The 144,179-nt window shown below is 46.2% G+C and overlaps 2 protein-coding genes and 1 non-coding gene across 4 annotated transcripts; 2 read left to right on the forward strand and 1 right to left on the reverse strand.

Moving 5' to 3' along the window:
* The first annotated feature begins 10,951 nt into the window (after positions 1–10,951).
* Positions 10,952–118,747, forward strand: DPYSL2 (dihydropyrimidinase like 2). Of its 2 annotated transcripts, none has more exons than XM_088443386.1 (14): positions 10,952–11,441; positions 88,476–88,564; positions 95,770–95,954; positions 98,603–98,767; positions 100,213–100,274; positions 103,360–103,440; positions 106,697–106,765; positions 107,708–107,828; positions 107,943–108,099; positions 108,332–108,473; positions 111,961–112,131; positions 112,228–112,407; positions 113,538–113,703; positions 116,976–118,747. In XM_088443386.1, the coding sequence occupies exons 1-14, from the start codon at positions 11,148–11,150 to the stop codon at positions 117,065–117,067; spliced, it is 1,974 nt and encodes a 657-aa protein (XP_088299512.1). In that variant the 5' UTR covers positions 10,952–11,147; the 3' UTR covers positions 117,068–118,747. The 2 variants fall into 2 exon arrangements, with proteins under 2 accessions (XP_088299512.1, XP_088299513.1); XM_088443387.1 differs by lacking the exon at positions 10,952–11,441 and adding an exon at positions 38,672–39,135.
* Positions 82,675–82,866, forward strand: LOC148509319 (U2 spliceosomal RNA). The gene has a single exon (XR_015869460.1). It is a non-coding gene; the product is annotated as a U2 spliceosomal RNA (small nuclear RNA).
* A 9,172-nt stretch (positions 118,748–127,919) lies between the features above and the next one.
* Positions 127,920–128,855, reverse strand: LOC148509320 (olfactory receptor 8B8-like). The gene has a single exon (XM_088443447.1). It carries the CDS (start codon positions 128,853–128,855, stop codon positions 127,920–127,922), a length of 936 nt encoding a protein of 311 aa, XP_088299573.1.
* Between the last annotated feature and the right edge of the window lie 15,324 nt (positions 128,856–144,179).

The following is a 144,179-nucleotide window of genomic DNA, read 5'->3' on the forward strand; positions in this document are numbered from 1 at the left end:
AAACCCATCACTTTAAAGTCCTTTCCACAATAACATTTGGATCACCCCTGTGCTAATTAATAATTTTACTGTATATTTTCCTCTTAAAATACTACAGAGTTGTGAGGGTTAATCCAGAAATCAAGTCTGGTGCCTTTAAAATATGTGTATTGCTAGGACAATGCATGGATTGTGTGAATTAGTAGGAGTCATTATCCTTGCCTCTAAACATGCCTTTATTAATGATACATAGATATTCTACACCCCAGATGGTGGGTATCCTATATTACAGTGATATTTGGCATTGTGGTGATAAGAGAGCTAAGTAGACATGATTGTTTTAAGTTAGGTATTGAATGCCGGCGCTCGGGATCCCAACGGTCATAATCCCGGCGCCGGAATCCGGTCAGGGGTAGGATACCAACGCTTGTCGGTCAGTATCCTAAACCTACCCCTCTCCCTAACCCTACATCCCCGGTGCCTAAACCTAACCTTTACCCTTAACTCTAGCCCTCCCACTAACCCTAGTACTTCCCTTTGGGATGCCAGCGGTCGGGTTGCCGCTGCCGGGATTCTGACAGGTGTCGGGACACTGGCATCCTGTCTATCAGGATTTTGAACGGATCCCATAGTTTCATCTCACCGAGTATCAAGCCTAGAGAGATAAAGTGGAGAGATAAAGTACCAACCAATCAGCTCCTAACTGTCACTTTACAGGCTGTGGGATTTCCTTTGTGCTTGGCACATTATGCTCCTGACGAAGGTGCTTAGCACGGAAACGCGTTGAGTTGTAACCTTTATTTTGGCACATCTATTCTATATACTCCCGTGGACTATACTCCTTGATACATGTACTTAGCCTCCTGCCGCTGATCGTTCATCGGATACCAGCATGAGTTCAAGTGACTCGACATTCACTACATGGTAATGCCTTTTTTCCAGCAAACCTGACAGGAGCGGCATTATTAGTCTGGTGTACATTTCAGGAACTGTGGTCTGCACTGCCTGACAAGATCCGAGGCAAACGGCGGCCGCCCTACCTGACATCAGCATAGTGCTCAAGCCGGACGAGAGAAAGTTTGTATGTTTGAACAATAGCATCACTACCTCCTCACTGGTATACTGCTTGTACTTTTATTTATGCCGGTTACAGAAACCAGGATACGCTAAGAAAGACCGGCATCAGCTATCCTTATCAAGGAATGCCACATGGATGCGGTAATTATTCCTTGTTCATAAACTGAGCTACATTTCATCGCATACCCTAAAGGAATCATTCTCATGTCCACAGAGGAGAGAATATAGATTTCCAATATTTTCTAACTGAGCAAATCTCATTCTAGTACGCCTAAACCATTTTTTCTAGATGAGAGATATACATAGTCTCCATTTTTTTATGAAGGAGAGACACCTGCTATACCATTTGGGAGATTGGGCCTGATTCAGAGCCGCTCGCGAGCGCATTGCGCTTGCAAGTGGCTCCATGTTTCCTTCCCCACTGCACATGCGCCACTTCCGGCGTGCGCATGCGCGAGCCCCGTCCAGTGACTGAAGCTCAGTCGATACGGGGCTCGCTACAAGACGGGGCGGCTGTCGATGGTGAGTGACAGCTCGCCCCGTTTTGTAGGCGGGTAGGGGGGGTGGCTGCACAAACGCAGGCGTTCCCTTAGGTCCCCCCCTAAAGCTTAACCAGCCCCAGACTTGCCAGCCAGTCCTGGTACCTAAAATTACGGGGAACAAAACGAGTAGGGTTCCACCATAATTTAGATACCAGCACCAGGCTGCAGGGCCAGTCCTGGTTTTAAATATAAGGGGAAAAAATTGCACAGGGTACCCCCTATATTTAAAACCAGCACCGGACCCAAAATGGCCGGGCTGTAATGCCAGGAGACCCTTTCACCGGGGCTCTGGGGCCAAAGATTTATCAGGCTAAGCCGGGGATCTCAAGGGAGGTGGGGACCCCTGAAAAAAGGGTTCCCCTCTCTCCCTTAACCCCAGGCTTGGACTGAAGCTGGGGTTCTTTCCCGCACCCCTGGAGTGTTGGGTACAGGGGTAATAAAGTGGGAAATATAAGTAAACTATTGTATTTTACAGTGGAACTATAGGTGCAAGCATGTCTGCCCTTTGGCGCTAGTGGAACTACAAGTGCAAGCACACGGGCGGCACTTGTACCCCCACTGTAAAATAAAGTTAAATAAAGACAAAACACACACACTGTGCCAAGTTCCCAGGAACTGTCAGAAGCCGGAGCCAATCAGCGGCCTCTCTACAGTTAGCGGCCGCTGATTGGCTGGCGGGACTGCAAAATCTGTGTAGTCCCGTCAGCTGACATTCACGAGGTATCAGTATGTGTGGCAACACACATACTGATACCGGATCCGTGGCATGGGTAAGACGTTTTTTTTTTCCAAGTCCATGGGATACTGCGGAGACCAGCGCCAGGATATAGGTGAGTATGCAATCTTTTTTGCAGGGCCAGTCATTAAGGATTCTACATGGGACAAGTGGACAGACCGGCTGGTATAGGTAAGTATGTGTGAGTGGGTAGGTGTATGCAATAAAGTTATACTTGGCACAGTGTGCGTGTTTTGTCTTTATGTAACTATTTATTTTACAGGGGGGGGTACAGGTGCCGCCTGTCTGCTGGCACTTGTAGTTCCACAAGTGCCAAATGGCAAACATGCATGCACCTGTAGTACCACTGTAAAATACAATAGTTTACGTATATTTCCCACTTTATTACACCCCATACCCAACGCTCCAGGGGTGTGGGGAAGACCCCCGGGCTTCAGTCCAAGCCTGGGGTTAAGGGAGAGGGGGGACCCCTTTTTTCATGTGCTTTGGCCCCAGAGCCCCGGTGAAATGGTCTCCAGGCTGTGGCATTACAGCTCGGCTGTTTTGGGTGTGGTGCTGGTTTTAAATATAGGGGGTACCCTACGCATTTTTTCCCCCCTTAGCTACGAGTTTCGGCATCGCTAATCGAGTTTAAAAAAAAAGCAAACTCTCCCAGACTCGATTCTTAGTAAATTTACCCCTGGGAGTATATTCAGCTATTCTCTCTGTTTCTGGAGAGTAAAATCATACAAATATTTGGGGAGAGAGAGGCCTCCTAATGTTTAGTAAGATTGAGAAAAAAGACAAGTTGACCACGTTCAACCTTTCATGATTTCTATTTTTGCTGATTTAGAGGAAGGCAAACAAAACACCTGAAGATACATTTACTTATGCTTCTGAGAAGGAAAAGTGGAGGTAAAGCCCATGGGCCTGATTCAGAGCCGCTCACTCTGACAAGAGCGCTCGCTCTGAATCAGGGCCGGGTTTTTTCTTTTTGGAGCGGCCTCTTGGCCGCTCGCATAGCTGTGGGTGACCACCCACAGCTATAGCAAGCGGCCATGATGATGGTCGCGATGGTCAAGACCATCGCGAGCATCGGGCTTGCGACGAGACCCTTGTGGTAGGGTCTCGTTCATCGCAAGCCCCAGAGAGCTTTCAGCTCTAACATAGCCGGAAGCTCTCCACTGACATCACTTGTGATGTCAGTGGGGCTGCCCTCAAACGGCAGGCGTTCTCATGGGAACGCCTCCGTTTGGGCAGCCACCCCCCGGCCCGCCCACCAAACGGAGCGAGCTGTCACTCAACATCGACAGCTCACCCCCTTTGGTGCGAGACCCGGAGTGACGGAGTACCCGTCGCTAGCCGGGTCTCGCGCATGTGCACGATGGAGCCGGCTCCGTCATGCGCATGCGCTCTGGGCCACCATCGACCTGGTTGCGAGCGCTCAGCGCTTGCGACCGGGTCTGAATCAGGCCCCGTGTCCACCAGATTCTAGTTATCATTTTCCATAATGTACTAGAGAAATAACAACTACTGGTAAATTTACTAAGAATCATGTTTGACTTCTTAACCAAAATAATGCTGGACATCGCCGGTGATTTTGAGGCTCTAGATGCCGTATTTACTAAGCCTCATTTTTTAGTTTAATTTTGATGGCATTAGGCATAGTTTTTTCTCTGTCTAAACCCCCCGGCGGATTGCTAGTTTACCATAGAATCTGCAGTCAAATAGACATGTGAAATCAATGAAAATTGGCAGAAACCGACAAACACTTCCTATCATTTTCCTATTGATAGAAAGTGTCACGCAATTGTGCAGCACAAAGCCCTTATAAAAACGCCCCAACCCGTCCAAACACGTGCACTGTAGTGGTAGGAGTTGGTGGAAGGAGTTGGCACTTGTGGAGAAAGCAGAGTTTGGTGGAGTTGCTTGGAGGCATTTTGTGGGTGTATTTTTCAGAGAGTTTGCATGATGCCTATTAAGTTATATTTGAGCCCTTTTCTTAGGTGGTCTCAGCCCAATGTGTGTGCGGTCAATAGCTCCCAGGACTGCAAGACTATAGAAAGCTTCCCTTATCTTGTGCTACAATGACTCCTGGCTGGGAAAACAGATACAGCTGGATCAGATGCAGGAATAAGGTGGCTTATGAGATGCCAATCACCCTAGAGGTGATCGACTGGAAGGACCCAGTGGCAAAACAATTCAGAACAGCCAGCAGCTTGTGCAGGACTGATATGACATGTGACCGTGCAGTGTCTGGCACAAGCTAAGTTTATTAAGTTCAGTTGAGTTTGAACCGTCCACGGGAGAACTTAGGCCTGTGTAGCCTCTGCGGCACTCAATAAGCTGCTGATCCTGCTCCTTGTCTGCCTCCTGGGCCCTTTCAGTCAGGTGGTGCAGGGCTACAAATCTTAGATAAGTGTTGATAACCCCAACAATGCCTGCTTCTGCCGTCTTTGGTTCAGCAACGTTGTTGCAGGTTATTTAGTCCTCTTTTATTAGCATTATGATTAAGACTGGACGTATTGGAGGCTTTTCACACACAAACCCGCCAATCATTTTGTAGTCTTTTTATTTCTACTATTCTGTTGCGATTTTTCTGCAGTTTCGATCATGTTTAATTACACAATGTTTTGTTAATCCAGGATTTGTATTGCTGTCAATGACAAGGATGACTCAGAATCGTATGGAGCTTTTGATACACGCCCATGACACTCCCATAAGTCAGATATGGACACACCTCATGGATTTCTGCATATTACGCATATTGTATAGAAAGACAGTAATTGGCAACTGCGCATACACAGTATCAGCCATATGCCTACTGACGGAGATCGCTACTACCAACAGTTTGATTTCTGTGAAACGGACATGTTTGGGCAGTGACCATGTGACTGCACAAAACTTTTATGTCTTGTGGGACTGACATGTGCGTAGAAACTAACTTCCTTGCTTGATCATAGCATGCGGATGGAGATGTGAAGCCTGTTTTGGCACCGAGCATGGGGCTGGTGGTTGTCCAGATACAGTGGGTGGGACAGGCTTCCACATGCAGTCTCATTAGCATAAATGTAAGCGCAAGCGTCTGAGGGCCTGATTCATTATGGATCGCAATGCGATTGCAATTACGCACGCAGTTCAACTGCGATCGTATGCTAATCCATTGCAAGTACTCAAACTGCGTATGGCATCGCAGTGGATAATTTATGCACACCCTGCAACGGCGGTCAAATGCTCTGGCACACCTGTGTTTCTCCAACCACCCACCCACCACCACCCACAAACGGTACTTCTGGTCAATCACTCTGCGATGGGTCTGTGTAGTCTCTGCGATCACAGTCCCGATCACAGTGGGCAATTCACGCTCTGCGATGCATACGCATGCGCAGATCACAACAATCGGCCGATTGCGTGCGTAATCGCAGTTGCGATCCATAATAAATAAGGCTCTGACTCAGAATAAGGCCATGTGTTCACCCTCTTGTCACCTAGACACGCACACACTGTGTTTTTTGGAACAATTATAATATATAATTAAGTTGTTTTGACTTTGATGCTATTTTGAAGACACAGGCTAATATATGCACTAGTACAGCTATGATGACAGGAAACAGTATATGTTCACCATACTGTACATCTATTTGTACAGTATGCGGACATTTTATGGATTTGCCTGGTAACATGTAAAATGAATAAATTGTGAGTGGGCTGATAGGCAGAAAGGCTATGTTAGATTTTATTATATCCCTATATGTGTAGGGTAGGGCACGGGGCCCTCAGGCTCTGGGACTCACTGGAGGCTACCCAGGCACCCCAGCGGACCAGTCCAAGTTGAGCGGTGGATACGGGGCACAAGCATGCCAAAACCAAGGTGCAATGCACAAATATACAGTAGGCACGCCTAAACTGATTAAATTGAGGTCAAAATAGTTAAATGCTTGACACTTGAGAAAGAGGGATCCATGATGTTCTCTCTCTCTCTGGAGTAATAAGAAACAAGGTAAAGTTAGCAGTGCTTGGGGGGTGGAGGAGAAACAGGAACGCTTACATGAATTATACAGGTGAGCCAAATGTGATTGTGGGCAGAGCTTAGAGGAGACATCTCCTTTTATACTGTATATGGCATGAAGTTTGGAGAGACAACTTTAAAATGTAAATGGATATGACCATTGGATGCAAGGATAGACCACGACCAGGGTTACTGCACGTTAGCTCTTCTGTACAAACTACCCTATTACAAAAATGTGAAAGAGTGCATGCACTGATATGCTGTCTCATGTAAATCTTACAGTCTTTAAATGAAAACTAGAGTGTGTTAGTGAAGTTCACTGTAAGACTCACACTCATGTCTCATTGCTATGACACTCTGATTCCTGTAACCTTCTCACTGGCTTACTGATCCCCTGCTTCACCCCTCTACAGTCTATCTTCAGCACTGCTGCAGTCACTTTCTGCCAGTCACTTAAATGGCTCCCCATACTATACATAATCATATTTAAACTACTCTCATTTCTCTACAAAGCTCTCAACCACTCCACTCCATGCACACACCACTCCTACCCGATTAGACTCTCAAACAGCCTTCAAACATGTCCTTAAACTCATCTATTAATTCAAGCCTACTAGCCCTCTTCTTAGCACTCCATTCTCTCACTGCTGTGTACTGGGCTACAGTGAGTAAAGAGAGGGTGCTGCTGAGCACAGCAGAAGTCTCCTCTCCCTGCACCTGATAGGAGGGAAGGTGGATCGTACTGATCGCCATCCCTCCACCCCTACGGATCTTCCCATGGCTGAGGGGCCCAACACAGCCAATACTGGTTTTTTTTTGTAAGGAGGTGTGGTCATGCCTCCTTACATTAGGCCACACCCCTTGCCAGTACCTAGGCCCGGTCAGGCTCTCTATGGCCCTGCAAGCAGTACAAGTTTAATAAACGGATGGATAATATATAAAAGAAAGAAAACACACAAGGTGGGACAGCTACTTGAAACCAACGATCCATAGGAACTTTTACACTCCTTCCCATGCACCACAGGAAGAGCAATAAATCGGTAGACAATGGCATACGTGGGGGTGTTTTTACTGTTGAAAACTTTTTTTCTTAATTTAATGTGTGTGTTTCTCATTTATTTTCTTCTTTCTGCATAAGCAGTGGCATATCCAACCAATTATAGGCATCCTGGGGCCTGTAGTGTGCCAGAAAAATTAGTTGTACCCAATAAAACTTTTCTGTCTTCATGGGAATTTTATTATAATACTGATATGGGGACCCCTGCTGAAGGGTACACTGGTGTGGTGGTTCTGGCCTCTTCCCAGCGTATGGGTACACAGGTTATGGGGTACTGGGGCATCCCTGCTGATAGGTACACCGGTTAGGGGGTACTGGGGCCCCCGGCTGATGTGTATGCAGGTTAGGGGGTACTGGTGCCCCCCAGCTGATGTGTATGCAGGTTGGGGGTACTGGGGCTCCCCTGCTGATGGGTACATAGGTTAGCGGGAACTGGAGCACGTACAATGAAACAACTGCACCGACCCACTGCCGGATCCCAGCTATGATGTCAATGTGAAAGTGGTGTATCTGTCCCCATGAACAGGGCAAGAGATAGAGACATTTTTACAGTGCTCAGACTCTGCCCTCTCACTTCTGCCACCTGGGCAGTGGCTGCCTGATACCAGCCTTTCTTAGCTGCAGGATGGCTGGGCAGACGGACCAGGCTCCGCTGCTGCACTGGGCAGTCCGCATCGAGGACAGATGTAAAAAAAAAGAAAAGTCACTTGGCTAGCAGCCGGCCCCACAGGCGCGTCGGCCCCACAGGTGCGTCGGGCCGTCGGGAATCTTCCCGATTAAGACTACAGCCAATAGTGTAATATGCACACACAAGGTTTAATTATATAGAAACACAAAAATAAAAAATGGTCTCATACATTAAAATACAGTCACTTGTTGCCACCCAAAGTGAGGTATCATAGAATACTAATGTGTTTTGCTCCTATTAATGTACCTGGGACTTCTTCAGGCGGGCATAAATTGTATGACCATGCATTTTTGCAGTTTAAATAAGAATGCTAATCAGTGTGGCATCTTCTGGCGCTAATAGCACTTGAACGAAATTTAAATGCCATTGAGCCATCTGTTATTATTATTATTATTATTATTACCAGTTATTTATATAGCGCACACATATTCCGCAGCGCTTTACAGAGAATATTCGTCCATTCACATCCGTACCTGCCCCAGTGGAGCTTACAATCTATGGCCCTCATTCAGAGCCGTACGCTCTGAGCAGAGCGCACGCTCTGAATGAGGGCCGGGCTCCATTTTCATGGAGCGTCCTCCTGGACGCTCGTATAGCTGTGGGTCACCACCCACAGGCTATACGAGCGTGCTTTTTGATGGCCGCGATGGTCGAGACCATCGCGACCATCGAAATTGCGAGCCGGAGCCTGCGGTTGAGGTTTTCAACCGCAAGCTCCGGAGTGATTTTGGCTCTATCAGAGCCAAAATCACTCCCACTGACATCACTAGTGATGTCAGTGGGCCGGCTTCTGACGGGAGGCGTTCCCGTGGGAACGCCCCCGTCAGGGAGGCACGCCCCCGGCACGCCCACCAAAGGGGGGCGTGCTGTCAATCAACATTGACAGCACGCCCCCTTTGATCGGACACAACGAGCGAAGGACTTTCCTTCGCTCGTCGCGTCAGGCGCATGCGCAGGACGGAGCTCCCTCCGTCGTGCGCATGCTCAGTGCATAACATCGACCCACTTGCGAGCGGACAGCCGCTCGCGAGTGGGTCTGAATCAGGCCCTATATTCCCTACCACATGCACACACATATACACACTAGAGGTAATTTTTGTTAGGAGCCAATTAACCTACCAGTATATTTTTGGAGTGTGGGAGGAAACCGGAGTACCCGGGGGAAACCCACGCAAGCACAGGGAGAACATACAAACTCCACACAGTTAGGGCCGTAGTGGGTATCGAACCAACGACCTCAGTGCTGTGAGGCAGTAATGCTAACCATTACACCGTCTGTGCTGCCCAATATGTTGTTCAAGATTATCTTTAATCTCGTGGTTACTCACTATCTACATGACTGCAAGTCATGCACTATTATTTCTAAGCCTATATATTTCTAAGCCTATATATAAATATAATATTTATATTATCCACCATTACTAAGTGTCAATCTATATAGCGGCATATAGTGTCAGATCCACAGGCATATTTTACCTGTAAGAACCTAAAATACCTAATCTGACTCTGGATCTAACGCTGTGTCCCTATATAGATTGACACTCAGTAATTCCAGTGGTGCCTTCCTTAGAAAAAAATACAATAAAATGTTTTCCTAGAAAGGAAAAGGCGGCACTAAGACTTATTTGCAAGCAATGTTGTATTCAGGCTTTATAACCTCTAACGTTTCAGGGCTGCAAAGATCCCTTTTCTCAGGGTGGTGCAAACCTTTCTTGTAAATTGTTTTTACTAGGTGTGCTGTATTTGGATCCATAATTGAAATATGTGCACTTAACTCTATTGGTGTAAATTTACTAAGGTGAGAGTTTTTAAAAATGGAGATAGTCCATAGCAACCAATCAGATTTTAGCTATTATCTTCTGGAAGGTGCTGGTTTATGTTAAGTAGATTCTGATTGGTTGCTATGGGCAACATCTCCACTTCTAAAAACTCTCAATTTAGTAAATATACCCAGTGGCGTCCCATATACCCCTAAGGCTCTGACTTTTTGTCTATATATCAAGTGATAATACCAATTCTGGTTAAATGCATAATGATATACCACAATTACGTGATCACTTTGGCCAAAACAGGGATCAGACCTGGCTATAAGGACACGTCCCTTCACTGACACTGGGCGCTGTCCCCATCTGTCAGGTCTCATCTATTTCTTCTGCGAGTGCTGAAAGGACAGCGCCTGCAAGGCAACATCCCTTCTCATCGTCATCTGTTGTGCGGTCAGCCTCTGCATCTTGACAGCCAGTCCCTGTGTATACTAGCAGCCATTCCCTGTCATACTAACATGCAGTCTCTGGGCTCATTACCACCAAGTCCCTTTATATGAACAGCCAGTCCCTGGGCACACTGACAACCAGTCTATCAGCTAGTCTGTGCACACTATTGTCCCTGTTCACTGTCCAGCGTCTTTTGTTCCTCACCTAGTTGCCCGGCCACACCAGACCTTGCAGCAAGCAGCACCGACTGCAACGCTGAGGGCGTCATATCACTGAGACCGATTCCAGCAGCTAATTACAGCTCCACTATTAAAACATGGCCTCTAAAACCTTATAAACTGCACCTGTGTCCCTCATGCAGATGATGCGGTTATGTGCTTTGTCCTCCTACGGCGACACTGCGCAGTGAGATAGATGCCTGTATACATGCACATATAGCCTGATCACACACATACCCAGCAACCATCTGATCCCATGTATGTGTACTCTGCATGACAAGAACACTCTCCCAGCAACATGTGGACACACTCCCGGCTGATCCATTTGCAGTGCTGTCCGGATGCATGTGCCTTTCTTCTGCAGAGCCCCCCGCCCACACTCCATCCCCTCCTTCCTGCTTCCTAATTCTGCTAAGTTGAGAAGCAGGCTGTGCACTTGTGAGCTGTAAGGAGGATCCATCAGCTGAAGTAACCAGAGGACCCAGCATGGTGTGAGGAGCAGTCACATCTATTGTTTGCTCCTAACCTGCAGTGCCTTCTCCTCCCACCTCATCACAATCCTCCCCCTGCAGCCTTATTTTTTTCCCCCATTATTTTTTTTTTGTTCATTATTTGTCTGAAATAACTGGTCCATCCCCAGGGGCTGAGGATGGCTGACCACAAGCAACCTGGCAGCAGGCAGAATGATGGGGAAGAGGTCCCAGCCTTCTTCAAGAACATGGGATCTGGGAGTCCCAAGCCTAGGCAGAAATTCTGTGGGATGTTCTGCCCAGTGGAAGGGTCTTCTGAGAACAAGACCATCAATTTTGACTCCCTGTCAGTGGGGAGGGGGTCTGGGAAAGTCATTGCCCAGCAGAAGGATGTGACCCCTTCAGACATTGGGAGGAAGCTGGAAATCAAGTGTTCTTATGGGAAAGAAGCCCTTCAGTACCTCAATGACAAGGTGGGTGATGGTTTGATGACCTATGTGAATAAGCAAGAGGGGAGGTGGCTGATTGTATGCAATGAGCCGGCATGGGTAGGGCATTAACCCTTCATCTTCTTTCAGTCATGATAGACTGGGATCCACATTGTCTGAGTGTTTAAAGTTCATATATCCTTATGATGTGCTAGTGGTGACAGTGTCCTTTGTGTCTCTTCTATGCCATGGTCCATTTATTGTCATCTTATTGGCCTCGGGATATTAGTCTCTTCTTTGCTTGCAGTGAGCCCCTTTCATAATACTGTAGCCCTATGTTAAATAATACTGTGCTGTGCATATATTGTATAATGCTTTGTGTCATGCAACCATTCACTTCTACAGATATCACTGCCAGTATGGACTCCACCCTCTATATAAAGCCCAGATATAATGCAGTTCTTTTGCCAATAATCTACATACAATGCAGCATATATTGGAAAATATGTTATATTTAGTCACATAATGCTGTTAACGCCCTCAGTGTTTGCATAAGTACAGAGAACCAAATGATTTTATGAACGACACATTAGACATACTATTACACACTGTATGCTGTTTGCCAATTAAGTCTTAATATATGGTTCCTCTCATATTCCTTGGATTTGTATAAACTGTAATTGTAAATTCTCAGACGCACCTCTGTGGATACCTCAAACAAAACTTTTGGACTCGAGGTAGGGTCCTACAAGATAAGTGTTAGAAAAGTACTTATTTCATTGTGTGTAACGGGGGAAATGGGAGCCATTGTTGTTAATATTCCTTGTACCTACAAAATACATTTAAACAGAAGTTAACATTTAATTCAATATCATATGGAGCATGGGCGTAACTACCATAGGTGCAAAGGGTGCAGCTGCTATGGGGCCCAGAGCTGAGGGGGGCCCATTTTCCTCAAAGTTACATTTGTTATATACATTTTCCACCATTGGGTGGTTCTTAATGGCCCTTACAAACTTTTGCTATGGGGCCTTCAAATACCTAGTTACGCCCCTGATATGGAGGCTGGTCCCATGAAGTCACTGGATGTGTGACGCTATGTCTTCTGGATAATGATGCCAGTGCTCAGTCTGAACCCAGTATTTTTAGGTAAGATTGCAATATTGTATTAGCAGAAATGAAAATTCAACCAAGGAAAGTGGGAGGCGTTCTTGTGTGTTAGGAGGATGAGAAGGTAGTTAGGGGACTTTTTGAACTGAACAGTAATATATAGAGGGATTTGTAATAACACTCAATATGGCCAAAGGTTCATTACACAGAAAAGTGGATTTCTAATAATGTAGTTGGCAAAGAAATACATTTTGTGCAGAATGATAGGCTGGTCTGGGTGGATCTTGGCCAATTTTTCACTTTTGAGGTATAGATGATGCTTCTAATGTGCCTAAGGCCTGCAACAATGACATTTTGTTTTGTATGAGAAGATATTCATTTATTAAGTGATTTATATAGTGTGCACATGTTACGCAGCACTTTACAGAGAATATTTAGTCATTCAATTCGGCCCCTGCCCCAATAGAGCTTACAGTCTATATTCCCTAACACATGGACACACTAGCGTTAATTTTATTGTGTCAGAAGTCAATTACACTTTCAGAATGTTTGAGGATGAGCTTGCAGGGATTATTCATGCATGAAAGTGTTACTATGTGGATGCTGCCACAAGGCATTTAAACCGCGCATAATGACTAGAAACGTGCACCACCCTTTAGGTTATGCAGTACTTTTCATGAAATGTTAGTGAATTGCACAATGCAAATATAGCACAGATAGTGCACAGTATGCATATATATTCAGCTGTAAACTAATGTATGAAAAGAGCTGGGGAGGAGCCTATGGAGGAGGACCAGCATTGCCAGGCCCACCTCACATGGATACCACATTCCAAATCAGTAAGATCTTGTAAGTTATGACACAGAGATAGACTATAACATATTTATGCTTTAATCCATATAAGTAGTAAAATCATACCTCCCAACATTTTAGGATCCTGGATCGGGATAAGGGGCCATGTCCACATTTCGGAGTATGTGTGGCCACGGCACTAAGAGAATGCCTAGCAATGAAAACCATGGCTGCCCCTTCTCCTATTGTCTCTCCTGCAATCCTGTTCATAAGAGAGGGGGGAACGGATATGGATTTCCCATGCTCAGGCCCAAGAGAGCAGGGAAGGCATAACTATGACCCCCCCCCAAATGGGCATACCCCCCCTAGGGCATACCACCTACACAACAATTGGGCATAGCCATGCCCCAATCAGATGTGTTGTCAGCCCTGCACAGCAGTGCAGAGGGGAGTGGGACATACTGTACCTCCCAACTGTTGGGTAGATTGGGAGAGATCTCTCCAGAGCCGGCCCTAGGCATATCAAACTAGGCAAATGCCTAGGGGCATTCCAAGCCAAGGGCCAGCGGTGGTTTGTGGGGCAGCTGACCTGGACGGACAGCGGCTCTGCTCTGGCTACCCTACCGAGATCGGATCTCTCATATCAGCTCCGATCGGGCAGCACATACAGCCAGCGGGAGCGGGGAACAGAGACAGTGAGAGCAGCAGGCAACAACAATGACTGCTGGAGGAGAGCTCCTGGGCTTGTCCAGCCACAGCAGCTCCTCCTCCCATGGGCCTTGCGGAGTCCAACAGGCTGAGCCAGCACTGACTGTTTGGAGGGGTGCTGGTGCTGTGTGCAGGCCAGGTGAGTACTGCTGGGAGAGGGATGCTGAGTGAGGGGTGCTGTGCTGGGTTTGGGGTGCCGTGTTGGTGGGTGTGGGGTGGTGTGTTGCTGGGAGAGGGATGCTGTGCTGCATGAGGTGTGCTGTGATGGATGAGGGATGTTGTGCAGTGAGGGGAGATGGGTGCTGGGAGGGGAGAGCCTGGGGTGCTGTGCTGTGAGGGGAGAATGTGCCCATAGAATGCCTTCTGAGGTGGGGGAATAAGGGCTTTTCCCTGAAATCATGTCCCTTTTTTCTTTAGTTACAGCAATGTGGTGTGAGAGAAGAGTCTGGGGAGCTGTGCTTTGAGGTGGGCAGTGACGGGGGCAATATGTGTTCTGTAAATATATATGGGAATCGGTATGAAATACCGACAGTAGGGATCCTGGTGGTCAGAACAGGATTAACATACCGAAACTTGTTGGTCAGTAAGCTAACCCTCCCCCTCTCCCTCCCTCTTTGGTGCCTAACCCTAAACTCCCCCCCCCCTAGTGCCTGAACCTAACCTCCCCCTCCACACACCCTAACCCTCCCCCCTTAATGCCTAACTCTCCCCCTAGATCCTAACCCCTAATCCTCCCCACAACCCCGTTACTTACCTTCGCCGTCCCGGCATTCGGGATGCCGGCGCCGGTAATGTAAGCGTCGACATCCCGACCGCCGGGATGCCGAACGCATACCATATATATATATGTGTGTGTGTGTGCAAAGGGTCCCACATTGGTGGGGGGGGGGGGAGAGCACTAGCCAGAACTTTTCCTAGGGCATCAAATTGGCCAGGGCTGGCTCTGGATCTCTCAAATCTGGGCTGTCCATCTGAAATCGGTGCGGTTGGGAGGTAGGGTAAAATATAGGTGCACTGCACCATATAAGTGTTGTGTTCCATAAATCAACCTATCAAGTTTGTATCCCTAGTGCATGCAGAATTATGTATGTTGCTAAATTGCAGGCAAACAAATTACCTCTAATGGATCATAATTTGACTTAATCCCATTTGTGCTTACTTTACAAACACTAATGAGAGGGAAGGCACTGGCTATTAGCTAATAACAGTGCTGGTCTGGTCTAACAAAGCACTGGATTTAGAAATGTATAATAATAATACACTGATTTTTTTATAATTATTATTAGTAGGGGTGAGCGGGTTCGGATTTCTGAAATCCGAACCCCCCCGAGCCCCCCCGATCCGAGTCCGATCCGAGTCAGGCTCGACTTTTCCCGCCTGACTCGGATCTGAAATCGAGGCAAAACGTCATCTTCCCGCCTTCCGAGTCTCGCGGGTTTTGGATCCTATATAAGGTACACACGTCGGCGCCATTTTCTCACTCGGCTGTGGACAGTGAAGAGGGAGGGTGGGAGTTAGGGCTGTGTAGTGTAGTGTAGTGTAGTGCTGCTGTTGTCCACTACTTCAAAGTCCATAGGGGCTGGCTGTGTTGTGCTGTGCTGCTGTTGTTAATAGGGGCTGTGTCCACTACTTCAAAGTCCATAGGGGCTGGCTGGACTGTGTTGTGCAGTCAGTTCTCCATAGGGGCTGTGTCCACTCCAAAGTCCTGTGCAGTGTCCCAGTCCTAAAGGGGTGCTGAAGTGTTGTCCAGGGGGTGCTCTGTCCATCAGGGGTGCTCCCCCCAAGTGCTAAAAAAATAATATATTTTCTGTGTTTGTGAATTGTGTGCGCAGTAGCCGCACGTGCATCAACAAAGTAGTGCCAAGCGTGCGCCTGTGTCATAAGTAAAGGGCCGGCTGGCTTGACCGTTAAGGGTGCTGTAACCCCCGAAAGTACACTCCAGTCCAAACCAAAAAAAAAATTATTTTCTGTGTTTGTGAATTGTGTGCGCAGTAGCCGCACGTGCATCAACAAAGTAGTGCCAAGCGTGCGCCTGTGTCATAAGTAAAGGGCCGGCTGGCTTGACCGTTAAGGGTGCTGTAACCCCCGAAAGTACACTCCAGTCCAAACCAAAAAAAAAAATATTTTCTGTGTTTGTGAATTGTGTGCGCAGTAGCCGCACGTGCATCAACAAAGTAGTGCCAAGCGTGTGCCTGTGTCATAAGTAAAGGGCCGGCTGGCTAGACCGTTAAAGGGTGCTGTATCCCCCGAAAGTACACTCCAGTCCAAACCAAAAAAAAAATTATTTTCTGTGTTTGTGAATTGTGTGCGCAGTAGCCGCACGTGCATCAACAAAGTAGTGCCAAGCGTGCGCCTGTGTCATAAGTAAAGGGCCGGCTGGCTTGACCGTTAAAGGGTTCTGTAACCCCCAAAGTACACTCCAAACCAAAAAAATATATATTTTCTGTGTTTGTGACTTGTGTGCACTGTGGCTGCACGTGCATCAACAAAGGAGCAGCGCCAAGCGTGCGCCTGTGTCCCATAAGTAAAGAGCCGGCTGGCTCATTTCTTAAAGGGTGGTGTAACCCACAAAGTGCACTACTCTCCAGCAAAAATAAAAAAATATTTTCTGTGTTTGTGTGCGCTTTAGCCGCACGTATATATATCAATATAACATAAATGGAGGACCAAACTTTCTCCGATAAAAATAAAATAGGGAAAGATCAAGAACCACTTCCTCCTAGTGCTGTTGCTGCTGCTGGGAGTTGTTCATCATCCCAGAGAGGAAGTAGGAACATCACTACTTTTACTAAACAATTGACCCTCCAACAGTCCCTAGCGATGAGGATGAAGTACGACAGCAGTCATCCTGAAGCAAAACGTATAACTGAGGCCTTGACTGCTATGTTGGTGTTAGACGTGCGTCCGGTATCCGACATTAGTGCAGTGGGATTTAGACAATTGATGGAGGTAGTGTGTCCTCGGTTCCAAATCCCGTCTAGATTCCACCTGCATCCTCAAAGCAGCAGCGACAAGCGTGCGTCTGTCTGTTAAAGGGTGGTGACACCCTCAAAGTGTGCTACACAAACAATTAAAATATTGTTCTTTTTTTTTCTGTCTTTGTGAATTGTGTGGGCTGTAGCCGCACCTGCATCCTTAAAGCAGCAGCGACAAGCGTGCGTCTGTCTGTTAAAGGGTGGTGACACCCTCACAGTGTGCTACACAAACAATTAAAATATTGTTCTTTTTTTTCGGTCTTTGTGAAATGTGTGGGCTGTAGCCGCACCTGCATCCTTAAAGCAGCAGCGACAAGCGTGCGTCTGTCTGTTAAAGGGTGGTGTAACTCTCAAAGTGCTCCAAAAAATAAAAAACTATTTTTTTAATGTGTTTGTGACTTGTGTGCGATGTAGCCGCACTTGCATCTTTAAAGCAGCAGCGACAAGCGTGCGTCTGTCTGTTAAAGGGTGGTGACACCCTCGAAGTGTGCTACACAAACAATAAAAATATTCTTCTTCTTTTTTCTGTCTTTGTGAATTGTGTGGGCTGTAGCCGCACCTGCATCCTTAAAGCAGCAGCGACAAGCGTGCGTCTGTCTGTTAAAGGGTGGTGAACCCTCAAAGTGTGCTACACAAACAATTAAAATATTGTTCTTTTTTTTTTCTGTCTTTGTGAATTGTGTGGGCTGTAGCCGCACCTGCATCCTTAAAGCAGCAGCGACAAGCGTGCATCTGTCTGTTAAAGGGTGGTGACACCCTCACAGTGTGCTACACAAACAATAAAAATATTCTTCTTTTTTTTTCTGTCTATGTGAATTGTGTGGGCTGTAGCCGCACCTGCATCCTTAAAGCAGCAGCGACAAGCGTGCGTCTGTCTGTTAAAGGGTGGTGACACCTCAAAGTGTTCTACAGAAACAATTAAAATATTGTTCTTTTTTTTTCGGTCTTTGTGAAATGTGTGGGCTGTAGCCGCACCTGCATCCTTAAAGCAGCAGCGACAAGCGTGCGTCTGTCTGTTAAAGGGTGGTGTAACTCTCAAAGTGCTCCAAAAAATAAAAAACTATTTTTTTAATGTGTTTGTGACTTGTGTGCGATGTAGCCGCACTTGCATCTTTAAAGCAGCAGCGACAAGCGTGCGTCTGTCTGTTAAAGGGTGGTGACACCCTCAAAGTGTGCTACACAAACAATAAAAATATTCTTCTTTTTTCTGTCTTTGTGAATTGTGTGGGCTGTAGCCGCACCTGCATCCTTAAAGCAGCAGCGACAAGCGTGCGTCTGTCTGTTAAAGGGTGGTGAACCCTCAAAGTGTGCTACACAAACAATTAAAATATTGTTCTTTTTTTTTTCTGTCTTTGTGAATTGTGTGGGCTGTAGCCGCACCTGCATCCTTAAAGCAGCAGCGACAAGCGTGCATCTGTCTGTTAAAGGGTGGTGACACCCTCACAGTGTGCTACACAAACAATAAAAATATTCTTCTTTTTTTTTCTGTCTATGTGAATTGTGTGGGCTGTAGCCGCACCTGCATCCTTAAAGCAGCAGCGACAAGCGTGCGTCTGTCTGTTAAAGGGTGGTGACACCTCAAAGTGTTCTACAGAAACAATTAAAATATTGTTCTTTTTTTTTCGGTCTTTGTGAAATGTGTGGGCTGTAGCCGCACCTGCATCCTTAAAGCAGCAGCGACAAGCGTGCGTCTGTCTGTTAAAGGGTGGTGTAACTCTCAAAGTGCTCCAAAAAATAAAAAACTATTTTTTTAATGTGTTTGTGACTTGTGTGCGATGTAGCCGCACTTGCATCCTCAAAGCAGCAGCGACAAGCGTGCGTCTGTCTGTTAAAGGGTGGTGACACCCTCAAAGTGTGCTACACAAACAATTAAAATATTCTTCTTTTTTCTGTCTTTGTGAATTGTGTGGGCTGTAGCCGCACCTGCATCCTTAAAGCAGCAGCGACAAGCGTGCGTCTGTCTGTTAAAGGGTGGTGACACCTCAAAGTGTTCTACAGAAACAATTAAAATATTGTTCTTTTTTTTTCGGTCTTTGTGAAATGTGTGGGCTGTAGCCGCACCTGCATCCTTAAAGCAGCAGCAACAAGCGTGCGTCTGTCTGTTAAAGGGTGGTGTAACTCTCAAAGTGCTCCAAAAAATAAAAAACTATTTTTTTAACGTGTTTGTGACTTGTGTGCGATGTAGCCGCACTTGCATCCTCAAAGCAGCAGCGACAAGCGTGCGTCTGTCTGTTAAAGGGTGGTGACACCCTCAAAGTGTGCTACACAAACAATAAAAATATTCTTCTTTTTTCTGTCTTTGTGAATTGTGTGGGCTGTAGCCGCACCTGCATCCTTAAAGCAGCAGCGACAAGCGTGCGTCTGTCTGTTAAAGGGTGGTGACACCCTCAAAGTGTGCTACACAAACAATTAAAATATTCTTCTTCTTTTTTCTGTCTTTGTGAATTGTGTGGGCTGTAGCCGCACTTGCATCCTCAAAGCAGCAGCGACAAGCGTGCGTCTGACTGTTAAAGGGTGGTGTAACCCTCAAAGTGTGCTCCACAAACAATAAAAATATTCTTTTTTTTTTTCTGTCTTTGTGAATTGTGTGGGCTGTAGCCGCACTTGAATCCTCAAAGCAGCAGCGACAAGCGTGCGTCTGTCTGTTAAAGGATTACATCAGTGACAGAATCCAAGTAGGCATGTCAGACAGTCCGTACCTGTACTGGCAGGAAAAAGAAGCAATTTGGAGGTCCCTGTACAAACTGGCTCTATTTTACCTGAGTTGCCCCCCCTCCAGTGTGTACTCCGAAAGAGTGTTTAGTGCAGCCGGGAACCTTGTCAGCGAAAGGCGTAGGAGCTTGCTTCCACAAAATGTGGAGATGATGTTCATAAAATGAATTATCAACTCTTCCAGGGAGACCAGCCTCCAGAACGTACAGAGGGACCTGTGGTTCCTGCAGGGACGAATTAATACTCTGTGAGGATGAGGATGTACACACTGAAGAGGGTGAGGAATCGGTGGATGTGGAGGATGAGGATGACATCTTGCCTCCGTAGAGCCAGTTTGTGCAGGGACAGATAAATTGCCAGCTTGTTTTGTGGGGGCCCAAACGAACCAATCATTTCAGCCACAGTTGTGTGGCAGACCCTGGCGCTGAAATGATTGGTTTGTTAAAGTGTGCATGTCCTGTTTATACAACATAAGGGTGGGTGGGAGGGCCCAAGGACAATTCCATCTTGCACCTCTTTTTTTCTTTGCATTATGTACAGTTTGGGGCCTAGTTTTTCAATGCCATCCTGTCTGCCACTGCAGTTTCATGCCTAGATGGGTCACGTGTTTGTGCCGGCCACTCGTGTCGCTTAGCATAGTCATCCAGCTACCTCGGTGCAACCTTTTGGACATAAAAACACTATTGTGAGGTGTGAGGTATTCAGAATAGACTGGAAATGAGTGGAAATTAAGGTTATTGAGGTTAATAATAGCATAGGAGCAGAAAAACCTACAAATTCTGTGATTTTAGCTGTTTTTATGCTTTTTAAAAAAAAATACAGATCCAAAACACAAAACCCAGAACCCAAAACACGGAAGGGTGGTTTTGGCAAAACCAATCCAGATCCAAAACACGAAGAAAGATCCAGATCCAAAACCAAAACACAAAAAGTGGCCGGTGCACACCCCTAATTATTAGTAATAATAATAAAAGAAAAGATTGCAGAGCTTTATCTAGAATCCATTTTCCAGAAAGTCACAATGAGAGCTATGCTGAACAATTTAATGAAAACAGGGCTACACAGGGCAGTGTAGGGAATATATTTGAGTGTATACCTCCTGATTCTCAAGATAACAGATTCCATCCCTGTACTTTTATATGATTTAAAAAAAAAAAATAATTATCCAACATTATATACATTTTAATACATATTAGATGCATGTTAGGCATCTGGCACTTCCTGTTCCATGGCGTCATATGCTTCCCACGCCGTCTATACGGTCAGGTGCTCAGCACTTTTACATCTCCTAAATTGCGGTCAGCTGACTGCTGATATCATCGGCTCGCCTGATGCAAACAAATGTGCCTGGACTACAGCCATGGCCAAAAGTTTTGAGAATGACACAAGTATTGGTTTTCACAAAGTTTGCTGCTGTAGTGTTTTTAGACCTTATTGTCAGATGTTACTATGGTATACTGAAGTAAATTACAAGTATGTCATAAGTGTCAAAGGCTTTTATTGACAATTACATTAAGTTTATGCAAAGAGACAATATTGACTCAGTGTTGACCCTTCTTTTTCCAAGACCTCTGCAATTCGCCTTGGCATGCTGTCACTCAACTTCTGGGCCACATACTGACTGATGGGCGCCCATTCTTGCCTAATCAATGCTTGGAGCTTGTCAGAATTTGTGGGTTTTTGTTTGTCCACCCGCCTCTTGAGGATTGACGACAAGTTCTCAATGGGATTAAGGTCTAGGGAGTTTCCTGGCCATGGACCCAAAATTTTGATGTTTTGTTCCCAGAGCCACTTAGTTATCACTTTTGCTTTATGGCAAGGTGCTCCATCATGCTGGAAAAGGCATTGTTCATCACCAAACTGTTCTTAGATGGTTGGGAGGAGTTGCTCTTGAAAGATGTTTTGGTACCATTCTTTATTCATGGCTGTGTTCTTAGGCAAAATTGTGAGTGATCCCACTCCCTTGGCTGAGAAGAAACCCCACACATGAATGGTATCAGGATATTTTACCAGTCTTTTAGCTGGGGATATTGGCATTCTGGTGCCAGGATTTCTTCAGCCGGGAGTCAGCATGTCGGTATAGTAACTATATCCCCACTGCCATTGCTGCCCTTGATTGACAACAGGGAATTCGCTACCTCCGGAGCTTACTTTGTAACAACATAAATGCTATAGGTAAACATTATTTTGATGAAGATTATGAGCAAAGAAGAGAATAAAATCTGGCAACTATGAGCTCATGAACCAGGTAATATCATTTGTGACATTACTTAAAGATCTGTGATTTCAAGGGCTCTACTTTATAGCTGCACTTTTCACTTCTGTAAACTTTTATTAACCTGCTCCTAGTTGGCTCTATGGGGCTGATACATGGAGACGTTTTTCTCAGGGTCCCCTCACAGCCAAATCGTGACACTACCAAGAATAGGATAGCAGGTGAACGAATCAGAAGATGTAATCAAAAGATTGCGGACCCTAATTTGACATCCGGCTCACAACGTCCCCCCACAGCCACCTTAAAATGGCGAATTAAATGGATTTGCAGGTTCTGAATTTCATAATGAATTTATAATGTCTAACTAAACATTATATTAAGGGAATTAATATCTGGCTGTATTAAATGTCTAATTTTATATTAAAGGACCAGCGTAGCCCCGGGTAAGGAATAAGAAGCATGGAGCGGTCCCCAGGACTCCTTCTATAGCAGTTGGTAGAACATCTTCAATAGAAAAAACTGATCATGAGAATTACAGCTTATCCAGATTGGTCTCTGCGCCAATTTAGACTCATAGGCGTAAAATGTGGTCACTAAATTAAATCTAATTGCATGCGTATACAAAAATCTAACAATGTATTCAGTTGTGCACCTGTAGCACATGTGCCAGATTCATATCAGCATATCAGGCATACATACATCAGATACATTTACATATTTCAAACATTCACTGAAATATCCATTCGCTATTATCTATGCTGATATTATAAGAATGTTGTGTCTGTCTGTTCCAAGTTGGCGCTAAAGACGAATTAACTGATATTCATGAAAACTGCATAATTTTGTAGTGGAGACTCCTAGAAATAACCTGCATTTTGTTTCATCTTGATCCGTCACTTTAGAGCTGAGCTATAGCAAAATGTATTGACATCATCAATATAAGTGTGGCATCATGCACACGGCCAGTAAGGGCTGGAGGGAGCTGTTCTTTGGGCCCCATGTTCACTTGAATAAGGGCGCACAGTGACATTGGTGTGAGTGGTGGGTTAATAGGATAGGTTACATAGCAGTCGGTGCACAGGACACACAGTGACATTGGGGTGAGTGGTGGGTGAATAGGATAGGCTACATAGCAGTCTGCACAGGGCACACAGTGACATTGGTGTGAGTGGTGGGTGAATAGGATAGGTTACATAGCAGTCTGTGCACAGGGCACACAGTGACATTGGTGTGAGTGGTGGGTGAATAGGATAGGCTACATAGCAGTCTGCACAGGGCACACAGTGACATTGGTGTGAGTGATGGGTGAATAGGATAGGTTACATAGCAGTCTGTGCACAGGGCACACAGTGACATTGGTGTGAGTGGTGGGTGAATAGGATAGGCTACATAGCAGTCTGTGCACAGGGCACACAGTGACATTGGTGTGAGTGGTGGGTGAATAGGATAGGCTACATAGCAGTCTGTGTACAGGGCGCACAGTGAGAGTGGTGGGTGAATAGGATAGGCTACATAGCAGTCTGTGCACAGGGCGCACAGTGACATTGGTGTGAGTGATGGGTGAATGGGATAGGCTACATAGCAGTCTGTGCACAGGGCGCACAGTGACATTGGTGTGAGTGGTGGATGAATAGGATAGGCTACATAGCAGTCTGTGCACAGGGCGCACAGTGACATTGGTGTGAGTGATGGGTGAATGGGATAGGCTACATAGCAGTCTGTGCACAGGGCACACAGTGACATTGGTGTGAGTGGTGGGTGAATGGGATAGGCTACATAGCAGTCTGTGCACAGGGCACACAGTGACATTGGTGTGAGTGATGGGTGAATGGGATAGGCTACATAGCAGTCTGTGCACAGGGCACACAGTGACATTGGTGTGAGTGGTGGATGAATAGGATAGGCTACATAGCAGTCTGTGCACAGGGCACACAGTGACATTGGTGTGAGTGGTGGATGAATAGGATAGGCTACATAGCAGTCTGTGCATAGGGCACACAGTGACATTGGTGTGAGTGATGGGTGATTGGGATAGGCTACATAGCAGTCTGTACACAGGGCACACAGTGACATTGGTGTGAGTTATGGGTGAATAGGATAGGCTACATAGCAGTCTGTGCACAGGACACAGTGACAATGGTGTGAGTGGTGGGTGAATAAGATAGGCTACATAGCAGTCTGTGCACAGGGCACACAGTGACATTGGTGTGAGTGGTGGGTGAATAGGATAGGCTACATAGCAGTCTGTGCACAGGGCACACAGTGACATTGAGGTGAGTGGTGGGTGAATAGGATAGGCTACATAGCTGTCTATGCACAGGGCACATAAGTGTGAGTGGTGGGTGAAGGTGGTGCTGCCACCAATCTGTATAGCACTACTGGTCACGTGGGCCACTCCCGCAACAGGGCCCCCATGCAAAGCAATACAACTAGAACACCTCAAATAACAAAAAAATGTTGGCAGAAGCAATTTCATTGTGGGCGAAGTTGTGGACAACATCTACTTTATAATAAATATATTGTCTATTTTTCTTCAAGGCACGTGTACCTCGCATTAAATTAAGATCGTACTTTACCTCTCTCTACTTTTTCTCTCTCGAAGCGGTGTATGTACTAAATTGTTTTTTTTCAAATTGAAATGTTGCATATAACAATCAATCTGATTCTACTTGGTTGCTATGGACAACATCTCCATTTCTAAAACTATCATTTTAGTAAATATACCCCTAGGGCTTAGTACATCTACTTCAATATGTGAAAAAGCTCTTGAATATGGTGAAATACTGTATTCATACTTACATTCTCTCCTGGGAGTCATGGGAGACTCACGATTTTTCGGGTAACCCCCTAGGCAACCCTGAAAGAGTAGGCAGATCTCAGGCATCCCGCCCTCTTCCTAGTGAAGTGGGCAGGATGGGGAGATTTTCTGAGAAATTTGAGGGTCCGTAGGGAGGGGACGGGGCTAAATTATGTGAGTCGCATCAATTAGCCCCGCCCCTCCTCATGGACCTGCGAGCTTTTCCTGTAAAGGGGACATGACCTAATGATGGCTATAGTCTGGCCCCGCCCCCCGAAGGTGAGAGCAGCAGCTCCTATCCGACTGCTCCCGGAAAGGATTCCTGAAAAGTTGGTAAGTATGACTGTAGTCCTATGTTATATGAAGTGGATCTCCAGATGGAGTCATATAATATAATTCCATTCATACTGTTTCTGCTATGATTGGAGTAGCTATACTAAGAGAAAAATCATGTGTGGAATATGTTGATTGTTTCCTTATAGGAATATCTCCATACAGCAAAAAAGGTATAACAGAGGGATCACCTGGTAGGAATCACTTTCTAAGGATTGTGATTCCAATAATGCAATTATCTCCTTTATTCAAAAAGTACCCCATATATTAGTACAACATTTTTTATGCCAATCAGGGTTCAAGGAGATATAGAGATCTTTGTGGCTTGTATTCATAATTCTGACGCCGTGGAGTGTTGCACGGGGAGTTTAACATGTATGGCCAAACGGTTATTGGATCACAAGGTTGATATATGTGAGTTGGCAGTAGTAGTGCAGGTGAGTGCTGGCATAATTATATTGTAATGTGCCAAAATACCATGCAAGGAAAATTATATAATTACCCAAATAAAGGGAAATAATATGCATGCCATTCCGCCCATATATGATCAAAGTAACTGCACATAAAGGACCACATTCAGACCCGCTCACAAGCGCTATGCGCTCACAAGCGGGTCGATGGTGGAAATTCACTCGCTCTGGGGCTCGCTTCAAACGGGGCGGCTGTCGATGTTGATCGACAGCTCGCCCTGTTTTGTAGGCGGGGAGGGGGGGGTGGCTGGTCAAATAGAGGCGTTCCTGTAACCTATTCCCCTTTCTCACCTCTGTAGTAACACATCACCCCTGCAACCTACTCCCCTTTCTCACCTCTGTAGTAACACATCACCCCTGCTCACCCCTGTAGTAACACATTCCCCTCCCTCCCTAGTGACAAATTTGAATTCCCCTCCCTCACCTGTTTAGTAACACATTCCCCTCCCATACCTGTGTAGTAACACATTTCCTTCCCATACCTGTGCAGCAACACATTCCCTTCCCTCACATCTATAGTAACACAGGGCCTGATTCAGAGCCGAACGCTCTGACCAGAGCGTTCGGCTCTGAATCACACTACTACCCGAATGACAGCTCTGCCCGGCATTTCAGTTCAGAAATCCCAGTGCGGAGCACTCATTGGCTGAGAGAGGTGAGCCTTCCGCCTCTCAGCCAATTAACTTCTCACCATTGACTTCAATGGTGACAACTGAGCGTGCCCCCCCTCGGCTGGCTTAAATACAGCCAGCCCGAGGCGCTGTCCAATCAGTCATCGGCCAGGAGGCAGCAGAGAAGAGCTGCCGAAGACATAAGATGCCGCGGAAGCCCTGGATGGACGGCGGCCGGGAAAAAGAGCTTAATGGCTGCCGCACCCCTGGTGAAGGTGCTGCTAAATAAAATACTTAAAAAAAAACGTGTCTGTTTTATTTGAATATTTCTTTTGCAGAGGTACTATGGGTACCAGCAGGTCCTTAGTGCCCCGTCTGCTGGTACTTGTGGTTCCTCAAGTGCCAGTATGCGGGGATGCCTGCTGGGACCTGTAGTACTACTGCAAAAGACAATATTTATATTTTCATATGCACCACACAACACAACCGCTGGGGATAGCCCCAGGCTATCAGCCTGGGGTGCCCTGGAGAGGGGGACCCCTTTATTGGGGGGTCCCCAGCTCCCCAGGGTTCTTTGGTCTGGGCTAACTAGCGGTCAGGCATGATGCTTCGGCTGGGGGGCTCGGTGAAAGGGCTCCCCTGGCTGTGGCATCACCCCCACACTAGAGTCTGGTGCTGGATCTGGTAAATACAGTGGGACCCTACACATTTTTCCCCCTGTATTTCCAGAACCAGGGCCAGCTCAGAGCCTAGTGCTGGTTGTGCTGAAGACGGGGGACCCCTACGTCATTTGTCCCCCGCATTTTGGCAACCAGGGCTGGTTCTGACTAGCCCAGTGCTGGTTGTGCTTCATACAGTGGACCCCTACGTCACTTTACCCCTGTGTTTAAACACAACCAGGAATGGCTGTTAAAAACCCAGTGCTGGTTGTGCTGGGGGGGGGGGGCAGATAGATGGATCTCACTGCTGCGTTAGTGCATCTGTGACTTATTGATTTTATTTTCTCAGGTGCATGCGCACTACCAGTGAGCTCTCTGTCGCCCGCTGATGCCCCCTTTGCACTGCACCACTGCCACTGCTCTACACCACCACTGCTGCCACAACCCCGAACGCCTACAGCCTGCTCATGCAGCCGTCTCACACTCTGCACCTCCCAGGCCACCTCCTGTGTGCTGGCTCCTCTTCCACCTGCATTAGTGTACCATTTCGTTGTCCTTCTCCACTGCAGGTGGCCCGGTTTGCTCATCCAAACCCTGATAATAAATTTCAAAAAAGCTATGAAATCACATAGACAAAAAACCTTACCGGTTTCACATGTCCCATTAGGGCTGCTGAGACATGATCTGAAAATTCACTCATGAAATTCCAATCATTGAAGCTGACACCTTAACGTGTTCCTTGCGTAAAACAGATATGGTATGCCATGACACCATCTGGTTAACTGCAGATTCGGCACTCTCATAGAGTGAGATTGCTGTCTCTTACAAAATGGTGGAGCTGCTAATTCACAGAATTGAGTGCTCATTGAAATACACACATGCAGTCTATGCAACTGAGGTCTGAGCAGAACATACAGCTGCACAGATGGGATAAGAGTATGGTGGATGGGGGAACAGGGGTAGAACTATGGGAGACAATGGAGGCACCTGCCGTCGGGTGCCAGCACTGAAGGGGCACCTCCTCCATTGCCTATAATATATCCACCCCGCTTAAGGCTATTTTATATTAGTGTTTTTGTGCATATGTAAGATAGATAGTGTAAGATAGCATATGTAAGATAGATAGATAGATATAGATAGACAAAATATATATTTTGCCTTTTTTTTTTAGGGGGGCACCAAATTAAAACTTGCCTCCGGGCGTCTGGGATGAACTTACGCCACTGTGGGGGAAGGAGACATAGCGGTGTGGATGGGGCAGACAGGATGGCGTGTAGATGGGAAGATTAAGCAGTACAGATGGGGGCGAGTCAAAGCGATGCAGATTTGTGGAAAATGGTGCACATGGGGGGAGACAGAGTGGCACAGTTTGGGGGAACAGAGCGACATGAATGGGGTACAGAGTAGCATGGATGCGGGAAGACAGAGCAGCGCAGATGGGTAAAGCCAGATTGGTGTGGATGAGGAATACAGACTAGCACAATGGGAGAACACACAACAGAAGGGATTGGGGAAGACATATTGGTGCAAATGCGTGGGAAGACAGAGTGGTGCGGGTTGGAGGGGAAAGACAGAGTGGCACGGTTGGCAGGGACAGAGTGGTGCAGATGGAGGAATAAAGAGTGGCAGAGATAAGGGGAAGACAGAGTGATGTGGCTGGGGGCAAGGCAGTGGTGCAGATGGAAGGAAACAGTGGCAAGGATGCAGGAAGACAGTGCGGTGCACATGGGAGAAGACAAATTGGTGTGGATCAGGGCATGCAGACTAGCACAGTTGGGAGAACACACAGATGTAGGGATTGGGGAAGTTATAGCAGCATGGAGGCGAAGTTAGTGTACATGCATAGACAGAGTGTGATAGTTTTAGCAATTAGGAAGCTGAATGTGTATAATAAATTAGATAGATGTATTGAGTTAGAAGGATGTTGGAACCCAGTGGGATTATTGTGGTGACTGAATGAGAAGATTGTGGGCACTGAATGAGATGTGTGAGCCACATAACTGCTCAGATCTCAGTTGCATAGACTGCATACGTGTATTCCATTGAGCACACAATTCTGTGAATTAGCATTTGTGAGAGACAGCACTCTCCCTCTGTGAGAGTGCTGAATCTGCAGTTAACCACATGGTATAATGGCATACCATATCTGTATCACACAAGGCGTTAGCCTTAATAATCGTAATTTCATTGCTTTTTGGAGTGGCAGAAATTCAATAGGTTTTGTGAATTTGCAGATCATGTCTAAGCAGCCTTAATGGGACATGTGAAACCGTAAGGTTTTTTGCCTGTGGAATATATATATATATATATTATTACCAGTTATTTATATAGCGCACACATATTCCGCAGCGCTTTACAGAGAATATCTTACCATTCACATCTGTCCCTGCCCCAGTGGAGCTTACAATCTATATTCCCAATGACATGCACATACACACTATGGTAATTTTTTTTTTGTGGGGAGCCAATTAACCTACCAGTATATTTTTGGCGTGTGGGAGGAAACCGGAGTACCCGGAGGAAACCCACGCAAGCACAGGGAGAATATACAAACTCCACAGTTAGGGCCATGGTGGGACTTGAACCCATGACCTTATTGCTGTGAGGCAGTAACACTAACCATTACACCGTCTATTATTTGTATCATCATTATATGTGATGCTTTATTCATTCTTTGTTTATGTGATGTGACATTGTAACGTTTCTGTCTTATTAGTTCTTGAAAAATCTTTTATAGTGAAGATGTTTTATCATTTTTAAAGCCTTCTTTTTACGCATATCAGAAGCATATATTCCCTTTAGTGCGTAAATATTAGCGCAGTGAACATTTATTTTTTATTTATTTTTAACCTACTCACTGTAAAACCAGGATTGTTCTTGGAAATATTAACACCACTGTATTAGAATAGAGTGCTGGCACGGGTTGGGTATGAAATCCCGGCTGTCAGGATGCCGCTGGTCAGAATCCCGACAGCGGTATCCCGACAGCCAGAATCCCGACACCCATAGGAACGCACTGAAGTATTTTCCTAATCCCTACCCGGTATTCAGACCGTCGGCATCCCGCACACCGGGATGCTGACTACATCCCGTTTGCAGTAGTATTAGTGGCTACTTGCAGGGAATCATTCCTATTTGCTCTCTACTTAAACAAGCAAATCCAGCTACTGCAAGCAAAATTTGCTCTTGCAGAAACAAGGCTGTGAGGGTGAACGCCCTAGACCAACTCTAAAACACAAGGTAACAATAGAGGAGCTGGACATTATTTTTGCATTTTACCCAGGCAAAATTTACCCTGCGCCTACATTATATAGCTGCTTACTCACCTGGAATGTCTGGGAAACTCTCGGGAGGACAGGAAACCCTCATGGATTCCACTAATTTCCCCAGTGAAGTGGGCGGGTTGGGGGTGATGACACGCTTTTTGCTGCGAATTGCGTTGTCCTAGCTCCGCCCCTGCTGTGTGGTGCCGTAGACTTGGACCTTCCGTGTAAGTTCACTCAGAGGGGGCAGTTCACAAAAGTTGAGAAGTGTGAGCTAAATGAGCTTAATATGTATGACTGCTATTTTATGGCATCCATAGGAAATCAAGTAATGGAATACACTTATAAGGGGGGGAATTATTTATTACCTATATTCCGAGATTTATCATGGACGTGCAGCCCCAGATAGACTACATCCGCTATGCAGAGGGTGATGTGGCCGCATTCCAGAAATGCCCTTCATCGTCAAGTACTTGGCAATGACCAGTGAGTAAAATAATTGAATAAAAATTGATAATAAATAACTAAGGGTGAAAAGCACTCAAATAAGCTGTTCCCCCCAAACTTGATAAAAAGCAATGATGCTCATAGCTAAGTCTGAGTACAACTAAAGGGAGGAAAGTTGGTAGACAAAGTGGAATCTCCCTGCAAAAGCTTCAGCCATTGTCAGACACTGGGGGCGGGATGTAATAGAGAGTGAGTCTGCCAGAGGTGCGGGATTTGCAGTCTGATCTCGATCTCGAACTGGCTTTGCCTTGTAAATGACTGTGACTTTAAAAAAACGATCGAGATCAGTCTGCATCCCGCACCTCTGGCAGACTCGATCTCTGTTACATCCTGCCCTGGGTCTATCTATAATAGTGGCAACCAGCCCCAGCCAGGTTGGCATGGGGCATTGAAACTACAAAAGGAAATATGTGCCACTCCTTCAGGTAACAAGCCCTGTGCCATTTTGGCAGAGCGCTAGCATGGTATTTGCAATGGAGTGTGGTCACACACTCCTAGTACCAGGCCACAAAAGATCTTCTAGCGGTCTTGGACATGCTGGCAATTGTAGTTCTACAAGTGCCAGCAAGCCCAAGCAGTTAATGGCTGCCAGGATTTGCTGGTACTAAATTGTTTTGCTATTTCACTTATTGCCCCCACTTCCACTTTGCCGCAGTGTTTTTACTACAGAAGGTTTTCACTTGGAGGTTGGAGTTTGAATTTTTTTCTCGCAGATATGCTGCCCAGGGGTAATCTGCTTCTTTTTTTCTGTCTAAAGTCAGATTTCGCTGAGATAAAGGGGCTGATTCCAGGACTGGAATGAGCGTGGAATCGTCAAAGAGGGGAAAGAATTTGACTGCAGTAGATGTGCAGTTCCGCAGGAAGTACATTAAGGGTGTGGTGTGGGCCGTGTAATCGCAAACGCGGCCTCTGGAAACCGGCCTGGTGTAAGTGTCAATTTTGATATTGATAACTAATACCCCTTTCAGACATCTTGAGATTCCTGGGAATTTGGCCTGCCTCAGCCAAATTCCCGGGTAGCTGCGTCTGTCTGAAAGGTACCTACCCAGGAACACGTTCCCGGGTAGCCGCCCCTTCAATCGACCAGGGTATTCCCGGGACTTAAGTCCCGGGAAATTACCCTGCTTCTGTCTGAATGGTGCTACCCAGGAATTTACTACTCCCGGGCAGCACCAAGCAGCTTTTACATGGAGGTGACAGCGCAGAGCGTCCTATAGGACGCTCAGCGCTGCTGCTTTGAGTTGGCAGCGCAGAGCTTCCTATAGGACGCACAGCGCTGCTGCTCACCACCCCCAGCACCGGCCGGCTATGTACACAGAGAACCCCAGCTGGACGGTGGGGACACCCGCCGGCGGGCCTCTGCCCCAACGGGCCGCCTGCTACGCCGGTCACTGTGTCAGCGACACAGGACCCAAGCCGGACGCCGGGGACACCCGCGCTGGAGACCGCCGACTGGTCCAAGCCAAAGCAGGCCACCCGCACTCCCGCTGGACCACCAGATAATTAAAAGAAATTTTTAAAAAATATATATATTTTTTAAAATCTGCATTATGATTGGCCGGCTTCCAACAGCTGAATGATGACATCATCATCAGCCAGAGAGGGGATAGGCTAGGAGGAGCAGACGGCAGAGAAGAGGCAGGTAAATAGAAAAACCCTGCTCTTGTCTGAAAGGGGTCTACCTGGGAATTTCCTGGGTAGACACTATAGTGTGAAAGGGGGGTCTCGACCAAATACCCGGGAATTTGCACAGGAGAAATTCCCGGGTCTGAGCAGGAAATTTCCCAGGTTGTATGTCTGAAAGGGCTATAAGAGGCTGCTAATTATGACTGCACCCGATTGGCCATAACTGAAAAAACACCCATTTATTCAAATGTAGTAAACAGCAGGGGCAGTGTTTGAAAAGTAATTTTACACTGTAAGGAACCCTTGTTTTTCAGAAATATAGACTGAGTCATGCACAATGGGGAGAAGAAGGCTGCACATTTATCTATAGGTGCTGAAATGGAAAAAAAAAATATTAATTTGCGGAGCAATTCAGATGCTCCAAACCACTTGGGTACTTATTAGCTGCACACAGTCCGACCACTAGCTTAAATAGATTCTATTCTGTGCTGCGATTTTTAGTATTTTCTGTACTAACTGTGAAGCCTCGCCTGCAGTCACAAACCGGTGTCATCTGAGCCAGGTACGACAAGGGGAGGGAGTAGCCACATCCAAGGGGAGGGAGTAGCCACATCCAAGGGGAGGGAGTAGCAGCTGTAGTTCTGGAGATGCAACAGACTCAAGTCCAGTGGGTTGAACCAATATTCATGTGAATGCTGACTATCCATTTCTTTCATGAATATTGGTGATAAGTGCCTCAGTGAGGCCATGGGTAATAAATAATTTATAGGCTGCTAAGAAGTACCTGTCCCCATGATGTGTGTACTTTACAGACTTATGATGGTTATTGTGCTTATTGTATCAATTTCTTACTGAGAAAAACAGCTCTAAAGCGCTGATTCAGATTTAACTTCAAATATCAACAATCTTAAAAAGGATAATAACACATGGATATGTCCTAAAGTATGATGATACAAAACCTGCATGTGCAATGGATAAAAACTGCTCAATCTGCGTAAATATCGGCATAAATCTCAGAATCAGGCCGTAAGATAGAAACACATTATATGCTCTGCGGCAGGATGCACTAAAGCAAGAAATAAGGTCAAACCCCTTAAAATGCCATTTTCTGGGGTTTGCCTGAATTTCTCGTATATGCACCAAGCCCTGGGGCAATGCACTCCGGGGCTTGGGTGTGGTGGGTAACGCCATCTTCTGATGGCATAACCCTATAGAAGCCTATGGGCTTCTCTTCACAGAGTGCTGTGAGAGGGATCTAATCGGATTCCTCCCTGCAATCCCCGCGGCGGGTGTCTTTCTGTGCATACACAGAATGACACTAGAGGGACTTGTTCATGCATACCAGTGTAATTAACGCTGGCATTCATGCGAAGAGTAGCGGGATGCATTGTGATTAAAATACATTATTATCCTGTCCAGGGGGAAGCCTGGGTTATCCCACATCGTGGTGAAAAGTAGAAGGGAGGATAGTAGGGAATCTATACATCTGAGTTGTGTTTATTCCAGCACCCTGCACCTGTTAAAACCCATGCAGTTCCTCTTCCCTGCCTGGGGTGTCGCTCTCTGCTCTGGTGCTTCTAACTGCTTAAGCTCAACAGTTTGTTGCATCAGCAGAGTGTGCTAGAAGCACCAGAGCAGAGTGTGACGCTCTAGGCAGGTTAAAGGAACGGCACAGGTTGTGACAGGTGCAGGGTGCTAGAAGGAAGACTATCTGAGAGAGTGAGACTGGTGAACACAAAAGAGTGAAGACATGGAAACAAATTGTATCAATTCAGATCAATCTTCCCCCTGACTTGGGAAGTTGGACTGGAGTGCCAGGGAACTCTGTGCATGAGAAAATAAGACGTATAAGTAGTTAGGTTAAACTTAAGATGTTGGAATGAAAATTTTCAGGATAATCTTAATTTGACCCAGACCATGTCACTGAATACAGCAACGGATCTCCTTTGAAATGAAAAACAGGCAGCTCTTGTCTCCATACAATAGGACGTCAGATGGGTTGGATGGCTAGCTCTTTGAAGGCTCCTCCTATAAAAGTTTAATTACTGGAATCCTTAATGGTGGTCCCTATATCACTGTGGGCACATGCCAGATGTGATATTGCTCTGCCTATTATTAAATTAGCATATCACTAAGGATTGATGGAGCAACTATGAGTTCTGCACAGATCTGGGCTCTGCACTACACTCTTAGGGCCTGAATTAGAGTTGTACGCTTATGCACACAGCAGCTGCGTCCAAACTGTGTGTGTATAGGGTAATGCTCAGGAGGAGTCTGAAGGGAAAAGACGCCTCCAGGTAGCATCTCAGAACCAATGCCTGCATCCAAAGACACTGGATCGGATCAACGTTCGTGATGTTTCTGGCATCGGCTATCTGAGTAAGCCTAAGATTACTCAGAATGGCCACCTCCTGGTTAGGAAGATGTGGCCATGTCTGTGACAGCGGATTTGTCTAAAGACACACCGCCGCTCACACACAGGAGGCCATGGTCAGACATAGAAACTGCATCCGCCATAGAGCTGGTACAAGTTTCCATGGTGTGTCTGAAGACACACAGAGACTGATTTCCACAGGTGCAAGACACTGCAAGTCGGTGTCTCTAAGTTTCAAAGAAATCGGCCACGGCATTCGCATAAGATGCACATGCTGCTGCAGCAAAAGATGCAGCCGCGGATCCGTGCGACCCTACCTGCCACTGCTTACAGCAATTCAGTGTGCAATCATTGGAGAAAAAGATCAGGGCATGAATAAGAAATTCCATCAGCTCACAGAACACAGCACCCTTATAGAGCAATAAATACATTGCAGAACATTTATGTGCATGAGGTGTCATCATACTTATACTATATAAAAATGTAATTATTAGATAGTAGCACCATTGGTGGGTTAGAATAGGAGTGGATGAGGCCTCTACTTACTGTGGGCCTGATTCAGAGCCGGACGCTATTTGCGCTCGCTCGTTCAGAAAAAGGGGCCGGCTATTTAAATTGAGCGCTCGCTCTTTGCGGTCTGTTGACGCCTCTATGTCTGAGCGAGCGGACGAAACATGCGCTCGCTATTTTGTAAAGACGCCCCCTGGCCGTTCACATCCTACGTCATCTCCGCTATTTATTTGATTAATCGAGTACATCGAAAGGCGTCTGAACTGCTCGCAGTGCTTGTGGTAGGATTTTCCTACCGCAATCATGCGAACAGTTCAGGCTAAGAAACAACCAAGTGACGTGGTCGATGACGCTGCTTTGTTAATTATGCACGCCCGTTTTGACCGTTTGGCACGCCTGCGTTCGGATCTCCACTCCCCGTTTTCAAGCACCTTCCCCTGTTACCACCCACAAACGCCTCATCCTGTCACTCAAATTAGCAGGCACTCGCTATTTTGCGAGCACTCGATTTCCAACCGCAATGACTGGTTGGCGCATGCGCATTACGACCCATACGCATGCGCAGATGTGCGAACATCGCTCGGAGCGGCCGCTTACGAGCGGCTCTGAATCAGGCCCTCTGTCCCCTCAGCCCTATTCTCCTACTGCAGTGGAACTCATGTCATGCGCACCCTCCTCCTATGTATTACTACTCTAGTGCAATGGATGTATATGGGTCCATTATTTTCAATTACCCCTGTATGGCAGCGTTATGTTTTTCCAAATGCTGCCTCTGTGTTTACAGCAAGTGAATATCAAGCTTATTTCTGACTAATTGAATGCCGGAGATATAACAGATATTTCAAGAGCTCACCAACGTTTCAATGACCGCTGTCTGCATAGGGTTGGGGTTGGCGTAATGGGGCTATATAATAAGCATGACCTGAGTATGGCTTTAGTGGGTTTCACCTATGGGTAAAATCTGCAGGCTGGCCGCTCCTCCCCTCCGTTTTAGGTAGGCCGGGAAAGAACCCAAAATTATAGCGTCAGCGAAAGTCGCCACTATACTATAAACTCTTTAGGGCCTATGTATCAAATAATGTTTTGTGGGTTCCTGCAAATATTAAGGATCCCCAGGATATACCATGGATGGACAACAGCAGATATCTATGGTCCCTTCCCACAGCAGAAGCAGCCCCATAGGTTTTTTAAGACCTTGTCCCTGGCAGCTAACGCCATCCATTGTAGCCAACGGACACTAGCACAGCAGCTGTCCGCAGTAGAAAGTAAAGTGAATGCTGATGCGATCACTTTACTTCTACTGATCGCCAGGACTGGCTCCTCTCGGGGCCCCTGTCCTGATGTCTCAGTAATAATACATTCAAGCGAATAAGGATTTCTTATTGCCGCCAAAATGCAGCAATAAGTAATCCTCGCTATCGTGGGCACACTGCAAGAATTAATATGCCCCTTTGTTGTATCTGAGTCACTATCCTGGAAAGAACTAAAGCTGCATACACACACAACGATTTAGTAAATTAACGATTTTAGTAAACGATTTTCGTTCATTTTTTCAACAGAATTTACTAAATGTAATGAACGATTTTTTTGAACTACAAACGATTTTTGCATATTCACTTACTGAAAAATGTTGAGTTGGTCAGTCTGACTGAACTACAAACTACAAACGTGAACGCACATGAACGATGATCGTTCATCGTTTTAACTCAGAAAGTGAACAATTATTTAAACGATTGAACGATAAACTATAGTTATCGATAATTGTTCAAAAAATCGTTGTGTGTGTATGCACCTTTAATGTTAAATAGCTCTGTTAATTAATCTATTATTGCTGTGAATGATGATAATTAATGGGCAAAAACTGCAGTTTGTTATAAATAGGCCCTTAGGTGTACTCCAATGACATTATGAACCAAGTAAAAATACACTTATGAAATACATGCCAACTGTGTTTGGCATGCAGTTTCACTGGCCTCTGCAATTACTTTTTTTAATGCAAAAAATAAAAATCACAAGTTGGTATGAAGCCTAGGCCTGTCTATGTTAGATTTGCTTTTTATCAATTGAAAGAAGCCATCCTGGTCTGGGAGTGTTTTGGAATTATTCTGCAATGTCGGTGATTGGCAGTGGGCAGGATGGGATTACGATGGTGGTGGGGTGAGGGGTGCTTCCTGTTGCCCAGGGTCCATATTATCCATGCCGTACATTTAAGCGGAAATATTCTGCTGATCAGCAATTTCTCCTGGAATCTGCAAAATAGTTGTTAAAAATCCCTGACTCGCCGATACAGATTAGTTTTGGGTTAGAATCGGCGAATTGAGATTGTCCAACATGTTGGAGTTTGCCAATCAACCGACCCAGACATTGGCAGAACAGGAAATTACCCAAATGAATTGCTGATGTATGGGCACCATTAGTCTTAAGCCTCCATTGTATAGCAGTATATCTGCAGGTTTATTAATAAAGGGTGTAATTGTGGCCATACATCAACAATGTATAGTGGCAATTCCCCGTTCTGGCGATGCCTGGGTTGGGTGATCGGCAAAATCCAACATGTTGGACAATCTCAATTCACTGATTCCGACTCTAAAATGATCAGAATCGGCACGTCTGGGATTTTTAACTTGTATTTTGCTGATCCCTTGAGATGTTGCCAATTCATGGTTCGCCATTGGGGAACCACCGCTAAGATGTATGGCTCACATAAAGATATCGGGCAATTTCCGGCTCCGCCGATGCCTGGTTAGGGTGACCGGTAAAATCCTGGACAATCTTCGCCGATCCCGACTCATAAATCGGCGAGCCTGGGATTTTTCATATATTGGATTTTGCTGATCCCCCGCGATGGTCATCGGAGTCTGATGATCCTTGTGTCGGATTGGCAATGGGGAATCTGGGATTGGCCCAATAGATGTATGGCCCGCATAAATTATCAAACTGCTTCATTGTCATGTTTTGTATCACATAACTTCACAGTACAGCAACATCCTCTATCGCAGTGCAGTGTACTGGATTGCACTGACAAGCACACCAGCTGGCATTTGCTGTATTAGCCACTGCATCTGGATGTGCATCATTTAATGACAACTGGCACTGATTGTGTTCCAAAGTCTGGCACTGGATTGCGCTGCAGCATCTCTAGGCAGCACTTGCTATCACTGGATTGGAAGTTGTAGACCATCTACCAGCGGCATTTACTCACTGGATTAAAAGTAAAACGCATCAATCACCAGGCTGCACCAGCCCATCTACCAGCGGCATTTACTCACTGGATTGCAATTTATCAATCACCAGGCGGCACGCCACTCACTCACTGGATTACGTTGCAGCATCACCAGGCGGCACTCACTCACTGGATTGCGCTGCAGCATCACCAGGCGAGACTGGATTGCGCTGCAGCATCACCAGGGGCACTCACTCACTGGATTGCGCTGCAGCATCACCAGGCGGTACTGGATTGCGCTGCAGCATCACCAGGTGACACTCACTCACTGTATTGCGCTGCAGCATCACCAGGTGACACTCACTCATTGGATTGCGCTGCATCATCACCAGGCGGGACTGGATTGCGCTGCAGCATCACCAGGTGACACTCACTCATTGGATTGCGCTGCGGCATCACCAGGCGGGACTGGATTGCGCTGCAGCATCACCAGGTGACACTCACTCATTGGATTGCGCTGCATCATCACCAGGCGGCACTCGCTCACTGGATTGCAGCACATCCATGATTCCCGGCTCCCCTGCATTGCAGTCGTCGTTGCATCCTTCCAAGTGACCCCGCCCACCGGCCGGGCTCCTCATTAGCATAGCGGCCGCCGCCGCAGCCAATTACAGCAGCCGGGAGCTGTTGCCTCCGATGAGGACAGGGAGTGGCGCCGCGCATGCGCACTGCTGATTGCTGCAAGTCCTTTATTGCATCCCGGGCATAGATAGGAAGATTGGGGGCAGAAGCAGCGCATCCTCCTCCTCCTCTGCACCCTCCGTCCTCAGCACACAGCCCCGCGTCCGCCCTGCTCTGAGGGGAGATCCGCAAACATGTCCTACCAGGGCAAGAAGAACATTCCTCGCATCACGGTGAGTGGGAGCTCAGTGATTGGCATCACGTCTGCTGCAGACACCAGCCTGTCTGTATGCATGACCATCTGTGCGTGCCAGTGGATAGTGTGTAGCTGTTGGATGTGTGTATACATGGTGCAAGGTGGAAGATGCTGTGTGTGTACGTGGTGCCAGGGTGAAGGATGCTGTGTGTACATGGCGCAGGATACTGTGTGTGTAGATGGCGCCAGGATGGAGGATGCTGTGTGTGTGTGTTTACATGGTGCCAGCATAGAAGATGCTGTGTGTGTACATGGTGCCAGGGTGCAAGATACTGTGTGTGTACATGGTGCCAGGGTGCAAGATACTGTGTGTATGTGCAGGATGTTGTGTGTGTCTGTGTATATGGGTCCAGGGTGCAAGATACTGTGTGTATGTACAGGATGGAGAATACTGTGTGTGTATGGTGTCAGGGTATAGGATACTGTATGTGTAGATGGTGCCAGGGTGGAGGATGCTATGTGTGTGTATGGAGCCAGGGTGCAGGATACTGTGTGTACTTGGTGCAGAATGCTGTGAGTGTATATGGTGTATGTACAGGGTGCAGGATGCTGTGTGTGTGTCCAGTGTGCAGGATACTGTGTGTGTACTTGGTGCCAGTATGGAGGATGCTATGTGTTTGTATATGTTGCCAGGGTGCAGGATACTGTGTTTGTGTGTACAGGGTGGAGGATGTGGTGTGTGTGTACATGGTGCTAGGCTGGAGGATGCTGTGTGTGTACATGGTGCCAGGCTGGAGGATGCTGTGTGTGTACATGGTGCCAGGCTGGAGGATGCTGTGCGTGTAGGTATATAGTACAGGTTGCAGTGTAAGGTGTAGGTTGGTGAATGATGATGGATTTGTTGTTATATGTGTATAAGTAGGTAGAGTGGCTCATGAAATTGTCAAGAGGCAGCTTGTTATTTTAGAACTATATCCAGGGTTGCCCAGTGTACCATACCATCCTGTGTATTTATGTGTGTGCGCCCTGCAATGTACATTCTGCCGGGTACTCCTTGGTTAAGTCAAGGCTTCAAAGGAACATTGCATTTATGATATTACAGAATGCATGGAGTGTACAGTAAGCATAACAGTCATTGTTTATTTAGGATGTAGTGACCTATATTTGGGGATGTATTTTGGTACCGTGCAATGAATTCACTAAGACAACGATCCTGTGCAATGAGATAGTATCTACTTAGACATTTCAATAAATACTAATATTAATGAACTGTCTGTGTCTTCAGTAAGTACGTAGTGCAGCTACAATGTATACTGCTTCTCTATCTATAACCAAGTGCATCAGTAGTGATGATTCAATGTGGATGGTGGTTACATAACATAAATGGGCCTGCTGTGAATAACATGCCAGCCTAATACATCGGGTTTCCTGGGTGGAATTGCACAGGATATATATATATATATATATATATATATATATATATATATATCATAATGCGTGCTGAGCAGGTGTATAACTTAATCAATTTTCTGTGGACTGTAGTGGTGCTTGTGGCTACTAGTGAATAGATAAGGCTATTATTGTACAGGAGGGGACAGTACACAGCCTTTATGCATTTATACACTCTGCACTGTCTATAATGAATACATAGTGCTGATTATTGATGCGTGCTGCTTTGCCCACACAAATATACATTGCTCTGCCTGTCACAAATACTGTTCTGCCTATCACAGATACTCACTGCTTTGCTTGTAACTGGTACTCACTGCTCTGCCTGTCACAGATGCTAACTGCTCTGCCTGTCACAGGTACTCGCTGCTTTGCCTGTCACAAGTGCTCACCGCTCTCCCTGTCACAGGTACTCATTGCTCTGCCTGAGACAGGTACTCACTGCTCTGCCTGTCATAGGTAGTCACTGTTCTGTCTGTTATATGTACTCACTGATTTGCATGTCACAGGTACTCACTGCTCTTCCTGTCACAGGTATTCATTGTTCTGCCTGCCACAGGTATTCATTGTTCTGCCTGCCACAAATATTCATTGTTTTGCCTGCCACAGGTACTCACTGCTCTTCCTGTCACAGGTATTCATTGTTCTGCCTGCCACAGGTATTCATTGTTCTGCCTGCCACAAATATTAAATTGTTTTGCCTGCCACAGGTGCTCACTGCGCTGCCTCCCGCAGGTGCTCACTGCTCTGCCTGTCACAGAAGCTAGGTGCTCTGCCTGTCACAGGTGCTTAGTGCTCTGCCTGTCACAGGTGCTCAGTACTCTGCCTGTCACAGAAGCTAGGTGCTCTGACTGTCACAGGTGCTCAGTGCTCTGCCTGTCACAAAAGCTAGGTGCTCTGCCTGTAACAGGTGCTCAGTGCTCTGCCTGTCACAGGTGCTCAGTACTTTGCCTGTCACAGAAGCTAGGTGCTCTGACTCGGGTGCTCTGCCTGTCACAGGTGCTCAGTGCTCTGCCTGTCACAGGTGCTCAGTACTTTGCCTGTCACAGGTGCTCAGTACTTTGCCTGTCACAGAAGCTAGGTGCTCTGACTCGGGTGCTGTGCCTGTCACAGGTGCTCAGTGCTCTGCCTGTTACTGTTGCTTAGTGCTCTGCCTGTCACTGGTCCTCAGTTGTCTCTTTGTCACACGCCTGTCACTTATACTCAGTTCCCTGCCTGTCATAGGTACTCATTGCTCTCCTTGTCACACACCTGTCACACCTGCCTATCACTAGTACACAGTGTTATGCCTGTCACAGGTACTCACTGCTCTCCTTGTCACACGGCTTTCACATATAATCAGTGCTCTGCCTGTCACAGGTACTCAGGATCTGCCTGTGATAGGTACTCAGCGTTCTTATCACATGCCTGTCACTTATACTCAGTGCTCTGCCTGTCAATAGTACTCACTGCTCTCCTTGTCAGACTCCTGTCGATTATTCTCACTACTCTGCCTGTAACAGGTACTCACTGCTTTCTCTGTAATGGGTACTCACTGCTCAAGTCTGTTATGGGTACTCTCTGTTTACCCTGTCACAGGTGCTCACAGTAACTCCCTCTTCTGCCTGTCATATATGCCTATCACATATACTCGCTGCTCAGCCTGTCTGTCACAGGTACCGGTCTGCCTGTTGCAGATACTCACGTGCTCAGTTTGTCACATGTACTCACTTGCCATCCTGGTGCATGTGCACATTACTTTGCCAACCACATAACTGTGGTCTGCCTGTCAAACATGCTTACTGCATATCTGTTATAACTAAACCATGTTCGCCTGTTATGCATGCTAACTTTATTAATTACAAGTACATGCTACTCTACTTGACAAACACACACACACTGCATGACAGACACACACATATGTAACTGTCTTGTCACAACTACCTGTGCTCTGTAAAAATCGCAAAATCACAGCTTTCGACTGAATGTAGTAAGAGCATACTACCAGTGACACATAAATGTGTAGTATGACAGGGATGTAGTCTGGAACCCGACGGTCTAAATGCCGACCACCGGCTTTCAGACTGCTTTATCCTGACTAGGGACGAATGACAGGCGTCTAAATGTAGACGCCTGTAATTTGCCCGACGTCAGGAGACCGGCGCCCGGCATCCTGATCGAGCGGATGCCGGGCGCCGCAGCGGACAGACGCGGGGGGAGGAGGGTTAGTTTTGGAGCTCCCGGGGGGGGACTTAGGGTTAGGCACCCCCCCGGGAGGTTAGGGTTAGGCTAGGGGGAGGGAGGGTTAGGGTTAGGCACCCCCGGGGGTTTAGGCAGCGGGGGAAGAGGGGTTAGATTTAGGCACTTGGAGGGGGGGTTAGGGTTAGGCAGCCTAAGGAGGGTTAGGGTTAGGGGGGTTAGGTTAGTAAATACTTACCTTTAGGACGATCAGGATTTCCTCCTTTGTCCGGCAGCCGCTGTCGGGAATTGAACCGCCGGCCATGCGCCCGGCGGTAATACATATCACACCCGTATGACACACAAATGTGTAACTGGTAGTATACCACTATTTATGTGCATACAGATGCAATCATGATCTGAGGTGGTCATGCCCTCAGTCGCATCACACATATTAAGATCACACTGGCAGTGCTCGGCCTGTCAGACCCATCACCCTTCTGTTTCATTGTGTCCTTTTGTATGTGGATTAGGAAAAGGGGGGAGGAGGGACGCACAGACACCCCAGGTTGGGGACTGGGGACAGACCATCGGAGGACTGTTGGCACAATACATTGGTGGGGTCTTGTTTCCATGGCAACCACTGCCATCGGATGAGACATTAATGCACAGTCTGCCTTCCTCACTGGAGCAATCTGGAGCATGTAATTTATGTGGAGACGCCCAGCACCAGGATTGTTCAACACCGCTAAGCTATATTGAAGAGAGAAGGGAAAAAAAAACAGAAATCATAGTTTGTTTTCATCAGCATTCAGGGCTTCTTTATCTGACAGGCAAATCCGAATTACATATGTCTGGAAGATTAAAATATTCACATAATGAAATCTGTACGGTGTATGAGCTGTCAGCTGAAATATCATCCGTGCATTATCTTTATGGAAGCTGTTGTAATGTAAAATAAATTTTGATCCTCATCGATGTAGGCATTCATGGTGAGATTTACTAAGGTGGGAACTATTTCTGCGTCTTAGAGGGTATGCCCTATTTCTCAGAGGGATTATATCCTAGTTGTGTATATACTCTAAACAGGGATAAAATCAGCAATCAGTATAAGCTAAAACTGTTATAAGTTGCCTATAATTTATATGGAGTAAAAGGCCATACATTATTATTTATTTATTTATTAACACTTATTTATATAGCCCACCCATGTTCCGCAGCGCTTTACAGAGAATATTTGTCCATTCACACCTGCCTCTGCCCCAGTGGAACTTACAATCTATATTCCCTACCACATGTTTACACACATATACACTAGGGCTCATTTTTGTTGGGAGCCAACTAACCTACCAGTATATTTCTGGAGTGTGGAGGAAACCAGACCAAGAAAACTCATACAACCATGGGTGGAATATACAAACTCCACACAGTTATGGCTAAGGTTGGGAATTGACCTCAGCACTATAGCCATGATGAGACCGAGGACCTGATTCAGACCCGCTCGCTAGATGCGGCCGCTCGCTCCCAGCGTATGGAACTTCAGCTAAGTGACATCAAGGCAGCCGCTCGTACGGCAAGGCATAAGCCCGCCCACTATGTCTTGGCGAGCGATCACTTTGTGTTTACAGACGCCCACCAGCCTGTCTTTAGCCGCCCACTAGCGTATGTCATCTCCAGGAAGTATATACAACCATCGGTACATCGGGTTCCATCGGATCTGACCGCAGCGCTTGCGGTTGACTGTACCCTACCAACAAGCACTGCGAGCACTTCAGTGTATTATTCAACCAGGTGACGTGTACTATGACGCTGCCTGTTAATTATGCACGTCCCAGAAACGGCGTGGAAACACTCTGGCATGCCTGTTTCCGCAAGTCCACTCCCCCGTTACTACTGGCCTACCCCTGTTACCACCCACAAACAGCCTCTCCTGTCACTCATTCCACTGGGCTGTCTTTGCAGGGTGAGCGAGCACATTCCGATCGCTCGTACTAGTTTGCGTACGCGCACTGTGAACTACACGCATGCGCACATTAGCGAGCATCGTTTGCAACGAGCGGCCGCTTGCTAGCGAGCAGGTCTAAATCAGGTCCTGAGTGTATTTCATGACGAGGTCAGAAATGTGTTTAGGGGAGAACTTGGCCAGAGCTTTGAAGGTGAGGTTCAGTAGGGGAGCCAGTGTAGGTATTTGTATAGTGATAGAAAATGGGGTGTGGCGAGAGAGGAAGATCAGTGTCGCTGTAGCATTTAGGACAGGTTTTAGATGGGAAAGATATGTGAGGGGAAGGCCAGAGTAGGAGTTTGTAGTGATTAAGGCAGGAGCTAATGAGCGAATCAATAAGGGTTTTCGTATTGTACTGATGTAGCAAGACTTCAAGGGGGAGATGTTTCTTTAGAGAGAGATAAAATGGAGAGATAAAGTACCCACCTAACTGTCCATTTACAGGCTGTGTTTGAAAAATGACAGTTAGGAGCTGATTGGTTGGTACTTTATCTCTCTCCAAGGTTTGATACATCTCCTCCCCAAGAGAGCCCATAGCAACTATTCAGCCTTTAACTATCATTTTATAGACTGTGTTAGATAAATGACTATGCTAGAAACTGATTGGTTGCTATGGGCAACTTCTCCACTGTATCTCTCTCCAAGGCTTGATATATCTCCCCCTGAGTGAGAAAAGTGCATATCCTGACAATGGTTACAATAAATAAAAAGTCACTGAATAGGACATAAAGCTACTGTGTATTTCCACTATTGTCTGTATATACCATGCCTTTGAGTCTACCAATGACTGTCGTTCTTTTATCTGAAAGTTACTCTATAGCAACTTCGTAAATGATGGCGGAATTGCTGTCTGTGGTGTTGGTCCAGAATATCACATAAATGATCCCTTGGGTTTAGATCTGGTGACTGTGAGAAGATCATGATGTGTGGATTACATCAGTGTCCTGCTCATCATCCCATTGGGTGCTTCTGGATGCAGCGGAGAAACGATGTATCTGGCGGTCATACACTAAATTGTGTAGTGTGTACGGACCGCCTGATATATCGTGCCGTTGCTGGGTACACACATCGCATAGGCAAACGCGGGGGTGGGGGTGGAGGTTCCGGTTACCTGAAAACCCTCCAGCCCACACCATGACCACAATTTACACTATATATAATTACATTTTACTAGAGAGTGAAATAATTACCACAGCCAGTAATGATTACACCGGTGCACCAAATAGGAGATCTGGAAAACATGCACTGTTAGGGGTGCACTACTATAGAGATAATTATAATTATTGTATACACTATAGTGCTTGATTCTTCTACCACTCCCCCAAACTCCTAGACTTGCTCCAGTGCTCTGGAATGGAGCCTACATTTGACATAAAAACATTAATCTCAGGCAGGATGGCCCTACTGCAGCATCTGATGGGTTAATGTGATCGCTGGTCCTGTATATGTTGGAATTCTTACATACACTACACTTGTATGACACATATTAAAGCTGGCTAAGTGCTATTTATACCCTTTTCCTGGACTGGCCACACTTGCTCTAAAATTAAGCATTTGGAAACCTATGTTTGCCCCTGCATCGTCTAGTGTGTACCCAGCTGAAGATGCACAGCACCGATCTTCTCTGCTCTGCTGTATGTGCTTAGGTTACAGAGTTGCAGAGGTTGTGAAAAAACAGAAGGGATACAAAATATCAAGAATTTATTTAATAAATATTACAGGTTAGCAAGAGTAACCCAATAAATGAAGGTTGTCTTACAGTCTAAAAGTGGGTACACACGGTACGATGAGTACCCACCGATGCGTCCGACGATCCGAGGGCCGACATATTGGGCGTTCCATACACACGGGGCGATCCGTTGGCTGACTGCCTGATATGCCGCCCCCCCCCCCCCATAGTGCTGCATGGGATCGTCAGTCGATTCGCCTGATCTTTTCAACATGCAGAAAGATCAGACAAGGTAAAGTAAGACCCCTCGGGAGCGCGCAATGCAAGATATCGTGCATACACACGGAACAATATTGCTGATTTATCATTCCAATCCATTTGTTCGTTAGCAATATAGTTCCGTGTGTAGGGGCCCTAACTTTAACTATATTCATCTATAGATGGTTCAGCTCCTCTATACAAGTCTATTCTGCATTACCACAAAATCACAACCAATCTACCAAATCAATTCCCACAGCAGCACACTGATTAGATGTTGTACAGTGAACTCTGGCCCTGATTCAGAGCCGGACGCTCTGACAGAGCGCTCGCTCTGAATCAGGGCCATCCCTCTGTCTTTTTTTTGAGCGGCCTCCTGGCCGCTCGCATAGCTGTGGGTGCCCGTCGCTATCCAGGTCTCGCGCATGCGCACGATAGAGCCGGCTCCCTCGTGCGCATGCGCACTGGGCCAACATGGACCCGCTTGCGAGCGGGTCTGAATCAGGCCCTCTGTTTCTACTTCAGGTTCCATAGGGGGTCCACACGGGTGACCTTGGGCTATAGCTGGATTTGGATCCACGGGCACCACGCAGTTAAAGCTTTGCTGCTCCCAGGATGCACGGTCCATCCTCCTATATACCCCGCCCCAGCCACAGGCACCTCAGTTTTAGTTGGTGCCCGGCCGGAGTCGGGTCACCCTAGCGCAGGGGGGCTGCTGGGCAGCCCCTAAGCTTATCTTTAGTTTAATTAATTAATTAATTTTTTTAACACTTTTTATGAGTGGCAGCTTCAGACTGTCCATTGGACGTCTAAGCTGCTGCTCCTCCATCCCCGCTGGCGCCGCGACGCCAGTATTGATCTGGGGATCGCGGCGGGACCTCAGAGCCTGCACTAGCACAGGCTCTGGGCTCTCCCTGGACTGCTGCCGGACGCGACCGGGATAAGGTAAGCCGTGGGTCACTGCTTGCGGTGACCCGCGGGTATTCGATGTATGCAGTCCTTAGCCTCCGGTCTCAGGGGATAGACCGGAGGCGCTAGTAAGTGGCGGCGGGCTCCCCCTATGCAGGCATACCCCGCCGACCGCTAGACCACCAGGGTCATTGTGCCGGTAATCGGGAACTGGCGTCCTGGGTGTTAAACACTAGCCAGGGGAGAGAGCCTTCCCTGTTTAGCGGCTCCTCCCCTCAGCTCAGCGCACCTTTAGCTCTGTGTTCTTGCACTGCTGAGCTGCTCCTCCTGCGGCCACTCCCCCACTGAGTTCTCCGGCGGCCATCTTTTCTTGGATGGGCAGCGCAGTTCTTTCTGGCGGTGTGTGGTCGATCCCCCTGTGTACCTCTCCCCTCCTAAAAGGTTACTGTACACAGCGCTATAGCCCTCCCAGACACTGAATCTGGGCAGGTTGATTATAGTGTAAAAGTGCAGGCTGTTTATCTTTCTGCATTGTATGTGACTTTTGCTAGTCCTGACTGTATCTACTGTTTTTCATAAACTTTACTGTCAGTCTATACCTATCCCTTTCCTTCTCCTCCGGCCCCGGCAGGTGTGTGTGGGAAGGGCTTTTTCACGGATCTCACTTATATAAATCACGTATTTGTGAGGTCGGTCACATACGGTTGTGTGCTACACGTTGCCATATTTGGGGACTTGTGTGCGGCACACTTGTAAGCGAGAAGCTTCCCAGAATTTATTGCTATATTTCTTTGGGTGTATATATATATATATATATATATCTATATCAATTGTTTAGCATGTCTGATGAGGAAGTTGAGCGCTCCGCGGCTCCCAATCTGCTCACTTGTAGACGATGCGCTGCAGCGGGGAGTTTGGAGGATTTAGCGCAGGATGGTGTGTGTGTCCGGTGCCGTCAGTTACCGGGTCCCTCTAATCCCGCACCTTCGGGAGAGGATCCACCGTGGGCAATGTTTTCCCAAGTGCTGGTTTCCATCGCGGACCGTCTAGCGGTTCCGACCTCTCTTTCACATAGGGTGTTAACACAACCCGCCATCCCTTCTTCTCCGGGTGTACCGCAATTGTTGCAGTCTCCCCCTGGGTCCCAGACAGTTCATCCATATACGGGGTTCCTTATGTATGTACAGTCTTCTCCTATGACGCAGCAGTCCGTCATCCCATTTCAAGGTCTAACGCCAGTTAATCCTCCGTGGGTCGATGTTTTCTCCAATTCTGTACAGAGTTTGGCAGCTTCCTCTTCGGCTTTTCAATCCATGTTGCGTAGTGACAAGCCTCACAAGGCGTCTAAACGCACTGTTCCGTCATCCCAGTCTGCGCAGTTATCAGACTCAGATGCGTCCTCGGATGAGGGCGAGTTGCATGAGGATTCTGATTCAGATTCCCCTGCTCAGGAGGTGGAGACAAGGTCTACCATTAATGTCCCAGCATTGGTGCAGGCGGTGCGGTGCATTTTAGATATAGAGTATGAAGCTCCGGCTCCTAAGTCCAAATATCCAAACTTTAAGCAGGCAAAGGTGACATCGGCTATTTTCTACTTCAGGGTCCATAGGGTTCCACAGGATACCTTGGGGTATAGGTGTGACGTCAGTCGCAGGGCACCAAAGAGTTAAGCTTTCAGCCTCCCAGGATGCACTAGGTCCCCCTCCTATACCCCGCCCCCGGGCCAAGGCACCTCAGTTTAGTTTGGTGCCCGGCCGGAGTCGGGTGCACCTGTTGGAGTGGGGGCTAGAAGAGCCCCTGAAGCTTTTTCTTCATGCAGCTGTGGCTGCACATCTGGATGAACAGCATGGACAGTCAGTCCTGACGTCCATGCTGTCTTCCCTACACCCCGCCGGTACCAGAACGCCGGTACTGATCCGGGGATGCTGGTGGGCGTCTGGGGTCACAGCTAGCGGTGACCCCAGATGCTCCGGACCATGGCCGGATTCAAGGGGGACAGAGGTAAGCAGCGGGGTCCCGCGGTGGGTCCCCGCTGATCACATGGTCCTAAGTCCCCAGGCAGGGGGCTCCCTGGGGACTGGCTGCAGCGTGGAGCCAGGCGACCAACCTGCGCTTCCACTACCCCCTGGGACAGCGGACCGCAGCAGAGCGGTAGCGCTGCGGCGTCCCAGGGGTTAAATGCATGCCAGGGGAGCGCGCCTTCCCTGTCTCACAGCCGGCGCCTCCCCCGCTGCACACAGCCCTCTCTGCACTGTGCTGACTGGTCCTGTGTCAGCGCTCCTCCCCCAGGCCAGCTTCTCTCTGCTCCTCGGCGGCCATCTTCTCTGCAACGCATGGTGAACGCTGCTGGAAGTCTGGAAGGAAGCATCGTGGTCTGGGTCCCCCCGCATACCTCTCCTCCGCTGTGGCTCAGGTCTGTGTATGCAGCGCTGTGTCCTACCAGGCCCTGTGTCTGTGTAGTTGAGTGATCAGCGCTGTTAGTGCAGGAATTGTTATTTCTCTGCATTGTATGTGACTGTGCTAGCGCTGCCTGTAACTTTTCTTCTCTAAACTGTCAGCTTTATTACTGTCCCTGTTCTTTCTGCTAAAGCCCTTGCGGTGCGGTGCTGCAGGGTGGTCTCTCGCCTATTTAATACTTAATTGGTGAGAGAGGTCACATACGTGGTGCCATCATGTCTGAAAGTGATTTTCCCCTCCGGCTACAGTGTACCACGTGCAAAGTACCGTTAGCGGAGGGGGAGGGTAGCGCGGAGGGCCTTTGCCGGCAGTGTTTGTCCATGGCGCGGCCTATTACGGTTACAGCACCGGTACAGGAGCCGCCCTGGGCTTGTTTCGCTCAGGCGTTAACAGCTTTAGTGGGCCAGTTAGCTCCGCAGCCCGCGTTTACTCCGATGGGTTTGTCCCAGCAGTCTGTGGTGTCGTCACCCATGCAGGGGTTCCCACGACAATTGGTGGTACCCCACAGTCTCCCTATTTCCCCGCTCCCGGGTTCTCAGGAGCCAGCGTGGGTTAACTCCCTGACGAGTTCTGTACAGCACTTGTCGGATGTGTTGCAAGGGGAGTCTGTGATGCGGCCTCATAAAAGGCCGGTGGCGTCTCTGTCCGCTCCTTATGAGGATGACGAAGGGACGTCTGATGATGGGGAGATTCTGGATCCTTACGATCAGGAACCTTTCCATACTAAGGACGCTGATGCTAAGTCCAAAGTATATATTCCTGGACTTATTCGGGCGGTCCGCACAGCCTTGGTGATTGAGGACGAAGTTCCCCCAGCGGCCAAATCTAAGTATGCCTTTTTCAAAGATGTGAAGGGCGATGCCACAGTCTTTCCTCTTTCGGGTCAGTTGGTGGACCATTTAGAGGAGGCGTGGAAACAACCTGGCAAAAGATACCAGCCGCAGAGACGCCTGGCGGTGGCTTATCCGTTCGCGGATAATTATTTTGCTAAGTGTGAATCCCCTCCACAGGTGGATTCTCACGTGACCCGTCTTGTCCGTAGTGCCACATTGCCGATGCCATCCATGTCCTCCCTTAGGGATGCTACGGACCGCAAGGTAGAAATCTGCCTGAAGTCCGCTTATTCCCTTGCAGGGGGGGCAGCACGGCCGGCTATGGCCATTTGCTGGGTTGCCAGAGCGATGGAGCGCTGGGCGGATTCATTAGAGGCTTCTTTTGAATCCGACTGTCCGGCCGAACAGGCGGAGTTGATTGGCAATCTCCGTGATTCGGCCACCTACATCAACGAGGCGGCTCTAGACATTAGTACTCTGGTGTCTAGAATTTCTTCAGCAGCGGTAGCTGCTCGTCGCACCTTGTGGCTGCGATCCTGGAAGGCGGACGCAGATCCAAGAAAGGTCTGGAAGCGTTGCCGTTTACCGGAGAAGTTCTCTTCGGTCCGGATCTGGATAAGATTGTGGCCACGCTGGCGGCAGCCAAATCTGCTTGTCTCCCGTCGGCCGCTGCTCCTTCTGGTTCTGGACCATCGTCCTTTCGGTCATCTAGGGCCCAGGGCAGGCCCAAACCACAGTCGTTTCCTCGACAGGCTGGCCCTAAGAAATCGGTCAAGCCCCGGAAACAGGCATGGAGTACCAGACGTCCGGCCCCCAAGCCAGATGACAAGCCTGCGGCCTGACGGTCCGGGTCTCCCCTTGGGGGATCCCAGGGTGGGAGGCCGCCTGCTGCAGTTCTCCCGGTGTTGGTCGTTCACTACGACAGACACTTGGGTTCTGGAGGTGGTCTCTCACGGGTACGCCCTCTCCTTCCGGCACAGACCCCCGGCTCGATTCTTCACCACGGGTCTACCATCAGACCGGAACAAGGCTACGGAGCTGCGGAAGGTATTGCACACTATGCTCCAGGCTGGAGTTATAGTGCCTGTTCCATTCTCCCAGAGGGGCCAGGGTTTCTATTCAAATCTATTTTTGGTACAGAAACCCAATGGGTCATATCGTCCGATTCTCAACCTCAAAGCACTCAACAAGTCTTTGCGGGTCCCGAAGTTTCGGATGGAGACCCTACGGTCCATCATTCTGGCGCTGGAACCTGGGGACTACATGGTGTCATTGGACATACAGGACGCTATGGCGGTCATGGCGGCTTCTCTGCGGCTGCAAGGAGTCCGCATGTTGCCGTACTTGGACGACCTGTTATTGGTGGCAGGATCTCCAGAGCTCCTGTTACACCACTTGGACCTGACCATTGCACTGCTGCAACGGCACGGCTGGCTAATCAACTGGCAGAAGTCCACTCTAATCCCGTCTCGGAGGATTCTGCATCTTGGAGCCTTATTGGACTCGGGACAGCAAAGGATCTTCGTGACGGAGGACAAGATCTCTGCTTTACAGTCAAGGGTGCGCAGTTGTCTGCACAGCCGCCGGGTGTCCTTACACTCGGCGATGAGGTTACTGGGCTCCATGGTGTCGGTGTTCGACATGGTGGAATACGCCCAGTTTCACTCCTGACCTCTGCAGCACCTGATCCTGTCCAAGTGGAACGGGCTGCCTCAGTCTCTGAATTCCAGACGATTGTGCTCACCCCGGAGGTTCGCCTGTCCCTTGCGTGGTGGTTAAAGACGACCCACCTCAACAAGGGACGTCCGTTCTGGGTTCCAAATTGGGTCCTGTTGACAACGGACGCCAGTCTTCGGGGCTGGGGAGCAGTTTCGGGTCCACACTTGTTCCAGGGCAGGTGGACACCGACAGAAGCGGAGCTTCCAATAAATATCTTGGAACTCCGTGCGGTCTTCAATGCTCTCCTGCAGGCACAGCGGTTTCTCCAGGGTCACCCGGTGCAGGTCCAGTCGGACAATGCTACCACCGTGGCCTACATAAACAGGCAAGGAGGAACTCGCAGTCGGGCGGCTCTCGTAGAGGTCTCTCGGATCCTGGTTTGGGCGGAGCGCAATCTTCCGGCCATATCAGCGGTCTTCATCCCGGGAGTGCTAAATTGGGAGGCGGACTTTCTAAGTCGCCACGACGTTCATCCAGGGGAATGGTCCTTGCACCCGGACGTTTTTCAACTACTGGTGGACAGGTGGGGTCTTCCAGAAATCGACCTCATGGCGTCCCGGCACAACAACAAGTTGCCGGTGTACGGGTCTCGCACAAGAGACGAAGGGGCGTCTCTGGTGGATGCTCTGTCCGTCCGGTGGACGTTCCGGTTCGCATACCTGTTCCCTCCGGTCTCCCTTCTTCCACGGGTAATCCGGAAATTCAAACAGGAAGGAGGGACGCTCCTGTTGATAGCTCCCGCGTGACCCAGACGGCACTGGTTCTCAGACCTTCAGGGTCTGTCCGTGGACAGTCCTCTGCGGTTGCCGCTACAACCGGACCTTCTGTCTCAGGGTCCTTGTCTTCACCCGGACCTGACTCGGCTGTCTTTGGCGGCGTGGCTGTTGAGACGGCCATGCTGAGGTCCTGGGGGTTTTTCAGCTCTGTGGTGCGTACCATGTTACGAGCTCGGAAACCGTCTTCCGCGAGGATATATCATCGCGTGTGGCATACGTTCTTCCAGTGGTGTCGACCGAGAGGTTATGCACCGCGGGAGTTTCGTCTGTCTCGGATTCTCGCCTTCCTGCAAGCGGGACTAGATCATGGGCTTCGCCTTGCTTCTTTGAAGGTACAGGTTTCGGCCCTATCTGTCTGGTTTCACCGTAGGATTGCTACAATCCCGGATGTGCGCACCTTTATGCAAGGTGTTCTCCGTTTTCAGCCGCCCTTTGTTCCACCTGTGGCGCCTTGGGATTTGGCTGTGGTCCTGAGGGCTCTCCAAGGACCGCCGTTTGAACCACTGGGCTCAGTGGATATTAAATGGCTAACAGCTAAGACTGTTTTCCTTCTGGCCGTTGCTTCAGCCAGACGTGTTTCTGAGTTAGGGGCTCTTTCTTGTAGACCCCCTTTCTTGGTTTTTCATGGGAACAGGGCAGTGCTCCGCACTCGGCCCGAGTTTCTTCCCAAAGTTGTTTCCCAGTTTCATGTTAACGAGGAAATAGTTGTTCCGGCCTTTAACTCACCGGGTCTTTCCGTGGGTGAGGCCTCTTTGGATGTTGTGCGGGCCTTAAGGACTTATGTTGACCGCACTTCTTTGTTTAGGAAGTCGGACGCTTTGTTGTCCTCTATGGCTTCTGTAAAAAGGGTTGGCCTGCTTCAAAGCAAACTTTGGCAGCCTGGATCCGTACGGCTATTTCTGAAGCTTATCTTCATGAAGGCCTACCGGTCCCTCCTTCTCTGAAGGCTCATTCCACTAGGTCTGTGGGTCCTTCGTGGGCAGCTCGACGTGGTGCCTCGGCAGTTCAGATCTGCAAGGCTGCTACGTGGTCTTCTGTCCATACCTTCGTGAGGTATTACAGGTTTGACACCTTCGCCTCTCAGGATGCTTCCTTCGGGCGGCGGATTCTCCTTTCTGCACAGGAGCGTCCCCACCCTTAAAGGATACTGCTTTGGGACATCCCCAAGGTATCCTGTGGATACCCTATGGACCCTGAAGTAGAAAATATGAGATATGGTAAGAACTTACCCTTGTTATCTCTATTTCTACGAAGTCCATAGGGTTCCACAGGACTCCCGCCCTGTCGCACCTGTGCTGCAGATGGGCTTTGCTCTGGTCACCGGTTTTCCGTCTCCCTCTGGTGAGAATGTGATTCTTGTATGTGTCCAGATCTTTGTTCTCTCTCTTCCTTCTCCTCCTCCGGCCTATGGCTTGGTAACTAACTGAGGTGCCTTGGCCCGGGGGCGGGGTATAGGAGGGGGACCTAGTGCATCCTGGGAGGCTGAAAGCTTAACTCTTTGGTGCCCTGCGACTGACGTCACACCTATACCCCAAGGTATCCTGTGGAACCCTATGGACTTCGTAGAAATAGAGATAACAAGGGTAAGTTCTTACCATATCTCATATTTTTCCTTTATCTGACCAACTGACCGATCATATGGCGGAGGCCTGGCAGTCACCTAGTAAGAGGTTTCAGACGCAGAAACGTTTAAGCACTAGTTATCCGTTTCCGGCTAGTCATTGTAAGAAGTGGGAAACTCCACCGGCGGTGGATTCTCACGTCACTCGCCTCATCAAAAGTGCTACCTTACCTATGCCGTCTATTTCGTCCTTAAAGGACCCCACGGACCGGAAAGTAGAGACTTCTTTAAAGTCCATTTATTCTCTCTCAGGGGTGGTGGCCCGTCCGTCCATGGCCATCTCTTGGGTGGCTAAAGCCATTGAGAGTTGGGCCAATGTACTAGAGGATACACTTACTAGAGGAACAGAGATAACAAAGGTAAGTTCTTGCCATATCTATTGTTTTATCATGTTAATCAATGTTCATGCAAAGCAAATGTGTAATTGGTTTCTACAGGCTCAAGTAGCACTTCGGTACCATTGCTTCTACACCAGCTTAAACGTATTCCAACAGGGTTGGTTAGGGATGCCGGCACTCGGGATCTCGGTGGTTAGAATTCCAACGCCGCCACCCTCATAGGGTCACAATCCTGACAGCAGGAGGTAGGTTTACTCCCCTTCCCCTACCCCTAACGCTCCCTCCCCACAGCCTAAACCTAATCCCCCTCCTAGAGCCTAAACATAACCTCCCCCTGCAGCCTCACTAACCCTCCTCCTAGTGCCTAACCCCTAATCCTTCCCCTAACCCCAATACTTACTGTTGGGATGCTGATGGTCGGATGCTGGCGCCAGAATTCTGACTGGTGTCGGGAGTCTGACACCAGCATCCTGAAAGCAGGGTTAATGACTACATCCCATTCCAACAACATTTTACAACAGTTTTAGCAACATAAAAAGAGCACAACTAAAATAAAACCTTGTGTGGGTGCAGTATTTACACTTAGTAAGGAGCATATTTTAAAGATATGTCTGATCTAAAATAAGATGCATCTCAAAGGGGCTTTCACTGTACACCACTGCACCTGTACGCCCTCACTGTACACCACTGCACCTGTACGCCCTCACTGTACACCACTTGCACTTGCACGCCCTCACTTTACACCACTTGCACTTGTACGCCCTCACTGTACACCACTGCACCTGTACGCCCTCACTGTACACCACTGCACCTGTACGCCCTCACTGTACACCACTGCAACTGTACGCCCTCACTGTACACCACTGCACCTGTACGCCCTCACTGTACACCACTTGCACTTGCACGCCCTCATTTTACACCACTTGCACTTGTACGCCCTCACTGTACACCACTGCACCTGTACGCCCTCACTGTACACCACTGCACCTGTACGCCCTCACTGTACACCACTGCACCTGTACGCCCTCACTGTACACCACTGCACCTGTACGCCCTCACTGTACACCACTTGCACTTGCACGCCCTCACTTTACACCACTTGCACTTGTACGCCCTCACTGTACACCACTGCACCTGTACGCCCTCACTGTACACCACTGCACCTGTACGCCCTCACTGTACACCACTTGCACTTGTGCGCCCTCACTGTACACCACTTGCACCTGTACGCCCTCACTGTACACCACTGCACCTGTACGCCCTCACTGTACACCACTTGCACTTGTACGCCCTCACTGTACACCACTGCACCTGTACGCCCTCACTTTACACCACTTGCACCTGTACGCCCTCACTGTACACCACTGCACCTGTACGCCCTCACTTTACACCACTTGCACTTGCACGCCCTCACTGTACACCACTGCACCTGTACGCCCTCACTGTACACCACTGCACCTGTACGCCCTCACTGTACACCACTTGCACGCCCTCACTGTACACCACTGCACTTGTACGCCCTCACTGTACACCACTTGCACTTGTACGCCCTCACTGTACACCACTTGTACTTGTACGCCCTCACTGTACACCACTGCACCTGTACGCCCTCACTGTACACCACTGCACCTGTACGCCCTCACTGTACACCACTGCACCTGTACGCCCTCACTGTACACCACTGCACCTGTACGCCCTCACTGTACACCACTGCACTTGTACGCCCTCACTGTACACCACTTGCACTTGTACGCCCTCACTGTACACCACTTGCACTTGTACGCCCTCACTTTACACCACTTGCACTTGTACGCCCTCACTGTACACCACTGCACCTGTACGCCCTCACTGTACACCATTGCACCTGTACGCCCTCACTGTACACCACTTGCACGCCCTCACTTTACACCACTTGCACCTGCACGCCCTCACTGTACACCACCTGCACGCCCTCACTGTACACCACTGCACCTGCACGCCCTGACTGTACACCACTGCACCTGCACGCCCTCACTGTACACCACTGCACCTGCACGCCTTCACTGTACACCACTTGCACCTGTACGCCCTCACTGTACACCACTGCACTTGCACGCCCTCACTGTACACCACTGCACCTGCACGCCTTCTTTGTACACCACTGCACTTGCACGCCCTCTCTGTACACCACTTGCACCTGCACGCCCTCTCTGTACACCACTTGCACCTGCACGCCCTCTCTGTACACCACTTGTACCTGCACGCCCTCACTGTACACCACTTGCACCTGCACGCCCTCACTGTACACCACTTGCACCTGCACGCCCTCACTGTACACCACTTGCACCTGCACGCCCTCACTGTACACCACTGCACCTGCACGCCCCCACTGTACACCACTGCACCTGTACGCCTTCACTGTACACCACTGCACCTGTACGCCCTCACTGTACACCACTGCACTTGCACGCCCTCACTGTACACCACTGCACCTGCACGCCTACTTTGTACACCACTGCACTTGCACGCCCTCTCTGTACACCACTTGCACCTGCACGCCCTCTCTGTACACCACTTGCACCTGTACGCCCTCTCTGTACACCACTTGCACCTGCACGCCCTCTCTGTACACCACTGCACCTGTACGCCCTCACTGTACACCACTGTACTTGCACGCCCTCACTGTACACCACTGCACCTGCACGCCTACTTTGTACACCACTGCACTTGCACGCCCTCTCTGTACACCACTTGCACCTGCACGCCCTCTCTGTACACCACTTGCACCTGTACGCCCTCTCTGTACACCACTTGCACCTGCACGCCCTCTCTGTACACCACTTGCACCTGTACGCCCTCTCTGTACACCACTGCACCTGTACGCCCTCACTGTACACCATTGCACCTGTACGCCCTCACTGTACACCACTTGCACGCCCTCACTTTACACCACTTGCACCTGCACGCCCTCACTGTACACCACCTGCACGCCCTCACTGTACACCACTGCACCTGCACGCCCTGACTGTACACCACTGCACCTGCACGCCCTCACTGTACACCACTGCACCTGTACGCCTTCACTGTACACCACTTGCACCTGTACGCCCTCACTGTACACCACTGCACTTGCACGCCCTCACTGTACACCACTGCACCTGCACGCCTTCTTTGTACACCACTGCACTTGCACGCCCTCTCTGTACACCACTTGCACCTGCACGCCCTCTCTGTACACCACTTGCACCTGCACGCCCTCTCTGTACACCACTTGTACCTGCACGCCCTCACTGTACACCACTTGCACCTGCACGCCCTCACTGTACACCACTTGCACCTGCACGCCCTCACTGTACACCACTTGCACCTGCATGCCCTCACTGTACACCACTGCACCTGCACGCCCCCACTGTACACCACTGCACCTGTACGCCTTCACTGTACACCACTGCACCTGTACGCCCTCACTGTACACCACTGCACTTGCACGCCCTCACTGTACACCACTGCACCTGCACGCCTACTTTGTACACCACTGCACTTGCACGCCCTCTCTGTACACCACTTGCACCTGCACGCCCTCTCTGTACACCACTTGCACCTGTACGCCCTCTCTGTACACCACTTGCACCTGCACGCCCTCTCTGTACACCACTGCACCTGTACGCCCTCACTGTACACCACTGTACTTGCACGCCCTCACTGTACACCACTGCACCTGCACGCCTACTTTGTACACCACTGCACTTGCACGCCCTCTCTGTACACCACTTGCACCTGCACGCCCTCTCTGTACACCACTTGCACCTGTACGCCCTCTCTGTACACCACTTGCACCTGCACGCCCTCTCTGTACACCACTTGCACCTGCACGCCCTCACTGTTTATCACTGACATTATGTAATGTAGACCCTAGTATAAAATTCTCTATAAAGTGTTCATCTCTCACAATCTTCCTCGGGAATTATACTTTTGTGGATCACATTCGGTGATTTCAGTTCCCATCTGTGTGACTTTGTAACTCCTTTTTCTGTGTACGGGAAGTAGACGCTTTTTTATACAGTTGGAAATAAGGGAGCACAATCAGACATCACCTTCTGCAGCTTACCGAAGCCACACACCCATTCACAGCCACTCCTCTGCTTCCCTTACATCACCATATGAATTTAGGGCCTGATTCAGAGCCGGACGCAATTAGCGCTCGCTCGTCCAGAAAATAGGGTGGCTATTCAAATAAACCATTCGCTCTTTGCGGTCTGTTCACGCCTCTAGGTCTGAACGAGCGAACAAAACTTGCGGTCGTTTTTTGGGAAACTACGCCCCCTGGCCGCTCGCAGTGCGGCCGAAATTCATGTGCTTGCAAAATAGCGAATGCCTGATAATTTGAGTGACAGAATGAGGCGTATGTGGGTGGTAACAGGGGAAGGTGCTTGAAAATGGGGAGTGGAGATCTGATCGCAGGCGTGCTTAAAGGTCAAAACGGGCGTTTTATGGGTGTGCATATTTAAAACAGCAGCGTCATTGACCACGTCACTGTTTTTTTTTTAAGCCAGAAGTGCTCGCAAAATTGTGGTAGCAAAAACCAACCACAAGAATAGCGAGCAGTTCATACCCTGTTCGATGTACTCGATTAATCTAATAAATAGCGGACATGACGTAGGATGCGAGCGGCCAGGGGGCGTAGTTTCCCAAAAAACGACCGCAAGTTTTGTACGCTCGTTCAGACCTAGAGGCGTGAACAGACCGCAAACAGCGAACGGTTCATTTGAATAGCCACCCCTATTTTCAGGACGAGCGAGTGCTAATTGCGTCCGGCTCTGAATCAGGCCCTTAGTCATTAGAAGTCCCCATAAGGTCCGTTCTTGGTCCCCTTTATTTTCCCTCTACACTTCATCCCTTGGAAACCTCATCGGCTCCTTCGGCTTCCAATCCCATCTATATGCTAATGACACTGAAGTCTACCTTTCCTTCCCTGATCTCTCTCCCTCTATCCTTGCTCGCATCTCCACCTGCCTGTCTGCCATCTCCTCATGGATGCCCCAGTGCTTCCTGCAACTCAACATGGCTAAAACCAAAATAATAGTTTTCTACTTCAGGGTCCATAGGGTATCCACAGGATACCTTGGGTATAGGTGTGACGTCAGTCATCGGGCACCAAAGAGTTAAGCTTTCAGCCTCCCAGGATGCACTAGGTCCCCCTCCTATACCCCGCCCCCGAGCCAAGGCATCCCAGTTTCGTTTGGTGCCCGGCCGGAGTCGGAGGCACCTGCTAGAGGGGGGCTTAGAAGAGCCCCTGAAGCTTTTTCTTCATGCAGCTGTGGCTGCACATCTGGAAGAACAGCATGGACAGTCAGTCCTGACGTCCATGCTGTCTTCCCTACACCCCGCCGGTACCAGAACGCCGGTACTGATCCGGGGATGCTGGTGGACATCTGGGGTCACAGCTAGCGGTGACCCCAGATGTTCCGGACCATGGCCGGATTCAAGGGGGACAGAGGTAAGCAGCGGGGTCCCGCGGGGGGTCCCCGCTGATCACATGGTCCTAAGTCCCCAGGCAGGGGGCTCCCTGGGGACTGGCTGCAGCGTGGAGCCAGGCGACCAACCTGCGCTTCCACTACCCCCTGGGACAGCGGACCGCAGCAGAGCGGTAGCGCTGCTTTGTCCCAGGGGTTAAATGCATGCCAGGGGAGCGCGCCTTCCCTGTCTCACAGCCGGCGCCTCCCCCGCTGCACACAGCCCTCTCTGCACTGTGCTGACTGGCCCTGTGTCAGCGCTCCTCCCCCAGACCAGCCTTCTCTCTGCTCCTCGGTGGCCATCTTTTCTGAAGCATGGTGAACGCTGCTGGAAGCCTGCATTGGAAGCATCGTGGTCTGGGTCCCACCGCATACCTCTCCTCCGCTGTGGTCAGGTCTGTGTATGCAGCGCTGTGTCCTACCAGGCCCTGTGTCTGTGTAGTTGAGTGATCAGCGCTGTTAGTGCAGGAATTGTTATTTCTCTGCATTGTATGTGACTGTGCTAGCGCTGCTGCCTGTAACTTTTTTTCTAAACTGTCAGCTTTATACTGTCCCTGTTTTTTCTGCTAAGCCCTTGCGGTGCGGTGCTGCAGGGTGGTCTCTCGCCTCTTAAATATATAATTGGTGAGAGGGGTCACATACGTGGTGCCATCATGTCTGAAAGTGATTTTCCCCTCCGGCTACAGTGTACTACGTGTAAAGTACCGTTAGCGGAGGGGGAGGGTAGCGCGGAGGGCCTCTGCCGGCAGTGTTTGTCTATGGCGCGGCCTCTTACTGGTTACTGCACCGGTACAGGAGCCGCCCTGGGCTTGTTTCACTCAAGCGCTTACAGCCTCAGTGGGCCAGTTAGCTCCGCAGCCCGCGTTTACACCGATGGGTTTGTCCCAGCAGTCAGTGGTGTCATCACCCATGCAGGGTTTCCCACGACAATTGGTGGTACCCCACAGTCTCCCTATTTCCCCGCTCCCGGTTTCTCAGGAGCCAGCGTGGGTTAACTCCCTGACGAGTTCTGTACAGCACTTGTCGGATGTGTTGCAAGGGGAGTCTGTGATGCGGCCGCATAAACGGCCGGTGGCGTCTCTGTCGGCTCCTTATGAGGATGACGAGGGGACGTCTGATGATGGGGAGATTCTGGATCCTTACGATCAGGAACCTCTCCATGCTAAGGACGCTGATGCTAAGTCCAAAGTATATATTCCTGGACTTATTCGGGCGGTCCGCACAGCCTTGGTGATTGAGGACGAAGTTCCCCCAGCGGCTAAATCTAAGTATGCCTTTTTCAAAGATGTGAAGGGCGATGCCACAGTCTTTCCTCTTTCGGGTCAGTTGGTGGACCATTTAGAGGAGGCGTGGAAACAGCCTGGCAAAAGATACCAGCTGCAGAGACGCCTGGCGGTGGCTTATCCGTTCGCGGATAATTATTTTGCAAAGTGGGAATCCCCTCCACAGGTGGATTCTCACGTGACCCGTCTTGTCCGTAGTTCCACATTGCCGATGCCATCCATGTCCTCCCTTAAGGATGCTACGGACCGCAAGGTGGAGATCTGCCTGAAGTCCGCTTATTCCCTTGCGGGGGGGGGCAGCACGGCCGGCTATGGCCATTTGCTGGGTTGCCAGGGCGATGGAGCGCTGCGCGGATTCATTAGAGGCTTCTTTTGATTCCGACTGTCTGGCCGAACAGGCGGAGTTGATTGGCAATCTCCGTGATTCGGCCACCTACATCAACGAGGCGGCCCTAGACATTAGTACTCTGGTGTCTAGGATTTCTTCAGCAGCGGTAGCTGCTCGTCGCACCTTGTGGCTGCGATCCTGGAAGGCGGACGCAGATTCCAAAAAGGGTCTGGAGGCGTTGCCGTTTACCGGAGAAGTTCTCTTCGGTCCGGATCTGGATAAGATTATGGCCACGCTGGCGGCAGCCAAATCGGCTTGTCTCCCGTCGGCCGCTGCTCCTTCTGGTTCTGGACCATCATCCTTTCGGTCATCTAGGGCCCAGGGCAGGCCCAAACCACAGTCGTTTCCTCGACAGGCTGGCCCTAAGAAATCGGTCATGCCTCGGAAGCAGGCATGGAGTACAAGACGTCCGGCCCCCAAGCCAGATGACAAGCCTGCGGCCTGACGGTCCGGGCCTCCCTTTGGGGGATCCCAGGGTGGGAGGCCGCCTGCTGCAGTTCGCCCAGTGTTGGTCGACCACTACGACAGACACTTGGGTTCTGGAGGTGGTCTCCCATGGGTACGCCCTCTCCTTCCGGCACAGACCCCCGGCTCGATTCTTCACCACGGGTCTACCATCAGACCGGAACAAGGCTACGGAGCTGCGGAAGGTATTGCACACTATGCTCCAGGCTGGAGTTATAGTGCCTGTTCCATTCTCCCAGAGGGGCCAGGGTTTCTATTCAAATCTTTTTTTGGTACAGAAACCCAATGGGTCGTATCGTCCGATTCTCAGCCTCAAAGCACTCAACAGGTCTTTGCGGGTACCGAAGTTTCGGATGGAGACCCTACGGTCCATCATTCTGGTGCTGGAACCTGGGGACTACATGGTGTCATTGGACATACAGGACGCTTACCTGCATGTCCCTATTCTTTTGCACCATCAACAGTTCCTCAGGTTTGCAATCCGCAGCGACCACTTCCAGTTTCGGGCGTTACCTTTTGGCCTGGCGACAGCACCACGGGTTTTCACCAAGGTGATGGAGGTCATGGCGGCTTCTCTGCGGCTGCAGGGAGTCCGCATGTTGCCGTACTTGGACGACCTGTTATTGGTGGCAGGATCTCCAGAGCTCCTGTTACGCCACTTGGACCTGACCATTGCACTGCTGCAACGGCACTGCTGGCTAATCAACTGGCAGAAGTCCACTCTAATCCCGTCTCGGAGGATTCTGCATCTTGGAGCCTTATTGGACTCGGGACAGCAAAGGATCTTCGTGACGGAGGACAAGATCTCTGCTTTACAGTCAAGGGTGCGCAGTTGTCTGCACAGCCGCCGGGTGTCCCTACACTCGGCGATGAGGTTACTGGGCTCCATGGTGTCGGTGTTCGACATGGTGGAATACGCCCAGTTTCACTCCAGACCTCTGCAGCACCTGATCCTGTCCAAGTGGAACGGGCTGCCTCAGTCTCTGAAGTCCCAGACGATTGTGATCACCCCGGAGGTTCGCCTGTCCCTTGCGTGGTGGTTACAGACGACCCACCTCAACAAGGGACGTCCATTCTGGGTTCCAAATTGGGTCCTGTTGACAACGGACGCCAGTCTTCAGGGCTGGGGAGCGGTTTTGGGTCCACACTTGTTCCAGGGCAGGTGGACGCCGACAGAAGCGGAGCTTCCCATAAATATCTTGGAAATCCGTGCGGTCTTCAATGCTCTCCAGCAGGCACATCGGTTTCTCCAGGGTCACCCGGTACAGGTCCAGTCAGACAACGCTACCACCGTGGCCTACATAAACAGGCAAGGAGGAACCCGCAGTCGGGCGGCTCTCGTAGAGGTCTCTCGGATCCTGGTTTGGGCGGAGCGCAATCTTCCGGCCATATCAGCGGTCTTCATCCCGGGAGTGCTAAATTGGGAGGCGGACTTTCTAAGTCGCCAGGACGTTCATCCGGGGGAATGGTCCCTGCACCCGGACGTTTTTCAACTGTTGGTGGACAGGTGGGGTCTTCCAGAGAACGACCTCATGGCGTCCCGGCACAACAACAAGTTGCCGGTGTACGGGTCTCGCACAAGAGACGAAGGGGCGTCTCTGGTGGATGCTCTGTCCGTCCGGTGGACGTTCCGGTTCGCATACCTGTTCCGTCCGGTCTCCCTTCTTCCACGGGTAATCCGGAAATTCAAACAGGAAGGAGGGACGCTCCTGTTGATAGCTCCCGCGTGGCCCAGACGGCACTGGTTCTCAGACCTTCAGGGTCTGTCCGTGGACAGTCCTCTGCGGTTGCCGCTACAACCGGACCTTCTGTCTCAGGGTCCTTGTCTTCACCTGGACCTGACTCGGCTGTCTTTGACGGCGTGGCTGTTGAGACGGCCATGCTGAGGTCCCGGGGTTTTTCCAGCTCTGTGGTGCGTACCATGTTGCGAGCTCGGAAACCGTCTTCCGCGAGGATATACCATCGCGTGTGGCATACGTTCTTCCAGTGGTGTCGGCCGAGAGGTTATGCACCGAGGGAGTTTCGTCTGTCTCGGATTCTCGCCTTCCTACAAGCGGGACTAGATCATGGGCTTCGCCTTGCTTCTTTGAAGGTACAGGTTTCGGCCCTGTCTGTTTGGTTTCACCGTAGGATTGCTACAATCCCGGATGTGCGCACCTTTATGCAAGGTGTTGTCCGCATTCAGCCGCCCTTTGTTCCACCTGTGGCGCCTTGGGATTTGGCTGTGGTCCTGAGGGCTCTCCAAGGACCGCCGTTTGAACCACTGGGCTCAGTGGATCTTAAATGGCTAACAGCTAAGACTGTTTTCCTTCTGGCTATTGCTTCGGCCAGACGTGTTTCTGAGTTAGGGGCTCTTTCTTGTAGACCCCCTTTCTTGGTTTTTCATGGGAGTTTCTTCCCAAAGTTGTTTCCCAGTTTCATGTTAACGAGGAAATCGTTGTTCCGGCCTTTAACTCACCGGGTCTTTTCGTGGGTGAGGCCTCTTTGGATGTTGTGCGGGCCTTAAGGACTTATGTTGACCGCACTTCTTCGTTTAGGAAGTCGGACGCTTTGTTTGTCCTCTATGGCTTCCGTAAAAAGGGTGGCCTGCTTCAAAGCAAACTTTGGCAGCCTGGATACGTATGGCTATTTCTGAAGCTTATCTTCATGAAGGCCTGCCGGTTCCTCCTTCTGTGAAGGCTCATTCCACTAGGTCTGTGGGTCCTTCGTGGGCAGCTCGACGTGGTGCCTCTGCAGTCCAGATCTGCAAGGCTGCTACGTGGTCCTCTGTCCATACCTTCGTGAGGTATTACAGGTTTGACACCTTCGCCTCTCAGGATGCTTCCTTCGGGCGGCGGATTCTCCTTTCTGCACAGGAGCGTCCCCACCCTTAAAGGATACTGCTTTGGGACATCCCCAAGGTATCCTGTGGATACCCTATGGACCCTGAAGTAGAAAATATGAGATATGGTAAGAACTTACCCTTGTTATCTCTATTTCTACGAAGTCCATAGGGTTCCACAGGACTCCCGCTCTGTCGCACCTGTGCTGCAGATGGGCTTTGCTCTGGTCACCGGTTTTCCGTCTCCCTCTGGTGAGAATGTGATTCTTGTATGTGTCCAGATCTTTGTTCTCTCTCTTCCTTCTCCTCCTCCGGCCTATGGCTTGGTAACTAACTGAGATGCCTTGGCTCGGGGGCGGGGTATAGGAGGGGGACCTAGTGCATCCTGGGAGGCTGAAAGCTTAACTCTTTGGTGCCCGATGACTGACGTCACACCTATACCCAAGGTATCCTGTGGAACCCTATGGACTTCGTAGAAATAGAGATAACAAGGGTAAGTTCTTACCATATCTCATATTTTTCCCCTTCCAGGTTCCCTCTTCCTCTCCCCCTCTCTCTCTCTGATTGCATCACATTCTCTTCTGCCCCCTAAGTCCTCATTCTCTGCGTCTTCCTCGCATCTCCTCTCTCTTCTTCACTCCCCATTTCAATCCTGCTACAGCCACCTCCAGAACATGGCCAGAATCCGATGCTTTCTTACCCCGGGTGCCACTAAAACACTCATTTATGCTCTCACCCTTTCCCACTTAGACTATTGTTACCTGCTCCTCTCTGGCCTCCTATTCTCTCGTCTCTCCTTGCTTAATCCGTTAATGGTCGCTTCATCCAGAGGTATTCCAACTACTCGTGGACAAGTGGGGGCGGCCAGAGCTGGACCTGATGGCGTCCCGTCACAATCACAAGCTGCCTGTGTACGGGTCAAGGACAAGGGACGCAGGCGCAAGTCTGATAGACGCGCTGTCGGTGAGATGGCTGTTTCAACTGGCTTACTTGTTCCCTCCGATATCTCTGCTGCCTCGGGTCCTGCGCAAGTTCAAGCAGGATGGAGGCACACTGATCCTGGTGGCCCCAGCGTGGCCCAGAAAGCCGTGGTACTCCGATCTGCGGAGCCTGTCCATCGACGTTCCGTACCTCCTACCTCAACGGCGGGACCTGTTGTCTCAGGGGCCCTGTCTTCACCCGGATCTGGGTCGACTATCTTTAACGGTGTGGCTCTTGAGACAGCCGTCCTGAGGTCTCGGGGCTTTTCTAGCTCCGTTATTACCACCATGCTGAGGGCGCGCAAGCCTGCTTCCGCGAGGATCTATCACAGAGTGTGGCACACTTACTTTCAGTGGTGCGAGGCCAGAAAATATGATCCCCAGGTGTTCCGGGTTTCGCGTATTCTGGCTTTCCTTCAGTCGGGTTTGGACTTAGGATTACGTCTTTCCTCACTGAAGGTGCACGTGTCTGCTCTGTCGGTGTGGTTCCAGCGCAGGATTGCTGCTATGCCGGACGTACACACCTTTTTCCAGGGTGTTTTAAGAATCCAGCCTCCCTTTGTGCCACCTGTGGCCCCGTGGGATTTGGCGGTGGTTCTTCGGGCCTTTACAGGGTCCGCCTTTTGAGCCCTTGGAGTCAGTGGAGCTCAAGTGGCTAACTTTTAAGACTGTTTTCCTCTTGGCAATTGCTTCTGCCAGGAGGGTTTCAGATTTGGGGGCGCTTTCTTGTCGTCCCCCTTTTCTGATTTTTCATCAGGACAGAGCGGTGCTTTGCACTCGTCCTGATTTCCTGCCTAAGGTGGTTTCCAGGCTCCACATTAATCAGGAAATTGTTGTACCAGCCTTTCAGTCGCCTGATCTTTCGGCTGGGGAGACTTCCTTAGACGTTGTCCGTGCACTCCAGGTTTATGTGGACCGGACTAGTTCTATGAGGAAGTCGGATTCTTTGTTTATCCTCTTTGGTTTTCACAAGAGGGGTTGGCCTGCCAACAAACAGACTCTAGCCCGTTGGCTTCGTTCTGTTATTATTGAGGCTTATATGCAGGAGGGTTTACCTGTTCCAGCCTCTGTTAAGGCTCATTCCACTCGGTCTGTGGGCCCTTCTTGGGCTGCTAGCCGTGGCGCCTCTGCTGTTCAGCTATGTAAGGCGGCCACCTGGTCTTCCATTCAGACCTTTTTGAGGTTCTATGCGTTTGACACCTTTGCCTCTCAGGATGCATCCTTTGGGCGCCGGGTTCTCCTATCAGCACAGGAGCGTCCCCGCCCTTAGTTGGACTGCTTTGGGACTTCCCCAAGGTCACCCTGTGGACCCCTATGGACCCTGAAGTAGAAAACAAGAGATATGGTAAGAACTTACCTTTGTTATCTCTGTTTCTACGAAGTCCATAGGGTCCACAGACGCACCTGGCTTCATATGGGCTCTGTGACTGGTCACCGGTTTTAGGTCTCCCATTTCTGTGAGTATGGTTCTTGTGTGTTCCAGTCTTCCTTCTCTCTGTTTCGTCTCCTCCTCCGGCCTGGGCTGCTTACCAACTGAGGTGCCTGTGGCTCGGGGGCGGGGTATAGGGGAGGATGGACCCAAGTGCATCCTGGGAGCAGCTAAAAGCTTTAACTCCGTGGTGCCCGAGGATTCAGGATCCAGCTATACCCCAAGGTCACCCTGTGGACCCTATGGACTTCGTGGAAACAGAGATAACAAAGGTAAGTTCTTACACTTTAATAAAAAACAAGAGATATGGTATCTCCAATAAATCAATACTTCTCCAGCCCTTCACCATTTATCTTTCCCAGTTCTCCTTCCAATTATACTTCCCTTCCCCTTAGCATATAAACTATTATGGACAGGGCCCTCTTTTCGTCCCCAGCGTACCCTATGCCGCTCTCTTGTCTCCTTCTCCCCCTCGGCGAGCATTCCCACTCTTTCCCCACTGTATACTTTCTCTTGTGCGCTGCCCACCTAAGGTGGAACGGCTGTAGCTTGAATGATTGGCCAAAAGGAAAATCATTACCATGTGGTGTGTGAGCCGCTCTCTTCTATCCTCTGTGTGGCACAGTGCTACAACACCTCTGAGATGGTGGAGATCAGCTCTGCTCTATTATTTACCAAAGTTATGTTTTATATAATAACTACATATAGGGGGTCTTCAGTACATAGGGTCCTAGCATTTGATGGTAGAAAATAATCTGTAGGTCCATCTATTCTGTCTTTTTTTGTGTTTTTTGTGTTACAACTAGCTGTCAAACTGGGCATACATTTCCTAATCCCATGTGATCATCCAGAACCAATGTCCTAAAAGCTGGCAACTTGATGATGGGATGTTCTTCAGGAGCATGTTCCTGCCAGTACAAGGGCTGTTTACACCTTTAATACTTATTACGTATTAACATATTGATATTTACAGCTGCTCTATGTATGGTCCGTGTACAGATATGTCCTTCCTCGTCTATCCTCCGTGTGTTATAAGTCGCGTTACACAGAGCGCACGAGAGCCGCCAGCTCCCGTGTAACACGGCCGGTGCAGGGCATCTCTTTCTCTGCAAATGCGTCTTATTCGCAATGTGATGTGAATTAGATGCACAAGCAGACTTTGCTGAGTAAAATGATATGCGGGATGTGTATGTTCTTTGTGCGGCCGAGTCTGTAAAATCATCACAACGTGTTGTGGAAAACAGCCGCTGGCACTGTAATGTAGCATTTTGTATACAGATACAGCTGCAGTCTCATACAGAACATACACATGCCGCATAGCATTTTGTATACAGATACAGCTGCAGTCTCATACAGAACATACACATGCCGCATAGCATTTTGTATACAGATACAGCTGCAGTCTCATACAGAACATACACATGCCGCATAGCATTTTGTATACAGATACAGCTGCAGTCTCATACAGAACATACACATGCCGCATAGCATTTTGTATACAGATACAGCTGCAGTCTCAGACAGAACATACACATGCCGCATAGCATTTTGTATACAGATACAGCTGCAGTCTCAGACAGAACATACACATGCCGCATAGCATTTTGTATACAGATACAGCTGCAGTCTCATACAGAACATACACATGTCGCATAGCATTTTGTATACAGATACAGCTGCAGTCTCAGACAGAACATACACATGCCGCATAGCATTTTGTATACAGATACAGCTGCAGTCTCAGGCAGAACATACACATGCCGCATAGCATTTTGTATACAGATACAGCTGCAGTCTCATACAGAACATACACATGCCGCATAGCATTTTGTATACAGATACAGCTGCAGTCTCAGACAGAACATACACATGCCGCATAGCATTTTGTATACAGATACAGCTGCAGTCTCAGACAGAACATACACATGCCGCATAGCATTTTGTATACAGATACAGCTGCAGTCTCAGACAGAACATACACATGCCGCATAGCATTTTGTATACAGATACAGCTGCAGTCTCAGACAGAACATACACATGCCGCATAGCATTTTGTATACAGATACAGCTGCAGTCTCAGACAGAACATACACATGCCGCATAGCATTTTGTATACAGATACAGCTGCAGTCTCAGACAGAACATACACATGCCGCATAGCATTTTGTATACAGATACAGCTGCAGTCTCATACAGAACATACACATGCCGCATAGCATTTTGTATACAGATACAGCTGCAGTCTCATACAGAACATACACATGCCGCATAGCATTTTGTATACAGATACAGCTGCAGTCTCAGACAGAACATACACATGCCGCATAGCATTTTGTATACAGATACAGCTGCAGTCTCAGACAGAACATACACATGCCGCATAGCATTTTGTATACAGATACAGCTGCAGTCTCAGACAGAACATACACATGCCGCATAGCATTTTGTATACAGATACAGCTGCAGTCTCAGACAGAACATACACATGCCGCATAGCATTTTGTATACAGATACAGCTGCAGTCTCAGACAGAACATACACATGCCGCATAGCATTTTGTATACAGATACAGCTGCAGTCTCAGACAGAACATACACATGCCGCATAGCATTTTGTATACAGATACAGCTGCAGTCTCAGACAGAACATACACATGCCGCATAGCATTTTGTATACAGATACAGCTGCAGTCTCAGACAGAACATACACATGCCGCATAGCATTTTGTATACAGATACAGCTGCAGTCTCAGACAGAACATACACATGCCGCATAGCATTTTGTATACAGATACAGCTGCAGTCTCAGACAGAACATACACATGCCGCATAGCATTTTAATCAGCAAATTCTGCTTAAGCATCTTATGCGCATAACATTGCGAATAACGTATTTGAGGTGAAAATGAAGCACTAAAAGATGCTTTGCATGATTAACTCGCACGGGACTGACGCGACGGGACAGAAGGGCTGTGTAATGAGGACACATCTATAGGTCCTAAATATGCTCCTCAGACCTCCCCATATACCTTTTTATATGCTCATCAGGTGGCTGCACATGCGTTCAGACCTCCATATGTGGCACTTATATGCCCATCAGATCTCCCATATGCTCCTTATATGCCCATCAGACCTCCACATACACATTCAGTCACCCAAAGGCCTCTTACCTCCCCACTTACCATTACCTTTGGAGCCAGTGGAGAAGTATGGCGTCTCCACCTCTACTGATTTGATGAACCATGTGACCTCCCATCAATTTTCCAAGGAGGTCATGTGACGCAGGTGCCGAATTTTTCCTGACTGTCCTCCCCAATCCACCGCTGCCTGCAGCAGAGTGCGACCTGCATGGCCAGTCTATTTGTATCAGCAAGTCTCTGACACCATTTGTAAAACAAGTTGGACTGCCCCTGGCCAGCTGCATCGTTTAGCGCTGTTAAGAGAAGCAGTGGGCATTCCTGGCAGGAGAGGGTGCATCACGTGTGTACATGGGAGACATATAAACAACAGTCCTGGCTGGTTATTTTCCTTTTTCATTAGATTCTTAATTATTTTTGCATGTACTTTAGTCATTTCATTTATCTGTTCCTCATTCATTTGGTACCCTTTCTCAGTTCTGCATTCATTTACTGCAAATTCAAGTTTACAGAGAAAGGGGGGGGGGGGTGATGAATCTTAACATCTTAATTACTCATTTTATTTTTTGTTGAATAGGGGATGGGGGGGTTTGTCGCCACACACTTCTATATCCTATAATACTTGTGAAGTATGTATAAGCACCTATCTGTAGTATACGTGAATTCTGATGTCGTCACTTCACAATCAGTGAGACATGTCACACCTTCACTGATCAATAGGAAACTTGTGTACTGTAAGGAATAGGATATCCTCAACTGTAAAATAATAGAAATATTAGCAGTCACCTTGTGTTTCTGTGAACAGCATGGATGCATCTGTTTTGTAAACTCTCACGAGCAGGGCCCTTCTTCCTAATTTGCTTTGCCTTCCCTCGCTTATACAGTACCATCATTTCCTCCCCACTGCCTACAATGGCACCCAGCCCTTGGGTATCATGACGGCTGATGCAGCAATGGTTATAAACCATGTCCTGCTATGTTCTGTACTATAAGTGACTTTGTTCTTGTTTTGTTCATTCTATGTACCTTGTAAGGCGCTGCGGACTCCTTGGTGCTTTATAAATAAAGGATAATAATATCAATTAAGAGTTCTAAAAAATTTGGCTTTTCTTTAGCATTTTAGCTGGAGGAAGCCTAACTAGATTCTTACCTATAAAACAGAGAAAAGCATGGAAGAGGTTTTTGTCTCTGCAGAGACCCATCGTCTCTGCTTTCCCGGCAGATCCCGCTTCCCCGGCCGGCTCCCTCTTCTCTGCTCCCCCTGGTTACTTTACAGAGTGACGGTCTGACATCACTGGCACTGAACGCACATGCATAGAGCATGCAAACATCTTTCACAACTGTGAAAAATGTTTGAAATCTCCTCGTCGGCACAGCCTTTTACCGCAAGGGCTGTCCTGGTACTTATAAATATGGAGATAAGAAAAAAGCAAAAAGTGGCGATTTTATTAATGCCGCTTTTACTTTGATTTTTCAAATAGACCCCTCAGTCACAAAACTCCTTGTTGTATTCTAATATCAGTATAGCATACAATAGGGATTGCATGATCCCATTTATTGAACAACACAAATATTTGAATTTATTTAAAAACAAAATATTTTGTAACCCTGCTTGGACTGCGCTATTCAAAATGGACTTTGTACTGTATATATAAAAACATTGATTGTAGTGTGTGACAACACTGGAAATGTTGTCAAGAGGAGATCTATATGCCCCAGGTTTTTTTGGCAGCTGATTAGCAGCCTTGATTGTCAGACCACATGTGAGAGGCTGATAAAGGGTGTGTCGGTCTCTGTAGTTATTCTCTCACTGCTTGGGGAACAGGTCAGCGGCCTGTTGAGAGACACTGTGATTACTGAACGTAAATACTGTACTAGACTTCAGTTTTGTAAGAGTGACATTAGATACCTCCAGTGAGGGCATACTTTTGTTTAGTTAGAGCTGGATAGGCCTGGATGTTTTGTTTATTTTTGTGCTGCTAACAAAACCATCTGCAGTCAATTGTACTAAGACCCTGGACTGGTGTACTACTATTTGTCTGCTGCATGACAAGTACAACCGTTTACCCCAGGAGATGGCACCCTTACTCTGACTTGTCACAAGTGATTGTAAGCTGATTTGGGCAGATCCATCATTGTCTTCTGCATCATCATTGTACATAATTTGTTTGCATCACGAGTCCCTAAAATTACTTACTATAAATAAAAATTCTAAGAATTATTGTAACATTCTGGGGCTCTTAGTGTTCCAGTGAAGTAATGAAGTGGCAAAATGCACCCTGCTCTTACAGCGAAGCGTAGCACCTCCGTAAGTGCTGGGCACAAGGACACGCCCCCTCCCCGGTCAGCCACGCCCCTTTTTGGGATCGTATCCGGCGTGCGCAGGGAGGCCCTGCCCGCACTTCAGCCCCCTGACCTGCCTCTGGTCTGGCGTGAACATTAAGCTCTTATCTTCTATATCACAGAATGTCACCACACGCCACTGATTGTACAACCTCTTCGACACCTTCATTAATTAACAATGTGAAATATATGCTGCAATGCATGCTGTCCCACCTGCTGTTTGGACAAAGGTTCAAATGCCTATTGTGTCATGAGAGGCTGGGATTTTGTGTTTTGTACAGATCATCGTGCTGTTTACAGCCCTGGAAGTGAAGTGGTGAGAAGTAGCAGTGTGATTTGCATGGCAGGCACCATCCGGTGAGAGCAGCAGATACATCTCTTGCATCAGTCTCTCTCAGTCCAGAATTCTTCTGTTTGTGTATCGGTCTCCAGCGGTAACCAGACATTGGGTTTGTGTCCCACATGTGACTCACACACAAAGTAGTGTTTCCTGCGAAGGCCTGGCACTGCGTCCCCTCTTCTGAGCGTCTGGCTCAGCTACCAGAGCAGGAAGCTCACACCCACCCCGGCAACTGCGGGGCTACACACTGCCAGTGCCTCTGGTCACAGGGGCTGTAATAATGGCTTCTGTTTATGGATGCAGTGTATCATGGAGCAATATGGGACACACACATTTTACACACACAAGATGTTGTGTTCTGCTATGAAGCCCATTTTCAGGCATAACTCTTCATTGCCAGTGCTGATATGACAAGATATACTGTAATTGTGCTTACACTGTGTTTGAACATACAGCTGCTTCATTCCTCATTCAGACACATTACACTGATCACAGTAGACCTAACACAGCCCCTACATCAGGCCCCGGCCTCTCCCCCGTGCAGCACCCTGTCACAGAATCCACTCACTAGGCAGCAACTTTCTAATCATATGCACAAGTCATAAACAAAACACCATGTAATAGAATGGAAATTAATATTCTAAAACCTTTTCATTTCTGTGACACAAAACTACTGTTCCTGTATTATAAGGAATAAATCGCTCCTACTGCATAAACTCAGCTGGCCTGTAGTTTGGAGTGTTAATAAGCGTGCAAACTGCATATTTCACTAAGTGGCTGAAGTAATACAACCTTTGTGGTCACATAATATAGATCTGCACATTGTAATGCACAATTATTATTTGTTTGAATTTAACAGATAGAAAAAATATATAATAGTGAATGTGCCACATGCAATGGTTTGTGCACCCTGTCAGTCTGTGCTCTGTGTCACCTCCTTGGGCAGAAGTCACAGTTGACAAACATTTCTTGTAGCAAAGCAATGCTTGCTTTAGTATCTGATCCCACTCTCCCTCGCAGACCTCTGCTAGCTCAGAAATATCCTCCAGTCATCCTTCATGGCCTAGGTCTTACCACCGATTCTCAGTAATATTCAGGTCTTGGGTCTGTCCCCCCATGCGTATGCAGTCAGGATGCCGACTGTCTAATCCCGGCAAATGACGGGCGTCTAAATCCTGACGCCTGTCATTAGACCTACGCCGGGAGCTCGACACCCGGCTTACCGATCAAAGGTAAGCCGGGCGCTGACTGCCGTGGGGGGGTGGTTTAGGTTAGGGGCTCCCGGGGGGGTAAAGGGTTAGGCAACCCCCCCTGGGAGGCTTAGGGTTAGGCTGTGGGGAAAGGGGGGTTAGGTTTAGGCACTTGGGGGGGAGGTTATAGTTAGGCACCCCTAAGGGAGGGTTGGTGGGGGGGGAAGGGTTAGGTTAGTAAATAGAAAAAATACTTACCTTTTGGGATCTTCTCTGCCGGGCTGCCGCTGTCGGTATTTGAACCGTCTGCCATGCAGCCAGCGGTAAATCATGCTAATCCCATTGCTAGCGCCTGAGATATTTTAGATCAGGGGTAGCCAACCTCGGTCCTCGAGAGCTACCAACAGTTCACGTTTTCCAGATCACCCAGCAGGTGCACAGGTGTATTCATTACTCACTAACACGTTTGAAAAGATCCACAGGTGTAGTTAATTATTTCACTTGTGATTTTGTGAGGCGACCTGGAAAATATGCACTGTTGGTAGCTCACGAGGACCAGGGTTGGCTACCCCTGTTTTAGATCATTGTTGTACTACAAAATCCATCCTATTTTCAATGGACCCAGGATATTCTTTTTTTTTAATGTGGTGCCACAAAGTGTCATATCGCAGTACAGGGAAAATGACATTAGTTTCTAGGATTGTTTGATATTTAGTTGAAGTCATTCTGTGGCTCGACCAATATTTGCTGGGCTGCCATAAGCATAAAACCTCCCATGATTAACGATTATTAAGGTGTTCTTTTCTTCTAAACAAATGTTTTTGTAGGTGTTGTCTGCAGCCCTTTTTGCTAAACGTTTCTGGCTTATTTAATTATTTTGCATATTTCAGATGTTGACTTTTCCTGTATGGTTGCAGGAAAGGTTCCTGACCGCTCTCCCATGCTGATGGTGTCTGTGTTCTGTGGGCGTGTAGACCACTCCTCCCAGTGCCCGCTAGTCTTTCTGCAGCTCACCAGCAGTTTTATCAGACTTTTCTGTGTCACCTAGATCGCACCTTCAATTATTATCAGTATTTATTTGTATGCCCCCACCATAAGCAGACACAGCATCCTGAGACACTAGAAAGGTCAGACTCTTTTTTTAAATTGTCATTTAACCTCAATGTGAAACCTCGCAAGTCAATGAAACCTCGCAAGTCAATGAAATCAGGCCCACACATTGGGCCTGATTCATTACCGATCGCAACTGCGATTACGCACGCAGACAGCTGATTGTTGCTTTCTGCATATGCATCGCAGTGCGCGAAGATCTTGCTGCGATCTCGCAGTGACTACGCAGACCCATCGCAGAGTGATTGACAGGAAGTGAGTGTTTGTGGGTGGTGACGGGGGTTTTGGTCAGTGACACACAGGCGTACCAGTGCGTTTGAACGCCGTTACAGGGACGTGCATAAATTATCCATTGCGATGCCATACACAGCTTGGGCTTACACGGCGTGCGATCAGGTTATCAATTTCTGAGTATGGTCAGACCCGGTGCTTGTGTGCGATGGTACTCGATGTTACCGATGGTTTTGCAGACTTACTAAGTATTACGGATGTGAGTAAGGTGACGTGGGTGTCCTTATGTTAGGCTGTGACGGCATAGCGATAGCAATCATTAGCATATTTTCGCAGCGGGACTGCGTGTGTAATCGCAGCTGTGATCACAATAGCGATCCGTAATGAATCGGGCCCTTTGTCATATGCCACATTTACTTTTGTTTTAATTATTCAATCTGATAAAATCACCAAATAATAGTAATTGTGCATTAAAATATGCAGAGCTGTCCTGTTGAGGTTATCGTACTTGGGATTTATTTTGCGGTACTGGTAGGTCTGTGATGGGCGACAAGTGGCTGTCTGAGTCTTCCATTGCAGCCCCCAGTTCCTCCCTACTTTTAGTTTGTAAGACGTTAGTACAGATCTGTGTCCCATTCTTTGAATTCTTTAAATGTCTTGATTGAACTTATTACTGGGATTGAAGCTGGGTAACCACTTGAACGACTGTGCGAGCCAGCGATGCGGCAAGCGATGTAACGACACATCGTGCCGCCATACACACTGCATGACGCACCGTATGAAGCCGTAATGTGTTGTTACATGTAACTACACCGCCTCGTTCATTGAATCGTCCCATTGGATGTGCAGCACATGATGATTCAATGGACTACAGATTGGGCGTACTCACTATAGGATGTGTACGATATATTGCATTAATCCGCATTAGGACAATATATTGGACAGTTAATGTTTGGAACTTTGAAAGTTAGAGTTCTGCCAAATGTGGCCCCTAAAATGTATCAGACTGTCCCTATCACTATGGTAACTGGATGCTGATGCATCCCTATGTAAGTTCTGTCCATGCCGGGCTCCAGCAGGTTGAAGATTTAAACTAGCAGCGTCACTGAACACTAAAGGTAAGTTTCCATTACCTGCTTATTACTCGTCCTCCGGTCATTGTGTTCATTGAGAGCGATGATTATAGCACCAGCAGGACTGATGGAAGTATGTAGTTTACACTGTTATAGCACTTAGGACAGGAGGTAGTCAGCATCCCGGCAGACAGGATGCCGACGGACAAAATACCAGCGCCGGAGTCCCGGCAGCAGTTGCGATCCCGGCTCCAGAATCCCGACTGCCGGCATCCCAAAGGCAAGTATCAGGGGTTCCGGGGAGCGTTAGGTTTAGGGTAGGGGTTAGGCACTAGGAGAAGGGTTAGGGTTAGGCACTTGGAGAAGGGTTAGGCACTAATGGGGGAGGTAAAGGTTTAGGGTGTGGGGAGGGGGAGGTTACGTTTAGGCACTATGGGGGGAGGTTAGGTTCAGGCAACGAGGAGGGGTAGGGGTTAGGGGTTAGTGTTAGGATACTTACCAAAAGGAGTCTGGATTCTTACTGTTGGGATGCCGCTGTCTGTATTTTGACCGCTGGCATCCCAAGCGCCAGGATCCCAACCCCTCAGAACATGATTAGATGCCTACAGCACTGTACATTATTCTCTTGTTTGAAATGAAAGTTTAATAAACATAAAATAAATTGATTTCTACCCGTAATCTTTATATTAATATAACATATATTATAGTTTAGGTACCTTGCCAGCCAAGGTTAGATTCATTGTTACTCTTCTTTACGCATATACGACCATTAGTACAGGCACAGACAGCAGGATATACATAAAAAATAAATTAGGGATGTGCGCCGGACCATTTTTGCCGGATTTGGATTTGGTTCTAATTCGTCGTCCGGCTTTGGATTTGGATTTGGATTTTTTTTACAAAAATTGACAAAAAAAGCTAAAATCACATAAATTGGTCTTTTTTTTCTTCCTAGAGTATTATTAACCTCAATAACATTAATTTCCAGTCAATTTAGACCATATCACAGCTTATAATATTGTTTTCAACATTATTGGCCAAAGGTTGCAGTGAGCTGACTGGTTACTAAGCGACAAAGCAGTGGCACAATGACACAGACACCACAGTATAAAGCACATCTATGACACATTGCCACACAGCAGTGGCAGAAATGAAAAGTAGTGCACCCACCCAGTGGGTACGGCCAGCAGAGTCACAGTACTTGTTTAAATGGTGGGCTACGGCCCAAAGAGTCACAGTGCACAATCTTATTCACATTACACCGCACATAGGGCCTGATTCACATTACACCATAAAGTAGTGTCTCTTATTTATGTTACGACACACAGTAGTGCCCCTTTTACACAATGCCCACAGTAGTGCCCCTTTTACACAATGCCCACAGTAGCGGTGTCCCTTACACAATGCCCCCAGCAGTGGTGCCCCCTATGCAGTCCCCTTAGTAGTAGGGTCCCCTATACAGTGCCCCCAGTAGTATGCCCCCCAGTAGTATGCCCCCCATTAGCATGCCACCCAGTAGTATGCCCCCCATTAGCAGGCCCCCCCAGTAGTATGCCCCCCATTAGCATGCCACCCAGTAGTATGCCCCCCATTAGCAGGCCCCCCCCAGTAGTATGCCCCCCATTAGCAGCCCCCCCAGTAGTATGCCCCCCATTAGCAGCCCCCCCAGTAGTATGGCCCCCCCAGTAGTATGGCCCCCCAGTAGTAGGCTGCCCCAGTAGCAGGCCCCCCTCAGTAGTAGGCTGCCCCAGTAGTAGCCCCCCTGTAGTATGGCCCCCCCTGTTGTATGGCCTCCCCAGTAGTAGTAAGCCCCCCCAGTAGTATGCCCCCACAGTAGTATGGCCCCCCCAGTAGCAGGCCCCTCAGTAGTATGGCCCCCCCAGTAGTATAGCCCCCCCCAGTAGCAGGCCCCTCAGTAGTATGGACGCCCAGTAGCAGACCCCCCCAGTAGTATAGCCCCCCCAGTAGCAGACCCCCCCAGTAGCGCCCCCGGCCCTTGCACAACTTTCACAAGTTAAAAAAAAAAAAAACTTACCTGATTTCTGATTCCCCGCTCCCGCGCCGTCCGCTCTGCTGAGCCTGTCACACACTGCGGAGGGAGCCGGAAGACGGAGCTCATGTGTGAGCTCCAGCCGGCTCCCTCCGTGCAGCAGCCAATGAGAGTCTGTGTGACTCTCATTGGCTGCTGTAACAAACACACAGCTGCCGCTGGCGGCTGTGTGTTTGTATCTGTGTAGGGCAGAGCGCTATCACAGCGCTCTGCCCTACACAATAGGAGACCTGATGTCGGGGATCCGAGTCAGGCAGTGAACACCCGAACAGGGTTCGGGTGGACTCAGATCCCCAATGTTCGGAGCGGTTCGGATTCCACAGAATCCGAACCGCTCATCTCTAAAATAAATAAGTATGTTTGTAAGCAATAAGAAATGTATTTGATTTGTAGTGTTGTATGTTTAAATTATTCATTGTATACCTTCATTATAAAACTAAAATCAGGGACACCCATAATCGATGTATTAGAGGTGATATCTATATAAGAGGAATAATTAATATGTAGCCGTAATTTGTCTTTCTTTTTGTTTTTCTACCACTGTTGCCACTACTTATGCTGATGGAATTATTGGATGTGGTTTATTTAAGTCACTTCTATAAAATGTACACAATGTATTATTGTTTTGTTCTACCGTATCATCACTCCGTATAAGAGAGCAGGAAAGTAGACCTCTTGGAGAGAATAAAAAAGACGGATAGGGGTGTATTTACTAAAATGTGAGTTTTTGGAAACGTAGATGTTGCCCATAGCAACCAAACAGATTCTAGCTATTATCTTCTAGAAGGTGCTAGATAAATGTTAAGTAGAATCTGATTGGTTGCTATGGGCAACATCTACGTTTCTAAAATCTGACATTTTAGTGAATATACCACAAAGACTTATTTAAAGAAGAAAAAATTACTAAACAGTACTTTTTTTTTTTCAATATTGAATAAAGACTTATTAATAGAATGTGCGGTAAGATTGTACAGTTGTTCCATCAAAGACATTTTTTCAGAACATCTTCAGATAATTCCGCTCTGATAGAACACACCCTAGGAGACGAAGTGCAGAAGGAACACAAATTCCAAGTTATTTCCATTGGCAAAAAAATGAGTGTTCTGAAAAAGCAGAGACAATGGAAGCCCTGTTTGCAGATATATTTGGTAGGATGTTTATTAATGGGCTGATGGAAAGCAGTGACGGTCGCTGATTTGGTGTTGGGTCATTTTAATACCCCTATGGTGGTTGGTGCTTACTGCTGGAGCTCAATGTACTGATGTGCCCACATACATCTATCCTCCGTGCGCAATCGTGCCACACATAACGCTGGAGCGTTTTTCGTGCAACTTTTTACCTTCAAATGCGTCTTATTCCCTCAGTGATGTGAATAGCTAGCACATTAGCTTCTGCTGATTAAAGTGATATGCAGCATGCCTATGTTCTCTGTGCGTGTGCGGGTGTGTCTGCATGTTAAATGCTACGTTACAGTGTCAGTGGCTGTAACACTGTAACGTAGCGCTTTGCATGCAGATACACCAGCAGACGCACACAGAACATAGACAATGCTGCATATCGTTTTAATCAGCAGAAGCTGCTTGTGTTGGCTATTCGCATCACTGTGAGTAAGACACATTTGAAGGTAAAAAGTCGCACAAAAAGACGTTCAGCGCTACCGGCATAGCGCGATTAGAAGGGCTGTTTCTCTTTCATCCACTAGGGGACACTGGAGGTGCTTACGCTGGGGTATAGAGGCGTGGTTAGCTGGAGCTGGCACTAATTAATTCAAAAGTGTGAAGCTCCTCCCCCTCTATTCCCCACCAGCCCTCAGTTTAGAAAATGTGCATTAGGAGCTGGTCACTACATGCTGTGCTCCAGCAATACATTTTATTTAATTATTTTATAGCATCTTTTACACAATTAGGTACCCTTCGCCACCTATACCAAAGGTGGGGTCCGGGTACCTGGCGCCCTGACTTTTCTAAAGATCAGGAAGGAGTGCACAGTGCTTATTCTAAAAGCAACTGACAGCTCCTTATCGCCACAGCACATCTCCACAAGAAGAAGAGGAGAGTGCTGACCTGCCGAGAGAGACTCCAAGGGAGCTTAGTGAGTATGTAGCTGCGCGTCCCCCGGCTCCCACCCCGCTGCTAGCGCTTGTAGTGAGAGACACGTTCTGTATTTTTACAGAGTGCCTGGGTTATTAGCGCACAGCGGTGCTCCCTGCCAAAACTCTCAGCCCCCACTGGACAGCGCAGCATTGCGAGGCTTACATAAAATGCAGAAGACATTTTGGACCTTCACATAAAGAAGGGGGCGGGGCCTATATCCTCTCAATACTAGCGGCATACAGCTGTAGCAAACAGCGTGTCTGCCGTGTTCAAGGTTTAAGCAACCTCCACTGCCAGCGCTTGTAGTACAGGCTGTGTACATACATAGCTCACCGCTCTGCTCCCAGCTTTCAACGGCCCCCGCTGGACACGTGTTTTGCGGAGGCAGCAGAGCGGGGCTGAGATTATGCTACATAGAAGCCACTTTTGCTTTTAGCATGTAAAGGGGGCGGAGCCTAAATACGCGCTATCTAAGCGGCATGGAGCTGTTACAAACAGCGTGTCTGCTGTCTTTATTAATGTATGCCTGCATCTCTCCCTGTTAGGTAGTGTTGCAGTTGATTAAGTAAAGGCTGGATTCTCCTTGAAAGGAGCTAATCTGTGGGCTGGGGTGTTGTTTCTCCTCCTCTGTCCCCATCTTTGGCCTTCTGTTTTTTCTATACTGTACTCTATAGTCTAGATACAGTCTGTGGGTCTCAGTGTATACATAAAAGTAGGCTTCTCCACCGACCCTGAACCACAAGGTCCCAGGATCAAGTCCTGCCTTGGACAAAAATATGTATAATATATATTTAAAGCAAAATAAACTAAGCCACTTGCTTCTGGCTCCAAGTTATGTCATGCTTGTTTAATAGTCCCTTCCATGGCTAATTCTGCATCACTCACTCCTCCATGGGCCGCTGACGTGATAGCAGAAAGGAGTAGGTCTCAACCTCTCTGAGAGCGGAAGGGAAGCTCAGTGCTGAATCGCTTCTTGGCCTTTTGGCTAAGATCAAGTGTAGTATCTGTTCTTATCAGTTTAATATCTGATCCGCCCCCTATCTGGGGGGCCATATATTGAATGGATTTTTAGAACAGGGAGATTGAAGAAGAGCTTGCTCTGTCCACTCCACGCATTGACCTGGTATTGTAGTAATGCCAGGACCGGTGCAGTTAAAAAAGATTACACTGAGTGCGTCACACGCATGTGAGGTCACTTCCTCCGTGCCTCTGGGAAGGGGAAGAGAGCGATCCCTTTCCATAGATGTACGATGACGTCATCTGCCAGTGTCCAACGTCATTCCCTACCATCCAAGTGATAGGGGAATATATCTTTGTGGCGAGCGATGCGAGCCCGCAAGGGGCTAACTTTCTTATTTTCCTGGAAAGTGTAGGCAGAAGCCTTCACTTCCACCCTCACTCACGTCACTTCCAGGTACAGTTGCTGAAGGGGTCTAATGCTCTTCCCTCTGGGAAGGTCTGAGACAAGCCCCCTGCCGCCCTCATAGGGCGTCACCTATCAATACCTGAGGTTATAGGTACTGCGGCTACTGTACCCTCCATTTTCTATAAAAAAAAAAAAAAACTTACAATCTGTTCCTGCTACTCAGAGCTTTGAATCTGTTTGATAACCAACCTTTCTCACAACAGCTTCTCATAGGGTTTTCAGAAACAACCGGAAGGTTACAGATTCCACGTCGTTCCCACCCACCCCCCAGTTATCCTTTTCCATTATCTATGATGGAAAAGTGGGTAACATATTCCCCGGTAGATGCGTCTGTTCTTGTCTTTCTAAGAAAACAATGCTTCCAATGCCGGGTGCTACGGTACTTAATACTCTACGGTGGGGGAGCCTTTAATTCTGACGGTCCGGCAGATCCTAGATCTACCATGGGGACCCCCTTCTTATCGTAGTTGGACACCGATCTATTTATACTACAGGGGGGGTTCAACTTAGAACTTATTAGTGTTAACAAAGCGGTATACGAGCTTGGACTCCGGTACATCCAGAGCAGAGTTGCATCTATTAGCGGGACACATTCATGATCTATGCAGTCAGATCAGTACTCGCATATCCGTTTCTGCCATTTCTGCCCGCAGAGCTCTCTGGTTGCGCTCTTGGCAGGCGGCCGCAGAATCCAGAAGGGCTGTTGAATATTTACAGTTCACTGGTGATATGCTTTGGATCCAGGAGGCCTTACTCTGGTTCCTCGTTTCAGTCTTTTCAAGCACCCACAGCCCTCGCAGGGTAAGGCCTGAGGTGCTCCCAAGTAGGCACGGGGCGGCAAAGGTAGCGGTCGTCCACAAAAGGTTGCACGAAAGGTACAGAACTCGCTTAAGGTCTTTTTAACAGGCTTGGTCGCAGTCTCTGCAACAATCTGCTGTGCTTGTTCCGGTTCAAGTGCATCAACGTGGTATGGGGCTTTACACAGACCTTTGGGTGATGCCCAAGCCGGATGGTTCAGTCAGACCCATCTTAAACCTGAAGTCTTTAATCCAGTATCTGAGGATGTATCATTTCAAAATGGAGTCACTTCAGTCTGTCTTGCGAGTTTGAACCAGCGGAGTTCCTAATTTCTCTGGATATAGAAGATGCCTATCTCCATGTTCCCATATGGGAACCGCACCAGGCCTTCCTGCGTTTTGCAATTTTGAAAAATCACTAACGATTTTGGGCGTTGCCGTTAGGGTTATCCTCAGTTCCTCGCAGTTTCCTGTTATTCAAGGCTCCATAGGAATCTCTTTTCTTGGACCACGCCTACCTGACATACCAGACTCTTATCTAACATGGTTGGATAATCAATTTCTACAAATCCAGCCTCATCCCAGAGACTCCAGTTTCTGGGGGTGATCTTGGATACGGCATTTCAGAGGATTTTCATTCCGGAAGACTAACCAATGGAGGGTGTCCATGCTTCTGGGTTTACAGTTCTTGAGGAAGATGGTAGCTGATTTCGGAGCACTTCAATTCAGACTATTCTACTCCTGAGTGTTCCAGCTAGACCTGTTATCACAGAGGTCAGGGACTCGCCTGCATTTACATCAACGGATCCGTTTGGTCCCGGCTACTGGTCTACTCTGGTGGACACAATCCAACAATATCTTGGCGGGCAGAAATTTCGGAAAGTGACTACAGACACCAGCCTACGAGGCTGGGGAGCAGTGGTCCTTGGCTATCACTTTAAGGTTCGTTGGTTGCCTCTGGAAACAGGGTGGCCCATAGGCGAGTTGGAACTCAGAGTAATTTACTATGCTCTGCTACAAGCAGCAAAGTTGCTAAGGTCTCTTCCGGGGAGGTTTTACTCAGACAATGCGAAGGCAGTCGCTTAAGTCAACCTCCAGGGTGGAACTCGAGGTCTCATGGCCATGTGAGAAGTAACTCAGATTCTCTGGTAGGACGACAGTCTGTCGTTATTCCTGTTGGCAGTATGCATCCTGAGAGTGGACAACTGGAAAACAGATTACCTAAGTCGCCAGGACATCCATCCCTGGGTAATGGAGGCTTTACCCAGACATGTCCCACGCACTTGTGAGTCAATGGGGTCGTCCTCAGGTGGATCCCCATGGTGTCCAGATTGAATAATCAGCTCCCAGCACACATGTCAAGTACTCGGGATCCGCAGGCGAGGGCAGTCGACACTACCAGTCCTATAACTTGGATTACCGGTTTACTCCGATTCCACTAATTCCTTGTTTACAAGATAGAATAATACACAAGTCGACCTCAGTCTTCTCGTGGCTCCGAACTGGCCTCGGACTAGTTGGTTCTCGGACCTTCAGTTCCTCCTGGCAGAAGTCCCGTGGCCTCTTCCTCTTTCTCTGATTTTCTGCAACAGGGTCCTTTCGTCCACCCCAATTTAGTAAAACTGCATTTTATGGGGTGGCTCCCAGACTCGTTTTTTTCTTTCCCACCATGTTTAGCGCCAGGAGACCGGTTTCGGCTGCGCATTATCATCGCATCTGGCGCTCTTATGTGACATGGATACCAGTCGGGGCTTTCCGCCTAGAACTTTGCGGTTGTCCCGTTGTTTGTTTTTATTTCTCTAGACCAGATCAGTTTCTGGCCTGCGATTGGGATCTTCTAAAGTGCAGGTATCTGCTCTTCTCATTTTCTTTCACCGTAAGTTGCTCCTTATTCATGAGATACAGCCGGTTCTTCAGGGGGTGTTGCCGGGGGCAGCCATTTTTTGAACCACCTATGGCTCCTTGGGGCTTCTCTTGGCTTTGGCTTCGGCATGCAGAGTTTTGGAATGGGAGGGCTCTGTTCCATAAGCGTCCTTCCCTTGTGTTTCATGCTGATAGGTACTCGATAGGGCGGTACTCAGGACGGTAGCCGCTTTCCTCCCTGAGGTGGGGTCGGCTTCCCACGTAAGCCAACCTTTTGTGGTGCCTCTTGGTAGAGGACTCGGGTGTGTCTTCTACCCTGGATGTGGTTCGAGCTCTCCGCAGTCATCTCATGTCAGTAATGATCGTCGGTCCAACACATTCTGTGGTTGCGGGTGCCTCCACTTTACAATGGTGCCATGCGGCCACTTGGTCATTGGTTCACAAGTTTTGGCCGCCTTGTTCTGCAGGTCCCTCAGAGCGCCCCCGCCCGTGGGGAAAACTTTGGAACGTCCCCAGCGTAAGCACCTCCAGTGTCCCCTAGTGGATGAAAGAGAAAATGGGATTTTGGTACTTACCGGTAAATCCTTTTCTCTGATTCCACAGGGGACACTGGACGCCCACCTCAGCGCTCTTCGCCTGCCTGTTAGTTCCGTGTGTTGTATGGTTTTGTTGTTGTGTGATATTTCTCCTTTTCACTCCTATTGTTCTCCATCTCCTCTCGGTCTTCATTTTCTATACTGATGGCTGGTGGGGAATAGAGGGGGAGGAGCTTCACACTTTTGAATTAATTAGTGCCAGCTCCAGCTAACCACGCCTCTATACCCCAGCGTAAGCACCTCCAGTGTCCCCTGTGGAATCAAAGAAAAGGATTTACCGGTAAGTACCAAAATCCCATTTTAACGCGCAAGGAGGCTAGATGTACGAGAACACATTTGTAATAAGTGGTTATTAAGGCATTAGAATTGCTGAGAGTTGTTGCTGATGTATTGTGTATTGCAGGACAGTGCGTGTAATTATTGGAAATAAGCCGTGATTCTGTAGAGTGTTTAATATAGAGCTGTGTTTGATTATTTACTTGACTATTACAGCCACTGTTACTGTTAGATACATTAGCTGATGTCTAGATATTATATACACTACCGGTCAAAAGTTTTAGAACACCCCCATTTTTCCAGTTTTTATTGAAATTTAAGTAATTCAAGTCTAGTAAATAACGTGATATAGTACCAATGTTTTTTTTTTTTAAACGTTTAGGTTTGCAAAAACTGAAAACTAAAATACATTTCGGAGTTACAAAAAGATGCCTTTTTCAGGGAAAAAGTAATTGGAACTTACAGCTGTTCTACAGCAATGTCATAAATTAGGTTGATGCTAATAATTCCTACAGGTGTCCCAGCTTTTGTTGATTATTTGATTATAACCCCCTGTCTGTATAAAAGCAGTGTTGGAACAGACTATTATTACATCTTCTGAATAATTATTTGAAAAATATTGCACTGCAGGAAGCAGTATAATGCTATCATAATAAGGCAACTAAAAAATGAAGACAGACAGACCATTATAACCCTTAAACGTGTATGTCTTTCATTGCTAAGAAAGCCAAGGTGTCAGTGAGTACAGATTCCTACACCATAAACTGGAGGAAACTGGCAGGAATAGGCCTGGCTGACCCAAAGCCACAATAGAATCAGACCACAATTTTCGGAGAGTCAACATCTTGCGTGATATATGATTACTGCTTCAAGCACAGCTTAACACTGGTCGAAGTATGCAAGTTTCAGTTTCAGAGAAGACTTTGACCTGCTGGTTTCACAGGCTGAGTGGCAGTAAGAAAGCCATTGGTAAGATGATAAAATAAGAAAAATTGGCTTGCCTGGGCCATGAAACACAGCTAGTGGACTACTAAAGACTGGAAAATTTAAAATCTTTGGTTCATCACGCAGGGTTTTTATACGCTGTAGAGTAGGTTAAAGGATGGCTCCCCGGTGTGTGATGACTGTCAAACATAGGAGGAAGTATAATGGACTTAGGGCTTTTTGCTGGATCTCGAGTCAGGGACTTTCATAGAGTGAGTGGCACCCTGAACCTAGCGATAACTACTGGCCTACACCCAGTTGGTCAATAGTTTATCCTACATCAAGATAAAGACCCAAAACATACCTTCAGGCTATGTCAGACTTCTCTCCCGGGTAGTAGGCTTCATACCATGGAATGAACAGCACAGTCTCCAGACTTTAACCCCATGGAGCTGGTTTGATGAACAGGACAGAAGGGTGAAAGTAAAGCAACCTACAAGTGCAACACATTTGTGGGGATGTCTACAACAGTGGGAGAGCTTCCAGAACAATATGTGATATCCAGTGTAGATAGAATGCCAGGAGTGTGTTCATCAGTTATATCTGCAGAAGGGGGTCACTTTGAGGAGTCAAACATTTAAATTAAAAATTGTTACATGAAGCCAGACTTCCACACACATCCTTTCTTTATTTCCAATTGTTTATTTGTTCTTTCTATGGTTTAATTTCAGAGTACATTAAACTGCATGACTTTCACTTGGAAATATAGGAGCGATCTAAAAGCTTTGGTCGGTAGTGTACATACATATCATTTACAGAATAAGAATGTTATACCAGATACCTGAAAGAATAGTTATTAACCATTATTCTGTATTTTGTTTTAGAGCGATCGACTGCTTATAAAATATGGGAAAATCGTTAACGATGACCAATCATTCCACGCTGATGTTTACATGGAAGATGGGTTAATTAAGTAAGTATAATGCTCACAATGCCAATCTGGCAATGAGAAGCACTTTTGTCATGAACTCTGGTTACACTGTAAGTATACAAGTATAGAGAAGACTGGCTCAGGCAGTGAGATGATAAGACTATGTACACATGCTCTGTATTAAAATAAGAGAAATATGTATTTGCAGTGCACATAAAGGCCATGATGTGTGTTGCCATAGTTGTATGCAAATCTTTGGGCACCTCCAGTCATATCTAACGATCCGCTACCTGAATAGTGGTCACTCGCTGGAAGTGGCACAGATGTCAGCACATATCTCCGCAGCTTTAACTGCACTGACAATGTTAGAAATTAAAATATTAACGCACTGTACAAATTCAGGGTCATGTCTGAAAGAGTCCTAACAGTAACCCACTGCAAAGGTTATCTGCCATTGTGGTGTGTCTCCTATAGTACAGTATTGTGGTGTGTGTGTCCCATAGTACAGTATTGTGGTGTGTGTGTCCCTTAGTACAGTGTTGTGGTGTGTGTGTCCCATAGTACAGTATTGTGGTGTGTGTGTCCCTTAGTACATTATTGTGATGTGTGTCCCTTAGTACAGTGTTGTGCTGTGTGTGTCCCTTAGTACAGTGTTGTGCTGTCCTCCCCCCATAGTACAGTATTGTGGTGTGTGTGTCCCATAGTACAGTATTGTGGTGTGGTGTGTGTTCCATAGTACAGTATTGTGGGGTGTGTGTTCCATAGTACAGTATTGTGGGCGATGTGTCCCATAGTACGGTATTGTGGGCGATGTGTCCCATAGTACAGTATTGTGGGCGGTGTGCCCCATTGTACTGTATTGTGGGCGGTGTGTCCCATAGTACGGTATTGTGGGCAATGTGTCCTGTAGTACGGTATTGTGGGCGATGTGTCCCATAGTACGGTATTGTGGACAGTGTGTCCCATAGTACAGTATTGTGGGTGGTGTGCCCCATAGTACAGTATTGTGGGCGGTGTGCCCTATAGTACGGTATTGTGGGCGGTGTGTCCCATAGTACGGTATTGTGGGCGGTGTGCCCTATAGTACGGTATTGTGGGCGGTGTGTCCCATAGTACGGTATTGTGGGCGGTGTGTCCCATAGTACGGTATTGTGGGCGATGTGTCCCATAGTACGGTATTGTGGGCAATGTGTCCCATAGTACGGTATTGTGGGCGGTGTGTCCCATAGTACGGTATTGTGGGCGATGTGTCCCATAGTACGGTATTGTGGGCGATGTGTCCCATAGTACGGTGTTGTATGTTGTATGGGCAATGTGTCCTGTAGTACGGTATTGTGGGTGATGTGTCACATTGTACAGTATTGTTAGCGATGTGCCCCATAGTACAGTATTGTGTGTGTTGTGTCCTATAGTACCGTATTGTGGGTGTGTGTTTTTATCCCATAGTACAGTTTTGTGTGTGTGTGTCCCATAGTACAGTATTGCGGGGTGGTGTGTGTCCCGTAGTCCAGTATTGTGGGCGATGTGTCCCATAGTACAGTATTGTGGGATGGGTGTATGTATGTCATAGTACAGTCTTGTGGGGTGTATGTCCCATAGTACAGTATTGTGGGATGGGTGTATGTATGTCATAGTACAGTCTTGTGGGGTGTATGTCCCATAGTACAGTATTGTGGGATGGGTGTATGTATGTCATAGTACAGTCTTGTGGGGTGTATGTCCCATAGTACAGTATTGTGGGGTGGGTGTCCCATAGTATAGTATTGTGTGTGTGTGTGTGTGGGTGTCCCATACTACAGTATTGTGGGCGGTGTGTCCCATAGTGTAGTATTGTGGGCGGTGTGTCCCATAGTGTAGTATTGTGGGAGGTGTGTCCCATAGTGTAGTATTGTGGGCGGTGTGTCCCATAGTGTAGTATTGTGGGAGGTGTGTCCCATAGTGTAGTATTGTGGGCGGTGTGTCCCATAGTGTAGTATTGTGGGCGGTGTGTCCCATAGTGTAGTATTGTGGGAGGTGTGTCCCATAGTGTAGTATTGTGGGAGGTGTGTCCCATAGTGTAGTATTGTGGGAGGTGTGTCCCATAGTGTAGTATTGTGGGAGGTGTGTCCCATAGTGTAGTATTGTGGGAGGTGTGTCCCATAGTACAATATTGCTGGACACTGCAATATTCTGTAGCAGAGTACTTCATGAAATGGGTTGATGAGGAATTGAATGTAGCTCGTAGCTGCTTTCACTTTGCGTGCAGGGAATAAAAATGCGCACACTCTTCTGCATGCTGAGTATTACACATCTCTGTGGCTGCACCGCCACCATCGGTACATTTGCTTTCATATCCGCCATTTTTATCAGTGCACACTTGCCCTATACCTTATGTATATATCTGAAAACAGGGATTATTAGGCGTAAGCACAACTCTGTGTAGCTCACAGTTCCGTCACCGCTGTACATTTATCCTATGTGAGGACAGCACCTTACCGCCTAGTTACGCTCCTTTCATTTGCAAGGAGGAGATGCGTTTGGTTTGCGTACTTCTCTACATCACCTGTAGTGTACACAGGGCCTGATTCAGAGCCTGACGCTCTGACCAGAGCGCTCGCTCTGAATCAGGGCCATCCTAGTTAAATTTGGAGCGGCCTGTGGATGCTCGCATAGCTGTGGGTTACCACCCACAGCTTATGCGAGCGTCCATGATGATGGTCGCGATGGTCTCAGCCCTGGCGTGATTTTAGCTCTATCAGAGCCAAAATCACTCCCACTGACATCACTAGTGATGTCAGTGGGGCCGGACGCAGACGGTAGGCGTTCCCATGGGAACGCCTCCGTCTGGCAGGCACGCCCACCAAAGGGGGCGTGCTGTCACTCACCATCGACAGCACGCCCCCTTTGGTGCGAGACCCCGAGCGACGGCTACCCAGTCGCTCGCCGGGTCTCGCGCATGCGCACGACGGAACAGCCTCCGTCGTGCGCTTGCGCATTTGGGTACCATCGACCCGCTTGTGAGCGTCCTTCGCTCGCGAGCGGGTCTGAATGAGACCCACTGTGTTCTGGAGCATGTGTAGAGCGCAAACACTACACTCTGTATCATGCTCTGTGTAAGGTAAGGCTTAAACAAAAACACTTTGCCAGCGTCAGTCATGTTTTCAGGTTGTATGGCAGCCTGGGTGGCACAAAAGTGTGTGTGGAAAGCAGCTGTATCCAACTAACCTTCCAGAAATTGTAGAACCTAATGACTTACAGGCCAATGACTAATACAGAGTGATGATATGTTGGCTATGTCTGCAAGACAATGACCTTGAACATAGGGTCTCATTCAGACCTGCTCGCGAGCGCAGGACGCTCGCAAGCGGGTCGATGGTACCCAAATGCGCATGCGCACGACGGAGGCTGCTCCGTCGTGCGCATGCGCGAGACCCGGCGAGCGACGGGGAAGCCGTCGCTCGGGATCTCGCACCAAAGGGGGCGTGCTGTCGATGGTGAGTGACAGCACGCCCCCTTTGGTGGGCGTGCCGGGGGGTGCCTGCCAGACGGAGACGTTCCCATGGGAACGCCTACCGTCTGGGTCCGGCCCCACTGACATCACTAGTGATGTCAGTGGGAGTGCTCTCGGCTCTGATAGAGCCAAAATCACTCCAGGGCTTGCGGCAACGAGACCCTACCGCAGGGTCTCGTCGCAAACCCGATGGTCGCGATGGTCTTGACCATCGCGACCATCATCATGGCCGCTCACATAAGCTGTGGGTGGTAACCCACAGCTATGCGAGCATTCAAAAGGCTGCTCCAAATTTAACTAGGATGGCCCTGATTCAGAGCGAGCACTCTTGTCAGAGGGTCCGGCTCTGAATCAGGCCCAGAGCTCGAGACCAACCAGAAAGTACTTACAGGATAGATGAGACTCTGAAATGAGCTCCTCAGGTAAGGTAATGAATCATACACAAAAGCTACATAAAATGTCAGCGTCCCTATTCAGGGTACTCGTGCATTGTACTTTTGTCGCATTAGTGATGCAAATAAGACTTGTGTTTTATGAAGAATTCTGGCGCGGCCAAGTAGCAAAGTATGTGGCGGGGCGAAGTCGCAAAGTCTGTGGTGTGCCAAACGGGGCTGTTTGGCGAGATTTGAGGATAAGTGTATGTGGACACATCTGTATGTTAGAAGATCTCAGATATCCAGTGCATGGACGAAGAATGTTTTAATCAGTGTTCTATAAGAAGAATGGGGAAACAGTGCCAAAGTAAGACTAGAAAGGCTCTGAACGGATTGGAGGAAACATCTGGAAACTGTCATTTGTGCTCATGGAGCAGTCACTGAAATGATGCACAGACGTTTACACGTATCATATGCATTATTTTATTACGTGTTAACGTCTCAGCGCTTAATTGATTACCGTTCTGTAGACAGCAATCTGGCAGCTAGGATACACTTCATACGATAACATTACAGTTATCTCTAGTTTAGTGGCAGAAATTCCAAATCAGTGAGACCCGTCTGTGCTGCTGTGTATTTCAATGACACAGATACACGCACTGACCAGGAGATTCGTGCTACTTCTCATTGACACAGAGCTCGGATGGGATCAGAAAGACCCATCTGTGCTGCTGCTGTAAAAATAACTAACTATGGAAAAAAGAAAAAAAAAATGTCTCCCCCCCCCCCCCCCCCCACCAAATAAAACAAGCCACCAGCCCCGGGCTTTTAGTGACCCAGTGCTGGTTGTACTTAAACACATGGGGGGAGCAAACGACATAGGGGGCCCCTGTACTTAAACACAACCAGCTAGTCAGAACCAGCCCTGGTTGCCAAAATACGGGGGACAAACGACGTAGGAGTCCCCCGTATTCTGTGCAACCAGCTCTGGGCTCTGATCCGGTCCTGGTTCTGGAAATACAAGGGTAAAAAATTAGTATGGTCCCCCTGTATTATCCAGAAATAGCACCAGACTTTTTCTAGCGGGGTGCTAATGCCAGAGCCAGGGGAGCCCTTTCACCGTCGCAGGAGTGGCCCACGTGACCAGCAGCGCTATACAGACTGGTGGCAGCATCACCTTCACCCACCACTCACACCAATGTCACTGTGTGCCCTGTGCACAGACTGCTATGTAGCCTATCCTATTCACCCACCACTCACACCAATGTCACTGTGTGCCCTGTGCGCAGACTGCTATGTAGCCTATCCTATTCATACACCACTCACATCAATGTCACTGTGTGCCCTGTGCACAGACTGCTATGTAGCCTATCCTATTCACCCACCACTCACACCTATGTCACTGTGTGCCCTGTGCACAGACTGCTATGTAACCTATCCTATTCACCCACCACTCATACCAGTGTCACTGTGTGCCCTGTGCACAGACTGCTATGTAACCTATCCTATTCACCCACCACTCACACCTATGTCACTGTGCGCCCTGTGCACAGACTGCTATGTAGCCTATCCTATTCACCCACCACTCACACCAATGTCACTGTGTGCCCTGTGCACAGACTGCTATGTAGCCTATCCCATTCACCCACCACTCACACCAATGTCACTGTGTGCCCTGTGCACAGACTGCTATAAGCCTATCCTATTCACCCACCACTCACACCAGTGTCATTGTGTGCCCTGTGCACAGACTGCTATGTAGCCTATCCTATTCATCCACCACTCACACCAATGTCACTGTGTGCCCTGTGCACAGACTGCTATGTAGCCTATCCTATTCATCCACCACTCACACCAATGTCACTGTGTGCCCTGTGCACAGACTGCTGTGTAGCCTATCCTGTTCACCCACCACTCATACCAGTGTCACTGTGTGCCCTGTGCACAGACTATGTAGCTTATCCTATTCAAGTGAACGTGGGCCCAAAGTACCTCTCCCCCCTCCCGTTACTGGCCACGCACATGGTGCCACACCTATCTCTTGCATTGATGATGTCAATACATTTTGTTTTTGTTATTGCTCAGCTTTAATTTGCTGGATCGAGATGAAAAAAGTGCAGGTTATTTCTACTAAAGATTTCATGAAAATTGGTTGTGTAGTTTTTGAGCCAATTTGGAACAAACGGACAGACACAATGTTCTTATTATATTAGAATAGAGTGTGTGTGTGTGTGTTATATATATATATATATATATATATATATGCATATGCAGAGTTAGAAACCCTTCTAAGGGGTATATTTACTAAAGTGCAGTTTTTTTGAGATGGAGCAACCAGTCAGATTCTACTTTATTATTTATCTATTCTAGAACCTTCTACAAGATAATAGCTAGAATCTATTTGGTTGCTAAGGGCAACATCTCCACTTGTCCCATCCAGTATACAAGATAACCGGGCATTGTGTTAAAGTGCAGAATACAAAAATATACTGAGGATTGAATGCAGATTAAGGGCAAAAACAAAAAAAAAGTGTTGTTACATACACGGCGCATGCGCAGATGAGAATTTACCCATTTTCGCGTATCTCCATCCTATTCTGAGTGTACGGAAGTCGGTCGGATCTTTCTTTCCATTAAATTGGGAGGGAACTGGGTGGCAACAATCAAGAAACCTGTCCACAGCTGGAGCTCCCACTTCTGTGAATGCCATTTACAACATGGTACAGAATTGCACCTATAGCGGCCATAGCGAAGTTGAACACAACTCTGCCACCTATACTCACGCTTTGCGTGCACAGAAAAAACAAAGATTTCATATACAGAGTTGTATGAATGATTGTATAGCACCTGCCTCCTATATGTACTGTTGGTTTGATGCTCATTTTCGTCATCAGTGTGCGCTTGTAGCAGACTACAGTATACTTGGTGCAAAAGACAAGTTGGGAAATGTGTTTATGTCTTCGCAAAGCTCTGCAAAGCCAGAAGTTCCGTCGACCCTACTGCTCTGAAAATTGCCTATTGTGTAAATGTATATGAGAAGGCCCTTTACGGCCCTAGAGACGCAAGTGGAGGTGCGACTGAATGAACGTGGCTCTGCACTGCCTATAGACTCATACATTTGGTTTCCGGAGCAAAAACATTACAAAAACATAAATGATACGCTCTGCAAACCTGCTTACACTCTGCTCTGTATCAGCCAGACAACTTGAATCATACTGTACAATGGAGACAATAGACTATTGATCCTGATTTCTCAAGCATACCAGGGAACCACCTGCTAATGTCATTTACATACAGTATGATTTCATTGGTGGTTGGAGGAAGTGTCGTGCCTCTTGTGTCAGTGTTATCTACTTCTGATTCGTCGTATTTCTCTGTTACAGGCAAATTGGGGAAAATTTGATTGTCCCAGGAGGTGTGAAGACCATAGAGGCTCATGGTAGGATGGTGCTGCCAGGCGGGATTGATGTCCACACCTGCTTCCAGAGGCCCTCCCACGGCATGGTGTCTGCAGATGACTTCTTCCAGGGGACCAAAGCGTCTCTGGCCGGAGGCACCACTATGATCAGTAAGAGGGAGTTTATGCCATGCTATCATAGTGTACAGCTAGATATAATAGTGTACAGCTAGATATAATAGCGTACAGATAGATATAATAGTGTACAGCTAGATATAATAGCATACAGCTAGATATAATAGTGTACAGCTAGATATAATAGCGTACAGCTAGATACTATAGTGTACAGCTAGATATAATAGTGTACAGCTAGATACTATAGTGTACAGCTAGATATAATAGCATACAGCTAGATATAATAGCATACAGCTAGATATAATAGTATACAGCTAGATATAATAGTATACAGCTAGATATCATAGTATACAGCTAGATATAATAGTGTACAGCTAGATATCATAGTATACAGCTAGATATAATAGTGTACAGCTAGATATAATAGTATACAGCTAGATATAATAGTATACAGCTAGATATCATAGTATACAGCTAGATATAATAGTGTACAGCTAGATATAATAGTATACAGCTAGATATAATAGTGTACAGCTAGATATAATAGTATACAGCTAGATACTATAGTGTACAGCTAGATATAATAGTGTACAGCTAGATATAATAGCATACAGCTAGATATAATAGCATACAGCTAGATATAATAGCATACAGCTAGATATAATAGTGTTCAGCTAGATATAATAGCATACAGCTAGATATAATAGTATACAGCTAGATATAATAGTATACAGCTAGATATCATAGTATACAGCTAGATATAAAAGTGTACAGCTAGATATAATAGTATACAGCTAGATATAATAGTTTACAGCAAGATATCATAGTATACAGCTAGATATAATAGTATACAGCTAAATATAATAATGTACACCTATATATAATAGCATACAGCTAGATATAATAATGTACAGCTAGATATAATAGCGTACAGCTAGATATAATAGTATACAGCTAGATATAATAATGTACATCTAGATATAATAGTATACAGCTAGATATAATAGTGTACAGCTAGATATAATAATGTACAGCTAGATATAATAGTATACAGCTAGATATAAAAGTGTACAGCTAGATATAATAGTATACAGCTAGATATAATAATGTACAACTAGATACTATAGTGTACAGCTAGATATAAAAGTGTACAGCTAGATATAAAAGTATACAGCTAGATATAATAGTATACAGCTAGATATAATAGTGTACAGCTAGATATAATAGCATACAGCTAGATATAATAGTGTACAGCTAGAGAGAATAGCATACAGCTAGATATAATAGTGTACAGCTAGACATAATAGTATACAGCTAGATATAATAGTATACAGCTAGATATAATAGTGTACAGCTAGATATAATAATGTACAGCTAGATATAATAGCGTACAGCTAGATATAATAGCATACAGCTAGATATAATAGCGTACAGCTAGATATAATAGCATACAGCTAGATATAATAGTGTTCAGCTAGATATAATAGTATACAGCTAGATATAATAGTGTACAGCTAGATATAATAGTGTACAGCTAGATATAATAGCGTACAGCTAGATATAATAGTATACAGCTAGATATAATAGTGTACAGCTAGATATAATAGTATACAGCTAGATATAATAGCATACAGCTAGATATAATAGTATACAGCTAGATATAATAGCATACAGCTAGATATAATAGCATACAGCTAGATATAATAGTGTACAGCTAGATATAATAGTGTACAGCTAGATATAATAATGTACAGCTAGATATAATAGCGTACAGCTAGATATAATAGTGTACAGCTAGATATAATAGTGTACAGCTAGATATAATAGTATACAGCTAGATATAATAGTATACAGAGTCAGTGTTGTCCTGTTCCCAGATAGCATATGTCTGACCCATCATAAACCCATTTGGTACAACACTGCTGTGTTGTGTTGTGTAGTGCACTGGAAATACAATAGAGTCATCTATGGAGTAAGAAAGTATTACGCACAGACCACAGTAGAGAATGTACACCTTGTGTTCATATAACAATAAACATATTGTAGATTTACTTAGCTTTACTAACAATAAGAGCACATACATCTGTGCACCAATCCCAACATTGTTCTACACCTCCAACTACAGTAACATAGTGCTGCACAAACACTCTACACAAATCTGGTGAATGTGCACGTGTTATATACAGTAACTGGAATGGGAGTTATATGAGACCTCTATATGCTGCAGGCACCAGGGCAGACTGTAAAGGGTGTATCTCTGTAACCCCGTTTGTGAATGGGATAGTCACATCTCTTGTAGGTAGTGAGACATATGTTTCCCTATAGATTGTAAGCTTATTAGCAGGGTCCTCTTCTTTGTCTGGGTAGTTCCCATATGTAAAGTGCTTTGGAACATGCTGGAGCTATATAAATCCATTGTAATAACATAATAATAGACTGGTAATGCTTAGACATAATTAGCTGAAGCACCTGGAATAAGTGACAGACAATACATACGTTGTAGATGGGCACATTAGTGTTCCAGATAAATGTGCATTTTCCTTGCACTATCCATTATAAAGTAATTGTTATCACAACTGCTAATTTAATAATGTGTTACCTGTCTATGTTCCGACATCGGTGTTTGCTGTATTACATTCCCAGTGTCCAATCCGGGCCTTTGTTTATCTTTTTCTTGACGCTAGTTGATCATGTGATACCGGAGCCAGGGACCAGCTTGCTTTCTGCTTTTGACCAGTGGCATGAGTGGGCGGACGGCAAATCCTGCTGTGACTACTCCTTGCACGTGGACATCACGGAGTGGCACAAGGGCGTACAGGAGGAAATGGAGGCGCTGGTGAAAGATCATGGTAAGTTCTGTGTCTATATAGCATAAACAGGCAGCAGTGGTTTTATACTAAGAGCACCTGTACTGTAAGAGTTCTGAATTGTCTTGTCGGTTTCTTAGTGAACATGCAGTATAGGTGGTGCGGGGTGCCTGACTGAGAGCTGTACGCTGTGCCCAAGTTCACGCAATTAAGCAATTTTGTTTGCTACTGTGCATGCCTGAAATGCAGAGTAAAGTCTCACAGCGCACGCGCGAGCTGTACTTTGAGCCGGCATTTGCAATGTCTCCGTGATCGCAAGGTCCTGAGCAGACCACTGCGTTCCTGGGTGGAATCGGGGAGGTGGGCAAGAGTGTTCGCAAAAGGAGACCAGTCCGTGTGCGTGCTATGGGCGCTCCATGAGTGTGTCTGCGATGGCGGATGTGTTCCCAGTCACAGTACCACAGTCTCAGAGGCCGTTTTTAGAGAGAGAGATGCATCTGAATCTGCCCAGGACTTACTCAAGGATCGATGTGCGTCCGATGTTGCTTTGATGGTGGTGTGTTCTCCCCAGAGGATCTGCACACAACGCAGATAGTAGAAGTGGGTGTAGCAACATTTGCTCTGTCTGTTACACACTATTACAGGGGGGGGGTCTGTTAGCAGCATTGGCATATTGGCATTAGTATATTTCCGCACAGAAATTCCGAGCATGACTGCAGCTGCGAATGCGATAGCGTACAACTGTCATTCAGTCCCTTTGCATGGTAAAATACAGGGTAAGGCAATTCTTCTTATATTTTTTGAGAAATATATTGTATTAAGGGGGATGTAGTCGGCATCCCAGCTCCAGAACCCTGAACACTGACATCCTAACGTACCCTGTAACTTGCTAAGGGTAGGGTTAGGTTTAGTGTTAGAGTTTAAGCGCTAGGGGGAAGGGGGGGGGTTTGGGTTAGGCTGCGGTGAGGGGAGGGTTAGGCTGTGGGCGGGGGGGGTTAGAGTTAGGCTGCGGTTGGGGGGTTAGGGTTAGGCTGCGGTGAGGGGAGGGTTAGGGTTAGGCTGTGGGCGGGGGGGGGGTTAGGGTTAGGCTGCGGTGGGGGGGTTAGGGTTAAGCTGTGGGTAGGGGGAGGGTTAAGTTGTGGGTGGGGAGGGTTAAAGTTAGGCTGTGGGTGGGGGAAGGTTAGGGTTAGGCTGTGGAAGGGGAAGGTTAAGGGTTGGGGTACTTGCCTCCAGGCGTATGACTGTCGGGATGCGGCTTTCGGTATTCTGACCACCAGCATCCCGGCCGCCGGGATCTCGTACCCAACTTGTATTTAAAGGGATTGTCCCCCCCATAGATAAGTCAGGGTGCCCATCCATAGTGCCATACAGTTCAATAGAGACCCATTAAAAGAGCTACGGATAACATGTAATGCGGATTGCTGGTTTCTGTATGAAAATGAGCGTCATTCACATCTATAACCACTTTACCCTCACTTTCCCTGCAGGTGTTAATTCGTTCCAGGTGTACATGGCTTACAAGGATGAGTATCAGCTCACAGACTCTCAGGTAACATCATCGATAGTACATTGGTGCTTTATAGAGATGACCGTTTTACTTGTCAGTGTCAACACCAAAGGAATATAACAAAAAAAGTGATTTAAAATCTGCGCAAACGCCTGTGATTGCAGCCCGTGAGAGACTAAATGGAGCCTCCACCTGTACCGCCAACAAATAAATACAAGTTACTAAAAAAATGTCCCACAATGGCGCATCCACAGTATAAATAGTTCAACTTGTTAAATAAAGTATTAGTCTGAATGGTGCAAAAGTTGAAGTATTGGACTTTATTCCCTTTTCCCACTTTTCTTGTGGTAGAATGCAATCCATTATAAGGCCAGATGTCTCATTGCACAGTCTCCTTGCCACGTAAGTTTTCACTTGCAAAAGCAATCAGAGAACAGGAAAGAGAGTGCAATATTGCCAAATAAAGGTTAGCATTTATTATCCATCATTCTCACATTTAACATACTGTATATATAAAAATGTATTATCACCACAATGGTCCCAAGGGACCACTTCCAACAGGTGCCACACGATTACCCTCCCCCAGAGAAAACTGAGCCGGCGCTGCCAAGTCCCGTACACCGGTGCCCCTGCACCTTGGTCAGGCGAAGGAAGCTTCCCATTCTGGTGATATACGCTTTTATATATACAGTATGTTAAATGGGAGTATGATGGATAAATGAATTATAACCTTTACTTGGCAATATTGCGCTCTCTTTCCTGCTTTCTGTTTGCTTTTGAGAGGGAAAACCTTACGTGGCAAGGGGAGTGTGCATTGAAAACATATTTCCCTATAAAAAGGATTGCATTCTACCACAAGAAAAGTGGAAAAAGAAAATAAATTCCAAAGACCTGAACAGTTTATACTGTGGATGCGCCATTGTGGGACATTTTTTTTATTGAATCACAGGCCCAATAGGCTACTGCCCACAACACTGCTTTCGCTGAGGAAGAAAATCCTTTGAGGTGCAGTGTACACAATCTGTCATCGCCTCTCTGTGTCTGGGTGTGTAATAAGAATGAGCTATCTCCTGCCAAGACTAGCGGACACCACACATGGAAAACACATATTCAGGATTCCTGTGACACACTGCATACCAGCCGCTGCCGGCCTCGTACAGCTGACTACTGACGCAGTTGTACAAGACATTATGAAAGATTCACTGTGGAATACTGGTGTAAATTACATTCATGGTGCTACCTACAGCAGAATGTGGTTGCTTTGGGCAACGCTATTGTTTTGCCCTGTATTTGCCATTAACTTTCCATGTCAGTGCTGCTGGGATAATAATGTGGCTGGAGTTAGATGCCATATATTCATGAACTATGGTTTCCATGGAAATAATAACACAGTACAGGTCGAGTCTCCCATATCCAAAATGCTTGGGACCAGGGGTATTTTGGATATCGGAATATTCCGTATTTTGGAATATTTGCAAATTAAAAGAAATATATTTGGAATGGAACGCAAATCTAAACACAGAATGCATTTATGGTATATATATCCACCTTATATACACAGCCTGCAGGTCATTTTATACAATATTTTCAGTACTTTTGTGGCTCAAACAAAGTTTGTGTACATACATGAAATTCATTTGTTTCATATACACCTTATACACAAAGCCTGAAGGTACTTTTATACAATAGTTTTAATAATGTTGTGCCTTTATACACAGTTTGTGTACATTGAACCATGGGCAGCACAGACGGTATAATGGTTAGTATTACTGCCTCACAGCGCTAAGGTTGTGGGTTCGATTCCAACTACGGCCCTGTGTGGAGTTTGTATATTCTCCCTGTGCTTGCGTGGGTTTCCTCCTGGTACTCCGGTTTCCTCCCACACTCCAAAAATATACTGGTAGGTTAATTGGCTTCCAACAAAATTACCCCTAGTGTGTATGTGTGTGTGCATGTGGTAGGGAATATAGATTGTAAGCTCCACTGGGACAGGGACAGATGTGAATGGCCAAATATTCTCTGTAAAGCGCTGCGGAATATGTGTGCGCTATATAAATAACTGGTAATAATAATAATAAAAAGCAAAGCTTTCACTATCAGTCATGCTAAAAACATTCCGTATTTCGGAATATTCCGTATGTTGGAATATTTGGATATGGGAGACTCAACCTGTAATAGGAGCTATTAGATTAATCTGTTTATGTAACCAACAATATAAGAAATGCAGCCCGGGTTACTGCCGTGTCAACCCGGGTCGCGGCTCAGTGGAAATGGCTTCTACAATAAAATGGGACCCGTTCACAGCATAGAGAGAGCCGCATTCCCGGCACTTGGAGATGATGTCATCGCCAAGCTCCGGCAATATCCCGGGTCCAGCCTGTGGTGTAAACGGGGTTCAAGCTGCTGTGACGCGGCTTGAAACCCATGTTCAGTGTCCCGGAGTTTGGTGGAAAAGCTTTATTAGGGAGAGATATATCAAGCCTTTGAGAGAGATAGATACAGTACCAACCAATCATCTTCTAACTGTCAATTTTACGCACTGTTTGGTCTATTTACTAAGCCTTGGAAGGAGTTAAAGTGAATGGAGATAAAGTACCAGCCAATCAGCTGCTAACTGCCATGTAACAGGTTGTGTTTGAAAAATGACAGTTAGGAGCTAGTTGGTTGGTACTCTATATCTCCACTTTATTTCCATCAAAGGCTTCGTAAATAGACCCCTCTGTTTGAAAAGTGACAGGAGCTGATTGGTTGGTTCTTTATTTCCACTTTATCTGTTTCTAAGGCTTGATACACCTCCCCATCATTGTTTTACAACTTTCCTAAAAGAAAAATTAGTTCATATTATTAGGCCGCGATTTTTATCCACAAAGACAATGTCCATTTGTCAGTAAGCCACCTCCTGTTATGACCATCAGTGATCTGGACGGTCCTACATAAATTGGTAGTGTGCCCCCCTCTGCCAAGTACATTGGCCATTCGTGATTGAGTGGGGGAGCCATTTAGACGGGCGACCATGACGTGTGAGACATAATAAAAATGTTTTCCATGGTGGAATGTATAAACTCTGAAGGTAAAAACACATTGACATTTATAAATGGTAACAACACTCCTTTCTTCTCATTCTCAGATCTATGAGGTGTTTAGCGTCATCCGGGACATTGGAGCCATTGCACAAGTGCATGCAGAAAATGGCGATGTCATAGCTGAGGTAAGAGGTGTATTGGTTCACAACTTAATATCTGGGAGTGATTTACAGATCAGCCATCAAACTGATGCCGACTTTGTTTGTTTCTCCTGGTGAGAGCCTGATGCGGCACAGGGGAATGTCACGTGATTGGTTCCTAGCGACATGATTGGGTGCAGTCTCATAAACAATGACTCAACAATTGGCCCTGAGGGGAATGATCCACTTTAATTCCTTATGGTACAGCCGAGGGGGGTGGGGGTCGAGTTAAATACCTATAACTGAAATGCATGAGAGTGCGGCACAAGGACTTCCTGAGGCATATGGTGACATTGAGTTTTATAGTCTGGTGTATTGTGGGTGTATTTCTTTGATATCCTGGCACTTGTTACTTCTGGTACAAGGGTTTGGTGATGTAGAAATCATTTTTATGGTGGCAGCGTTTCCAGCCTTCTAATTCCACAAGGATTTCCCAACGCTATCTAAAGGTTAACATGTCCAAAAACAGCTTATTATTTCCCCTCATCCCAGAGTCACCAGTTACTCGCAAATGTCCATCCACACCCACATCACCATCATTATTCCAAGTCTCCCCCGCCCGCTGCCTCGGCGTCACACTCACTCCATCCTCTGCGCTACTCACAGTTCTCTCTCTTCCACGTTTGAAATGTGAGAATTAGTTTTTTCCTTACCCACGATGCAGCCAATACAATTATACCATTATCTCATCTTCTGCCCTGATTACAGCAACCTCCCCGGTGCCATTCCCCTTACCAGCCTAATGCAGTGGTAAGACTGGTTATTCCCACTCCCTGCTCCCTGCAGCACTCTGCGTATCCCTACACTGGCTATCTGTCTATTCATATTTTCCAGGAATCAATGTCAATTACTCACGCTCTCCTCACCAGCACCATGCGCTCCATCATGTCCTCAGTGATCTGACACTATGTGCTGCCCCTCATCTCTGATGGGCACCGATCTCTTCTGCCTTCCAGACTTCCATCATATGCTACCACCTATTCCCTGCCTTAGCCTTCAAATCAATAACTTCTTTCTGAAAACCCAACTCTTTTTTTTTTTAAAGCCTACTCTCCTTCCCCCAATATTACTGACCCTGATTTTACCCTCGCTACAGTCAGTCACACTGGCGCACGCAGGGGGGGTTCTGAGTACCTAGTTACCATCTCCTGCTGGGACCGATACCCTGCTGCAGCCGGTCCGTTGTTTTGGGGATTATTTTTAGACTGAGTGCTAAGTCTCCGTCTACACTGCTGGCTGAGATCGGAGCTACCGCGCACGCACAGCAGCTCCTCGCACAGCACGAGTGCGCGCAGAGATGACCGGGGGGGAACTGCTGCAGAAGCTCTTCCTGTATAGCTGTGCTGCTACTAATACTAGGGCTGAGCTGTGGGGAAAGCAGGTACAGTAAGGGGCCGCTGCCTTTTTTAAGTTTGTACGTGTGTGTGTGTGTGTGTGTAACTGTATATATATTTGATGCACACATATGGAAACCCCCCTGCAGTCACACTCCCCTCTCCGAACCACATTCATTCCTGTGATCCTAGCTGTTATATGGTAAGCTCGCTCGCTTAGGGCCCCCAATATCTTTTATTTTGTGTCTACATTCTTTTGTCTTGCTTGTATGTCTGTGGCACCTCACATAGCAATGACAACGTTCCTGCCTGTTAACAATATTGTGTCATGTGAATGTGTACTGGTGCTCAAACTATTCCTCAGAAAATTGGGGATCACTTCTTACCATAACTGTGTGTCAGGGGCAGTCTCTGGGCATTTGGTTCTCAGTGAGATCTTGATTTGCTGTCAGTCACGTGGGGTCTGGCGTTTGTTGGTTCTCAGGGGGGTAGTGGCCAGTGTTTGGGAGTCATGTGTTTGGATAGCAAGAGAGTGGTATAGAGAGTGACTAGTATAACATATGGCGTTATAAAGGCAAATCTCCCTGCGCTGATCCTTGTGTTGTCTGCAGATGCTGAGTAAAATCATTTTCCAGTTATCTTGGTCCTGGATTTTCTGATCTGCCAGTGACGTTGACACTGTATATTACACTGGGGGAGACGTATCAAACCTTTGAGAGAGATAAAGTAAAGAATTTTCCTACAGCAACCAATTAGCTTCTAACTCATTTCATAGACTGCTAGATATATGATGGCTACAAGCTAATTGGTTGCTATGGGCAACTTCTCCACTCTCTCTCTCTTGACACATCTCCCGTGCTGTGTGGTATTGGAGATTGTCTTTCAAAGTCTATATTTTATTCTAATCACATTGGTCCTGTGGGTCTTTGTTTATATCCCAAGAGACACCTCCTCCCACCTGTCTCCGTCTGTGCACAGCAGATATATATGGTTGCAGCAACGACTGATCTCACCATAGTAAGACCCGGAGCAATGTGCAGCATTAGCCTGCAGGTGTCACTGTTTCCACTGCTGTGCTAGAAAGAGCTAGAGCTCTGCTGCCTATAAGCCGCAGTTTCACAGTGACATCTGCTGGCTAAAACATGATATTGCAATCCAGTCTAGTCATACTGAGGAGTTCCAAAGCAGCATCAACGTGAATCATTTTCTTATTAAATAAAATGCAAACAATGATATAATATATTCTGGTATGAAAAACTCCTTTTGATTTCGACACACCACCAACTTAATGTAATTTAGGGCCTGACTCAGTGGTGGACGCAAAGGCCGCCGGTGCTGCCTCTCCTTACGAGCAGGTTTGCAAATGTCACAGCCGCCATCTTTTGCAAAGAGACGCACACTGCCGGGCTTTTTGGATTACACCACTTGTGTCCAAAATTGCAGCATTTGAAGAATATCGGAAACATCGGTTGCACCATCGGACCTCTGAGCAGTCCGATGTTTGCTCAGAATGCCCATTGCATGTAAGACTCCGGGGCCAGTGACACTGCGTCCAAAGAAGGAAGGCCCTGAAACGGTTGCGTCACGCCTGCATTTTTGTTGCCACTCCCCCGTTACCTCCCCTAAATGGTCGCTGTCTGTCAATCACCCTGATCCTAATCCACACTGCGCCAGCTGTCACAAGACCATTGCAGTAGATAAAACATCGACCAGTTGCGAAAAAAATGAAAACTACCTGTGAATCAGACCGTTAAGCCAAGGTGTTCCTCCCCGTACATCTTTCTATGGGTTTATGCGAGATTTTGTTCCTATTCTACTGCGTGACTGTAAGACCAGGCAACTTGTGACAAGTGTAACATACAGTGGTGTCTGTATGTGGGTATCATGTCGTTTCATTCTTATTCCAGGAACAACTGAGGATCTTAGAACAAGGAATCACTGGCCCAGAGGGACACGTCTTGAGTCGGCCAGAAGAGGTGAGAATGACTATTTTTAACACCTTTCCACCTTACAGACATGTCTTTTTTTTTCCTCTTGCTGACGCACGTCCATGAACGTCCCTTTGTATGAGATCCCCGTTATTTGCTTAATTGTGCAGGGTTCCTGTACTTCCAATTACTGTGATGACTACACTCTGTACAGCTGTCTGAGCACTAGGGAATCTTCCGCAGGGCTAGAAAATACATCCCACTCATAATTCATTGCCTGCGGCTCTTATCAGTAGCCAGCCGTCATATCTTTTCCTGCAATTAATTTAGTCAGTTAATATAGTTTTATTAAGGTCTAAGCACTTTATTATATTCAGTCTATAAATCTTATCATCCTGGTGTCCTCCGTTATTTAAGTGGAAGCTGGGATAGAACAATCTGTAGCCAATAAGATCATCAGAATGGTCATAGTAGGAGGAGATGAGTGGGGGGATCAGGTGCTGACCTTCCACTGGTGTGATTGTGGCAGGGTGGGCACCACTGTTTGCGACAGGGGCTGTGGTAGAATGTAAGGAGGGGAATAGAGGCAAGGGGGTAGACAAAGAGTCAAGCTGGTTACACACGGAGACGACCGGCAATCGCGCCGATGATGGCCAGTACACACTACAGCGATTAATGAATGACGGAACGATCACTCGTTTCGTCCTTCACAAACATACATTAGGTCACATGTGAAATCATCAAGTTTGATGTGCAGCACGTCAAAGTTAGCGCTCGCATATTGAGCGTACACACTGAGCGATGTAGGCGGTTTGTCTTTACAAAACGGCAAATCAGCCCGACATCGCTCCAGTGAACCCAGCTATAGATTGTACAAGGAGTACGGTCTTCCCAACAGCCTAGTGTAGTGAGCGGAGGCTCCTATGTGCAGTTTCCCAATCCTATTAAGAAATGTCTCCAGTATGTGTAACTATTCGACTATCTATCTAGGTGGAGGCAGAAGCTGTCAACCGCTCCATCACCATCGCCAACCAGACCAACTGTCCGCTCTATGTCACCAAGGTGATGAGCAAAAGCTCCGCAGAAGTCATTGCACAGTCCAGGAAGAAAGGTGTGTTGCGGGGCTAGATGTGAAGTGTGTTCCGCGCATATGTTAATCTAGTTATTGCTGTTCCTTATATGCTGGGAATTATTATACAGCACAAATGGTTCTCTGTCCTCACAGGTGCGGTCGTGTATGGGGAGCCAATCACTGCAAGTTTGGGCACTGATGGCTCCCACTACTGGAGCAAAAACTGGGCTAAGGCAGCAGCATTCGTCACATCTCCTCCCCTGAGCCCCGACCCCAGTACTCCTGATTTCCTCAACTCGCTGCTCTCCTGGTGAGTCCTCTGTATTATAAACCCCCCCGAGCATAGTGATTTAATCATAACTACCTGGGTGTGTATGGACAGTCAGGACGTGTCTCTGTGTTTGGTGTCAGCTAAGGTGGAATGCATATTCTGTAATGCTCTTGATCTGGGCCGGGTGCATCTAAATGCAGAGCAGTGTCTTTTGTAAATACAGGGGATAGTTTGGGGTTTGGAGGTTAATGTTTGTTCCCCCGTTTCCCAGTGGTGACTTGCAGGTTTGCGGGAGTGCACACTGCACTTTTAACACAGCTCAGAAAGCTGTTGGAAAAGACAATTTCGCACTAATTCCAGAAGGGACCAATGGAGCGGAGGAGAGAATGAGCATCGTGTGGGACCGAGCTGTGGTGGGTACAGACAGCCGAACTTGGAGAGTTTAGTGCGTTGGGTTCCAGTGGTATGGGGTATGGTGCTTCCTAATTTGAGAGGAGAACAATAAGTACTGTGCAAGAGAGACAGAGAGAGGGTATCCATATAAGTAACTAAAGAATAATTACATAGAGAAATTCTTAAATAGAAAAGTCTTATTTTAACCTAAAGCACAGGTTCTCAAACTAAGTTCTCAGGACCCCAAACAGTGCATGTTTTCCAGGTCTCCTCATCACAAGTGAAATAATTAGTAATGACTACATCTGTGCACCTGCTGGATGACCTGGAAAAGGTGAACTTTTTGGGGTTGTGAGGACCGAATTTGAGGACCTATGACCTAATGGGCGAAGCAGTACAGGGTAATGCATATTACACAATTATAATTGAATGTATGTAATTTATAGTCTTAATAATGTTCCCTAAATTAAGACATGAGGAAACTCCGGGAATAAATTAGAATTTTAATTTATGTAGTAAAAAATGAGATGAAACAGAAAGTTTTTGTGCCTGAGCCCTTACCCCCAGCATCACCCCCATTGTCCTCACTCCCCACATAACATTGTCCTGCTCTTCCCCTGCACCTATACTCCTGGTCAGTACATGAGGAAACGCAGTGACACAGACCAGTCACTGTGATCTTCCTCCTGCAGGCTCTGTATGAGGAAGCTCTGGTGACTGGCAGTGATTACAGGAGGAAGCACACAGTGATTCGTCTGTCTATCCTTCCGTTTCCACCAGGGGCGTTTCAAAAGAAGAGGGGGCCTGTGTGCAGACTCAGGGTCTCAATCAGACCTGCTCGCAAGCGGGTCGATGTTTGGCTGTGCGCACACGCAGCGGCCGCACTGCTCGTGCGCAAGCACCGGAGCGAGAGAGAAATTCTCTCGCTCCGTGGCTCACTACAAAAAGGGCGGCTGTTGATGTTGATCAACAGCTCGCCCCGTTTTGTAGGCGTGGCGGCTCACAAACTGAGGCGTTCCCAAGCGAACGCCTGCCGTTTATGGGCGGCCCCACTGACATCACCAGCTCTCTGGTGCTTGCGGCAGATGAGACCCTACCACAAGGGTCTTGTCGCAAGCCCCGATGGTCGCGATGGTCTTGACCATTGCGACCATCATCCTGGACGCTCGTTAAGATGTGGGTGGTAACCCACAGCCTAGCCAGCAGCCAGGAGGCTGGAACATTTTTTAGATGCGGCCGCCCTCATTCAGAGCGAGCGCTCGCATTTTGCGAGCGCCTCTGAATGAGGTCCTCAGTGCGGGCCCCCTCCTATCCCTAGCGGTGCCGCGGCGTGTGCAGTAGATTCTGGCTTAGTGCGAGTCACCAATAAAATTGCCACCGCCATTTTCCTAGTGATTTTTGCTGCTCTGCAGCACTCTGGAGGCAAGGGACAGGTAAGTATAAAGAGTATATGGGTGCAGGGTGTGCGGTGCGGCCCCCCTGGACCCAGTGGCTCATGTGCACCGCACACCCTGCACCCATTATGGATACGCCCCTTGCTTTCACCGATGTGACTGTGGACCTGATTCGGAAACAGAAGTATCTTCTCCTTACGGCCGCGGCAGCCTGCTTACTAGTTTATGCTAATGCGAGATTCCTCTTTTGTATAGTAAAAATCTGTGCGGTTGCATGTGGAAGCCTATCTCACACAGCACATTGTTCTAATGTGTGGAGCCATTGTCATTAGTATCAGGGCATACACCAGCCCCATGCTGGGGCCAGAAATCCAGCGGGAACAGACATCCAATCCCTATCTTTGCGCTACGATCAAGCAAGGAAGTTGCATTACACGCCCATGACATGCTCACGGGACAGAAGAGTTCTGTGCGTTCGCATGTTGCTGCCCAGAAGTGCCCATTTCACGGAAAGTGGGGTCCATCGGCCAATCTGTACTTACTAGCGATCTCCGTCCTTGTGCTGATACCGGATCCGGCGCGTGTGCAGAAGACAATGTATTTCTTTGGCACATGTGCATTATGCGGATATCTGCGAGATACGTGCGAATTGCGTCTTGCATGCCACTCAGAATCGGCCCCCGTATAAAGATTGCATTAGTGGAACTGGTGGGGGGAGGGGGATGCATGTTGGTAGCCTGGAGCCTAATTCAGAGGTGCATGTAGTTGCAGTCGCTGGTAGATATGTTTGTGTAGTCGCGGCGGCGTTAATACGCAAATGCTAGTTTCAGCCTTTCCCTTGTGTACAGATGTGCGCCTGAATGTGCCAGCACTGAGACTCCCAATGTCCGTGGTGCTGCACAGTGCAACATTGCCGGTGACACAAGACACTCCACCACCGCACCGCAAGCACCATCAGCACTGGCACCTGACCATGGCCGGTGCAGGTCCTCCGTCTGACCATGGCCTTTGCGGCTCTGCGTCTGAGACATGGCTGTGTCAGTGACATGGCCGTGACACTCCCATAACACGCCCCATGCGTGTTCACTTCAGGCCACCACCAAGGAACGCCCAGGGTTTTCCCTCGCCAGAGTTGTTAGCAACGCTCCCGCTATAGCGCATTTGTGCAGACACTCTGTGTAGGGTTTTTTTTACTTCTCGCACATGCACAGTAGCAAATAATAATCAAAGTGAGAATGCCATCTCTACCACTCCTTATCACTTTGTCTAATGGTTACAATAGTCCGTAGTCACATAGGGGTCCTAAGCAGTGAAAAGTGATAAGAAAGTGATAAGGTGCCAGCCAATCAGCTCCCAACTGCCATTTTTCAAACACAGCCTGTGAGATGACACTTGGGAGCTGATTGGCTGGCACCTTATCACTTTCTTATCACTTTTCACTCTGTCTCTTATCACTGCTTAGTACATAGACCCCATAGTTCTGTAAACCTCAGTCTTAACCTGCAGAGATTGTTGATTGGTGTAAAACTGAGGAAACACTGGCGTTCTAGAATGAAGACAATTCCATATCTGTCACAGAAAATATTGCTCTTTTTACAGTGAATGACAGTCTAATTGCAGCGCTATTCACACCGTATAGTTACTCTTCATTTATTTATCATCCTGTTAATCAATCATGACCCTCATGTCTCTATGAAGTCAGGCTGGGCTACAGACCACAGGAAATCAGTAGGCAGTCTTAAGCTGGCCACACACTAGACCAACTTACATCCAACCAGCCAACTTGTTGATTGATTGGAATGAAAATCTGGTAAGGAATGGGAGTAACTGATGATCAGCAATTTGCTCCTAAATGCCAGAAAACAGATGAAAATGGTCGTCAGACAAGTTTGTTAAATTTTGATCTGAAATATTTGTTCAAACAACAGTTTTGGTCCATTTTCCAGCATTTGGGAGCAAATTGCTGATTTTATACCTTACTTGATTTTCATTCCAACCAATCTACTAGTTGGTTGGTTGGACAGATAATCTTTAGATGTGTGGCCAGCTTTAGTGTTGGTGGTAACTGTTTCTAGGCTAAAGTGTCATCTCCGTTGGTTCATTGTATCTCTAGGTGACTGGGAAAATGGATGAAAACCAATTTGTGGCGGTAACCAGCACCAATGCTGCCAAAATTTTCAACTTGTATCCTCGAAAGGGCCGCATCGCAGTGGGATCTGATGCTGATCTGGTGATATGGGACCCGGACAGTGTAAAGACAGTCTCAGCCAAGACGCACAACAGTGTAAGCTCTGGTGTTGGTATGAGGAGTACAGGAAAGTACTAGTAGTTCTTGACTGGTTCTTACTCACCGGTGTCTTTGAATGATCTTTAATTTCAGTCTGTGGAGTATAATATTTTTGAAGGTATGGAGTGTCGTGGGAGCCCCCTAGTGGTGATAAGCCAAGGAAAGATTGTACTTGAAGACGGTACTCTCCACGTTACTGAGGGGTCTGGACGATACATTCTCAGGAAGCCATTCCCGGATTACGTGTACAAAAGGATCAAGGCGCGAAGCAGGGTGAGATTTAACGTTGCTAGAGAGTGAAAGTCGCTGAGCATTGGGAACTTGCATATGTCATTATAGATGTACAATGAAATGATAACATTGAGTTACATCAGGGGAGGAGGTTTAAACTACAGGGAGCTGGCCTGAAATCTTCTGAACTTGTTTAAGTAGCGGATAACTTGTCTGGAAATGAGAGAAGGCTGGATATTTACAATGGGCAGAATAGGGGAAAGCAGTTAAAAAAAAAAAAAAACCCTGCAAATTCAGGAATATATTGATTTTATATATTGCTTCAGATGTGGCATTTTCCAACATATTCCTATCACCACTGTAGCCATTGATACCCTCCATAGCATTACCCCGCCCCAGTGGCCATAGATCCCTATTGGATATTATCCACACCCACCCCATTGGTCACAGATCCCCCAATTTGCTCCGCCCCTCTCCCCCTCCCATTTATGCAGAGCATGTGATATGTAGCTCAGGTGACTGATCTGTCCCCTCTGACCAGGCAGTGGCACCCGGAGGGGCTGACGATTGCACATGATCCCTCCTCTGAGCTCACTGCAGAGATCGACCATATAGTGTTCAGAAAGGGAACCTGCGAGCATTCTTGTAGCAGTGTATTGTGAGCTCTGCCTCCTGAATGCCAACACATGTGATGTCGGTGGTCACAGACTACCAATGTCACAGTCTGGCCCCTTTATAGAAGAGGTTATAACTTCGTCTTAGAGGTCGGAGAATGGCAAAAATACTGGGGGAGGAGAGTCTGTGGTCACAGGAGATACGGCCATGTCAGGGAAAACCCACCTGCTTGTAGTCACATCCCGTGCAACCACACCAGGCAAGTGGTTAGTACAGGGGTCTTGGCCCTCCAGCTGCTGTGGAACTACACATTCCAGCATGCACTGCCACCTTTTTGATATAACAGCATGCTAAAACTATGGCAGTGCATGCTGAGATGTGTAGTTCCACAGCAGCTGGAGAGCCAAGGTTGAAGACCCCTTGGTTAGTAGGTTCTAGGGTAAACACCTAAGTACGGCCGGATGACTGAGTTATTATACAAAATATGATTTAGAATTTTTGTCACTGAGCATTTTACTTTGTTGGGAAACTTCTTAAAGTGATGTGAATCTCTCTAGCTGGCTGAGCTGCGAGGAGTCCCTCGTGGACTGTACGATGGACCTGTCTGTGAAGTCTCTGTAACTCCAAAAGCAGTCACCCCCGCATCCTCTGCCAAGACATCACCTGCCAAACAACCGCCGCAGCCCATACGGAACCTGCACCAGTCTGGATTCAGCCTGTCCGGTGAGTTGTCGCCTGCCGATTCCAATGTTGGGTTATTAGAGATTGTGGTATGTCTCGCTCATTAAGGCAGCTGGTCATTAACCTCTATTTATAGACTACATCTTCCTCTATGTTACTTAAAGATTTTTGATTTGTACTTAAAAAGAAAAAAATCTTTTTAATACTTTTTTTTGTTAGAGAGAAAAATGCATCATTTTGTATTTATACTTCTGTGATGAGGGCCTTATTTATTTAGCATTGTTATGGTCTATATTGTCCTAAATAGTAATATTTGTATTACATCCCCTCGTCCCTGTATGCTCACTGGCCAGCGCTACCCTGCAGCATGAAGCCATGCTTTTGGAACACCTTTACCCATTCCCTCGTACAGCGATCATCATTGGCTAGAAGTAGCTGTAGAAGTGTTTTGTGTTCTTACTCCCTTACTGCTGACCCGGCTTCCTCCTGTAACAAGGGTACGGTGGTAGGTGCAGGGAATGGATCAGTGACACTACAGAACTCTCCCACTGTCGTCCTGCTCTGCCCTTACAACAGTATGATGCATTCAAGCATTTATGCACTGCTACATCCAGCTGTCTGTGGTAACTCTGTGACAAAGAACTCTAGGCCTGATTCACTACGGATCGCAACTGCGAATGCAATTGCGATTACGCACGCAGTTCAACTGCGATAGTATGCTAATCCATTGCGATCACTATACTGCTGCACTATATAAGGACGCCCAGTTTACTTAGCACACACCCGTAATGTTTAGCAAGACTGCGGAAACCATCGGTACAATCGAGTGCCATGGCAGCCTCACACACACTTGCACAAGCTCTGACCTTACTGGGGAATTGCTAAATTCATCACACGCTATCAGGCCTCAGGCTGTGTATGGCATTGCAGTGGCTAATTTATTCACTCCCCTGTAACTGCGTTCAAACGCTCTGGCACGCCCTGGTTTCGCAGATCACCTCCCTGTCACCTCCCACAAACGGCACTTCCTGTCAATCACTCTGCGATGGGTCTGAGAAGTCACTGCGTTTGCAGTCCCGATCGCAGCGGCCGGTTTGCACACTGCGCTGCATGCGCATATAACAATCCCCCGATTGCGTGCGTAATCGCAGTTGTGAACGGTAGTGAATCAGGCCCTCTGTAGCCAGGCAATCATTTCAGGTTCACCTGCGCTGTGTCAGCACAAGCAAAAAGTCATCTCTGTGCCGGTAACTGGTAAAAGTATTTTCCCAGCAGGATTTCTCCATGGAATAGGCAGGAGTGAGTCAGTTGTTGGACGTTTTGAAACCACACGTTAATTCTACCTATATATCACTATTTATTTTACCTATATATCACTATTTATTTTACCCATATATCACTATTTTCCCTATATATCACTATTTTCCCTATATATCACTATTTATTTTACCTATATATCACTATTTTCCCTATATATCACTATTTTACCTATATATCACTATTTATTTTACCTATATATCACTATTTTCCCTATATATCACTATTTATTTTACCTATATATCACTATTTTCCCTATATATCACTATTTTACGTATATATCACTATTTTACCTATATCACTATTTATTTACCTATATATCACTATTTATTTTCCCTATATATCACTATTTATTTTACCTATATATCACTATTTTACCTATATATCACTATTTTACGTATATATCACTATTTATTTTACCTATATATCACTATTTTACCTATATATCACTATTTTCCCTATATATCACTATTTTACGTATATATCACTATTTTCCCTATATATCACTATTTACCTATATATCACTATTTATTTTACCTATATATCACTATTTTCCCTATATATCACTATTTATTTTACCTATATATCACTATTTATTTACCTATATATTACTATTTTACGTATATATCACTATTTTACCTCTATATCACTATTTAACTAATACTATATGTCAGTACTCAGTTATACATATACCTTACTGTTTTCACTCTGCCCAATTGTACAGCCTTTTCTGCTATTACCATATGAATCACTTGTCTCTATCTCCATTATGACTCAACACAGCCCTTACCTACCAAAATGACTCCCAGATCTAGGAGGGACTGTAGGGTGGTCATATGGTCTGATTCAGAGATGCCTCTGACCACCCTCAGTTACATCCCCAAACGCTGACCACCTGTCACATTGCGATGAATTCCTCTGTGCGTCCATAATCGCAATGCAATGGCTGCGCACACGCAGTGCGGCTTAAACACATGCACGATGGCCAACAATCGCTCGATCTGCGTACATAATCACCATTGCGTCCATCTCTGAATCAGACCTAGAGTTTGCAAAAGTGTTGACATTTAAAGCAGCAATTTTTCTTTTTTATTTATAGGCAAAAACAAGTTGGTATTAAAAGTGCCCCCCAAAAAGTCACCACTTTGGCAGTTTCAGGCTCTGGGCCTGATTCAGAGCCGCTCGTAAGCGGCCGCTCGTTTGCTCCGAGCGATGTTCGCACAACTGCGCATGCGTATGGGTCGTAATGCGCATGCGCCAACCAGTCATTGCAGTCGGAAATCGAGCGCTCGCAAGATAGCGAGTGCCTGCTAATTTGAGTGACAGGTTGAGGCATTTGTGGGTGGTAACAGGGGAAGGTGCTTGAAAACGAGGAGTGGAGATCCGAACGCAGGCGTGCCAAACGGTCAAAACGGGCGTTTTAAGGGTAGGCATAATTAACAAAGCAGCGTCATCGACCACGTCACTTGGTTGTTTCTTAGCCTAGGAAAATCCTACCACAAGCACTGCGAGCAGTTCAGACGCCTTTCGATGTACTCGATTAACCAAATAAATAGCGGAGATGACGTAGGATGCGAGCGGCCAGGGAGCGTCTTTACAAAATAGCGAGCGCATGTTTCGTTCGCTCGCTCGCTCGCTCAGACATAGAGGCGTCAACAGAACGCAAAGAGCGAGCGCTCAATTTAAATAGCCGGCCCCTTTTTCTGAACGAGCGAGCGCAAATAGTGTCCGGCTCTGAATCAGGCCCTCTGTTACATACTGTGATAGGACATACTGAAAAATGATGTGTTAGATCACTTTAAATTCTTCCAGTTTTAACTGTGCCAAGTAGTGTTTTTTGCTGGATTCTCTCTCCAGACATCGTAATCTCTTTTTTTTTGTTTTATTCTAAAAGAGATCACAGATATGTTTTCTAGTCTGGAAATAAATTGTTCTTTCTTCCCTCCACCTGGTAATAGCAAATGTAAACTGTTTCTCATATGGTCTTGTTCTTTCAGGAGCACAGGTGGATGACAATGTACCTCGTCGCACTACTCAGCGCATTGTGGCGCCCCCCGGTGGCCGTGCCAACATCACCAGCCTAGGCTAAACCCAAACTAACGCTCCTGCCCCAAGGTTTTGTTCCTTTTTCCAAGGTGAATTATGCTGAAAGATTTACAGATTCCTGATATTTTTTTTTATAATCTTGGGGGCAGTGACTTTTCTAGGAGCAGCAACCAATGGTCTAGGAGATACGCAGTATGACATCATACCTACATCATAAATATACATACATGTATAGGATACTTGTAGTGTGTTCATTACAGGTATCACTTTGTATGTTTGCATGTGTGTAGATAAGTATATCTATTAATGCTGCAATCCCATGTAAGAATGACGTGTGTGTTTTTTTTTTATTACAATTATTATTTTTACATAAATCAGTCTGGTATATGTCTTTTGGTGGTGTTTATTTTTCCTTAGTGTTTTTCTTCAAGCTGCTACTATTAATCATTTACAGTTTTCTAAGTGTCAAACAGTTACCATGGCAACCACAGTTACATTAAATATGATAGGGTTCAGTGAAAGATTTTGGGACTCCGGTCTGACTTGCCAGTTCATGGCACAGTACCCAGCTCTCACTTCTTGGTATGACATCACATGACTAATGAGGAACTTCCTGACTGACTGGCTCTGATTCTGAAATCAGAGTACACTCTCCATATGAATGAGCTTTTACAGCTGAAACCAAATGCTTCCAGCTGAGAGACACTTTCTTGCAGTGGCAGCCTTGCCAGTCTTCCCCAGGGAGCCTTTTTTTTGCAACAGGAGGACTGAGGTCTTATAGGATGTCACCCTGGAAAAAATGACTATGCTTCATGTTGCTTCTTGTTACAAAGGTACAAAACTTGCTGTCTGTGGGATTGCAGCTTTAATATATTAATATACACACATATTTTCTCCTGGACGTTATTGGGTTGAGTTAGAGAAGCCCCATAAGATCTGTCTTTCCCAGTGCCCATTTACCACCTTTTTAAATCTGTACCCAGTTTTGATGCCCCAATTGTTCTTTGTGCTGAAGTAAAGGTCACTATGTAGAAACATCTCAGTCTTGCCAGATAAGGAATATAAATTCAGGTTATGGGATTAGGAATATACATCTCTATGAGAAAATACAGCCGTTCTTAGAAGAAGACATGTTTTACACTGATGATGTCTACTAGGTAATGAGGTGGATACAATTCACCAACCGTTGGTGGTAATCCTGATAACAAAACATAAGTGTAGGTAAATGACTTTCCGTTCTCCAACTCTTTACAAACTAACCGTAGAAAGTATACTATAAGATTAGTTTGGATACACAATCGGACAATCCGCCTCATTTCACCATCGTACTAGTTGACCACTTGAAACTAATCCAGTTTAGATAGACCTTAACCTAAGACTAATCAGTTACATCAAAGACGTACTAGGAGGAAACGGCAGAAGCTTCAGTTTATCTGGGTATATAGTGTATAGAGGGCGTGTAAAGGGGGTGTATATCTTGGTGCTGGACCGTGCAGGGTGTGGATATTCCATATCAACCAGTTTTTAACCCATTGTGGGATTTGTGGTTGTGTTTCCGAGTGCAGGAGATGTTGTGCTAATGCTAATAAATGTGTCTAGAATGCAATTGTGCTCTCTCCGATGTCTTAAATAGCAAAGAGATAATAAGTCTTGTGTCTTTCCCTGTAAACAGTGTTCTGATTTCTTATCACAGGATCCACTAATAAAATGTTGTGCTTTCAAACTGTGTCCTGCACGTTCATTTTATCTCAAAGTACTTCTAGAAAACTAAACAGTAATGCATTTATCTGAGGAAAATTAATAATCATTGTTATAAACATAAAGCCAGCCTTACCCGATTTATTTCTTGCAAAGAAAAATATCCGTACGAGAGACAGAATGCTAAGCGTATTCACATGCAGCAAGCTAGCATGGGTTATACATGAGTAAATAAATGTGTATATATTCCCAGTACTTAAAATGTGTTGAACACACTGTAGTGCCCCCAGTTCACTTTATGCCACAGTGCACCCCACACTGGCGATGTAGTCATGTGTGGGAACCCCTGGGCAAATGCCCCGGGTGCCCTGTTCTTAGTCCAGCTCTAGAATGTTCATATGATTGAAATCGTAGTACTGTGTGAAGATCGACTAGGGGGCGGGGCCTCCCTGCGTCTGTTGCTGTGTGTGTACGGATGTACAGCACTGCCAATGCGATATGTCTGTGAACGACACGTTTCACAGATATATCGTCTGTATAGAATGGTCGACGGCCAGCAGATATATTGGCCGATCAATAGCACTTAATATGTCTGTGTATCATATTAGTGATAAAAAACAATAAAATGATTTTTCTGTGTCACTGACCTTCCTTATGTGACAAACACACGGTAGGCACACAGCTCTTCATACATGTAACAAATAGATAAACACATGCTTGGGACACACAGACAAAGACTGACCCATAAAACAGAGATTAACATCCAATGTGCAGAAATCTGTCTCTATCGGTAGAGTACTTGCCTGTGGCATATTAGAACTCCAGGAACCCCATGTACAGTACTAGACCTGCCAGTTGCAGCAAGTGCCGAGGTTTCAGCAATGCAGCTGCAAGATTTAAAGTAGCAACTTTTTTTAAAGGCCAAATCAACCCTTGAATACAGTTGCCGCTTTGATTTTTTGGCGGCTAAATTAATGAAATCTCCGCAACTTGCAGGCTATTATGTTTGGCCCCAGGTTACCGGTAGTTATGCTGCTGGAGGGAATAAAGTTTTGCCAGTACTTCAGTTACAGTGTGTCTCTATTACTGACCTATACAAGCGGCAGCCACTTTTATGGAGACCAAAAGGCTGTGAGACCTATGTAAATGAAGCAGCCGCTATGGATTCACTATTGGAGACTGATTTCCCGGTATAGCGTCACTTGTACTAGTACCATAAATCACTAAGGATGATACACACACTTTAAGCATATGTTTTTTTTGATGTTCATAAATTGTACAACAGTTCATAGTTTCTCATACTTTTTATTGCCAGAGCTGCTGGTTGGGTTGCTATGGCAACTCGGGGAGTGACCAAGCCAAGCTATGCCGGAGGAGGTGGACTAGTTGTTCTTCGATGACCTGAGTTTTTATTGTCTCTAGAGCACATTTTTGTCCGCTATAGTGGGCCCCAGTGGCCCGTTGTTATGGCCATCACCATAATTGAATGAACGGCCAACAATGGATCGATGTGGTGGCCACATTGGAGGTGAGGAGTCTTATTTTTGTTCTTTAAGCTTAATGAACAGAAACAAGAAGCCTTGTGACAAAGAGTAACAACAGTGATGGAGACAGGTATAGGTAAAGGAGAAAATAAGACAGGGTCTACTTCAGTGTGCACTGCTGATCGCAGATTCCCGATTAACGGGAATCTGCGCGTGCGCATGACCCATTTGGCGAGTGTGCAGAATGGGTTCTGCGCAGTCACGCTCAGTCCCTTGAATGCCTCTGCCTGATTGACACTTGACAGGCAGAGGCATTTAAGGGGCGGTGCGGGAGTGAGGTTGGTCGGCGTTCCCGGAAATGGGGGCGTGTCCACCCCGTTTCCTGGGAGTGGTCAGCCCAGGATCTGTGTTTATCAACGCAGTGTCCTGGGCTCGCAAGCCGGTCAGCTTGAGTAAGCTGAGGCTTACTCAGCTGGCCAGAGGCCCGGTGTCATCCACCATCACGACCATCGACCACCTATGGTCGCGATGGTGATCCCAGCCTGCGTCCTGTCACAGTGCTGGGATCGCATACACCTGCTGCATTTGTATAATAGCAATGTTCGCAATTGCAAAGCTGCCTGCATGCATACATCATATCTATAGCCTAGGTGCCTACATCATATCTATAGCCTGCGTGCATACATCATATCTATAGCCTGCGTGCATACATCATATCTATAGCCTGCGTGCATACATCATATCTATAGCCTGCGTGCATACATCATATATCTATAGCCTGAGTGCATACATCATATCTATAGCCTGCGTGCCTACATCATATCTATAGCCTGCGTGCATACATCATATCTATAGCCTGTGTGCATACATCATATCTATAGCCTGCGTGCATACATCATATCTATAGCCTGTGTGCATACATCATATCTATAGCCTGTGTGCATACATCATATCTATAGCCTGCGTGCATACATCATATCTATAGCCTGTGTGCATACATCATATCTATAGCCTGCGTGCATACATCATATCTATAGCCTGTGTGCATACATCATATCTATAGCCTGCGTGCATACATCATATCTATAGCCTGTGTGCCTACATCATATCTATAGCCTGCGTGCATACATCATATCTATAGCCTGAGTGCATACATCATATCTATAGCCTGCGTGCATACATCATATATAACCTGCATGCAGCTGTGCAATTGCGATACTTGCTGAATCAGGCCCAGCGTTAAATAAAAAAATAAAATACTTAGTAAAAAGTCCTTGTGCTCAAGTGGGTTCTTTTTAATCACTCAGGGCCAGGCACACTGGGGGCTTCTAACCTCACATTTTTCTTAATCTCAGTAGTAATAAAATACCTTTAATCGATAGAAGATGCTTATCTGTAATAACATATTGGCAGGCCATTTATACAAGCATGCTATAGCAAGCAAATATGACAACAAAGCAGGAAGGTTGGCTTGGAGGGCCACCTGGGGACCATCACTGGTTTAGTGCCTGAGCTTAGAGTTTATGAGGCTGATAATTGGCAGACACACACACCGACAAGCGCCTGACCTGTTTTGTGTCATTTTCAGTGTGTCTTGCTACTTCCAGGAGTGTGGGGAAATACAGAGGAGTTCTACAGGGAACGCCCAGTCAGTACATAATTGACTGCTGTAAAGAGGCAATAAAAATAAGCCTCTAATGCCTTTGTAAAACAGTAATTCCACATCAAAGGTGTATTTGTAGTTCTTGTTTAAATAGCAAGTTAAATACATCATCTTGTTTTTAAAATCTGTCCACAAGAATGGCTGGTAGTCACACGCAGGCTCCTGGTTCTCAGCAAGTCATGTGATGGTAAGGGGGGAGAGGGAGGGGGAGGATTTCACAGTACACAAAACTCAAAGGGGTTCTCCATAGTCTCTGTGCACTTCATGGGGGGATTTAATCAGGTGCGATTATCTCACACCTGCGAGTAAGTGCGGCTATATGCCGCCCCTATGACACCTCCAAGTCAAAGCCGCGACGGGAGGGAGTTCCGATGCAAAGGTGCCATGGCAAGTTGCTTCTTCGTGTGTTATTGTGAGGTAATCGCACCTAATTGAATCATCCCCCATGTGAATGTGATTGCAATGTTAGCCCATGACACTGCGCAGAATTATTAATCATTAATAGCAGCCAGAAGAAACAAATCAGGGAAATGTAGTAAATGCCAAGATGCTCCTCGCAGCCTGCTACATTTTATATAATTGCTTCTTTAGGACAAGGCTTTGTCTATGCTTCTAAATAGCGCTGTGTTTCACTTCCCAAAGCCAAAGGAAAAAAGAGAAATGGAGAAGAAGATTAGTACCGTATAGTCATATGAACTTATTACACAGCAGGTAAATTTAGGTTTTCAAGCTAAGGAATGTAGTAAAGATATCTTTTCTGTGTGTGTTATATGTTATGTACTTGTGTCATAAAAGTAAAGGCTTCCTTGCTTATTACTGGGGTAGTACAATCCCTAACTACATGCTTATTGGGAGCGTGCTGTGACCAGCCGTCCCTATCTATTCAGTACAGCGCTACGGAAAAGCCTCTAGAATTATATGGAAGCATTGTGGATAGACTGTGTGCTAAGAGCCTCATTTATCAACGAGTTTTATCATTCACAACGAGTGACAAAACTCGCTGTGTATGATAAATGCTTCTCCAGCCAATCAGCTTCCAACTGTCATTTTTCAAACAGATCACAGTTGGGAGCTGATTGGCTGAAGCACCATTTATCATACGCAATGAGTTTTATCACTCGTGAATGATAAAACTCGTTGATAAATGAGACCCTAAGTGACTGTTTCCGAGATTTACACAATGCCGATAATTACGCAGAAAGAGCGCTTTTTTGCCATTGCTCAAGTGTGAAAGCCGCACTTTGCACATGCAGTGTTTGTATTGCGATCACGATTGCAGAGAGGATTCACTCGCAAAGTGAGTGACAGGTAGCGTTTGGGGGGGAGTAACGGGGGATGGTTAGGCAAATGCAGGTGTGTCGGGTCCATATAAACTCAGTTTCATGAGCATGCATAATTTAGCTGCTGCAATCTCCTTCGCAGCACGAGAGCTCGATGCATGTCAGGAGAGCTGCAGTGTTTGAGGCAGCTCAGACTTGTCTTACAAGCTGCGTGTCTGCCTGATCGGTGTCAGTGTTACCAATGTTTACGTTGTTGTACGTCATCGGACGGATATGAGAAGGCAGCATTGGGTGTCTCTCTGCCTGGCTGTGATTTGGAATGCATTAGCATATTTTAGCAACTGCGATCCGTAAGAGATTGCAGTTGCGATGCATTAGCATAAATCTTGGAATCGGTCCCTAAGAGCTGCGATGTGATCCAGCTCTCAGCCTCAGTAAGGTTGTAGTAGTACTTATTGGTCATATATGATGCACATGCTGCTTTTATGCAACACATCTGAGCTATTTATGTCATTGTATTTATTGAATATGTCATTTTCGCTATAATTTGTGATGTGCATCCTTATAATACACATTATAATGCTCTTGATAAAAAAAATAAAAGTGTTAGTTAAAATTAACTTCTAAGTCCTAGGGACCTTTCATACACACTTTAAAGCAAAAGTATTAAAACCAGTAACAATTTTTTTTTTTTTGTTAGATAGACTTTTCCATGGTACATTTTGGATTCAGAAAATAGATTTTGTAGATTGATAGGGCCTAATATATAGTAATGATGTCCCATCTGTGTATGATCAAAGATGCATTTTCACACCTGCTTTTATTACTGCATTAACATTATAATTATTATTGTTATTATTTTATTTTTTTATGTAATATTATAAATCAGACACATATTTGCTAGCACTATCTTTTCTAACTTTTAGGGCTATTACACACACAGCGGTTTTGTCCGGACATAAAAAAAACTCGTCAGGTTTTTTTCCTGTGGATCAGTCTCCTTCACAAGCAATGGTTATGTGCCGTGTGTAATGTTATTGCCGTGTGTTTGAAACTTTTCAATCTGTAATACTGAAGACCGTGGACAGCAGCCGTCCTAGTCAGTGGTTAATCGCGGCTGTAACATGGCGACTGTGCCGTATTCGTGCCATCTCAAAGCATCTATGTATTTCTGTGTTTGACTACAAACATCGTGACAGTTTTTTTTCCGTCCAGACAAAACCGTTGTGCGTGAAAAAAGCCTTAAAGTTTTGTCCCAGAAAACGTAAATTTATTCCCAGTATTAGTAATTTTGTAAATTAAATGTAATTCTCACTATGGGCTTTACAAGTTAATATTTATTGAAGAGGATTGTCTACATAACTAAAATGTGCCCTATAATCAAGACTTATAAACATGTCGCTTCAGCTCAGCATTTTATATATATATATATATATATATATATATTACCCAAACAGAAGCATGATGTTGCTATTATTGACTAGAAATGTTACGTTATATTCATTTCCTGGTTTTATGTCTCAAAAATGGTACCAAGCTGTATGCATGTAATAATGAGACGCTGTATTGGTCAAGAGCGCCATCTTGTGATAGGTACACATTAATACAGGTAAATTAATTTACAAAAGCACCTAAGTTTATAAACCTATCTTTTGTCCCATCACTACCGAAGTCCATGGCTCATCTTTATAAAACACATACTGGACTGCATATGGCAAAAGCAGTGCGGCATTAGAAAATCTTTAGATGTTCATGGTACACCTCCTACCCTTCTAATGTGTCATTCTTTTAAATTGAATGATGAATTATTGTGCCCTTAAATTCTGCTTGATTTACCATTTCTGTGGCTTAAATACATCGTGAGAGTGAGAGACTGGCCCCCATTTAATAACGAGATATAAGCACTCACTGAAAGGATTATGTCCTCCTTTCAGTAGTTAACAAACAGTGGTTGTGATACGCCAACCAAAGGATCATATACATTTATATAAATGGTGGTATCACACTCAGACTGTGAAGGAACTCATGTGGCTCCCCTGTGTATATACTGGGGTATATTTACTAAAGTGTGGGTTTTTAGAAGTGGAGATATTGGCCATAGCAACCAATCAGATTCTACTTAAAATTTATCTAGCACCTTTTAGAAGATAATAGCTAGAATCTGGTTGCTATGGGCAACATCTCCACTTCTAAAAACACGCACTTTTGTAAATATACACAACTACCTCTGTTTTGAGTGAACTGTTGTGTGTGGGCTTGGGGACATGGCACTGAGATACTCTGCAAGGGTTTCCCCTCATCTCTCTTGGCACATTGCAGCTGAAGGAGTCGTTGACAGTTGGGCAGAAGAGAGCATTTAAACCTACTCGTGCTGCGGGCCGGAGACATCCAGGCACCTAGTCTGAGGATATAATAGCAGCTATCACTGACCCTTAGGGGTTCTGAGGTGAGCACTGAGGATATTGGGTGGCGGCAGTTCTGTGGGGTTGAACTAGAGGCAGACCAGGTGCAGCAGCCAGGTGCAGCCTCTGGCAGAACAGGTGGAGCAGAGTCACTAGTGCTGGCCTCCACTATAGTGCCCTTGGTGAGAGGAAGTGGATCGAAAGTGTGCCTGTCACTGAGGAGAGACACCCTGCACTCCTTCCCTACAAAAAGCCGGATCGCCAGGCAGTGACTGAGGGCAGTGAGCTCTGGGAGGTGCAGCTGTCAATGCCCAGCTGAATTGAGGCAACAGCCTCTGAGGTGAATGAAAGCTGAACTGGCAGCACTGCTCTGTGAACTCCTACACACAGCACTACATATCAGAGAGGAACTCTTCCAGAGGTTTCCAAACGCTCTCCTCAAGGCACATCACCAGTTCAGGTGTTAGAGATATCCATGGTTGAGCACAGGTGGTTAAATCAAAATGACTGAGGTACAAATTGAGTCACCTGTGGTCAAGCATGGATATCCTTCAATCCTGGACTGTTAAAGCTAGGAATTTCTCCCTAAGGGACAGAAAATAAGCTTATACCAGTTCTATATCATCAAGTGTTTATTCAGACCAGTTCCATTTTTGTGTTTACCCCTGATGAAGTCCCGTAGGTGGACGAAATGCGTAGGGTCATCGCTTTGAAAAATCTGCACCTACCACATAAGAGGTCCACCTAAGAGCTCACACCTGTAAAGGTGTAGGTGGCAGATAACATCTATCCTTCTGTACTGGGGCAGGTTTACTAAAATTTGTTTTATGTTATTTATATATTGATTTGCATTGTAAATTGTTTATATTTATACCTCTGTTGATATACCAAGAATAAAATATTCAGGTATAAGAATTATGGGCTACTATAGGGCTTTTATTTTATGAATAATATCCAAAACATAAACTTATGGTGATTTCAAGACTAACTAGAAGGTTGTGTTTGACCAACAGCTAATATTGCAATAAATCCCCCTAAGTGGTGGAAATTTCTTCTATTCAATTAATACTCAAAGTTGTAGCGCACCAAAGGTACCACTTCTCTTCCATTTCTATTTTTAGGTCCTCTACTAGCAGAGGTCCACCTAATTGGTGCAGCTGAACCAGTGTACGCGGGATATAAGGGTTCATTTTATATCTGATAAATCATATATATATATATATATATATATATATATATGTGGATTCCAGCGCCAGTAGAGATTCACAATAAATAAATTCATGAAGAAGTCAGACGAAACGCGTTGGGGCATTACCTCTTGTCCTAGGAAAAAGCGTATTCCATTAAACCTTGACTCAGATAAGCTATTTTATTTTATTCTACAAAAAATGCATCTCTTACCTACCTTGTATTTTATTTGAATTGGCTATGTTTTATTGAGGGTACTCCCCCAACATAGTATTTCCATTATATATGTTTTCTTTTTCTCTTATTTGTTTTAAATTTCTGGAATAAATTGTACATCTTTTAAACTTGATATATTGGTATTTAGAATTTTATTGCACTGATTTTATGTTGTTAAATTATTCAAACATAACTATGCACTTTATCTAATAGCACTTTGCACATAACGATTTTACACAAAAAACTTTGTTGTTGGAGTACACCCTAATAACATTGCTGTACACAATAAGCGAAATTGTCGCCCTAAGTCAATTCCCCCTTTCTCATATATATATATATATATATATATATATATATATATATATAAGTCCAAAATAGGTCCACACTCACGACTTACTTCAAAATCTTGCTGGGTGACCAACCGGTATAGGACACAGTGCTATTAATCCATCCATATAGAAGAAACTCCGGGGTGAACTCACCAGACTTCTTAAAAATAGCCTTTTATTATTAATCCATAGAGATGATTATAGCAGCAGCATAATATTCAACGCTTCGGTCCTACAGCAGGGACCTTTGTCAAGAATCGGTCCATGCTGTAGGACCGAAACGTTGAATATTTTTTATTTACATATGAGAACGGTTCCATCATTGGAGACAGATTGCTGTATATAATTCAAGTTGAACACGTTTGGAGCGCAAGAGAGGTTGTGTGTATATTTGTTCAGATGTAAGAGTAATGTCCATTTGCGACTGGTTATATACACATGAGCAGTGGAGGTGATTTACTAACTGTCTAAAAATAAAATATACAATACCAAATATATTACAATAACATATAGCAAAAATCATTACTGGCATATCAAAGCGGTAATCCAAAATGTTACACATCAGCAAATTCCCATTTTTGGATTTGACCCATATTGAAGGCCTCATTTGTATATACAGTATAAGACCAGTTATATCATGTATGTACAATGTTTCTGAGGACCCTTGTCATTGCTTCCTTCACATCTTTATTCCTGAAACTATACACCACAGGATTTAGCAAAGGAATGATGTACACAATAATGACAGTTAGCACCTTGCCGTGTTTCATGGTAATAGTTGATTTGGGCCGAAAGTACAGGTTAAATATTAAGATATAGAAACTACTAACAACAGTGAGGTGAGAGGCACATGTGGAGAATGCTTTGTACTTCCCCTTATTGGATTTGATCTTACATATGGTGGTTGCTATGCAGACATATGAAATTAGGGTTAATATGAAAGAAGGCATTACAAATGAAAGACCATGGATAAGAATGATATTGTGTATATTAACATTATCAGCAATTGCAGCAGTTTCAAGTGCTTTGATATCACAGAAGAAATGATTAATCTTAGTAGATGAATGGTAGGTTGCCATGGAGGCGACCGTGGCAGGGGAGACCGAGCCCAACATTCCACCCAGCCAGGTTCCTATAGCAGCAATTTTACACACTCTCCAGTTCATAATCATAGTATAATGTAACGGCTTACAAATGGCCACATAACGGTCGTAAGACATGACAGTTAGCAGGAAGTACTCAGTGTTCCAGAAAGCAAGAAAAAAGAAAAGCTGCACAATGCACTCCGAAAAGGAAATTCTTCCATCGTTGGAAGTAAAGATGTGGATTAACTTCGGAGAGGTCACCGATGTGTACACAATGTCGAGAGATGAGAGGTTACACAAGAAGAAGTACATTGGTGTGTATAGTGAGGAACTGGAACATATCAACAGGATAAGAACCAAGTTTCCAACAAGTGTCAATATATAGACAAAGAGAAAGAAGAAGAACAGTGGAACCCATAGATCTGGGGAATCGGAAAAACCGACAAGAAAAAATTCCCTGGTGCTGTTGAGCTGATGTGACGCCATGAATGAAACACTTGAAAAGAACATAGGAAAACGGCCACATCCAGAAACTTACTGCCACCTGCATGGAGTAGGAGGGAATGTATATTGTAATGATGATAATTTCAGTTCAGCTCAAACTATAAAAAATATGATATTACATTACAGTTACAATGACGTTGCTCCCACATTTAACAATACTATTCAGCACCTTTCATTCTGGGTGGTTTGGGAAGATTTGCTAAAGCCTAAACATTTAAGAGATTCATTTGAAAATAGTTGAAAAAAACACTTTCACAACGTAATTTTCTAAACATTGAATTGCAACCATTATTGCCTATTTTCAGTTATACACCAATATGATAACTACCCCCAAAACAACCTCAACAGACATAAAACTGGGATCCACTGTAACACCTGTTTTATTGTAATTTCTGTTCTAAGAAGTGTCTCTTTTTCCAGTTAAACTCTTGCACCTGATGAGATGATATAATATACTTTGTTCTGGCTACAGAGACCCTGTATTGTCCTGCAGATAAATTATCTATTATAGCAGTGGTTCCCAAACTTTATTGAGTCATGGTGCCCTAGAGTATCAGGATTGTTTACACGGCACCCCTAAATTTAAGTTTGTTATTGACAAATTCAGAAAAAATTGTAGTGAAGTAGTAAAGTGAAGTAAATTGTGCTTACCTGTCATCCTTAGGTTCAGTTATGTGGAGGTGGACAGGTTTGCACCTCTCTTTGCCCACATATTTACATTACATTGACCATAACTAATTTGATTTGGTGCTGGACCACCAACCTGAGGCACCCCTGCAAGTGTCCCGAGGCACCCCAGGGTGCCACGGTGCACAGTTTGGGAACCACTATATTATAGGAACAACACAGGATAAATCATGGAGGAGTTTCCAGCCTACACTACACTTTGATGTGTTTTGCACCTTATAGTACCTAATTGTAGCGTGGCCGATTTAATGATGCATAAAGCTTATATACATCAAATGACACAGGTGCAAAATATTCAAACAAGTAAGTTACAAGTATTTTGGCCAATAGATAACATTTACCATAGATCAGGGGTTCCCAACTACGGTCCTCAAGGCACACTAACAGTCCAGGTTTTAGAGATAGCCATACTTGAGCACAAGTGACTTAATTAGTATGTCAGTTATTTTGATTTAACCATCTGTACACAATCATGGATATAACTAAAACCAGGACTGTTAGTGTGCCTTGAGGACCAAGGTTGGGAATCACTGCCATAGATGAAAAAAATGAAAACTAAGGGGCATATACAATTACCTGCGGGACTTCTCCCGCGAGTAATCGCGAAAGTCCCGCGGTGCGGGGTTAAGATATTCAATAAAATAGCTTTTTCCCCGCGTAGGTAAATATGCTCTCGTGCGCAGGAACACACTGTTTCTGCGAGGAGTGCGGAAACAGTGTGTTATTGTCCCGCGCACGAGGACAACAAGGGCGGCTTCGTGCAGCTGTTACCTCGCACCTACAAGAGGTGCGAGGTAAAGCACGACAGTGGGGGACTCGCGCGGGGTCTCGTGACACCCGTGCATGGAATCCCCACTAATTGACTCACCACCAGCGCGACAATTAGTCGCGGGGTAATCCCCGCGGCTAATTGTATATGCCCCTAAGAATCTTATTCTGAAAAGTAAAACATAAAAATTCTAATAATATAATTTTCCTTCTAGTGTTGACCATTACACATATAATCCCCTTTTACTTATGTGACTTTTGTCCTACGTAATGGGGAACTATAGAAAAAAATATAATTTTTTCAAAACAGTATGCCCATGCCTCTTATGTAATTAATAGAACCATTGTTATCTAATTGCTGACACTGGTAATATATCTTTCTTGATAAAAAAGGGTCTAGAGAAGCTTGAAATACATTAATGCTTAACCACATGGTTATCAATGCAACTACAAGAGCTATTGCTTGCCTTTTTCACTCTGCTGAGAAACATAAAATTAAGCCTATTTTTATTCCTGGAGAAGAAACCATTAACTAGATTAGTAGGGGTGAACAAATCTTGAACTGTGGATACCCCACATATGGGACCCCATCTGTCCTACTAATATGTATTTTTTTTTCTGGATACCTAATTGAAAGAGTCTTTGCTTTTATTTATTAATTATACATGAACAGTTCAGTCATGTTGCCTTCTGATATGAAGCTAACCAGATACTAAATAGATTTGGATACGTGTTATTGGTTGCTCATCACTATGGAAATGAATAAACTGTATATGGTTTTTAATAGTTGGAAAATGTAGCAGTTTTGCTTAATATTATTTGTATGAAAAAAAATATGAGACTCTTAACATCAATGTATCTGCTGTACTCTATGCTTGGTGGTGTGTTTAAGTACTTTTCATGTCCATGTATGCATAGTTTATATAGCTCATTATACGTTTATACAGTGGTTTATATATCACCGTCCTAAGAGGATAACGACAGACAAGGAAAAAGTCCATAATACAACAGGACGAAACTGGTGCTTTACCCCCTTTAGCTTATAGTAAAAAATCAGGGGTATTCGACATGCGGCCCTCCAGCAGCTGTGGAACTACACATCCCAGCATGCCTTGCCACAGTTTTAGCATTCCCTAATAGAAAAACTGTGGCTGGGCATGCTGGGATGTGTAGTTCCACAGCAGGTGGATTGTCGCATGTTGAATACCCCTGGTCTAAAGCATGTGAGGAAACCTATACAAACACATTATTATTTATTTAGGTAGATGGGAGTCAGGGTGATAACTGTAGGGAGGTGCTGAAACCAGGGAGGGGGCTTATTGTTGAGAGTTCAAGCTTTAATGGGGCAACTTTGTCCATACATATAGATGAAGTAGAGATAAAGTTTTCTACCAGATGTAAAATAATGTGTATTGCAGGATAACATAGGAGGAAGTGAGAGTGAGCAGACAAGGACAACAAGGTAATGAGAGATCACCAATATCACAATAAATTCTCCTAGTATGACAGATGGAACGTATAAGGGAAAGACAACCAGATAACCAATAATATAAGTCAGAAATTATTAGGATGTAGGATATAGATTTGGTGTAGCCTATAAATAAGTACAATAATGAGGGGGAAGTAATGCATGGACTTCAAAAGAAGTGAATTTGAGGCATAGGGTCACATTTAGCTATAGAGAGGAAAGACAGATAATCCCCACACCTGCTCTAGGGCCGATGAGGGAGGATTGTGTGAGAAGGATAGAGACAGAGACAGACTGGTAGAGACAGATAGAGACAGACTGATAGAGAAAGATAGAGGCAGACTGGTAGAGACAGATAGAAGCAGACTGGTGGAGACAGATAAAGGCAGACTGGTAGAGACAGATAGAGACAGACTGATAAAGACAGATAGAGGCAGACGAAGAGACAGATAGAGGCAGACTGATAGAGAAAGATAGAGGCAGACTGGTAGAGACAGATACAGTAGAGGCAGACATAGAGACAGATAGAGGCAGACTGATAGAGACAGATAGAGGCAGACTGGTGGAGACAGATAGAGGCAGACTGGTAGAGTCAGATACAGTAGAGGCAGACAAAGAGAAAGATAGAGGCAGACTGATAGAGAAAGATAGAGACAGACTGGTGGAGACAGATAGAGGCAGATACAGTAGAGGCAGACAAAGAGAAAGATAGAGTTAGACTGATAGAGAAAGATAGAGACAGACTGGTGGAGACAGATAGAGGCAGACTGGTAGAGTCAGATACAGTAGAGGCAGACAAAGAGAGAGATAGAGGCAGACTGGTAGAGACAGATAGAAGCAGACTGGTAGAGACAGATACAGTAGAGGCAGACATAGAGACAGATAGAGGCAGACTGGTAGAGACAGATAGAGGCAGACTGATAGAGAAAGATAGAGACAGACTGGTGGAGACTGATAGAGGCAGACTGGTAGAGTCAGATACAGTAGAGGCAGACAAAGAGACAGATAGAGGCAGACTGGTAGAGACAGATAGAGGCAGACTTGTAGAGACCGATAGAGGCAGACTGGTGGAGACTGATAGAAGCAGACTGGTGGAGACTGATAGAGGCAGACTGGTAGAGTCAGAGGCAGACTGGTAGAGACAGATACAGTAGAGGCAGACGAAGAGACAGATAGAGACAGACTGGTAGAGACAGATAGAGGCAGACTGGTAGAGACAGATAGAAGCAGACTGGTAGAGACAGATACAGTAGAGGCAGACATAGAGATAGATAGAGGCAGATAGAGGCAGACTGGTAGAGAGAGATAGAAGCAGACTGGTAGAGACAGATACAGTAGAGGCAGACATAGAGGCAGACTGGTAGAGACCGATAGAGGCAGACTTGTAGAGACCGATAGAGACAGACTGGTAGAGATAGATAGAGGCAGACTGGTAGAGACAGATACAGTAGAGGCAGATGTAGAGACAGATAGAGACAGACTGGTAGAGACAGATATAGTAGAGGCAGACATAGAGACAGATAGAGGCAGACTGGTAGAGACAGATAGAGGCAGACTGGTAGAGACAGAGGCAGACTGGTAGAGACAGATACAGTAGAGGCAGACGTAGAGACAGATAGAGGCAGACTGGTAGAGACAGATAGAGGCAGACTGGTAGACACAGATAGAGACTGGTAGAGACAGATAGAAGCAGACTGGTAGAGACAGATACAGTAGAGGCAGACATAGAGGCAGACTGGTAGAGACAGATAGAGACTGGTAAAGACAGACAGGTATAGATAGATAAAGGCAGACTGGTAGAGACAGACAGAGACTGGTAAAGACAGATAGAGACAGACTGCTTCTAGAGCACTGTTGGAGTTTGTGAGTTCAGTTCTCAATTGCAGGGATTAAAGGGGGTAGTTTGGGTTTTAAATATTGGACATTTCTCTTACAGCCATGGGTATAAAATAATGAGTGGTAGAGTACATAACAGCTGTCAGCGTGCAGAAATTAAAGGTAACAGAGAGAAAATAATGTAAGTATTTGTAGTGCATGTTACATTTATAGTAGTAACTAAGAACTAGTGAACACTACTTACCAAGAAAAGGTAACAATTCATCTCTTCCTGTTGCCGATTGGTTTAATCCTGCCAAATTTCCTTTAAAAAATTACTAAGCTTGCTGCCTTCCATAATAACTTCAGCTATTGTCACATGAGCAGGACTTTTAAGAAATCTATGAATACACAGTACATACATGTACTTAAGGAAATAAGTCCCTGACCTGACAGAGAATGATACCAGCAGTATATACTGTATGCAAACAGCTCAATGTGATCTAGAGTCACTCAGTTTAAAGTTATTTCAGAAAAAGTTGAGTGAAACATGTACTTTGAAGAAGTGAAAATTTAAATTGTGATCTGAAATCACCTGAAAGACAAGAAGAGATGTCCATATAAATAAACTGTGACTTCAGTAATGATGATGATACAGTTCAATAGTTTTGATTATTTCCTTGAATAACTCCAAGGTCCTTAAAAATATATTTTAAAGATGTGGTATGCTCACAGCCACCAAAGACTGCACCAAAGGCACCAAGTGTACAGCTGGTTATGTCCATTCCCTGCAATAGTTGGTGCAAAATAATTGCTGTATCCAAGATATTTAGGAATTAAAATAATGTTTCAAAATGTTTATTGTTGGCTTTCAAATTTTATTTTAAACGACAAGATCATGTCAACACATAATTTTAATTACCAAACTATATTTTGTCTTTTATTATTATTAAGCAAAAATTATTTCTTTCCCAATACATATATTTTCAAGATTAGATATTACAGCAGTTAATGTACTGTGGATCTAAGAGACTACTTTATCCATTGATTGATCCTTCTGTTGAGATACCCCTCAGTATTGAAATCAAGACATTTTCAGTCACAGCCCCCAGTTTGTCCAGGCCATGCCAAATGTGCACAATTCACATCCCTAAATGTTGACTTTTCACCACTGAATCACAAAACCTCAGCACTTTTGGCTGTAATAACTGTGGACTGTTGTTATGTGTGTGCTCTTACTGTGAGCAGTGTACAAAGGTTATTGGTATGGCATGTTAGAATATTTTACAAATTCAGATAAAATAAAAGACAAACTTGAAAAATAACATAACTAACCATATGTTGTAACACTAAGCTTCCCTGTAAATATCCATATGTGAAATGTGCTCAAGGTATGGCTGTAGAATGCACATTAATAACATCTGCACTATAGTTACAAATAAATAGCCTTTCAGTGTTTGCTAAGCTTTCTTGTGTTATAATTATGTTTTTGTAAATAACTAATTGCCCATTGGGCATCCCTAGGCTTTTTGGGATTCCTCTGAGCCAGGACTGAAAATGTCTTAAGTAATTCCCTATAGATATGTGTTCTCTGTATTGCAAAATTATCTACAGTACAGTTACTTTAATATGATATGTGTAGTCATCAATGTATCTGATGCTGTTACTGAATTAAATAAAAAATATTAGATTCTAAAACCTATAGCTTATTTTTTACTTTTTGTTACGCAGATATATATTCATAATAATAAAATGTTGGTCCTTTTGGTGTACATCTTTATTTGTCTTTTTGAAACTATTCAGAATGTAGATGGAGAAAACATTTATTAAGGTTACAAGACCACCAGGGAAATAATTTTAAGAAAGTGTCAAGGTGTGAAATCTGTCTATTTGCACTCTGAAGTCCTCACTTTTAGCAAGTAACCTTTCCCTTAACCACTTTCCTGGGTAGTTCACCTGGAACATTGATCCAGTCCAGATACCTGTACATTATCTGTATGTACTGGTCACCAAGGACAATACAGGTTTACACACTACTGTCTATAAAAAAACCTACCGACAGAAACATGATTTTGAGAGCTGAAAGCTACCATCCGCAGTCACTCAAGTCGGGTCTTCCTTTTTCTCAGCTCCTACAAGTACACAGGATCACGGGTGATCCAGTGGTAGCCAACCGGGAAATGGACATGATGATACAGCAATTTGCTGCTAGAGGTTATACTCCTTCCCATTTAATGAACATTATAAAGAAGATGCTAGCTATTCCAAGGCAGGACACTTTATCCCCCAGACCCAAGAAGCGGTTGGAGAACCTAATCACCTGGGTTAATCAATTCAACTCATTGAGCCCCCACATCACCAGATCGGCCAAAAATCTCTGGCATCTGGTAGCCGAATATCCCAATTTACCACACTAACATTTAGTGACTTTGATAAAAAGACTGTATCCTTATCTCTCTAGAGGAAAGAGAATATTTATTTCTGGGCCATATCCCGGGATCAAGCATTGAATGACATATGTCTAATAATATATATTTTTTTAAAGGGATTCATTATGATTTACCGCCGGCCGCATGGCCGGCGGGTCAAATCCCATCAGCGGCAGCCCGACACAGGTGGAAATCCCGAACTTCGGAAGGTAAGTATAAACTAACCCTAACCCTCCCTTAGGGATGTCTAAACCCAACCTCCCCCCAAGTACCTAACCCTAATCCCCCTTTAAGTGCCTAAACCTAGCCCCTCCTTCCCCGCTGCCTAACTCCCCCAGGGGGGGTGATTAACCCTAACCTCCCCCCGGGGGTGCCTAACCCAAACCCCCCCATTCCCCTAGCCTGACCCCAACCTCCCGGGGGTTGCCTAGCCCTAAGTCGCCCCCGGGAGCCCTAAACCTAACCCAACCCCCCGCGGCTGTCCGCACCCGGCATCCCTTCGTTTGCGATGCTGGGCACCGGTCTCCCGGCATAGGTAAAATGACAGGCATCGAGATTTCGACACTTGCCATTTGACCCTTGCCGAGATTTAGCAGTCGGGAAACCAGCGGTTGGCATTGTGTCTGCCGGCTACCTGACTGTTTCCCTTTTTAAAGGTCATTATTAAAAGCTTACTAAAATATTTTTATTTTCTGTCAGTCGCTAAGATTATGTGTGTGACTGTTTTATAAATAAATGCTATATATTTTTTCTGACACATTGGTTTGAGTGCAATATCTACGACCTCCAGGCTCTGCGACTGTGCTTTCTATATTTTTATGTTTTTACATTTATGAGGGTGACTACCCCATCCAGTGGAGCTACAGCTCCTTTCATGAGTCATAAACCATGTTGTTACCGCTGCATAAACTGCACTACATGCAGTTATTTAGAGGTAGGCAACTCATTTTCACATCCACATTCAGGTAAAAGATACCAGCTTAAACACGTACTTTCCTGCACATCTGGATTCGTCATCTACATTATCAGATGCCCTTGCAGCTTATTATATGTTGGAAGAATGTCACACCAGTTTAAGGAGTGGATGGCCCTACACCGATCGGCCATCAGGGTGGCACTAGATGGCAAGGATCAGGACCAATCGGTTGCCTGCCACTTCAAAGACTTCCACCACCGCTTAGCAACTCTTAAATATAAGATCATTGATTGCATCCCACCTTCACTAAGAGGTGGGGACAGATCAAGGCACTTTTACATCTGGAAGCGAGATGGAACTTCACCCTGAATACGGTGTCTCCGGCTGTGTTGAATGAATCACTGTCGTTAAATTGATTCCTGTCATGCATTCAAGTTTACCTATTGCTTTCCCTATTTGTGAGCACGGGTTGCTCTGGTGTTTTTAACCTCTGTACATTAGCATATTATCGAATTAAGGCTGTCTGTGGCAGAAGTAATGCATGCATACCACCATCATTTTATTGTAGTCCTTATACAGCCATGGCCAAAAAGTTTTGAGAATGACACAAGTATTGGTTTTCTCAAAGTTTGCTGCTTCATAGTTTTTAGACCTTTTTGTCAGATGTTATTGTGGTATACTGAAGTAACATTACAAGCATTTCATAAGTCTCAAAGGCTTTTATTGACAATTGCATTAAGTTTATGCAAAGAGTCAATATTTGCAGTGTTGACCCTTCTTTTTCAAGACCTCTGCAATTCTCCCTGGCATGCCGTCAATCAACTTCTGGGCCACATACTGACTGATGGTCGCCCATTCTTGCCTAATCAATGCTGGAGTTTGTCAGAATTTGTGGGTTTTTGTTTGTCCACCCGCCTCTTGAGGATTGACCACAAGTTCTCAATGGGATTAAGGTGTGGGGAGTTTCCTGGCTATGACTGGGATATAGCTATACCGGGATATACTTTATTAAGGAAGAATAGGAGGAGGAGTGGCAATGTATGTCAAGGAAAGCATAAATACTAAGTTAATACATAGTACTGAAGAAAAAAACGAGTACCTTTGGGTGACTATAGAAACAGGAAGAAAGTGATTCTTCATATTGGGGTGATCTACAGACCACCAGGTCAGGAAGAGGAACTGTACAATAAACTATTGCAGGACATCACTAAAATGGCATTAAAAGGAGAGGTTATAATCATGGGAGATTTTAATCTACCCAATATAAACTGGGAGGTGTCTGTGGCAAGCTCCACTAGAAGTAGGGACATCCTGAATTCATTGCAGGGAGCCTCCCTCCAGCAATTGGTGAGGGAGCCCACTTGGAAATACGCAATATTAGACTTAATACTTACAAATGGAGACAGAATATCTGATGTAAAAGTGGATGAAAACCTGGGATCCAGTGATCATCAAGCAGTATGGTTCAGAATTAAAGACAGATACTGACTCACCGCCTACAAAAACAAATGTGTTAGATTTTAGGAAGGCTGATTTTGCAGGGATGGGAAGATGTGTAAGCGAATCTTTGGCAGAGTGGAGGAACTTGAAAGGAATACAGGAGAGGTGGGAAAATGTAAAAAGGCAACAGACATTGGTATCAAAAGGGTTAGGAAAACCACAAGGAAAAGGAAGCCAGTGTGGTTTGGGAAAGAGGTAGCAGGTATTGTGAAAGCAAAAAAGATGGCCTTTAGGAATTACAAGCAGACGCAAGATAATGAAGACAAAGAGGAGCATCTTGTAAAACGGAAGGAGGCTAAGAAAGTATTCAGATGTGCAAAGTCAAAAGCTGAGGAGAAAATGGCACAGTCAGTGGGTAAAGAGGGCAAGTATATAAGCAAAAGGAGAAAAACAAAAGGTGGAATAAAAAGACTAAAGACAGAAAGAGGGAGTCTTGTTGAGGGAGACAATGTAATATCTGATAATCTTAATAATTATTTTTATTCAGTGTTCACTACTGAAAGAGAGGGCAAGGGGCCACAGTTAAGTTGCAGGTGTAATCAGGAAAATGAGGTAGGAACAAGCACATTTACAGAGAAGAAGATCCTAACAGAACTCTCAAAACTGAAAGTGGATAAATCAATAGTGCCAGATGGGATACATCCAAGGAAACTAAAAGAGCTTAAAGGGGTCCTGGTAACACCATTAACAAAATTATTCAACCAGTCACTAGCTACTGGAGTAATTCCAGAGGACTGGAAAAGAGCAAACGTCCCACAAAAGTGGAAGCAAGGAGAAGGCAAGCCACTACCGACCAATGAGCCTTACATCAGTAGTAGGGAAATTGATGGCCACACTCTTAAAAGAAAGAGTAGTAGATTATCTCAAATCCAGCAATTTGCAGAATCCCAAACAGCATGGATTTATTGGGGGGAGATCATGTAAAACAAATCGTATTGACTTTTTTGACTGGGTGTCTAAGTAAATAGATAAAGGGGGGGCCATAGATATAGCTTATCTAGACTTTAGTAAGGCTTTTGACACTGTTCCACATCGCAGACTGTTAAATAAACTGGAAAGCATGGGATTGGATACAAAGATAGTTGAATGGATAAGATCATGGCTGCAGGATAGGAAACAGAGAGTTGTAGTAAACGGAGTGCAGTCTCAAGAGGGAAATGTTACCAGTGGAGTACCTCAGGGATCTGTACTTGGTCCAGTGCTTTTTAATATCTTTATTTGTGACATTGCAAATGGTATTGAAGGGAAACTATGCCTTTTTGCAGATGACACAAAGGTATGCAACAGGGCAGACACACCAGGAGAGGTAAAACAAATGATTGATGTTCTAGGTAGACAAGAGGAATGGTCAAGAATGTGGCAACTACAATTTAATGCCAAAAAAGCAAGATCATGCACTTGGGTCTCAAAAATCAATGGCACTATACTGGAAACTACTGAAGAGGAAAGGGATCTAGGAGTCACTATTTCAGGTGACTTAAAGGCAAGCAAACATTGTAACAAAGAAATGAGGAAGGCAAGTCAGATGTTTGGTTGCATAGGGAGAGAAATCAGTAGCAGAAAGAATGGATAATACCATTATATAGGTCATTGGTACGTCCTCATTTCGAATACTGTGTTCAGTTCTGGAGGCCATATCTCCATAAGGATATTAATTCATTAGAGACCTTACAAAGAAGGGCAACTAAAATGTTGCAAGGCCTACACCACAAAACGTACCAGGAAAGTCTAAAAGAACTTAATATGTATAGTTTAAAGCAGAGAAGGGAAAGGGGGGACATGATAGAAATGTTCAAATATATAAAAATATATAAAGGGTTATAACAAGGTACAGGAAGGTGACATTCCTCAATGAAAGAGAAGTATTAGAACAAGAGGACATGTTCTGAAACTGGTGGGTGGTAGGTTCAGGGGAAATTTGAGGAAAAATTACTTCACAGAAAGGGTAGTGGACAAGTGGAATAGCCTCCCATCAGAGGTGGTAGAGGCTAAGACAGTAGAGCAATTTAAATATGCATGGGATAGACATAAGGATATCCTTCAGAAGAAGCAAGTAGATTGGCCAAGAGGTTCTTATCTGCCGTCAAATTCTATGTTTCTATTGACCCAAAATTTTGATGTTTTGTTTCCCGAGGCACTTAGTTATCACTTTTGCCTTATGGCAAGGTGCTCCATTTTGTTGGAAAAGGCATCATTTGTCACCAAACTGTTCTTGGATGGTTGAGAGAAGTTGCTCTTGGAGGATGTTTTGGTACCATTCTTTATTCATGGCTGTGTTCTTAGGCAAAATTGTGAGTGAGCCCACTCCCTTGGCTGAGATGCAACCACACACATGAATGTTCTTAGGGTGCTTTACTGTTGCCATGATGCAAATAATACAGACAGCGGACAAACGGTGGCAACACTCGCAGTGAATAATCACAAAAGATGGGTCACAAGACCTCAAATATTTACTCCAATGTTTCAGTCCTTTTGGACCTTCATCAGGAAGAATACAAATACAAAGAATACACTTCCCTAAATACATGTACAAACACACCACGAGTGCTCCCTCCCGCCGTCGTCCTCTGGGACTGGGCCTGACGTCATCACTGAGCGCCGCACAGTGAGCGCATAACCTCCCAACATGACCCTCTCCAGGAGGGACACAATGCTCTGGTCCTGGATTTCCCTGGTAAGTTATGATTGATGGCGGCTCCAGGGGTGAGGCTCAGTACAGTCCAAAATTCAAATAGGGGAGTCACACCAACTGCCAGTGAGTCCCAGCCAGTGATGTTTGGCAGCGTGTGAAGTGACAATTGGTGTGACTCCCCTATTTGAATTTTGAACTGAGCTGCAGCCCCACCTCTTACCAGGGAAGTCCCGGACCAGAGAATTTTGTCCCTCCTGGAGAGGGTCATGTTGAGAGGTATGCGAGTGTGACGTCCGGCAACAGACTCACCACGGCAACACTGTAAACAGAAACAGTGAGAAACCATCACCAATACATTACATGATATTAAAGCAAAGACAGAATGAAAAAAGCTAGCAGCTAGGTAACAGAGCTAATGATTAACACAGTCATATTAAATGTTAAACATGAGAGGTGAGCTGATTTACCCAGTTTCACCCAGGTAGATATTTTCATTTCCTTCATACCATCTTAAGTTATATGCTTAAGGTGCCCATACACGGTGTGATTTTTTTTACAGGATTTGGCAATGTTCTATCGTTTGTAACATCCAATCGTGTAAAAAGTGGCATTTTCCCGGACGATTACGATGCCAATGTGCATCCCCGGCATCGTGTATCGGCATCGTAGATCAACTGAACCTGCAGTAAGATTTCGACCTATCGTGAACAATGTGACACACATTGTTCACTGTTTTGGTTGCTGAACGATCCAATGTACGATGTCCCTGGCCACCCCCCTCCTCCATTTTGTGACAGACGACGTTGTCGAGGAGACCAGCAAGCAGCAGTGTATGGATCGTCTATCTGGCAGAGTTTGCTGTATTGGAAAGTGAATAATATCACCTGTAGTATTCTACTACAATACCATTGTACACCCTGCCCCACCAATGTGTATTAACACCTTCCCCACCAATGTTTATTAACCCCTGCACCACCAATGTTTAATTACTCCTGCACAACCAATATCCTCTGCACCACCAATGCGTATTAACTCCTGCACCACCAATACATGTTAACCCCTGCACCACCAATGTGTATTAACCCCTGCACCACCTGCATAGTAACCCCTGCACCTCCAATTTACCCAATGCCACTAACGTACTGGCCCATCAATGGTTAATATCCCCAGAACCCTAATGTACCCACTGCCATAGACAATGTTATGACAGTGTAGCACAGTGCAAATTGTTACCCAATTTATAATAATATAATGCCCACTCAATGGTGCATATAAATGTACTATGAAAAAACACTGCAACCATTTTAAAAATGTATTTTCAACCATTTAAAAACATACAAACTGTTTAAAAAAATCCAACAGGAAAAACATTCAAACTATATGTCTTAATACAGTTTTTGTTCTGTTTTCCAACAGAAACGACCAGTGCTAGAGAGCACCAATTCATCAGGCTTTATCGAGCGATATCGTGCCCACGAATGCCTATGGTGCATTAAGTGCAAAGACTACAGCAATAAAGCCAAGAGAACTGCTGCCATTGATGAGCTTGTCACGTTCAGCTTGCCATTTCATGACGAGGCTTGTCCGAAGTGGGTGAAGGCAAAGATTCAGAACCTACATACGGTGTACGTGAAGGAGAACAAAAAACAGCATGAGTCGCGGGCACCTGGAGCGGAGGCAGATGAGGTATATACCAGTACCTTGTAGTACTTCAACCTCCTCAGGTTCATACAAGAACAGGAGCCGCAGAGAGCTTCCCAAACACTCATGGTGGAGAGTGTCCCTGAGGAGCAGGAAGAGGACAACCCAGAGACTGATCAACTATCCTCTTTGGATGTGGTAAGTACAGACATAGTGCATACACACCATGTAAAAATGTTTTTTAAAAGTTCAATAGTCCACAATTGTCCATATGACATTATCGGATACTGGCCTCCTGCCATGGTATAGCCCCCACTCCATTAAAGTAGGCCAGGTATTGCTCCCTGACCTGTTTAGCCTGCGCAGTCCCTGTTTACTACAAAACTGCAAGTTTGCATTGTCTCCTGTGGATGATCCGGGTCGTCTGCCATAGCTGTGTCTAATGTCCTCTGTTGTATAGTAGAGGACACAGCAGGCCAAGACGACTGAATCTATTTTGTCCACACAAAGATTTATAGCCGTATGGAAAATTAAAAATCAGTTGCATAAAATGCCAAAGGCGTTTTCGACTATCCTCCTTGCCCTGGATAGACGGTAGTTGAAGATGTGGGAACGCCCCCGTCAGGGAGGCACGCCCCTGGCACGCCCACCAAAGGGGGCGTGCTGTCAATCAACATTGACAGCACGCCCCCTTTGATCGGACACAACGAGCGAAGGACTTTCCTTCGCTCGTCGCGTCTGGCGCATGCGCACGACGGAGCTCCCTCCGTCGTGCGCATGCTCAGTCCATAACATCGACCCACGAGCGGACAGCCACCCGCGAGTGGGTCTGAATCAGGCCCACTGTCTATAATAAGTAAAATATGCAAATCTTATATTTACAATGCAAGGCAGGTGTTGGACAGTACAAAGCGGGCAGTGAGTACTCTGATCCTCCCCCAATACAAACCCTGTCAGCTAGATACAGCACCTCCCCTGTCATAGCTAATGCATTGTAGCTGAGAGAAAAGTTTTAGCAGGCACTAAGCAGCTGGATCGCTGGTGACTATAGTGTCATTAAATACCGAGTTCAGCAAGCTGCCGAGTCCCCTACAGACAGTTCTTCATCCTTTCAGGGGGAGTACAGAGTACAATGCAAAACTTTGATTCATTTGCAGACAGAAAGTGGAAGTGTAGAGTACATGCAGGTGAACAGTCAAGCGTTCAGCCAGAAGGCAGGGATTTTAGACAGGATAAATTGCAACAAAACGGCTACAATCAGCTTTAATTGAGTCTCTTCAGACATATTACAACAGATACAATATAATACAGTTACCAAGAGAGGGATATTGTTGCATTCAATATCGCACTCAGACAAATTACCCAGTACTATCCTATAAACCCCAACTGTTTAAAAAGGCAGCAGCAGTACAGGATTTTGCATTAACAAAGGACCCCTTAATCTCATCCT

The sequence above is a fragment of the Taudactylus pleione genome, unplaced genomic scaffold, assembly GCF_031769625.1.
Source record: "Taudactylus pleione unplaced genomic scaffold, aTauple2 ptg000329l, whole genome shotgun sequence".
NCBI classification, from domain to species: Eukaryota; Metazoa; Chordata; class Amphibia; order Anura; family Myobatrachidae; genus Taudactylus; species Taudactylus pleione.

Excerpts from the sequence above, each read along its gene's own strand:
- DPYSL2 (XM_088443386.1), top strand. The coding sequence starts at position 11,148 with ATGGCTGACCACAAGCAACCTGGCAGCAGGCAGAATGATGGGGAAGAG. Across the intron at positions 88,565-95,769 it reads ATGGAAGATGGGTTAATTAA|GCAAATTGGGGAAAATTTGA; the intron begins GTAAGTATAATG and ends TCTCTGTTACAG. Across the intron at positions 98,768-100,212 it reads GGCGCTGGTGAAAGATCATG|GTGTTAATTCGTTCCAGGTG; the intron begins GTAAGTTCTGTG and ends CTTTCCCTGCAG.
- LOC148509320 (XM_088443447.1), bottom strand. The coding sequence starts at position 128,855 with ATGGCGTCACATCAGCTCAACAGCACCAGGGAATTTTTTCTTGTCGGT.